The sequence below is a fragment of the Xyrauchen texanus genome, chromosome 29, assembly GCF_025860055.1.
Source record: "Xyrauchen texanus isolate HMW12.3.18 chromosome 29, RBS_HiC_50CHRs, whole genome shotgun sequence".
NCBI lineage: Eukaryota > Metazoa > Chordata > Actinopteri > Cypriniformes > Catostomidae > Xyrauchen > Xyrauchen texanus.
This window is the reverse complement of record NC_068304.1, coordinates 28,073,015-28,196,501: the sequence shown is the minus strand read 5'-3', so window position 1 is coordinate 28,196,501 and position 123,487 is coordinate 28,073,015. Positions and strand designations below refer to the sequence as shown.

The following is a 123,487-nucleotide window of genomic DNA, read 5'->3' as shown; positions in this document are numbered from 1 at the left end:
CTTTGGCAATAAATTGTTTTTCATTAGCTTTTTTCTTTTGATTGGTGGAAAGAAGCCAAATTAAATCAGTGTGTTTCAATTTTGTAAAACAACAAAGAATGAAAATGTTTGAGGGGGTGAACACTTTTTTCTAGGAACTTATGATGAACCAAGCATTAGTTGTGAGGGAAAACTGAACTCAACAGAGTTGTTGAAGAAATAAAGCATCTTGATTGGTATTTTTTTTGGATCCTCTTCCATCAGTGTAAAAAAGATGACATGAACCAAAACCTACCGAGTCCACCTTTAATAACCTCGGAGCATCCATCTTGCAGACAATATCAGGTTTTTCAAAAGGATTGCCCTGTATTTTGTTGTGTTTATTTTACTTTCTACCTTCCCAAAACTTCCAACAGAAGGTTAAACCTGAGCTTACTGAAATTCAAACTACTATCTCTGAAGGCTGAATCTGGAAGTGCTGTTGACCAGTTTATGTGTCTAATGTCCACAAAGTGGTGCCAAAAGTGAGTTGCATTTTAAGTTGTAAAAAATGTAATGCAGTCAAAAGGAAAGCATATTTTATTAACCCCAGCCCCTAACCCTAATCAGAAACCTAACCATCAGTGGAGTAGAGCAAAAATGCAACCTCAGAATCGTGCTCATCATTGTTTAACCTAAAATGATTTCTTCTTGGCTTCAATGGGACCAGGGGCGGATCTACCGGGGTGGCATAGGGTGGCAAATGCCACCCTAAAAGAATACTTTGCCACCCCTGCTGCCACCCCAGTTGGCAGCAAAGAATGAAAAGTTATGGCCAATTTGACAATTTACGAGTTCGAATCTCCAATGTCCAACTGCACTGAATGCAGCACGAGATGACGCCAGAGCGGCAAGAGACTTAATGCCTTTCCGGTGATAATGCCCTTACTTCAATCATACTTATATCTCCTATTAAGTGAGATCACATTGTATGGTCACTTATTCCTAATATGAACTGTTTCACATGAAACCTCAAATGCAAGACATTGACTGCATGAGATTAAGTTTGTCTTTATGAGTTTGTAAATGGCAGCCTGTGCCCTTTTGTAGTGTGTAAATACTATTTCTCATCAAACTGTGATAAACGTTATTAAATTAAGTATATATAAGTCTGCCATATGTTGCCACCCCTCAAAAATTCCTGCCCCCCTCTCGCCACCCCCTAAATATTTTTCTAGATCCACCCCTGAATGGGACCACAACCTGTGACACAGTGCTTGCTTGTTATTGCTTGCTTGCTATTTGTAGCGCCATAGGGAAAGGTTTGAATTTTTATGCAAAAATTTAGGGGATGGCACTTTTCAGAATTTCAGGAAATGGGGGATTGTTCTTGTCATTAATTCAGCAGATTGGGTAATTTTATTACATGTCATATTATTCTTATAACCAAAAGGCTTAATTTTGGTCTCATCAGACCAAGGAAGAGGAGGAGCCATTACTGTCTGCTAGGGGTCGGAGGACTCGGTGCCCTCTGCCAGGAGATGTTTGGCTGCCATCCGCCAGAAGGCAGATAAGTGGCTGAAGACCTAGTGATGGCGTGTCCATGGACTGGCAAGCAGGTTTCTCTCTGTCTCTCTCCTCTTTCTCTCTGTCTCTCTCTATCTCTCTGTCTCTCCCCCTCGCTCTATCACTCTCCCCTCTCTCTCCCAGAGAGGTGGGGAAAACTTGCCGGCAGAAGGACGGCTGGAAGGGCAACACCTCCCTCCAGGATGGGAGGGGAGTACAGGAACCAATCATCTAGCAGCAAGGGCTCAGGGGAGGATGAAGGGGTTCCAGTCCAACACGACACTTGCGGCGGCCAGCACTGCATCGGCCTCAGACTGGGCGGGCAGACCCGAAGATGGCAGCTGGTCTCATCTCAGAATTCAATGGGTCAAATGAGCATGCTGGGGTCAAATGAAATGAGCATGCTTAAATTGTCAAACCACTTAGAGTTTTGTTAATTTACTTCGTTAAGTCTTTCCCTTCATGTCCAGCTACCAATCAAGGCTTTTGTGATAAGAAAAAAAGAAAAAGAAAAGTGTTTAATTAATCAGAGAAGCAAATTGCATATTTATCTTAACATTTTGTTGATTTTCAAATGTGTTGGTAGAACTTCCATTCTTGATCAAATCCACAGACCTATTGTGAAACATCTGCATGTGACACTACTATAGAGACAAAATGAACCTCGTGTACACATTCACCACTTTCCTAAACCCTATAGTTATCTGTTCTTCTACCGAAGATGTGATCTATTTACTTTGTGAAAAAGAGATTTATCCAGACAACATCTTAGATGAGAAATATGTAGAAGTTTAGTGTCTATGGACTGGGTGTGTTTATGCCTCATGTTATATTTGATGATGTTTCCACTTCATACAGCACATTGCTTGAATTCCTGAGATTTCCCCGGTCTGAATCGGGTGGTTGAGGAGTGTGACAAAGATGAGGCTGTGGCTGGGCTGTCAGGACGCTTGCCCGGTGCTGAATTGGCGAGCCAGAAGCACCAGTTCAAGAGAGAGACACATGTATTTTGTTTAAGTACATTTATGTCAATAAAGTTATGTTGACTTTTCTGCTGGTTCCTGCCTCCTCCTTTTCATTAAAGCAGAGACATTTTTAACTGGAGCAGTATAGAAGCTTCTGTAGAAGAAATTATTATACACTTTCATCACCTCCCTTACGTATTGTAGATGCGTTCAGTTTCTACAACATGTCTAGATAAGTCACTTCAGGTAAATGTTGGCTGTTAGCTACAAAGTATGCACTTATCGAAATGGTCTATAATATCAATTGAATCCCATTGACTTTACAGAAGTGATCTCCATTTATATGTAACTATTTATGTGACTTCTAAACAATTGGTTTCACAAGTCATAAAATGTCATTAAATTGAATGCCTATGAAATCATGAATATGAATATACAGGTGAAACTCGAAAAATTAGAATATCATGCAAAAGTTCATTAATTTCAGTAATTCAACTTAAAAGGTGAAACTAATATATTATATAGACTCATTACAAGCAAAGTAAGATATTTCAAGCCTTTATTTGATATCATTTTGATGATTATGGCTTACAGCTTATGAAAACCCCAAATTCAGAATCTCAGAAAATTAGAATATTGTGAAAAGGTTCAGTATTGTAGGCTCAAAGTGTCACACTCTAATCAGCTAAACACCTGCAAAGGGTTCCTGAGCCTTTAAATGGTCTCTCAGTCTGGTTCAGTTGAATTCACAATCATGGGGAAGACTGCTGACCTGACCGTTGTGCAGAAAACCATCATTGACACCCTCCACAAGGAGGGAAAGCCTCAAAAGGTAATTGCAAAAGAAGTTGGATGTTCTCAAAGTGCTGTATCAAAGCACATTAATAGAAAGTTAAGTGGAAGGGAAAAGTGTGGAAGAAAAAGGTGCACAAGCAGCAGGGATGACCGTAGCCTGGAGAGGATTGTCAGGAAAAGGCCATTCAAATGTGTGGGGAGCTTCACAAGGAGTGGACTGATGCTGGAGTTACTGCATCAAGAGCCACCACACACAGACGGGTCCTGGACATGGGCTTCAAATGTCAAACATCTTACCTGGGCTAAAGAAAAAAAGAACTGGTCTGTTGCTCAGTGGTCCAAAGTCCTCTTTTCTGATGAGAGCAAATTTTGCATCTCATTTGGAAACCAAGGTCACAGAGTCTGGAGGAAGAATGGAGAGGCACACAATCCAAGATGCTTGAAGTCCAGTGTGAAGTTTCCACAGTCTGTGTTGGTTTGGGGAGCCATGTCATCAGCTGGTGTTGGTCCACTGTGCTTTATTAAGTCCAGAGTCAACGCAGCCGTCTACTAGGACATTTTAGAGCACTTCATGCTTCCTTCAGCAGACAAGCTTTATGGAGATGCTGACTTCATTTTCCAGCAGGACTTGGCACCTGCCCACACTGCCAAAAGTACCAAAACCTGGTTCAATGACCATGGTATTACTGTGCTTGATTGGCCAGCAAACTCGCCTGACCTGAACCCCATAGAGAATCTATGGGGCATTGCCAAGAGAAAGATGAGAGACATGAGACCAAACAATGCAGAAGAGCTGAAGGCCGCTATTGAAGCATCTTGGTCTTCCATAACACCTCAGCAGTGCCACAGGCTGATAGCATCCATGCCACGCGCATTGAGGCAGTAATTAATGCAAAAGGGGCCCAAACCAAGTACTGAGTACATATGCATGATTATACTTTTCAGAGGGCGGACATTTCTGTATTTAAAATCCTTTTTTTAATTGATTTCATGTAATATTCTAATTTTCTGAGATTCTGAATTTGGGGTTTTCATAAGCTGTAAGCCATAATCATCAAAATTATAGCAAATAAAGGCTTGAAATATCTTACTTTGCTTGTAATGAGTCTATATAATATATTAGTTTCACCTTTTAAGTTGAATTACTGAAATTAATGAACTTTTGCACGATATTCTAATTTTTCGAGTTTCACCTGTATATATATATATATATATATATATATATATATATATATATATATATATATATTATAATCTTGAATATTTTTAGAGATTTATTTTCACTTTCTCATTAAATAGTTTTCATTAAAAAAATATATATTTTGATTGGTGGAAAGAAGCCTAATTAAATCCAGTTTGTTTCAATGATGTAAAACAACAAAGAATGAAGATGTTTGAGGGGGTGAATACTTTTTGTTACGTTTTTGATGAAACAAGCATTAGCTGTGAGGAAAAACTGAACTCAACAGATATGTTGAAGAAATAAAGCCTTTGGTTTGGCTTTTGTTTATCCTCTTCCATCAGTTTAAATGATGGAATTTTCATCTCGCTGCTTCTCTCTCTGAAATCTAGAGGGCAGAGAGAGAAGTAGCCAGATGGAAACTGGATCTGAGCAAGAAAACTTTGTTTTCTCTTAACTCATTATGTTCCTTTCACAAGGATTGTATTGTTCACCCATGTCAGGTTTTGCATTGTTGAACCAATAATGCAGGCTAATACTGAACAGAATCAATATCTGAACAAAATTATACTGAATATGTTATCAGAAAATACTGTATGATCAATGTTTATAAACAAATATCAATATCTGTGAATAGTGATGTTGTCAGGGCCTGGCCCTGTGATAAGGGGGGAACGATAAGGTCCTCAAAAGGTCTGTGAATTTTAGCAGCACGTTCTACACTAAATCAGACCCACTTTTGAAAAGAAAATATCTACAAAACTTTATTAAAAGTATCAGTATCATAGCACAATACTAATCAAAACTAGTGTTTTGTGGAATACTGAACTGTGTGAATGCAGTAATGGAAAATCATTTTTGCTCAATTCCATGCACAGCCCCAATGTTTACCATTTCCTCTGGAACTACTTATGACTCAACATTGCAGACAGAGTCTTAAACTGCTGTTGGACTGCCAATTCATAATTTTCTGTTCCAGAGGACATGTCTCTTCTTTTTCATCTCTTCTTCTTTTACCCTCATTCTCTATTTAAATTTGGATACAGATTTAACTTTAACACTTTTGTAAAGTAAAGCCCAAAGTATATTAGGATATATAGGAAGCATTACACAAATCTCGTCATCAGCAGAGAGCTCGAGCACTGAAAACGAACAGACCACTTTTTCTCAACTATTAACGTTACCAGTGCATATATTGCTGCGATGTTCACCTATTCTAATCTTCAAAGTTCTCCTAGTCTTGCTAATAACTAATCTCACACAAATTAACTTCAAGGGTGTGATTAGTTGTAATATGTATAATGCCATTTATCTTTTAAAATGTCCACAGGGTTCAGGATATGTAAGACTAGGAAAAGAAATCCAACTTAGCCTTAGAGGACATGAAGAACTACAGACCTATTTCACATCTGCCTTTCATTTCTAAAGTTTTGGAAAAAGCAGTGCTGTTACAATTACAAAAATTGTTAAACTATAATTCTATAGCTGAGACATTCCAATCAGGTTTTAGAACATTACACAGTACTGAGATTGCCTTGCTAAAAGTTTTAAATTATATTTTAAATACCTTATAATATCGTAATGGTAAAGATGCAATTCTTGTTCTTCTAGATCTCAGTGCTGCATTTGATTTGATTGATCATACCACGCTTCATTTGCGTCTCGAACATTTTGCAGGAATAAAGAGTATTGTTTTAAAATGGTTCCACTCTTACCTAATAGGCAGAAATTTCTCAGTCAGCATTGGAAATTTGATGTCCTCCAGAGCACCTCTACATTGGGGGGTTCATCAAGGTTCTATTCTTGCTCCTAGCCTTTTCTCCCTACACATATTACATACATATTGGTTCTATTTTTAGGAAACATGGAGTGAATTTCCGCTGTTATGCTGACGACACACAAATGTATTTGCCTCTGAGGTGCTGCAAGACAAATACTTTAGACTTACTAATGAGTTGTTTAAAAGAATACAATTTTGGATGGCCTACATTTTTTTAAAAGTAAATGAGGATAAAATAGAGGTAATCTTATTTGGACAAGTTAGTGATGGTATCGCTCATCAACTTGACTCAAATTCATTGTCTGCCTACACTAAAGCATGTGTAATAAACCTTTTAACAATCTAAAGATGGATAGACAAATAAACGCAGTAATTAGACGTTTTTATCACCTACGCCTTTTAGCAAAAATCTAAAACATTAAGATAAAAAAGATAAACCTTTTTAATCTGCCAGAGACTTTGAGAGAGTAATAAACACATTTATCTTATCTAGACTCGACTACTGCAATTCCTTTTACTACGGAATTAATTACAGAGCTTTAGCACATCTGCAAATGGTTTAAAATGCAGCCGCTAGACTCATTAAACGAGTCAAGAAACATGAACATATTACGCCGGTATTAGCCTCATTGCTATATTTAAAAATTCTAATATTAGTTTACAAATCTCTGCATCAATTTTTAAATCAAGGTTTAAAACACACTATTTCTCTCTAGCTTTTAATGCTGTGTAAACTGTCTGTTTAAATTCTGTTTTTGTTTTTTGTTTTGTTCTTGATTTGCCTTTTGTGTGTTTTAGAGATGCTCCTCTGTTGTAAAGCACCTTGTGTCAACCTTGTGTTGTTTTTAATTGTGCTATATAAATAAAAGAAGAAGGTGAAGATGATGAAGAAGAAGAAGAAACCTTTGAAGATTAGAATAGGTAAACATTGCAACAACATTTGCACTGGTAAAATTACTAGTCTGGTGATGATGCACTTTCAGAAATGTAATCACTCTGTGTCTACCCTTAGATACCTGGGTATTGAGAGAGTCAATATCCCACAGAGGGGTGGTGATATAGAAAATCTACATCTCCAGAGAGAATTTTTGGATTTATTTCTATGTACATTATCTCCAAATGGTCTAAATGAAGAAATGAATATCAAACCATATCCTTAAGTGTTTTGATCATCATTAACATCAAATTACGAGCACCTGTGGGGACCACGGGATGCTTTGTTGAAATTGACATCACAAAGTTTTTCTCAATGTTTTGAGGAAGACTCTTAAATGGGTCAAAACATTGACAATATGGATATATATTAAAGACAATTTTTGGTGCAGTAAGTGTGGAATTATTTCTCTTTTTTTTCTTTTTCTAATTACTACGCACTTGAGTGTTTTAACAGTAAGTCACCATTTGCGAATAACTTACAAATGAATGGGGATAGCCGTAAAGTGACTCCTACCTGTCGCAAAAATCATCCATGAATTCTCGAATAAAACATCAATTTAGTTGAAACTCCACACATAGTTCATTCCAAAAGAATTGTTTAGCATTAAACATGTAGAAGGCTCGCAAACAGGCAGTCAGTTCAGTAAGTGATGAGCAGTTTCCTCACAAAAGCAGTTGATTCAGCACACTGATGCATCTCCTCCATAAACATCCATTCAAAAAGAACAGCCTTTTGTCTCCTCACCAGTGTACCACCATAGAACGTCTAAGGGCCAACACGTTGTGATATTTTAGGTCAAGCTTGTAGGCTTACCCAGTTGTCTTATGTATTTCCCATGTTTAGCCACAGTGTGCATGTAGAGGTGAAGACTGCGAGTGTGTGTTTGGCTTTTGATTGCATGTTGGGACACTCGTAGGCTTAGGATGCTGTGAAGAGTAGGAGGGTGTGGCCGGGCGCTGAATCAGCTGATCAGTGGAAGAGCAATATAAAGGGATGGCGGAGGCGCCAGTTCGAGAGAGAAACATGTGACCGCGGATGAATTGAATGTGCAATGGTGTGAAGAATATTAGTGTTTGTCTGACACGAGCCAGCACAAAAAAAAACAGCACCAGAGTTCACGTGAACCATACCTCAGACCACCTTTCAAGTGGACTCGGGTGCGGTTCGCTGGTGTATCCAAACGAATCGAACTTTGATGTCATTCAAACTCGGGTGTGCATCAAAAGTGTGAATGCACCCTTAATCATAATCAGAATCAGCTTTATTGCCAAGTATGCCTATACATACAAGGAATTTGTCTTGGTGACAGGAGCTTCAAGTGCAAATAGCAGCAAGACATAGATAATAATAAAAATAAATTATTATACATATACGTACATACACACAGACACACACCTTCATACATACACATACATATACACATACACATAAACATACGTAGTGCAAATCTAATACAAATCCGTTATATAAAGTACAAAAATACAGTATGTTATGTACAGTGCAATGTATGTAATGGCAGGAGTTGATATGTTGGATAATATAAAAAGAATAAACTGTGTATTGTGCATAATTATTGCTCAATGGACAAAAAGGATTCTTGTCCATGGTATGTCCAGATGTTGCAGGATATGATGCAATCCCATGTTGACTGCATCATCCACAGACCTGTTTGCATGATAAGCAAATTGAAGGGGATCTAGAAAGGCTCCAGTGATGTCCTTCAGGTGGGCCAACACCAGTGTCTCAAATGACTTCATGACCACAGACGTCAGGGCGACAAATCTGTAGTCATTAATCCTGTGATTTTTGGTTTCTTAGGGACAGGGATAATAATTGAGTATTTGAAGCAGCATGGGAGTTCACACTGCTCCAGTGATCTATTGAAGATCTGTGTGAAGATGGGGGCCAGTTGGTTAGCAAAGAATGCATGCTTGTGAGACGCCATCTGGGCCTGAAGCCTTCCTCGTCTTTTGCTTCCGAAATACACGGCACACATCATCTTCACAGATTGCAGGTTGAGTAGCAGGAGGGGAAGGTGGGGGGTTGCAGGAGGTGTTGGTCCGTGTTGGGACAGTTGTTTTTGTAGTTGCACTCAGAAGTCTGATTGTTGTTGGAAGTTTTGACTGTTATAGCAAACATTAAATAATAAACAACTGAATTGTTTATTCTTAGTTTTCATTTTATCGTTGCACTACTAGATCTTGGAAGTGTATTGTGTAGTTCAAAATAGTAACATTTTTTTACAATGTTTCATTGTGTGAAATTTGTTGTAAGCCTTATTTATCCACCAGTGGCTGAATAAAAAAATAGAAACACAATGAGAAACACATGAGCACTGATGTTTCCCTAAATCTGATAAGCTGAACATGTGTGGAAATATGCGCAGCTGGAGAGACAGCAGGCTCAAATCGTGGCAGCAGCATCTAGTAGCCACTTCCGGTGTCATGCTCAGATGCGGCTGACTTTACGGCATGTGCCGCTGTTTGTGGCTGGTGCCACTGAATTTTAACGGCATCTGCCTCTGTTTATGGATGATGCCAGTGAATTTCTACGGCATCTGCCGCTGTTTATAAATGACGTCAATTAATTTATGAGGCAGATGCCGCTGTATATGAATGATGCCACTGAATTTACAAGGAAGATGTCGCTATTTATGGATGATGCCAGTGAATTTATGAGGCATTTGCCGCTGTATATGAATGATGCCACTGAATTATCCTAATATCCTAATATTTTATTGTGCATGGTTGAATTTTGTGAATGGTGAACAAGTGCTGTAAAAGAATGTATTTTAAGCAGCTTGTCAATGCTTAGAAAAAAGTAAATCTGTAATAAATAGGTGCTGTTTATCTGTTTAGAGTTGCTGTCTGCTTAGAGTTTACACAGTTAATTAATCAAGCTATTATGGACGAGTTCAAGCTGACAACACTAAGCGGACCACAAGAGACTACAGCAGCCTACGTGTGTAGATACATAACACCTAAAAAGGCTTAATATCCATTATTAATACTATTTTGTATTTTCTTTCGATATGCTGTTTTTAGTAAACTGTGAGAGACATGATGTGAGTGACATGACTCAATGAAGTTCTTGATTTTAAGTTTTTAACCAAAATGTAACCATGGCTTCACAAATGGCACACACAATTTTACCAGTTGTAGTAGTAGTCCTTTATTGTCACATAGTAAACCAGTGAAATTGGCCATCGACCTGTCCATACAAACATACATATGACAAGGGGATAGACAGGACAGGAAGACAGGGAATTAGAAGAAATACAGCATGACATGAGGAGAGGAGAGGAGAAAAAAAGGCAGCCCCCAGACTATGCTCCTTAAGAAGTACAGTGTGGGAACAGGAAAAAAACACCTCAGCAACATTAGCACATAATCAGTACACTCTACAACATGAACAAGACTTGCAACAGGGGAGGGGATTGGGGGGTGGAGGTGGCCCAGCACAGGCAAGCAGCCATCCAGACCTGCAGCCATGTTCGGCACTGGTCACAGACCCACCTGTCAGACTGGGGGTACAAAGCGGCGAAGGCGAGGGATAGGGTATCGGGCGGATGATTGAATATCTGTATATATGTGTAAGAGTTCATGTGTGTGTAGGCCTGGAGAGTCGCTATGCCGGCATCTAATCTAGGTGCCTCAGTCCGCAGGGTTTTCATAGCGATACACAGCAAGTTGCCATGGAGACAACCTTGATCAGGTCCCAGATATAGTCAACAATCACCAGGTGTCTGGGGAGTCGGGGAAGGAACGCGAGAGTGGCTCACTGCAGTGCTCTTCCGGGGGAGTTGTTGTTCCAACAGCGGCCTTGGCCAAGGCCAGTGCTGGTTGAGGGCGGCCGAAACAGATAAGATTGGGATTGTTTGGTCTTAAGGAGAGTAGCCGCATTCTAATTTACACGGCTATTCTCCTGGTCCATTTTGGTCTCTGAAACGATCCATTTGCCTTTGAAAAGCTGTGAGCTTCTCCGTGATATTATCCGTATTTTGGTTCATAGACCCAGTCTGAGTGCAGACAGCTCTGCCCACTGTTTCAATCATGACGGGCAGCCTTGTGAGGCTTTGGACAGCTGTCACCGTCTTCTTAACTCCTCGATAAACCAGGGCAATGCCTAATCCAATCAGCAGAAGACCTGTTATCATTTTACCGAATAGGTAGATATCTTCAACGTCCTCCACGGAAAGAGCCGCCAGACACACAACCCGCCACCTCTCCCACACGTCCATCGTGTAGCCAGCTGCGAACGTTCCGTCAGGGCAGACAGGTTCCCCCGAACCCAAGCTTCTCGTCAAGAAGATGGTGTCAATTGAGTTGAGAGACCAGTTGATCAAATCCATGATGTCTTAGTTTGAAGAGCAGTGCTGAGAGAGTCTCTCAAAGTACAAGACTGTATACTAGACGTGACGAGAGGAGCAAAGCAGGGAAGATAAGGGTAGGGAGAGGGTGAGAAAATGCGACCGCCTTCGTTGAGAGCCAAGACAGGTCAAGTCCTGTGTCGTGTGAAACTGCCTTGTTTAGTTTCTATTACATTGGGTATGTATCCAATGTGATAGAAACTGCCTTGTTTAGTTTCTATTACATTGGATACATACCCGTCTTTGTGTTTTCGTCATGAAAACTTTAGCACTGGGTAAAGCAATGTAATGTCCTGAAATGAGTTGAATATGCATCAGTGACATTTAATATACAGACTAAGGGAGACATTTTAGTGTTTTTTTTAGTGCAGGCAAAAACACTGTAAGTATCCCTTTATTCGTTCATAAAAGTGCTGAACTATTTTGCCTGTGTAACAGATGTTAAGTTTCTTCACGCAAAATCCTTCCTCTTTTTAGTTGGAAAGTTATTGGTATTATTGTGTTATTTACTTTTGAAATTATTATTATTTTCAGAATATTTTTACCTTCATTATTAATATATAAACATATATTTAAATGCTTCCATATTTGAAATATTTTCTGTTATGTGTGAGTAAATTGTTATACAAAATAAAGAAACACTTCATGTTTAATGTTATTCATTATTTTATTCCATTTTTGTTATGGGTGGATCTCTAGTGAAAATTGAGCATGTCTCATTTAAATGTGCAGTATGTAAGACTCAGAAAACCTTGGTATTAATGACATATGTGGCAATTAAATTAACTGCAGCCAGTTACCTGTTGCTCGTGCACACACTCCATAGGAACGCAAGCGAGCATCAACCAAAACGTCTAGGTTACTGTCATAACCCCTTTACCTGATGGAGGTAAGGAGAAGTTGTGTTGTGGCAAGAGGGACACAATGTCTCGTTCCCTCAATCAGGGAACGGGGGTTACGACAGTAACCTAGACGCTGTGTCGGTGAAGTGACACTAGGGGTCCCTATCCAATAACACCACAACACTGAACCGTGTTTTGTGAACTGCTGATGCGGGTGCAAGCAAGCTGTTGTGTGCCAAAGGAACACCCCACACCAGGCTGCACGTAACCTTCCCCAACGCCCCAAAGAAAAACGTCATACACTTTTTATGTTTCCGACAGACCACTTCTCTTGAGGGGGGAGAACAAAGCGACGTGCCAAGCACAGCTGCAGCCTTTTCTCACTCTGTGTTTACCATAGGGCTGTTAGAAGCGGCTGGGGCTATCTAATCCTATAACATGCATCGGGGAAGGTTTTCTTTTCTGACTACTATTCTTTCAGGAGGAAAAGACCCCGTGGAGACAACATCCTGCCCAGGCTGGGGAAGTTACATGTGGCAAATACGTCACATGGGCTTATGAACCACACATGGAAGTGGCGCGGTGGTAGGTCCTACATGGTGTTGGAGGAGATCTACAAACACAGCGACCGGCGCTATGTGCAAGTGGTACACCCGGTCAGCTGTGTGCCAGTGCGTATGTCCCGAGGGGAGCCTCTGACAAAGAGTACCAGAGTGGGCAGTGGGAGTTCTCCTGGGAAGCAAACAGGTCTACCTGTGCTTTGCCAAATTGGTCTCAAATCAGCTGGACCACCTGGGGGTGGAGCCTCCACTCTCCGCTGAGCATGGCCTGTCGTGACAGCGCATCTGCTGTCGTGTTGAGGCTGCCTGGGATATGAGTGGCATGCAGCGACTCCAGAGGAGGAAATGGCAGGCAAGTTGCGACATATGACGAGAGCGCATGCCACCTTGCCGATTTATGTACGGTACCGTTGTGATGCTGTCTGAACAGATCAAGACGTGCTTGCCCTGAATCAGCGGGAGATACCTGTGGAGGGCAAGAAATATGGCCAGCAACTCTAGGCAGTTGATGTGCCAACGCAGTCGAGGTCCTGTACAGGAATCGGTGGCTGCGTGCCCGTTGAACACAGCACCCCAACCCAGTTTGGAGGCGTCTATGGTGACCACGACGCATCTGGACACCTGCTCTAGGGGGACTCCTGTCCGCAGAAAACAGAGGTCATTACAAGGGCTGAATAAGTAATCGCAGTGAGGGGTGAAAATCACATGATATGTGCCGTGGTGCCATGCCCATCTCGGGACTCAAGTCTGAAGCCAGTGCTGAAGTGGTCTCTTATGCATCAACCCGAGATGTTCGGCCACCGCAGAGGATACCATATGCCCCAGGAGCCTCTGGACCTGCCGCAGTGGCAGCCCTTATCTGAATGAATTTAGGCAGTTCAGCGCTGGCTGCGTGCCCTCACATGTAAGGCACGCTGTCATTGAGTCTGAGATGAACTCTGAGAAAAGAGACGCTTTTCAACTAGTATTTTCCTAGTTGACCTGAAGCCCTAGGCAGCTGAGGTGCTTGAGCACCTGGTCCCTGTGGGCGCACAGTGACTCTCGAGCGTGAGCTAGAATCAGCCAGTCGTCAAGTACGCGGATGCCCACTTCCCTTAGCAGGGCAAGCGCTGCCTCTGTGACCTTCGTGAAGGCGCGAGGGGACAGGGAGGAGACGAAGCTGAATACCTGGTACTGGTACGACGGGCCATCACATGCGAGCCGTAGGACGGGTTTGTGTCGAGGCAAGATTGAGGCGTGAATGTACACATCCTTCAGGTCTACCGCTGCAAACCAATCTTGATGCTAGACGCACGTTAGAATACGTTTCTGCGTGAGCATCTTGAACGGCAGTCTGTGTAAGGCCCGGTTCAGAACTCGCAGGTTCAAGATTGACGTACCTATGGGGCATTGCAGTGTGGGGGGGGGGTCAGGTAATATTATGTCGGGGAGCCAAGTTGTGTCCAGAAACAGTTGTGCTGAGGTAGAACTCAAAGCACTTACCTTGCTCTGCGTACCCGGCTAGGGGTGGAAAAATGACAATTTTCTACTATAGGTCCTATGGAAAAAGACTCACCTCTAGACTCACCAGAACTGGCCCGCCGGGAGTCTGCAGTCGAAGGCGTGGAGGCGAATAGTCCGCGTCTCTGGTGCCGTAACTGTAGGTGATTGGCGTCAGACTACCATGAGAACTGCGTGTGTGGACACTGGTTAGGTGAATCATGGAGTTAGGAAGCAAAAGGTGTGGCAAAAGGTTTCCCTGCCGGCCCTCCACCAGTGGATGGAGTGGTCTAGAGGCCAGCTCCGTAGTGGCCATCTCGCTCCCTGAGTCGATCATCTCAGGAACACTTGGGAGCCTTTCAGGTCCCTGAAGGGATTCATGAGATGGGGGTGTCAGCTTCCTGTGGGGAGCCATACGCTTTGGCAGAGAGCTGCGCCCGGGTTGGGGCGGAGCTACCTGAGCTTTCACAGCTGCAGGGGGACGCCCACGGTGAACAGACGGGGTGCGTGCTCTTGAGCGATGAGGAGGCATGACGTTTTTGAATGGCCTCTGTATTCACCGCTGAAAACCGCTGGGCGAGTTCCTCAGTGGCATCACCGAATAGGCTGAGCAGGGAGACGGGGGTGTTGAGGAAGTTGGCTTTGTCTGTATCCCGCATTTCCACCAGGTACAGCCACAGATGTCGTTCGTGGACCACGAGGGTGGCCATCGCCTGTCTGAGTGCCTTTGTGGCCCGGGGGGCGAGGTCAGTTGCTGAGCACAGTTCCTACAGCACATCAGGATCAGGACAACCCAAGTGCAGTTATTTAAGTGCCTTGGCATGGTGTTTTGCTGGAGGTCTGTGGCATGCAGAGCATAGTCTGCCCGTCCGGTGGCTCTGTATGCTTTGGACACCAGGGACAACGTTGTCCTACAGGCCTTGGAGGGTAGTACCAGGCAAACCCACCAGTCATCCGCGTTGTATGGGCACAGGCGCACGCAAGAGCTTTGTCCACTTATGGGACCTCCGTGTACCCGTGGACCGCCCCGCCATCGAGGGTAGAGAGAGTGGACGAGCGAGGAGGTTGATTTTGGGCAGAAAAAGGTGCCCTCCATGACTTCGTCAGCTCGTCATGCACTTCCGGGTTGAAAGGGACTGGGGGACGGGGGGCATTAAGTGGCACCCTGACCCAAGGATCCAGTCGTCTAGCTGTGAGGACTGAGGGGGGGACGGGGAGTTCCGGTCAAGTCCAATGCTCACGGCCCAGGCAAGCATGCAGGACATCTGCGCATCGGGCTTAGACTGGGCGAGCAGACCTGAAGGTGGCTGCCCAGTCAAGTCCTCAGCGTCAGATGACACAATGCTCTCCGATGCAGCGCCGATATTCTCATCCAGCTTGGGGGGTCCGAAGGAGACATCAGACTAGCCATGGGGCGAGCCGGATGGGGGCAAAAAAGCGTGCTGGGTGGTGGGTGGTTCATGGAGATTTACCCAGCAAAACCATGCCCGCTGAATTCCCTAGATTGCGTTCATCGTCATCCACGTCGGCCTCAATCCCGTAGGAAGTAGGCGATGGGGGAGCAGCTGAAGTGGCTTTCACTCGGAAAAGCTGGAAAGCCGCAATCGCAACGTTGCCATGGGAAGACCTCTGACGACTCGCAATGAGAACATGAACCATTCATAAACACTGCCTCAGTGTGAACGCAGCCCAGACACATGAGGCAGCACCCATGACCGTCAGAAGCGGAGAGATATCTGCTGCATCCAGGAACTACACAGAGGCAGAAAGGCATCTTTAAAAAGACGCATCTTTAAAAGATGTTACTCTTTTAGAGAAAATACTCAATTAGAGGGTGTTTGCTCTTTTAGAAGAGCCCAGGGGCGTAGACTGCACTGGCGTGCAGAGAAGAGGGCAAGGCGAAGTTACCGCTGGCAACGCACTGTAAGATCAACAGCAAAAGCTCTGTAGAGGTGCTTAGTGGAACAGTAGTGGAACAGTAGCTTGCTGAACACACAACCGCTCGGCTCCGAAGAAATAAATCTGACTAAACAAATGCATGATTCCATCCTTTTATACCCGTATATCTGGGGGAGGGACATGCCAATTCTGTTCGCCAATTCTCATTGGCCTTTTCTCAAAGCTCAGAGGCAACTGAGGCTCTCAAGAGAGACCCCTACTGTCACTTCACCGACACAACGTCGAGTGAGTGACAGAAAGGGAACAATGACATAATGTAGTCTTGTGAAAATGGAGCATGTCTCCTTTAAGAGAGACTCAGGTTCTGACCGCACTCTCGCTCAATTCGCGGTTAATGAATTGTCATCATTTAACATTATATAATTAGTCTTTAAACAGTATATGTGTAAAATTTTAGGATCTTAGTCTATGTTCAGACTGCAGGCAAATCAGATTAGTGCGTTCAGACATAAACAACCTAAGCATGACACAAGTTCAGACATAAGACATAAGCATGGGTTGCTTTGGTAATGACGTAGACGTAACCACGTGATGATGCTTTCAAATGCATCATCTCGCTCTCCAAATAAGCACCCTGTCCAGTCACGGTGCAGAACTCTAGTATAGAGACTAGAATATATTGTGATGTTCCATCATTGTGTGTTGCCTTAAGAGTGATGCAAAAGGCCATTCGAAATCCGAATTGAGCAGCCAGAGCGTCCGGTTTGAGATGCATCTGAAAAATCAGATTTCAATCGCATTTGAAACCACCTCCCGATGTGGTTTGAATCAGATTCTGAAAAATCTGATTTCATGTGGTTTTTGCTGTCCAGACTGTCAAAAACTCATTTGGATACAATCTGGATATGCCAAAAATCAGATTTTTAGTGGCAGTCTGAATAAGACCTTTATCTTATATGTTACTGAGCTCTCCATCTAATATATTTCCTTTCACTCTATCCTTATGTCCATCCAACCTCCATAACTTCAATCTTATGAGTCAATTGTGTAAGGGGGTCCACCTATTGGTCCAATGGCAGTTATTTCCAGTAGCATGGCTGAAGGTCTCCTGCGTGTTCTGTCTTATCGTGCGCATTAAATAATACTTTGAGTTCCTTGTTTTATTAATCTTATCATTTATTCTTTTCTGACTCCAATTATGAAAAACCTTGTTGATGTATCTATACTAAGAATTTAAATATTGTATCTTTAAATATTGTATCTTCTTGTTTTTAGTAATTCTCTCTTCTAGACTGCATTTATTATTTCAATGTTATTTGGGTCCTGCGCTGGCCGGACGCAGGTCCTTTAACTACAAATTCATTAGTTTCAGATATTAATCATTTTAGACTTAGTCCCTATAGGTTCTCGGCTTTATCCATTTAGTCTTATTTGGCTAAGTTCATATAGATTCTCGACTCACCATTTAGGCCCAGTCAATTAAGTTCTGTTTTACAGATTCTCGGTCCTGCTCTTAGTATTCCCGTTTAATTCTACTTGGCCATATAGATTCTATAGGAATATAGGATAGGTTCGCCATTTAGCCTTTTAGTACATACTTAACTTATGGGTTTCATATGAAGTAGCTTAGTTAAGCTAACTCTGACCATAGATTTGTAGTTAATAACAAATATACTAGAAAGCAGTATTTCAGAATGAATAAAAATGTAACTATTTATTTTACCAGGTAATAGTAATACATTCAAACAATCCAATTAAAATAATAAATCAATCTCAAAATCATTAATGAATAATATAATTAAAGTTGAATTCCATTCAAACATTTACCAAACATAAGAAATTCAAATTGTAAGTACCTGGTAGAGAAAAGCTACACACGTTTTCTGTATGGATCAATCTGGCTGCAGAGAGACCCTGACCATGAGACAAACTGAGCGGGAGATCAGAATGCAGATTCCCATTATTAAAATTACACACATTAATGTGTGGGGTCGTCTGACTACAGAGAACCATAAACAATGTGTCACATTTACTTAAATACCCAAACCATAAACAAAGGGAATTTTGGGAGTGATTAGATTTGGAACTCCTGGGGTCATACCTCATTAACATACAGGCAGGGATGCGGCCAGACCTCCGGAATTAAACAGCATTAACTAAATTCCTAACTTTATAGCCCGGAAGTGATGCAGACAGTTTGGAGCCAGTCTTACAAGTCACATTTATTTGTAAAGTGCTTTTTATAACAGCCATTGTTTCAAAGCAGCTGTACATGAATTTATGCTATAACAGAACATTTATGAATATAATGCCAATATTATATATCTTTAGAACTATGAATGGTTATAATTAGTAAACTAAGTGCGTGTGTATGATTATATACAATGTTTATAAGTTTATTTATTTAATGATATTTCTTAATATGGGGAAAAAGTGTCAACTATAGTTATATTGGTTCTTATGATCTTAGAAAATGATGCCATGTTATGCCAATTAAAGACATTAATTTAGTAGTCTGAGTAACCCCTCCCCTATCCTAAATGCCCACCTATGATATTCCCCAGCCCACCTTTGCATAGCTGTCAGAAGCCCTTCCTGCAAACAATTTATGTTTTATTAGGGAAATATTAGGCATATTTGTTATGGGATGTAATGTTACTTGAGCATGAATTCGGAGTGTATAAAGAAACACAAGTGTTATTTTGTGAATGGAGGAGAAACATGGTTGGAGTGAGTGGCCTGATTAATTACTTCTGCTGGCAGGTTGTCAAGTATTGCAGAAAGGCCACAGATAAGATATAAACTCCACATTATTTTATTTGTGCAGAATAAAAAAGGCCTGTTTCATCACCATTTGTGGAGTCCAGATTCCTTGCAGAGTGAGGGGAAGGCGGGTTACACATGTAACAACAAGGAGCTGATGCAAGAACTTGCAATGAAGTTGGTAAAGTTGGAAATATATTCACAGATTCGAACATCCCAGATCAATAACTAATTACAGAAAAGTTGTTAAAATACAAAAGAACCTCGACAAAGTTGAGACATTTTTAAATGTATGCAAATGAAAACCGACTTTCGGGAGCAACAGTCAAGACGAGAGAAAATGGTAGAGCTCATGTGATCTTACATTTTTAATAAGAATACTAATTGTAAAGAAACAGTGTTGTTTAGAATCTCAATACGCACCACTAGCGAACTAACCACCAGCCACTGGCAACAAGTAGCGACATAGTAGCAGGCAGTGTGAACGCAGCTTAACGGTGAAGTTATTTACCATTTTTGTTGGATCTCTTTTCGGTTTTGCATTTTACAGACGGTCCCTGCGGACTTGTATCTTAGCCCACTGCGCTCAGAGAACATGTAATTTGTCCAGCTCGGAGGAAGTCACGTTTAATAAAAATGAGGTTGTAGCTCGTTGTCTACATTACTAGGGTTGGAAAGAGGTGTCGTTTATATTTTAAGAACTTTTCTGTAATTAGTTATTGATCTGGGAAGTTTGAATCAGTATATTTCCAACTTTACCGGACTTTGTAAGGAATAATTGTAAACATGTCCTTGCAACACTTATAAGCCTGGATGGAATGTTTGACGGAATGTTTGAAATGTATCATTTTATGTACATAATTCACATCCTCTCAAGAAACATCTTAAAGAAATGTCAGCCCTTTGTATTGAAAACTGTATGAGAGACCAGCCAGCGGCCACTGTTCCTTCACTCTGGCAAACACAAATGAGAATGGGAATTATGTTTCCGCTCTTATTTATATGTAAATTTCTCAATGTGAAAAGATTGACATCTTGACAATGAGGCACTGCACCTAAGCTTAAACTTTCCCACAGAGGGAAATTCTGAATTTCTCATAATTTGTTCTTTGATCTTGCTTGCTTGTGTCTGTGTGTGTGTGTGTGTGTGTGTGTGTGTGTGTGTGTGTGTGTGTGTGTGTGTGTGTGTGTGTGTGTGTGTGTGTGTGTGGCCCGCCTGGAGACTGCAGTCGAAGGCGTGGAGGCGAATAGGTCGCGTCTCTGGTGCCGTGATTGTAGGTGATTGACCAGACTACCGTGAGAACTGCGTGTGTGGACACCGGATAGGTGAATCATGGACAGGGTCGGCGCCACGAGGGGGCCCCAGGGGGCCTGGCACGGCCACCTAGGTCACTGTGCCCCCTCACCTCTGGTCAGCACACCACCCTGCCTCGGAACGCGATTTAAGTAATGTAAGTTGAGTCTCAGCAACAGGCAGGCTACTACTGTGCCCTCTTATTCCTGACATATTATAATTAACTACATAGGCCTATATATAGCCTATATATATATATTTCAAAAAACTATTTTGTAAATTAATTTAGTTTTACCATGATTAAATCAGCTTTGCAACTTTGCATCTGCACTGGTGTCAGACGATTAACTAAATTACGTCACTAGCAGCTTGTATGTATGTGTGCGCAATCTCCGCAGCGAAGATGAATTCTGCATTCTCTCGGACACAGTTACAGCGAGCACGAAAGATACACCTGTCCCAGCAAAACGGAGTCGACAGGTAAACAAGAACCTGAGTATGTAGTTGAAGAAACAACTGAAGCCAACATCAATGATAAAGTGGAGCTATATGCAGGCTGTACTTCAGTGCTTTGGATCATATTCTTGGTGAAATGGAAGTGCGTTTCAGTGAACGTAATTCAAAGTTTGCTGCAGTTGCCGCTCTTGACCCAGAAAATGAGACCATGTCGGATGTAAAGTCCATAAAGCCCATCATGGATTTATCTAATTCAACCACTGTGGAAACGGAGTGCATTGTTGCAAAGCAATATATCTCCAGAATCAAAACGGAGCAAAGCCAGCAGATGATGACTACTAGGAGACAAGTAGTCATCATCTCCACCCTCCACCCCCCCACCCCCAGTGACACATCAAGGCGCCGACCCTGATCATGCAGTTAGAAAGCAAAAGATGTGGCAAATGGTTTCTCTGCCGGATGGAGTGTTCTAGAGGCCAGCTCCGTAGTGGCCATCTCGCTCCCTGAGTCGATCGTCTCAGGAACGCTTGGGAGCCTTTCGGGTCCCTGAAGGGATTCATGAGATGGGGTGTCAGCTTCCTGTGGGGATCCATACGCTTTGGCAGAGAGCTGCGCCCGGGTTGGGGCGGAGCTACCTGAGCTTTCGCAGCTGCAGGGGGACGCCCACGGTGAACAGACGGGGTGCATGCTCTTGAGCGATGAGGAGGCATGAAGTTTTTGAATGGCCTCTGTATTCATAACAAAATTCACATCCTCTCAAGAAACATCTTAAAGAAATGTCAGCCCTTTGTACTTTATTGAAAACTGTATGAGAGACCAGCCAGCGGCCACTGTTCCTTCACTCTGGCAAACCCAAATGGGAATTATGTTTCCGCTTTGCTTTGAAAATTTACTCATTATATTATATGAAAACTGTTTTTGTCAATATTGCTTGAAACATAGAGAGTCACATCGGAGGAAACAATGCTTGGTGGCCGCACTTAAAGTGCACCTATGGTACAGCAGGTGTGTCTATAAGGAATTCATTACTGATGTACTGTGCTAATATGGATCTCAGTAACTGTGCAGTTCACCTGTCAACTCTACCTGCAATCATAGCTGTTTATGTTAATAAATAAAGTTAATGATGTGAAAATTGCATTGTCATGCATGACATGTTATCTCCTTGTTCTGCTTTTGGGCTTCAATATAATAAGTCCTTCCTTAATTCAATGGAGGTGGAGTCTATTTTTACATAAATTCACATCCATTTGTATGTCTGTCTTCATTGAATAAGGATGCACCGTAGATGCACAATGAAGATCTGCAAATCAGTTACATGTATGTTTTTTTTACAAGTTGGTTGGCTGTGGAATGTGGGTAACACTATATCTGAATTTGTATTTAATTTGTATCTCTCTCTCACACACAGATTTAGAGACAATCTTGTGCCTTTTGGTCACATTCTCTATACAAGGTAAGCATGGAGAAAGTATTATTAGGCTATACTTTTGATATGGTGATATGTGATGTATTACTGATTTTATGGTCTTGCACAGAAGAGTTAAAAATAACTTTAGCAGTGAAAAATGCATCTAGAGACACCTGCATTCTTGGCCATTGATTTGATTGCCATTGATTTGGTTGAATGAATTTGTGTAATTTGAAACCATTAAAATGTGTTATTGTGTGAGTCAAATTCATTTCAGTGGATTTGCTAAAACCATTAAGAGGACTGAGAGAAAATAATTAAGGTTACTCTTTCAGATTAATAGGGCATGCTTGTTATTATTATTATTATTATTATATATTTATTTATATGGGTTTCGTTGTTGAAAGAGTGTGGAGACGCGCTGACATGAACGCGCAAGAGAGACACAGAGCGCGCAGATGAATGAGTTGAGTGTGTTGTGAGCCGGTCACACCGAACTGCTTTTTGCGTTTTTTTCAGCGTCTTGTACATACAAGTTAAAAATAACTTTAGCTGTGAAAAATGTGTATCGAGACACCTGCATTCGTGGCCACTGAAACCGAATGGAGATGCCGAGTGGAGGGACGGCGAGGAGCTGCAAAACATCACACACACACACACACATATATATATATATTGTCTTGTGTATTCTATATATATACTTTATTTTCTACTCAATTATTATTATTTATTTTTTGTTTTGTATTTATTATTTATTTATTTTTATTTTCTTGTTGCTGCATTGTATCGTTGTGCACTGGATGCTCATGTCACCAAGACAAATTTCTTGTTCAGTGCATCTGGAAAGTATTCACAGCGCTTCACTTTTTCCAAATTTATGTTACAGCCTTATTCCAAAATGGATTAAATTCATTATTTTCTTAAAAATTCTACAAACAATACCCCTTAATGACAACGTGAAAGGAGTATGTCTGAAATCTTTGCAAATTTATTACAAATAAAAAACGAAAAATTCACATGTCCATAACTATTCATAGCCTTTGCCATGACACTCAAACTTGAGCTCATCCTTGAGATGTTTCTACAATTTGATTGGAGTCCACCTGTGGTAAATTCAGTTGATTGGACATGGTTTGGAAAGGCACACATCTGTCTATATAAGGTCCCACAGTTAACAGTGCATGTCAGAGCACATACCAAGCCATGAAGTCCAAGGAATTGTCTGTAGACCTCCGAGACAGGATTGTATCGAGGCACAGATCTGGGGAAGGGTACCTCTGCAGCATTGAAGGTCCCAATGAGCACAATGGCCTCCATCATCCATAAATGGAAGAAGTTTGGAACCACCAGCACTCTTCCTAGAGCTGGCCGCCCAGCCAAATGGAGAAATCGGGGGAGAAGGGCCTTAATCAGGGAGGTGACCAAGAACCCGATGGTCACTCTGACAAAGCTCCAGCATTTCTCTATGGAGAGAGGAGAACCTTCCAGAAGAACAACCATCCCTGCAGCACTCCACCAATCAGGCCTGTATGGTAGAGTGGCCAGACGGAAGCCACTCCTCAGTAAAAGGCACAGGACAGCCCGCCTGGTGTTTGCCAAAAGGCACCTGAAGGACTCTCAGACCATGAGAATGACATACTTGTCGCCCTTGTTAGAAAGCAATTCTGTGCATCACTTTTTCTTGATCTGTCGAAAGCTTTTGACACAGTGGACCATGCTGTTTTAAAGCATAGGCTTCTTTGTTTGGGATTGTCTGATTGTGCAGTTTCATGGTTCATGAATTATCTGAGTGACAGGACTCAGTGTGTTAAATGTGATGGTCTATGTTCTGCATTAGTGAAGGTCCACAAGGGGGTGCCACAAGGCTCAATATTGGGTCCTCTCCTGTTTATTATGTATATAAATGAATTGGGCCAAAATGTGTCGGATGCTAATATGCATTTCTATGCTGATGACACGATTAGTTATTGTTTTGGATCGTCCCCAGCTAAAGCGGTTGAGTCTTTGCAGAAAGCTTTTGATGTGGTTCAACACAAGCTTATGCAGCTTAAACTGGTTCTCAGTGCTGATAAGACCAAGCTGATGCTGTTTAGTAATACTAAGAAGGTTTCTAAAGTTCCTCCTTCTGTGTTCACTTTGACTGGAAGTGTCATAGAGGTGGTTCATTTTTATAAGTACCTTGGCATTTGGCTTGATGATGCTCTCACTTTTAAACCTCATATAGACAACCTTGTGAAGAAACTTAAACTGTCTTTTTTCTTTCGAAATAAATTTAGTTTTTCTTTTAAAGCAAAAAACCAGCTAGTCACTGCAACATTTTTATCTGTCTTAGATTATGGTGACCTGGTGTATAGGTCCGCTTCAGCACAATGTCTGCATAAGATTGACACTGTTTATCATGCGTCTCTGAGATTTATTACGAATTGTAAAAATTTGACCCATCATTGTGAATTATATTCCAGAGTGGGATGGCCATCGTTGTCCAACAGGAGATCAGGGCATTGGCATATTTTTATCTATAAGGCCATGCTTGGTCTGTTGCCATCCTACATCAGTAGTTTAATCACATGTAGAAGTGTTGGTTCTTATTCATTGCGATCAAATGATCACTTGCTGCTCTTTGTTCCATTTGCCCAAACAGAACTGGGGAAAAGGGCTTTTGTCTACTCCACTCCTTCTGCATGGAACTTTTGCCAAAAAGACTTGAAATGATCTGAACTCATTTCCTTAAATGCTTTTAAGTCCAGATTGAGAGAACCTGAAATGACCTGTTTAAATTGTAAATGTTTTTAATTATTTGTGTTGTATAACCTTTATAAATGTAATTGATTGTGTTTTTGCTGCCTCTTGGCCAGGACTCCCTTGAAAAAGAGGTTTTTAACCTCAATGGGACTTTCCTGGTTAAATAAAGGTTAAATAAATTCAATAAAAAAAAAAATGAGAAACAAAATTCTCTGGTCTGATGAAACAAAGATTGGCCTGAATGACAAGCGTCATGTCTGGAGGAAACCAGGCACCGCTCATCACCTGGTCAATACCATCCCTACAGTGAAGCATGGTGGTGGCAGCATCATGCTGTGGGGATGTTTTTCAGCGGCAGGAACTGGAAGACTAGTCAGGATCGAGGGAAAGATGAATGCAGCAATGTACAGAGACATCCTTGATGAAAACCTGCTCCAGAGCGCCCTGGACCTCAGACTGGGGTGAAGGTTCATTTTCCAACAGGACAATGACCCTAAGAACACTGCCAAGAAAACAAAGGAGTGGCTACCGGACAACTCTTTGAATATCCTTGAGTGGTCCAGCCAGAACCCAACTTGAACTCGATTGAACATCTCTGGAGAGATCCGAAAATAGCTGTGCACTGACACTTCCCATCTAACCTGATGGAGCTTGAGATATCCTGCAAAGAAGAATGGGAGAAACTGCCCAATAATAGGTGTGCCAAACTTGTAGCTTCATACTCAAAAATAATTGAGACTGTAATTTGGTGACAACTGTGCTTCAACAAAGTATTGAGCAAAGGCTGTGAATACTTATGTACATGTGATATTTTTACAAATAAATTTGCAAAGATTTCAAACAAACTTCTTTCACGTTGTCATTATGGGGAATTGTTTTTAGAATTTTGAGGAAAATAATTAATATAATCAGTTTTGGAATAAGGCTGTAACATAACAAAATGTGGAAAAAATGAAGCGTTGTGAATACTTTCCAGATGCACTGTATGTATAAGCATACCTGGCAATAAAGCTAATTCTGGTTCTGATGTATCATGAACAATTAATGAACATTATACTGTATTTTGAAATACTAGCGTTCATTTATTAATCTCTGTTAATGTTAGGTAATAAAAATACAATTGTTCATTGTTAGTTCATATTATTTCAGAGTGTGTTTAGCTAATGTTAACAAATACAACTTCTGATTTAAATGTATTAGTATATGTTGAAATTCACACTCACCAAGATTAATAAATGCTGCAAAACGTCTAGGTTACGAATGTAACCTCCGTTCCCCGATGAAGGGAATGAGACTTTGAAGCGACACTAGGGGTCTCTCTTGAGCACCGAATATACCTCTGATCTATGAAAAAAGGCCAATGAGAAGTTGGCAGCTATTATTTGCATACCCCGCCCCTGGACATACGAGTATAAAGGCGAGGCAAATACTAGAGTTCTTTCAGGATTTTTCTGAGGAGCCGGAAATGGTCCGGCCACTACAGCGGCTCGGCTCAGCGACGTGGCCGGGAAGGACACAATGTCTCGTTCCCTCCATCGGGGAACGGAGGTTACATTCGTAACCTAGACGTTCCCCTTCTGTCGCTCTCTCCACATTGTGTTGGAGAAGCGACACTAGGGGTCCAATTTTAATTACACTATGCACTGAGCCGCGTACGTGGTTTGACACAGGAGCGGGCAAGTGTTTTTTACGTGCTAGATGACCAGCTGTATGAGACTACACGTACCCTTCCCCAATGCCCCACAAAAGTCGTCGGAATCCTTTTGGTTACCCTGACAGGGGAACAAGACAACGCTTGCCAACTTGGGAACGGGCCAAGCCTGGCTGGGCCTCATTTCTCTCTATGTTTCTCGCATAGAGCAATAGACAGCCGGGGCCCTTACACGCACTGAGGGAAGGGGGTCTTACCCAATTTCCTATTCTTTCAGGGTGGAAAAGACCCTACGGAGACCATCCCTACCCAGCTGGGGAGGTAAGGTGGTGAATACATCACATGTGTTTTTAGGCGACACGTGGAAGTGGTGCGGTGGTAGATCCAGCCTCAGCGAGGGGGGAGTTGCTACACACGGTGACCGAAGGGCAGCCAAAACTTACCCAAGGAAAACACGGGTCCGCTCGTAAGGGGACCATATCACGGAAAATACACACTGGTGGAGTCCGCGTAGGAGTCCTCTCCCTGTGGAGCACCTATTCCAGTACAGGGTAGATTTGAGTACCCGCAGTGGATTGGGTCGGCAAGTTCCTCAGCTGAACTGCGGACCCATGAGGGGTAGGGAGGAATCGACCAGGGATTCGAGTTGAGTGGAATCTCCTGGGAAAAAAGACGCACAGTTTTACCTCAAGCGAGGGAAAGGGCGCTATATGCAAGCGATTCACCCGGCCAGTCCATCAGCGTGTTACCGAGTTCTACTGGCTCGGACCTGAGAAAACACGGGATGAAACTGACTCAACCCTGAGATTGTAGTATCTCGTAAAGGTGTTGGGTGTCGCCCAACCCGCTGCTCTACAAATGTCTGCCAGGGAGGTATCCCTGGCCAGTGCCCACGAGTGAGCTCGGACCCGCAAGACCTGAGTGTGATAAGCCAATGAAATGGCATCTACTACCCAGTGGGAAAGCCTCTGTTTGGAGACTGCATTTCCTTTCCGCTGTCCCCCAAAGCATACAAAGAGCTGCTCAGAGTGTCTAAAACTCTGTGTGCGGTCCAGATAGGTATGCAAAGCACGTACCGGACACAGCAATGACGGGGTTGGGTCTGCCTCCTCCCGGGGCAGCGCTTGCAGGTTCACTACCTGGTCTCTAAAGGGCGTGGTAGGAACCTTGGGCACATAGCCCGGTCACGGTCTTAGGATCACATGAGTGTCTGCCGGACCGAACTCCAGGCAAGTATCGCTGACAGAGAACGTTTGCAGGTCCCCGACCCTCTTGATGGAGGCGAGCGTGATCAGCAGGGCAGTCTTAAGAGAGAGGTCAACTGATTCTAGTGGCTCAAAGGGAGGTCTCTGGAGGCCCGTGAGGACTACCAAGAGGTCCCAGGAGGGGAACAGGCTTGGCCGGGAGGGATTTAACCTCCGGGCGCCTCTTAGGAACCTGATGATTAAGTCGTGCTTACCAAGGGACTTGCCATCTACTGCGTCGTGGTGGGCCACGATAGCAGCAACATACGCCTTCAAGGTGGATGGGGACAGCCTCCCCTCCAACCTCTCCTGCAGGAATAGGAGCACTGACCTAACTGCGCACCTCTGTGGGTCTTCAGCCCTGGAAGAGAACCAATTTGTGAACAAGCGCCACTTTAGGGCATAGAGCTGCCTGGTAGAAGGGGCTCTGGCTTGGTTGATCGTGTCTACAACAGTAGGTGGTAAGCCAGCTAGATCTTCCGCGTCCCATCCAGGGACCAGACGTGGAGTTTCCAGAGGTCTGAGCGTGCCCTGCCCCTGAGAAAGAAGGTCCTTCCTCAGGGGAATTCTCCAGGGAGGGGCTGTAGCGAGGAGTACGAGGTCTGAGAACCAGGCCCGGGTGGGCCAGTATGGGGCCACTAGTGTGACTTGCTCCTTGTCCTCCCTGACATTGCACAGCATCTGTGCAAGAAGGCTCACTGGGGGAAATGCGTACTTGCACAGTCCCGTGGGCCAGCTGTGTGCCAGCGCGTCTGCCCCAAGGAGAGCCTCTGTTCGGCCATACCAGAGCAGGCAGTGGGAGGTCTCTTTGGAGGCAAGCAGGTCGACCTGAGTCACTGCTGGCTCCAAAGGAGGAGATGACGGTCAAGTCGTGACATGTGGCAGGAGCGTACGCCGCCTTGGCGATTTATGTACGCTACCGCAGTGGTGCTGTCTGACCTGATTAGGACATGTTTGTCTCGAATTATTGGGAGAAACTGTTGCAGGGCAAAGAAAACTGTCAACAACTCTAGGCAATCCCGCAGCTGCGTGCCCGTTGCAAACGGCGCCCCAACCCGATTTGGAGGCGTCGGTAGTTACCAGGACGCGTCGGGACACCTGCTGCAGGGGCACTCCTGCCCGTAGAAAGCAGAGGTCTGTCCAGGGTTTGAGTGTTTGGCGGCATGCGGGGGTGTGTATCACACGGTGCGTGCCGTGGCGCCATGCTCGTCTCGGGTCTCGAGTCTGAAGCCAGTGCTGAAGCGGTCTCATATGCATCAACCCCAGCGGCGTGACTGCGACGGATATGCCACAGGAGCCTCTGGAAAATTTTAGAGGGACCGTTGTGCCTGGCTTGAACTTTGCGAGGCATTTCAGCACAGACTGTGCACGCTCGTTGGTGAGACGTGCGGACATGGAGACTGAGTCTAACTCCATGCCAAGAAAGGAGATGCTCTAAACCGGAGTGAGCTTGCTCTTTTCTCGGTTGACCTGAAGCCCCAAGCGGCTGAGGTGTTTAAGCACCTGGTCTCTGTGAGTGCATAGTAACTCTCGGGAGCGGGCCAGTATGAGGCAGTCGTCGAGTTGAGTATGCGGATGCCGGCTTCTCGGAGCGGGGGCAAGGGCTGCTTCTGCGACTTACGTGAAGACGTGAGGGGACAGAGACATGCCGAAGGGGAGGACTTTGTACTGAAACGCCTTGCCGTCGAACGCGAACCGTAGGAAGGGTTGGTGTCGCGGCAGAATTGTGACGTTGAAGTACGCATCCTTCAGGTCTACCGCTGCGAACCAATCTAGGTGCCGGACGCATGTTAAGATACACTTTTGCGTGATTTTGAATGGGAGTTTGAGCAGTGCTCGGTTGAAAAACTCGCAAGTCCATGATTGGTCGTAAGCCGCTGCCTTTCTTGGGTACAACGAATTAAGGGCTGTAGAGACCCTTCTCCATTTCGTTTGGGGGGACAGGCCCTATCACGTCTTTGCGCAGGGATTTGGCATGTTTGCCGTCTACTGCAGAAACGGACGGCCGCGAAGGGGGGGCGGGGCCTGGCAAACTGAATTGCGTAATGGTCCGGTACAGCCAGCGTGACGGGTTGGGTAGTGAAAGCCACGCCTCCAAACTCCATGCTGGGGGTACCAAGGGGACGAGTATTTTGGACGTACGTGGCGGGGGCTTCGCAGCGGGGCGAAGCAGGTAGTGTGGCGTCGGGAGGCAAGGGTGTGTCCTGAGGCTTTGGTGCTGAGAACAAACTCAAAGCACTTACCTTGGTTCGTGACTGGAGGAGGAGGTCCGGTTGCAGGCGTCCTCTAGACTCGTCAGAACCGGCCGGCCGGGGGACAGTCGTGGGGCTGAAGGCGGGCTGTGGCCGCGTCCAGCATGCTGGGACTGTTGAGGCCTGGCAGCAGAGTGCCGTGAGAACGGCATTTGCGGGCCAGGTGACCCAGAGACAAAAAAGGAAATAGCTCTATTATTGAGAATGTGAGTACCGCAGCCCCCGTTAGGGGGTGCAGCCAAATGAAATAATTCAACAAAAGATTCTCCTCCCGGCCCCCCACCGGGGGACGGAGTGGTCTTACCAGCTCCGGAGCTAACATCTCGGTCTCTGGGTCTGTTGAGGTGGAGCACTGCTTTTCTTTCTTTCTTGAAAGCCGCAAGAGGACGCCCTCGGCGAGCAGACAGGGCATGGCCCCTGGCGGCAGGTTTGCGGCAGGGCAGGATGTGTGAAATAGCCTCCGTCTGTTTCTTCACCACTGAGGACTGCTGGGTGGAGTCGTCATGTGGTGTCGCCGAATGGATGGAGCTGGGAGATGGGAGCGTTTGAGAAAACGTGATTTGTCTACCTCCTCTACTGCGACCAGGTCCAGTCCATGTGTTGCGTTTCCGGACAACGAGGGTGGCCATCGCCTGTTCGAGTGCAGTTCCTGCGGCACGTCAAGAACAGGACTACCCAAGTGCAAATTTTGGAATGCCTTGGCCCAGTGGACTTGCAGGAGGGGGCCATGGTGTGCAGGGGGGGAGTGGTCTGGGACCTCTACCGCCGAGGGTAGTGAGAGAGGAGGAGCGAGGAAGCTTGGCTTGCTCAGCTCGTCATGCACGTCCGGGAAGAAAGGAACCGGGAGGGAGTGCGTGGCTGTGAGCGGCGCACATGCCCGTGGAACCAATCAAATAGCCGTGATGGGGAGGGGGACAGGATTTTCTGGTCCAACCTCGCGCTCGCGGTACACGGGGAAGCATATTGGACCTCTGTGCATCAGGCTCAGACTGGGCGCGCAGACCCGAAGGTGGCGGTGCAGACGAGCCATCAACATCAGACGCCGCTGTAACGCTCTCCGAAGCAGCGGTGATTATCGTCATCCAATTCCGGGAGCTCAAGGGACCGGAAGGCCGGCCGCGAAGCGGGCCGCAGTCATCCCGAGCTCAGATGGGAGCAAGCAAACGTGCCGGGGAGGCGGGTGGTTCGCGGGGATTTACCCGCCGAACACAGCCCGTCATTGTCCCCAAATCGCCTCCGTCGCCTGCGGCGCCTGCCTCAATCCCGTGGGAAAGACGCGAGGCGCGGGAGGCGGCTGAAGTGGCTTTCTCTCATGACAAAGAAAGCCTACGACCACAATGCTGTTATGGCTATGTTCTCGCCCTGAAAACATAGACCATTCATAAAAACGCTGCCTGCGTGTAATCGCAGCCCAGGTACGCCAGGCAGCTTTTATGACCGTCGGAGGTGGGGAGAAATCAACCGCATCCAGAAACTACACAGAGGCGGAAACGCGTCTTTTTAAAGAAAGTCCTGAAAAGGACGTTCAACGCCGCTGTGTATTGCTCTTTTAGAGAAAATCACTCTTTTAAACAACTCTCTTAGAGTTTGGGTTTCTGCACTGTCGAAGCGCCCAGGGGCAATTGCACTGCCGTGCAAGAAGGAGAAATCGCCGCTGTATTGCGCCATCAATCCAACAGCATGCAGAGCGTCAGAGGAATACTGGAACTGGTGTGATCTCACGCGAACAACATGCACAACCATCGGCTCCAAAGAAAATTTCTGAATGAACTCTAGTATTTGCCTCGCCTTTATACCCGTATGTCCGGGGGCGGGGTATGCAAATACTAGCTGCCAACTTCTCATTGGCCTTTTTTCATAGATCAGAGGTATATTCGGTGCTCAAGAGAGACCCCTAGTGTCGCATCTCCGACACAATGTGGAGAGAGTGACAGAAGGGGAAGTATTGTTAATTAATAGTTCATATATAATAATGTTGTTAACTAATGCTAACAAACGGAACCTTACTGTTAAGTGTTACCACAAATGCACATAGTCAACAAGGGAAAGTGCTTCAAATAATGCATTATATCAAGTAACATAATTTTGTTATTTCAAAACGCCACAGGAAGCATAAATATAATAAAATAAGATTATTTCAATCCCTCAACATTGCCATTGATAGAGAGGATTAACCTTACTAAAAAATATAGAATATCTGTATCTTTGAGAGTATCCAAATGAGAGTAGTTATCACTTTTCATTATTAATAATCCTTTCTTCACTACACACTACACTTTTTCTCTCTTTCTTCCTCAGAAATGTGCCATCATGACAAAGGGGGCCAGTAAGCGATTTCACTTTTTTAAGCTGAACCTTTAATTCTGAGCTTCTTCACTTAAAGCTTTCAGTTCAAAAAGACACATGGTTTATCATTTATGATTTACACACATGGTTTATCATAGATCCCTTTAATTCCTGGTAAGGGTAAAATTAGAATGATTTGACTTTCTATTGCGTCACCAGCATCACAGGATACAAAGGACAAATACAAGAAGGCCACAGTCTGCATTGTTGTGGAAATCTGACGTATAACATCTCAGGAAGTTCTTGCTGTAATGGTAAGAGTGTCCCTTGGGGCCATAAATTTATGGCTGCTGAGTCAGTAAGAGAATTCATTCAAAACGTGATTCTGAGGATATGGTCATTTGATATTTGCGGAAACTGCACAGATTGAACACATAATTTTTGTCTAAATATTTTAAAGGGTTTCTTTTTATATTTATATATTTATTTATTTTGTAATGTGTTGCAGGTAAGATAACACCAGGATTAAGCCAGTCGGTGGCTGACTGCTGTGAATCTGTAGCCTACAATCCTCTAAATAAGATTTGCTGTAATGGCCGTATTCAGACTCGAAACAGTGCTCAAGAGAAGTGCTGTGGTTCAGGTAGATAAAAACTGGACTGATAGCACCACAGTATTTATATGTTCGTGTGAGCAGGGACCAAAAAAATGTTCAAGAAACAAAAAACGAAAGCTGAAAATATTTTTAAGCAGAACGTAACCAAAAACGGTAACAAAGTTATTTTAAATTTTTCTGGAATGAAAAAGTTATTTTTAAATGCCAGTAAGAATTTATAACTTAGATTTACAGATAATTTTTTCATGAAACCAAAGACCACAGGGTTTACCACAGAAACATTTTGAATTACACCAATTCATGTTGCCCGAAAAAATTAAACATGCTTTGTTCCTGAAGGGAACTTCTGCATCACACATTTCTATGCTGCATCAAGTGCCTGTTGTGGATGTACCATTCTGTGAATGAAGACCCTTTTAAGGTCCTTTTATGTATAAATACTACATACTGTACATGCACGGTTAATCCAGATACAAGGAAAACATTACTGGAGGTAAAAATATAGTATGTCTCAGTTGTTTCCAAGTCTTCAATGAATTATTGTTAGATATGATGCATTAATATAAATTTGATGCTGCCGTGTTTTCCGGCAGATCTTTAATTCAAATATTGTATATGACTTCTATGCTGATAAATTCACCACACAGGAAAGCATTTAATTGCTTATGTTTGCTTATTTTGGTGAAGTAAGTGGCTTATTTTGGAATTATGATTTCAGACCAGGTTGCTTGTTTCTCTTGTGAGATCTGGCAACACTGCGATTGGTATTTCACCCACCCCTAAGTGCAGTGTACTGTCATTTTAAAAAGAATGTTATTAACCGTTCTTTTATTTTGTTCTTACCAGTAACCATTTGAAAAGGAGGCTGCGGAACTTCTACAGTTTTTGCTCAGAACAAACAAAGTGCATTTGAGTTGTCTTGTCATGTTGCCTATGGAGTGTGGTGTTTTCTAATAGTACAGATTAATAAAATATATGTTGAGATAGCATCAATTATTAATTACTACTTCCACTGTTCAATTTTTAATGATGCATTTTGAAATTGTTAAAAGGTAAGATCTCTAAGTTTTATAATGACTATAACGTTTTTTCTTTGCTCATTTACAGAAATTTACCAAATGAAGACTCATTTGTGCTGTGTTGACACTATATTTGAACTGGGGGAAAATCTTTTCTGTTGTGGCAACAATTTATATAACAGGAAAACCCACTCCTGTACTAAGGATCTACAAGTGAAGCCCAATCTCGAAACTTGCTGTTCAAAAATGACAGGTTTGTGTTTAAAGGTCTTACAGTGATTATCAGATAAGGAGCAACAGGCCTAAATCTAAACGGTGGACAACAAAGTAATCTTTTTCACTGTTATGTGGGGAAAATAACAGAACTCTAATTATTAAAGTCCAAATTATTTCAATCATTGTGCAAACAAGTGATCTGTGAAGCATCAATCAACCACTGCTACTACCTTCATTTCACACTTACTAATTTTGTCAAAAGATATGTTGTAGTCAATTAATAATAATTCAAAATAGTTTAGTATCTGTTATTTTTATTATTCACTTTTTCTTTTTTTCCTCTTTGTGATCAGATGTACTGTCCACTGAGAACAGTTTCACAAAGAAAAGTGCTGGTTCAACATTGATTCAAAGCAAGCAACAACCCGTCTCCACCTCGTGAGTCAGTCTGCAATGAATCACACATTTCTGTTCATGCCTCCAAGTACTGATGTTGCAGTGACTATGTGCAATCACTGCTTCTTTTGATTACAAAAATACAAATAATCAGTATGCTTTAGTATTACATAAAGTGTCTTTGTTTTACCCCTAAACAAATGTAGTTTTTAATACTGTGATTGAATTTAACATTAAAGCAGTCATTACATCTAAAATGATTAAAATAGAATGTCATTTCTAGTTATGCACAGCTTTAAAATGTTTATTTTGACCTTGAATCATGTGCAAATGAAAAAGTCATAAAAGTTCATGTGTCAAAAATGGTGTGAAAGCTTTATATAGCAAATATTTGCGTTCCACAGAAAATGCATCAAAGGAATGCTCTGGGTTCAATATGACTCAATTTGTAAAAGATCAAAAACGATTTACAATAATGCTCTTACAATGGAAGTCTATGATTTTTGTTTGTTTGTTTTGTGTTTTGCATTTTTATAATTTTTTTGTGTCTGTATATTTTTTATGTGTGATTGGAAATCTCTGCATTCAAGAGTAAGCCCACCCACCAAAGTCTCAGGTAATGCACTTCATTGTCCTCTGTGTTTTTTTTAAATCTCTCTTGATGAAAAGAGCATCTGTTCCGCGTCAGCAGCCATTGCTACTATCTATAGTTCAGACTTGTCCAACTTGATAGCTTAGGGCTCTGCAATGTCTTGCATATTATCTGCTTGTATATCTTATATGTCTGTGATGAAAGATAAAGATCCTAACACACAATTTAAACTATAACATTCTTAATGTACCACAACATTTTTTTCACAATTTTTCTTGTCTGTCCTTTTTTTACCATTCACTGTGAACCCTGATGTGCTGTTTGCTTAAAACTGTATATTTATAATTACGGACTGTACATTTTCATGATTATTTCTCACTATAACTATTGTACACAAGTAGTTTATTCTCTGGTTTGAAAATTGAGATGAACCAAACATTGTGAGTTGAACAAACTAAAGGCAATTTAACTCTGTTTGCCAGTCTTTGAATTGGTTTACAGGCCAAACTTGACTTAATTGAAAACTCCTGCTCACTGAACAGTAAATGCTACTATATAAAATGTGGGGAATTTTAGAGGTATTAGGTCTATTTAAAGTTATATCGTTTTGTTCTTAATGGGTATTTAGATCGAAGTCACAATTATTGTAATTAGTGTTCCTGTTGTTGATTCTAGTTCACCATAATCATTTCAGATGATTTTTCTTTTTCGGATACAACAACTATGAATAAGACAAGGGGCCCTGTATTAAGAGCACTTTGCAATACTTCATACATGCAGTGTAGTCAGTGGGCATAGCCATTAGGTTTTGGTGTTTAGTCTAGGCAAAAGTGGGTTTTGTGAAATGGGCTGGGTCAAAATTTGATTCTGAGGTCCTTCTCCATTTAATGAACCATCAGTGGCCTATTATATAATCCATTCCCTGTCAAGCACCAACGTTGTAAAGACAGCACATTTGTTTGGTAGTGTAAACGGCTTGTATGCAATTAATTAGAAGAATAGAATTAATGACTCACGTTCTTTTGTGAATTAACTGCATCCTTGTTGAATATCTGTTGAATCATTTCTATTGAGCTTGTTTTATACACATGAAAATGTGGTTCTCTTCAGGACTTTAATGTAGGTTCGATTAAATTTATAGAGAATGTAATTAATATGAATCAAATTATTTTACAACTCTTGGCTAGTATTAACAGTGATTGTGTCAAAGTGCCTAGTGCGGTCACAAAAATATTATCATTATAATATCTTCCATCTTAATCTCATACTCTAACTTATTCTCTTCTGTCTAGACCTGATGTGTGCATCAAAAGACTACAATCCACAAGAGAGCATTTGTTGCTCAGGGAACCCGTATAGGAAGACATCAGCACTTACTAAGGTATTGTTGATTCTTGCTTCTTATAAACCTTTTTGTTGTTGTTGTTTTGTGATGCAGTCCACCTGTGGATTGATTGAACATGATATAAATACAGCATGATATAAATACTTACAATGAACTATAGTTTGTTACAGTATTAATGTAGGTTAATGTTCATTTATGAAATTATAATTGTTCAGTGTTAGTTTTTGATATTTCATAATGCATTAACTAATGTTAACATGCTCTTCATTTTAGAAATGTATTAATTAGCACTGTTTACTTTAAATTTAACATTAACCAGTATTAATATGTGCAGTAAAATTATTGTTTATTATTAGTTTATGTTTATTATCAACTAATGTAGGAAATTAATGTTAACAAATACAACCTTATTGTTGCTAAGTATTACCCAGAAGTCCATATACAAGTTCCCATGGTTTTCATGGCATGGCAGAAGAATTTTCACACAATAGACCTCTGTGATAGGATAGTCTACAAACATTTATATGATGTATATCTGTATTCTTCAGTGCTGTGGTAAAGATATCTACAGTCTATTAGATGAGACAGTGCTGTGCTGCAATGGAAAACTTCATCGCAATTTACCTGAACAGTCTGAGTGTGTCGGAGGTGTTGTATATACTCCTGGAGAGACTGCCTGCCAACTGTATGTCCGTCCTCGTCTTGGTGAACACTGTTGTGGTGAAAAAACCTTAAATCCTGAAATTCACATTTGCTGTAATGGACACAGGTAGGCACACGGGGCACTACATTTTAATTTGATTTGAAGGTGTGCAAAGTAATTTTTTGCTTACATTTCACTGGCTGACCAACAGTGGTCTTGGACTTTATACTGGCACACATTTTCATGAAGACAGCATGTTGCAAAAGCTTTCCGTCACTGATGCCACTGTCTTTTTGTATCTTTTACATTCACAGCAATATTTTATCATGCATAATTAATATTCTGCAACCAAAAGTGTTGCATTATAAGGAAGACAAAGTATATTGAGAAGTTCCCTATCAGTCACTCACTCGATATTGTGTCAGTGAGTTGACACTAGGGCTTCACTCTTGGGAGCCCAGACATCTCTGATCTTTGAGAAAAGGCCAGTGAGAATTTGCATGCCAGTCCCCCAGACATACGGGTATAAAAGGAGTGCCGCTTGCAAACACACACTCAGACTACTTCTTCGGAGCCGAGTGGAAGTATTCACAGAGCTGAATTCCTCTTGCTGTTCCATTCATATCCCTGAAATGCTATTGGGTATACGGCGCATTACAGCGGTTCTCCCCCTCATATACTATGGTTGTGCTGAGCAACACCCCTGGGTGCTTCGACAGCTGAGCAAGAGCTTCTTATATATATATATATATATATATATATATATATATATATATATATATATACACACACACCCACACGTATATATACACACACCGCTGCTTTGCACTACGAGATTGCCTCCCTTCTATAAAAGCACACGATAGAGGGGCGTTTTGCAGCCAATCTTGGACCTATGAGTTCTGAACCGGGCTCTGTACAGACTACCGTTCAAGATGCTCACGCTTTCTTTGGGTTGCCTTCGAGGGTCGGGCATACTAGTACAAAGTCCTCCCCTACGGTCTGTCCTTGTCTCCTCGTGCCTTCACGAAAGCAGCAGAGGCAGCCCTTGCCCCACCAATTGAATTGGGCATCCACAACTATCTCGACAACTGGATAATCCTACCTCACTCGTGGGACATGTTGTCTGCACACAGGGACCTGGTGCTCAGGCACCTCAGCTGCTTGGGTCTTCGGGTCAACTGGGAAAAGAGCAAGCTCGTCCCGGTTCAGAGCATCTCTTTTCTCGGTGCTGGACTCTCTGCATACATTCAGACAAAATACGTTGGTCGCACTGAAATCCTTTCAGAGGCTCCTGAGTCATATGGCACCCTCAGCGATGGTCATGCCGCTCAGGTTGATGCATATGGGGACATGTTATGCTCAGGGGAGAGTGGAGACTCCACCCTCAGGCGGTCCAGCTGATCTGGAATCGATTCGGCCAAGCAGAGGTAGACCTGTTCGCTTCCCCAGAATCCTGCCACTGCCCGCTTTGGTACTGTCTGACCGAGGCTCCCCTCGGCACAGATGCCTTGGCACACAGCTGGCCCCTGGGGCTATGCAAATATGCGTTCCCCCCAGTGAGCGTACTTGCACAGACTTTGTGCAAGGTCAGGGAGGACGAGGAGCAGATCCTCTTAGTGGCCCTTATTGGCCCTCCCGTACTTGGTTCTCGGACCTCATCCTCCTCACGACAGCCCCGCCCTGGCGAATTCCCTTGAGGAAGGACCTTCTTTCTCAGGGACGGGGCACCATTTGGCACCCGTGACCGGACCTCTGGAATCTCCATGTCATGCCCCAAGTGGCCTACCATCTACAGTTGTAGGCACGATCACTCAGGACAGGGCCCCCTCAACGAGGCGCCTCTATGGGGATTCAGGGATCAGGTGGTGAACCTGCTAGCACAGCCCCAGGAGGAGGCAGACCCAGCCTTGCCGTTGCTGTGCCCATTGCATGCTCTTCAGATATTCTTGAATGGCACGCAGAGCTTTAGAAGCTCAGAGCAGCTCTTTGTCTGCTTCGGTGGACAGTGGAAAGAAGTGCTGTCTCCAAACAGAGGATCGCTCACTGGGTCATCGATGCCATCACTATGGCATAGAATGCCCAGCATGTGCCGCCCCCTGCTGGACTGTGAGCCCATTCAACCAGGGGTTTTGCGGCTTCTTGGGCGTTGTCCCGGGCGCCTCTCTAGCAGACATCTGTAGAGCTGCGTGCTAGGCAACACCTAACACATTTGCAAGGTTTTATAACCTCAGGGTTGAGCCAGTTTCGTCCCATTTGTTATCAGGTGACACAAACAGGTAAGTTCAGGTTAGCTGACTGGGTGTACCGCTTTCGCATAGCGCCTTTTCCCTCCCTTGAGGCAAAGATGTGCGCTCTTTTCCCAGTTGCATTCGCAAAAAAGTGTGAACCCTGGACGTTCTTCCTCCTTAGCCCAGCAGCCTTCGGAGAGGCTCGCCGCCGCCCCTGTAACTGAGGTAAGTGCTCCACATGTGCTGGTTGTCTCCTTAGGTAACCCCGTGTGATGTATATTCCACAAAATGGTTTCCCCGCTGGTAAACCGTGTCTTCCTTGGGCAGAGGGCCCTCTGTCCTTGGTCACGTTACCTCCTTGGGTAGGACCTACCACGGCGCCACTCCACACAACATGCTTCCGCTCCGACCCGGTAAGACCGTGTGTTGTATTCCACTTAGAAGTCCCCCCCATTCTCGGGGTCTGGTGTGGTCTCCCCTGTGTCCTCCACTTTGGAGGGCCACCCCCCCAACATAGACCTTATATGGCCCCCAGTTGAATGATTTCATTCCTTTTTTGGGGAGAACACTAGAGTGAAGGCTACAGCTGGGCCAGCCAGTCCTTAAACTTCCGAGCAGTTAGCCGCACCCCAAGGTGTAGGGGACCACTTCATGCCTTCACTTCAGTATGTTGTGGGAAGTTATGCGAAGGCTTGCTGCATTGGCTACGAGGCACACAGAGTTCTGCCAGTCTCGCACCGGCAGTCTGCATAACTCGGTTCAGCTCTTGTGCCGTTTTCCATTGGGACCCCTAGTGTCAACTCATCGACACAACATCGAGTGAGTGACCGATAGGCAACGTCATGGTTACCGATGTAACATCCATTCCCTGATGGAGGGAACGAGACGTTGTGTCCCTCTTGCCACAACACTGAACCAACTGCTGAAATGGTCGGATCTTTGGCTCGGCTCCACACCTGAGTGTGTGTTTGCAAGCAGCACTCCTTTTATACCCGTATGTCCAGGGGAGTGGCAGGGAACGGAGGTTACATCAGTAACCATGACGGTTTTTTTTGGCCACTGATGTGACTAAAATCTTCTCACTTTGAACATATATGTCAAAAGTAGGCTACTAAACATTTCTTGGCTAAAGGGCCATATATTTTTACAATTAAAAAAGTATGCATCTTTAAAGTTTTTTTCTTTCTTTTTTTTTCACTAGAGGTCTTTCTGCCAGTATTGGCATGTCCACTTTTTGTAAGTGACCTTGGGCTTATTTTTAAAAAACGTCACTTATAAATATGCATTTGTGGTTTGATTTATTTTTTACGTGTTTTTTGTCAGTAATTTTACTAGGGCAGCACAATTAATCGAAAAACGAATCGTGATTACGATTATGCTGCCACGATAATTTAATCTTGAAAACTGTGAAAGTTCAATTTAAGTCTTTTAAAGTTGTAATTTTTTAGTAAATGCTATAAAGGTTTTTCAAAAATGTATGAAACCAAATTGGACACAAAGATTGCATTTCTAAGAACTAGACACTAGAAAGTGTTGTTCTTATTTTTAACACCTTGGAGGTGAGGCAGCGCATTGCCAAAAACGTTAGTTTGAATGTGAATGACTGTTGTGACAATGCCTTTGAGGGGATGAAAAGGAGTTATTCTTACTATGCAAATGTCCAGTTGCTGAAGTCAAGCAGCCAGCACACTAATAAAAGCACCACTGCTAAAATATTAAGATACAAAAAACCCTTATAAACTAGTCAATCTTATTAAAAATAAAACTATTGTACACTGTGATGATAGACAACTTCACTATATTTGAAGATTATGTCTACTCTTGTCTGGCAAATACAATTTAATGTGTTAATAACCATAGTATAAAAAATAAACCAAACACAACTGTCACTAAATAAGCTTTTTTTTCTGTTCAGGTACAACAAGAAAAATGTTACCTTCTGTTGTGGCTCAAAAGCCTATGACCCATATGACAAGAGCTGGAGGTGTTGCTCAGGTCACCTCTACGCCACCCGTTTAGATGGGAAAGCAGAGTGCTGTGGAACCCTCTTGCTGGAAGATAATACATATCAAACTTGCTGTTCTTCCACAAGCCATGCCATGCTTTATGAAAACCAACCAAAGCACATGTGTTGTGGGAATAATTACTACAACACGTCCCTGTGGAGTTGCTGTGCAGGACATCTCAAACCAACACCAAAGACTGATGTATCTCATACAGAGCTGAGCCTTAAGCCATTAATGGAGTTGATCCCTGACATATGCAGTAAAAAAGGTGATGCTCTTTAAGATGTAATGTAATAATTTGTATAATATATAGTATAGTAAATAGCATAGAGTAAATGTGATTTTATATATGGAGTGGATTTTATATATGGAGTGGTGGTGGCGTAGTGGTCTAATGCACACAACTGGTAATCAGAAGGTTGCTGGTTTGATCCCCACAGCCACCACCATTGTGTCCTTGAGCAAGACACTTAACTCCAGGTTGCTCTGGGGGGATTGTCCCTGTAATAAGTGCACTGTAAGTCACTTTGGATAAAAGCGTCTGCCAAATGCATAAATGTATATATATATATATATATATATATATACATACATACATACATCAGTCCCTTACGATTTTTAACAAAGTCAACCCTGAATCAGTTGCGGAGTACTTATCGATAACCAATTTTAAAAACCTTAAATATGTTTTTAATCAGTATACCTTTTAATATATTTTAACTTGTTTTTTGTCATGAAAATAGTAATGGAAACTAGCATGGCTTTTATATATATAAAAGCTGTCTTGATATAGTAATATTGTATTTTAGATTTTATATATATATAGATAGATAGATATAGATATATATATATATATATATATACAAACACGTTATACATATTATATGTATATACACCGATCAGCCACAACATTAAAATCACCTGCCTAATATCGTGTAGGTCCCCCTCGTGCCGCCAAAATGGGCATGGACTCCCCAAGACCTCTTAATGTGTGCTGTGGTATCTGGCACCAAGACGTTAGCAGCAGATGGATCAAACTTTTTGGTCCAGCACATCCCATAGATGCTCAATCGGATTGAGATCTGGGGAATTTGAAGGCCAAGTTGAACTCTTTGTTATGTTCCTCAAACCATTCCTGACATTTTTTTGCAGTGTGGCAATGTGCATTAGCCTACTGAAAGAGTCCACTGCCATCAGGGATGGCATGATGGGGTGTATGTGGTCAGCAACAATCTTTACGTAGGTGGTACATATCAAAGTAACATCCACATGAATGCTAGGACCCAATGTTTCCCAGCATAACATTGCCCAGAGAATCACACTGCCCCCGCCGGCCTGCATTCTTCCTGTAGTGAATCTGGTTGCCATCTTTTCCCCAAGTAAATGTACCCGGCCCTCCACATGATCTGAAAGAAAATTTTATTCATCAGACCAGGCCACCTTCTTTCATTGATCCATGGTTCAGTTTTGACACTCATGTGCCCATTGTAGGTGCTTTCAGTGGTGGACAGGGGTCAGCATGGCCACTCTGACCTGTCTGCAGCTACGCAGCCCGATACGCATCAAGCTGTGATGCACTGTGTGTTCTGACACCTTTCTATCATGGCAAGCATTGTTTTACAACAATTTGTGCTACAGTAGTTCTTCAGTGGGCTCGGGTCAGACGGGCTAGCCTTCGCTCCCCACGTGCATCAGTGAGCCTTGGACACCCATGACCCTGTCACCGGTTCACTGGTTGTCCTTCCTTGGACCACTTTTGGTACTAACCACTGCATACCGGGAACACCCCAGAAGACCTGCCGTTTTGGAGATGCTCTGACCCAGACATCTAACCATCACAATTTGGCCCTTGTCAAAGTCACTTGCCAATTTTTTCTGCTTCCAACACATGGAATTCAAGAACTAACAGTTCACTTGCTGCCTTATATATATCCCACCCCTATTCAGGTGCCATTGTAATGATAAAATCAATGATATTCACTTCACCTGTCAGTGCTTTTAATGTTGTGGCTGATCAGTGTATGTATATGTATATACAGTACTTTGCAAAACATTAGGTAGCTATGTATTTTTTAAAGAAAATATTGCTGTGAATATTTTTATCTTAACATAAGAAGTGCAGTAAATTAATATTTTGTGTTACCACCCTGTGCCTTTAAAACAGCACCAATCCTCCAAGGTACACTTGCACAATGTTTTCTGTGTTTCCATGGCTGTTGGCAGATAGGTTGTTTCAAGCATCATGGAGAAGTTGCCACATCTATATATTTAGGCTGTCTCAATTGCTTCGGTCTCTTGTAATCCCACACTGATCTATAATATAATTGAGTAATTAGATAGAGGAATTGAGATAATTGAAATCTATATATTAATCCAAACGGAAACAAATGATCTTGTTTGTGTTTTTGATTCTAGTGCTCTTTGGAAAAGTGGAGAGTGTTGCACTAAACAGTTCTCAGCGTAACATCGTGTTGAGAGTTTTTGTGAGGTTCCATGTGAATACGTCTGAAATCAAAGACCCTTGGCTTAACGTGGCACTGGATCACTGCAGCTCTCCTGCCCTAGAGCATGGCATGACCTACCTCTGGGAGATAAACAATAGTGTGTACAAGCCTCTCTCTCATCCTATTGACCAAAACTCTGACATTCACATGCTCTTAACTATGTTACAATTATATGAGGGTTGCAGTCAAAAATAGCAATACGTATTAAGGTCTATATCCAGTCATTTGAAACAAACTTGAAACTTGACAAGAACCTCAATCTTTCATTAATGGTAATGGCACATTGAAAGATTAATTTGAATTTGGTGTTTAAAAGCTAAAACCTCCTTATTTCAGAAAAATATTTTACATAGAATTATGACATCTGTTACACTTTACACACCAATAACATCTGCAGAGGATTTACATAGAGTAGTAGTTATATCTGGACCTCCCAAGAATAGATTATTCCTTTTTGGTGCGATGTATTAAGCTAGTTTATTTGATCAGTCTCTATTTTGAAGTCTTTTTAGCTACTCTTCGAATGTGACTGCATAGAAAATAACTTTTCTCCTATTCTATACTGAGTTCACTTGAAGATTTATTTAGTTTAACTGATGTGCAGTGTTAAATCCTTTAACAATGCAAGATGCACTGCATGGCCTAATACATGTTTTTATCAAGTACTGTGTTTTCATCTGTCTCAGGTTTGTTCCAATATACTATTTCATATTTTTTACGTTTTTAAGTGTTTTATAGTCCTTTATAAGATGCAGGTGCTTATACAATTGCTTTTAGTTTAATCATATTTGCCATTTAAAGGACATAATTGTTCTTAAAAGCTAACAATTCATGATTTAAAAGAAAGCAGGTGTTTCTTAGTTTTTTGTGTATTTTTGTGTTATACTCAACCATATTCTTTTTGCAGTTATGCATTTCTTTTAATTTCATTTGATTGATCGATCGATCGATCGATTGGTTCGTAACTACTTGCCAAACATTGTATTTTGTACTAGTATATCATGTACTAACATGGAAACTTTTCTTTAATCTTCTCTTATCTGTTAAGTACTGTTCCATTCTCATGTCTTAAATACAACTGAAGCTAATCACACAACTTTCATATTCATTGTTGTGTTATGTGAAGCAGTGTATTATATTATTGCAGACATGAAATTATACAACAGTTACATAATATTACATAACTTGTAATACATATAAAAACTAACGTTTATAAATAAAACTTTTTTGAGAGACGTGAATGTGTTTGAGTGATATAAAAAAAAACAATGGCAAACATGAGGGCTTGGGGACATGGACATGGGGAAACATAAACCAATGAGCAAACAGAAATGTAAACAAGATAACAAGACAATAAGCATAAACCAATTGCAAACTAGAACTGATAACAACACAATGAAACAATAAACCAATTAAAACATGAACATGGAGATGACACAAGAACATGAAAATGACACATGAACATGTAGGGAAAACAGGACATATAAACTTTTCAAAATAAAAGACATGGAATCAAGACATGAACAAAAACACATCTATACATGACATATCCCCCCTCTAGGGGCGGCTCCAGATGCCCCAAAACAAAAACAGTGTTCAAGAGGCAACAGGAGGAATATGGGAGGGGCCTGGTACGTGGAGCAGAGGTTTGCTTGTGACATGGCATGGAGCAGTCTGGGGTTAGACTGAAACATGGCATGGAGCAGGCCGAACCTGGCGTGGCTGTGACATGGCATGGAGCAGGCTGACCCTGGCGTGGCTGTGACATGGCCTGGAGCTGACTCTGGCGTTGCTGTGACATGGCCTGGAGCTGACACTGGCGTTGCTGTGACATGGCCTGGAGCTGACACTGGCGTGGCTGTGACATGGCCTGGAGCTGACACTGGCGTGGCTGTGATTTGGCCTGGAGCTGACTCTGGCGTGGCTGTGACATGGCCTGGAGCTGACTCTGGCAGGCATTGGCAATGGCGTGGGATGCTGGCTTGGAGGCCATGTCGTGGAACTCTGGCTCTGGTTTGGAGGCTGTGGTTAAGGCTCATGCAAGTTGCCAGAATTAGCCAACTCAGCATCCGTTTTAAAGGATTTCTGGGCTTTAGGTTGTCTCCATCTTCCAAAGGCAGCTCCAATATTTATCCTTGTTTTACTACACCTCTGTTCATGGTGGTTTTTAGATGGATGGCGAAGCTTTTTAGGTAGGGTGGAATCAGTTATCTGATCCAGTTCGTTTGCTGGCTTCCATGGCTGAAGCAGGCAGTGTTGTTTGCCTGCAAACTTGTTCAAATCTGGCAACCCGACGGTGTTGAAATACTATTGGTGAGTGGGCAGTGGGTGGGATCACACTGACCAAAACATCTCCATTAAATGCAATGAGAATATTGATGGGAGAAATGCCTTTGGATTTGAGGAGGGAGAAACTAGCTATAACATACTGGGTGATACTACAGGGTGTGGTAGATAAACATCCTACCCATAGAGAACTAGAGGACTGTTGGGAGTATAAATGTAAAGGAAGTAATAACTTCAGGTGGAAAAGTGGGCAGTGGGCCAAAGATATAGGAATTAATAGTAAGTCATTTTGTCCTGTGGTGTCTTTATGTGGTAAACAATTTTGGAAAACCCCAGAAGCAATGGTTGATATAAGTTTACTAGAAGAACCGAGGAATATGAAAGATATTATGGAAAAAGGTGAGTACAATATTGAGTGAGAGATTTCATTCATTTATACAAATATATTCAGATGGTTCCAAAGATCCAATAAATCAAAATGTTGGCATAGGAGTGTTTACACCTAAATTTAAAATAAAGATGAGTCAAAAGTTAAATAATTGTTTATCGGTATATACTGCATAATTGATTGCCATAATAGTAGGTTTCCAATAGATAGAGCAAAAAAGACCAGATAAAGTGGTTATATGCTCGGATTCAGTTTCAGTCCAGAATAATATTTATCTGCAAGATCAGAAAGGAAAGATTTACTCTTAGAAGTCTATATACTCTGTTGCAGAGGTTAACAGTAAATTAAGTGATGATACAGTTTTGTTGGGTACCTGCACATGCTGGGGTGTTAGGACATTAGGTGGCTGATAGATTAGCCAAAAGTGCACTTGGGAAAAGATAAATATTCAAGTGCCAATGGGGAAAGGTGAGATGAAAGCTATAATTCAGAAGGAATTAAATAAAGAATGGCAGGGAAGATGGCATAGTAGTAGAGGTGGCTTTATAAAATCAGGAAGATAGTGGCAAGTAAATGGTCTATGGGAATGAATAGAAGGGAGGAATTATTGGGCTAAGACTGGGACATACAGGCTTAAACTCAACTTTGGCATTTATGAGTAAGCACAGATGGATTGTGTGACAACTGTGGAGCATGTACTGCTGGTATGTGATATAATGAATATCGTAAAAACTTATTTGAGAGCTTTGAGGGTAGATCAGTAAGTGTAGAAGATATTTTGGGTTTAGCTGATACACAGGTGTATAAAGCACTTTTGAGCCATTCCACCGAAAGGGTGACATTTGCCTGTTGTAACTTAAAAAAATTTAACTAATTTTTTTATCTTTTTTCAACACTGAATCTAATAACACACATATTTCACTATTCAAAATGTATATTGGTCAATCTCAGGTAACTTTATTTCATTTTTTACAAAGTTTCAAAGTGGGAGATGGATGCATTTTTCTCAGTCCTGTTACCAAAAATCGTGTGTCTTTTAAAAACCATGTTTAAAAAAAATTCAACTAATGTCTTTGTTTTCCTCTCACAAAATTGTTTATTTTAAATAAATGGTAGGTTGCATGTTTAAATAATTGACATTTGTCACAAAAAAATCACTATATATGCACACAAGGTGTTTTAATTTTAAAGGAGACCCAAACCTTACATTTATAAATATTTGTATCATGTAATTAATTAAACTATTGGATAAATGATGAACATAACACAATTGAGAAAATCAGTGGTTTAATTTAATTTTTTAGAGAAAAACAATTTAATAACAGGAATGAAAATTCCGTAACAGGAATGAACGTGTGGGGAATGAATGCCCCAAGTGAAGGAGTTCAAGTACCTCGGGGTCTTGTTCACGAGTGAGGGGACAATGGAGTGGGAGGTTGGCCGGAGAATCGGGGCAGCGGGGGCGGTATTGCACTCGCTCTATCGCACCGTTAGTCACGTAAAAGAGAGCTGAGCCGAAGGCAAAGCTCTCGATCTACCGGTCAATTTTTGTTCCTACCCTCACCTATGGTCATGAAGGCTGGGTCATGACCGAAAGAACTAGGTCGCGAGTACAAGCGGCCGAAATGGGCTTCCTCAGAAGGGTGGCGGGCTTCTCCCTTAGAGATAGGGTGAGGAGCTCAGTCATCCGTGAGGAGCTCGGAGTAGAGCCGCTGCTCCTTTGCGTCGAAAGGAGTCAGTTGAGGTGGTTTGGGCATCTGGTAAGGATGACCCCTGGCCGCCTCCCTAGGGAGGTGTTTCAGGCATGTCCAGCTGGGAGGAGGCCTCAGGGAAGACCCAGGATTAGGTGGAGAGATTACATCGCCACACTGGCCTGGGAACGCCTCGGGGTCCCCCAGTCAGAGCTGGTTACTGTGGCTCGGGATAGGGAAGTTTGGGGCCCCCTGCTGGAGCAGCTGCCCCCGCGACCCGACTTCGGATAAGCGGTTGAAGATGGAGATGGAGGAATGAACGTAACAGGAATGTATCCGGACTGAGTGAGTGAGAGTTTTCTGAAGGAATGTACTGGTTTGTCAGCAAAGATGATGAAAAGAGAACAAAGGAGTGAAAGACAGAGAGAGAAAGAGAACGGAGATAGAGAGTGTGGCGGGTGTATCGCCTTCCCCATCAGCATGCCATGGTGGGTGTTTCTGGCCCCTGGGTCCTCTCCATCTTCATGTACAAAACAAAACATGTTCAGTTGCAAAAACTACGTCCAACAGTGTTTTAGTTAGAATTGCACTAAATTAAAGAACACAAACTTGCCTGGCCCTTTCTAAAAAGTATTTAGTTTGGCCCAGACTTCGCTCTCGATTTCCATGTGACGACCTGTGACTGGCCTCAGGGGTGGGATAATACACACAATGTCCTCAAACAAGTACCAAAGGATGTCTTCAGGGGCTGGCCAGAAAAAACGGTTGACCCCAATCTTTTGCATACAACGGACCTCAACATGTGTTTCACTTGTATCAGTGATAACACCAGGGAAAAGATCACCATCGTACTTCAGCACACACCATTTGCCAACAACCTCAAGACTTTGCCACTGAACTTCTGTCTCTGTGGGGGCCATGGGAACTGTCTGCTGATTGCTAAACTTGAAATGCTTTGCATTCAAGCACCCACAGTTCAGATTTTGTGTTGTCGTGCACAAGTAGCTGACGTCCCTGTATATCAATTCTCCATGGGCTAGGGACACTACCTGATGGATCCTCATAATGGACGGAACTGGTGGCACATCATTGGGCATCTCTGAAACTACACTATCAACTGCTTCCTCGCTGACAAAAAACAACTGGATTTTTGTGTTTGTCTCTTTCAACACAGCAAACAGCTCTGCAGCATCCGGAATATCTCTTCCTTGGCTGACTAGATTGTCAGTCCTCCTCTTCAGGGGCCCTCCCACACCATCCGGGGCACCCTTCCCGTGGCTCACCTCGAAAAAGTTCCACGTCCTAGCAGTGAATCCCCGCTTGAACAGCTCAGTACAAAACAAGAATAAATTACCTCGTTGTTTGTACTGAGTGCAGGGGCCATCGCTGTAAAAATGGACAGTGGAGACCTCTGGATGTGCACTCTGCACATAATCAAGCACTGGTGACAAGTGTTGCCAGATTGCTGGTGGGTCCTTTATTCTTGAGGGTGACACTGTGCAGAAGGACATCGGGCGAGGGTTTGCATGCACATAAAGCACACCTGTGTGCAGTGTTGCCTGCTGATGTGATGCTCCGAAGTGGACTGCCTGTATTTCTGTGCTGTACTTGCAGAGGTAAGTTTCTGAAAAGTCAACATGAATTAAGCATTCATGAACTTTTAAGTTTTATCTCAATGTCCTGTAGTGTTTGAACTGATTGTTGATGTGAAATGTGTGATAATTCTCCCTCCACTTTCTGCGACGTCTGCCCTTTTCTCTCTGACTGAGGTCATTGATTAGTTTCTTCCTGCCTGACTCAAGGTCCTTTCCTGTATTTTTCACCTTCCTTCTCTAAATATTTCTGTCTCCTCTCTGGGTCTGCATCGCGTTGGGCGCGATAGAGTCGCTGCCTTTCTGCAGCACTTAGTGGTGGATTGGCTCCCTGTAAGCATGGTATTCACATTGTAAAACTTATACGTCTACAACTTAAGTAACAGTAACTGTAAAATTAAAAAAATCAAGTAAATTGTATTACATAAACTAATACTTACACTAATAAATCAATACACCGGAGGATGCTACTCACTCCTGTTACTGTTACTCAGTCCTGTTATAGGTAACAGGACTGAGTTTTTAGCATAGAATTAGCAAACACATGAAATATAGCCACATAGCATACATGCTAATAGCATGAGGATACTTAGCAAATTGTAGTGATTTACCAAAAATTTGTATCTTAAAAATAAATTAATAACATCTTACAAATAATTTAGGTAACAGGACAGTATGTTGAGATTGACCTTCTCGGAAATATCTGCAATATCATCAAATATACAGAAAATAAAATGAGAGGACTTACTTTTTGTCTTCCCATTGCCTTCAGAATGCAACTTCCTGTTGAAAATGTGTCTTGTGGAATGTTCTAAGTTTTTTAGAGGGGGGAATGTGTTAGCGTAACAGGACTGAGTGAAAACCTGGGGACATGACTAAAATGTTTATTTTATTTAAAATATTAGCTAAAATATTGTTTTCTCAGGATTTTTTTTTTAATAAAAGCATAGATTGGATATAAAGTCACACAACAATGCAAAAGAAATAAGATTTCTGAAGGATTTTAATCATTATATTTCATGGTAAAATATAGACATAGAGAGTGGGACATGCAACAAATGCAATATATGTAGTGTTCTAGGTAGGTTTTATTAATATTTTTAATTAAAATTTTACATTTGCATTTAGCTTAATGTGTGGGACACTTTGCTTAATAATAAAATGGATTTTAGAGTTAATTTTCGTGCATTTTTATACATATAATGTCCTGGGGACAGAAATGTCACCCATTCGGTGGAATGGCTCATAGAAGAATATAATATGGTGCAATGCTTAATTTGGGACTGTGTTGGGATTTGATAAAGGATGGAGGGAGGATCTGAACTGGCAGCGCCATCTGATGCCGGGTCCACAACACAGCTCTATGATCTTGGCAGAGCTTCATGTTTTTAGGCAAAAAAATGTAGGATATAAAATACGGTAGGTGGCGGTAATGCTCCTAGGAGTGAATGGTCATTAACAAGAAGAAGAAGAAAATGAAAATTATTACATAATTTCTCTTTTTGTACAGAACATAAGTACAACATCCGTGGTAAGGATCGCATGAGAGTGAACAGTTAAACTTATATACTGGTTTCCTTGCAGAGCTGGATCCTGTTTACAAATGTTAGCTTAGCACAGTCAATGAAATGAAGCGTGTGTTGTATGTTTAACAGATATTGACGTCCATAGAGCTGTGAAATAAATATCGGACAGTCATGGATTCGCTAAATTTTGAGTCGGAGATGGAGGCAGACGGGCAGGGCAATTATTCTCTGTTTCCAGCCCTGGACAGTATGACCAGCTTGACTGGAGCAACTGAGAGTCTAGACTCGTGAGTTTGGGCTAATGATAATGGGTTTCTGATATATCAAAACATCCTTTTAGCATGCTTTCAAGCCTTTCATTGGACAACATCTGTTTTATATATTTTTTTTTATGTTGGACTACTAAAAATAGTATGAAGTGCCATTTATTTGTGCCTTGGTATACCATGTAAATACTAAGAATGGTAAATATTCAGTAAAGTCGAATGTCAAAGTTATATGGTAATGCTGTCTCGTGGTACTAATACAGGGTTTCTTCTCTATCAGATATCCACTTCTTGACTCAAGTCTTTCGATTCATATAGTGGATAATTACCGTACTAGTTTTTAATTAAATTGTTTTCAGTATAGTAACATTGTGTCTGTGCCTGCCTAGACAGCATTTTTGGCCATCATATGCTGTTTATTATGGCCAAAATATGCTGTCTAGATATGCATCTTGCTCTCTTTTTAGGCTAAACAATCCACAAGGGAAGTGAAAGAATCAATGTTTCTAACAACTATGGCAGGTGTAGTAATAGCTGAATTTAGCTAGTCTAAATGATTTGGCTGCCATTTATTTTTATAACAAATCCTTTTAAAAATATAATAAATCATAGTTAAATTGATCTTATCATGAAGGATATTTACAGTATAACATCAGTATGAAATTTAGTTTTTGAGCTGGATCATATGTATCATATCTGCTGCTCTGTTTCAGCGAAACCCCCTGTGAGGTTACAGACAAACCGAACCTTACATGGCTCGACGCTGCTCAGGTGAAGCTCTCCCTTGCTGAGTTATTTCACATTATATGTGTGACATGAGAATTTAGGCACCCAAAGATCTCTTTATAAGAACTGTTGAAATCAGATTGCTACCTGATTGCTTTTAGATTGTACTAGAAGAGGCTGGACGGCCCATGCACATCAAGGAAATCAAGCAGAGGATCATTGATCGTGGATTGGTGCAGTCAAAGTACAGAAATAATAAGAAAATAGCATTTGCTTCTTTAGGTTTAAATCTTCAAAGCCACAACCACATACACAAATGGCATATTAATTGCTGTTTTTTTTTACCCCCTTTCACAGTGCAAAGTCAAGTCTTGAGGCTGTCATGTATCGAGAGGTGAGACTCATACAACATTATCGTGCTGTTACCTGTCAATCATATACCATTTGTCTACTTTGTTTTTCCGTTCAGTACCAGTATTTATTTGTATGCATGATTTTATTTGTATTTGTCTTTTTTATTATGTTCACTAAAGTTTTAAAGATATAATTCTAAGAAAGAAAGGCAAGGTCAGATTAGTGTGTAGCTGAAATAGCTTCATGGCAAAAGTCATTAAGAGTCTTTCTGTAGAATTCAGCTTTCAGAATGCAGCATTTGCTTTAGTCTCACGGTGTGTTACAGACACAAAAAGGAAGCAGACGCTTCAAGAGGATTGAGAGCAGAAATGGAGTTTTTGCCCTGTTGGTAAGTTTGTTCTGTGATAAGTACATCACCAACTTCAGCTGTGTAAATGAGGGCCTAGACGCAGCTTTAGATAGTTGTCTAATTGCTAGATTGAATTTGATGTTGCTGTAATTGCTTTTATTAGAACTTACTAGTGCCATTGTTTTGTCGTTGTTTTTCATGTTTCTGCTGGGATTATTTAGTCCAGTTATTATTTAATTAATTTGTTTCTAGTTTGGAGTCATTATCAAAGCATGTATCAGCCTCACTTTTGTCATTAACGGTGTCAATTTATATTTTGTGTGGACCACTTTGAAGGTGAAGTGTGTCATTTCTGTGCCTTTAGCAGGACCTAATTAAAAGGTTAATAAAAAAAAAAAAAAAAGTCTGTTCTACACAGGTGCCTTTGTTTAACAAACAGACAGTCTCACCCTGAATTCATGACATTTGTTGAGCCAGAAGTTGACATGTTGGTCTGCTCGAATAAACTGAAATATTGTTCTGCTGTTTTGAAGAGTAAAAAAAACAAATCAAGCGTTAACACTCTTCAGGATGTACAAATGGCATTCTTATATGTGTATTTTAACTGGGATAGGAGAAAGGGTTTGAACATGGCAAATTACCCACTTCACCTTTAAATTGTGTTTTCAGCGCTGTAATATTTTTCAGGCCGATGATGGGTCATTTCCTCTCTGATGTTTTAGGATAAACTCTTTCATTATTTGTTACTTGTAGACTGATGAAGAGAGACAGCAGGCATTGCAGGCATTCTCTTCCCAGTCAACCTTCTCAAGTTCAGGGTCTGGCTTGTCCCTGGGTACCCTACCTTCCCCCACGAGCCATGTTGAGCCCAGGCCTAAGGTCAGGAAAGGTCCTCGCAAGAACCAAAATGAAAAGTACAGACTGAAGTACCTCCGTTTACGCAAAGCTGCACGTGCCATGATTTTTGTGAGTAAACGTTTTTTTAATCCCAACTGTTTAAATGTTTTATAACGTTGGAACGTATGCACTGGGACGTAGATATCACCATGGTAACCGTGCTTGGTTTGGTGTCTTTGGAATCACAGGAAAATGCAGCTCTATATGATGAGATTGCTCACCTGGAAGAGAAGTTTGTCTGGGCAAAAGAGGAAAGGAGGTTTGTTAAAGTTAACCGAATCAATCAAAGCATGAGTAGCCTAATGACTGTAGTAATATTTAAAAAGCTTGAATACTCATATTACTTGTTTCCATTCATATTTTATATAGATGGGTCATTTGACAAATAAGGTTGTCCGAGGTGATACAAATGGTAAATGGTCTGCACTTATATAGCGCCTGTTTAAGCCTTAAGCACTTTACGCTGCGTCTCATTAACCCATTCACACTGCGTCTCATTAACCCATTCACACACCAATGGCGGCAGAGCTGCTATGTAAGGTGCTAGCCTGCCATTGGGAGCAACTTGGGGCTCAGTGTCTTGCCCAAGGACACTTCGGCATGTGGAGACGTGTGGGCCGGGATTCGAACCACCAACCCTGTGATTAGTGGCCGACCCGCTCTACCAACTGAGCCACAGCTCAGTTCTTGTTTTTACAAATATTTATAGCATTTTGTACAAAACAAATTTTATTTAATGAATTGTATTGCGGTGCAACCATCAAGTAAAAGGTATTAAAATAGTTTCCTTGCACCTTGAATACATGAGTGTGCACAACTTCATCATTACTTTCAAAAAGGTTTTCAAACATATGTTTTAAGTTTAAAAATATATATTTTTTACAAATATCATGATTTTTTTATTTAAATCTTCACACAGTCTTGTGGGTCTAAAGAGATCTTCTCCATTTTGTGATTTTTGTAACATGATAATTTCTACCTACATGTTGGTTGGCACTACATGACTAACTTGGTGGACACATTTTTTTTTTAAATAATCATATATTTTTTTTTTTTTAAAAGAAGTGATAATAAAAGATTATTTTGCACTACTCATGCCAACATTTCTTTTTCCAAGAATTCCAGCTTTTAAAGAGACTTTCTTTTTTACTGTTGCATCACATTACATTTTTTACTGTAAGCCCCAGAGAAAATATAAAAATGACTTGTAACTCAGTAATTGAAAACACGTTAATCATACAAGGGGTGTATTCAAATAATTGTTTGGTTTGAAATGCATTTTTAATGTATCTGTGTATAATTTATAGAAGCGGACAAAACAAATTGCATCACGTCACTGGTCCAGATGCATACAAATGCATACAGCGTGTACAGCTTTTTACTATAAACCCCCCAAAAAATGCTAATACTTTGTTCATAATAGCCAATTATATATTATTTTTAAATGCTATTGCATTTATATTTTTGTCAATAGGGAAAAATAATAAGGATTTTTTTTCATTAGCTAAAAATTCAAATATATTTGTTTATAATTTTCAACCTATTCTAACTTATGTTTCAAAGAGAAGCCATTTTGTGACATTTAAATAAGCAGAATTCATAACAAATGTGAGTGTTCAGTGCACCACAGAAAACCAAATGTTTATGTTCGCAAGGCCTAATGACACGTGCATGTACATTATCAATGAACGTAATATTTTGTGACAACACAGCCCTAGCCCAATAGTGCAAGTGACAGTTCTGTCTCATACTGACCTCGGACCATCAGGCCATTTTTATTGTTGAGCAGATCGCTCAAATATTGGTCAAAGCAATCAGTAGTTGCAGCCCTGAGAAACAGCCCTGTTCCTCTTTCACGTCTGTCTTTAGATTCCTGATGAAGTCTTTGTTGCAGTATCAGTCTGTGGCTGAAGGCGAGCCAATCCCAACTCCCAGCTGCAGCACACACAATGCGGTCACACCCCAGTCCAGCACACCAGGTGGCGCTATTCTCCCCGGGAGTCACAGCCAGGGCTCTGGACTTTCAGGATCTGAAGAGAGTCTCTTGAAGAAACCCAAGAAAGAACGAAAAGAGAGAGGAAGGGAAGAACGTGAGTGTTTTTTTTTTTAAGATGAGTTCATCTCACCGCTGTATTTTGCATAGGTGTTTCTAGCATTTTGAGACTGTCAGCTGTAGATTTAGTGGCTACTGTTATCTGTATTTATTTACTCAACTTTCAGTCTTGAAAAAGATTTGTAAGAAGAGGAAGGTAACCGAGGGAGGACTACGCAAGCTTGTGAAGCCCATCTCGCTGGACTCTTCTGGGAGGCCGGTCTTTCCCATTGTGCTTGGAGGACTCACAGTTTACAGCCTGGGGGAGGTCAACCAATCTTCTTAGTTCTGTTGTGCTAAAATGTGAAAAGGCCGTAACAGTTATTGGTTTTGTCAATAAAAAGTAGCAGCTTCATAAATATGAGTGTGTTTTGTTTAAAACTGCATTAAAATGGATAGACCATCCAAACATTTTTAATTCTGTCATTATTTACTACTAAATATTCTGTCATTATTTACGAGTAAATCAGGACAAAAATGGGTGAAATATCCCTTTTAATGTTATAATCAAAATACATTCATATTTACTATAGGGCACAGATTGAAATCTTTTCTTGCTGTGTTTTTTTCTCAGATCATCACAGATAGGGCTCTGTTTCATGACGAGACCGCTATCTATCCTGTGGGGTTTTGTAGCACTAGAGTTTTTGCCAGTATGAAGAACCCGGATCAGAAGTGCCTCTACACTTGCCAAATCAAAGATGGTGACCAAGGACCACAGGTGCACACATACAATACACACATGCACAGGTTTATTATATATTCATCCCTGCTAATATAGGAAAAATCCATTACTTCATTCCACTACAAATCAGGTTCATTGTTGGTCGTAACAACACTGTTTTTCCAAAACATGTGTGACTTCCTGTCTTCTGCAGATTCAAAAGCAGAAATTTCAATGGGCGCCCTATTCACTGATTTCAGAACAATATTATTTGACAGTGACTCACGGAAAAGGGATTTTTTTTACCCAAAAATGAAATCTCTCTCATAATTTACTCACCCTCATGCTTCCCTAAATATGTATGATTCTGTACAGTTTTGTGGTGATCACCGACAAAAGCACGAAATCGCTGTCAAATCAAAGCTCGCTCCCGTGAGCGACGATTGCAGTGTATGAATTATCAAAGACGCGATCTGAGAGAATCGCAGACGCGTCGCCGATGTCAGCAAGATATTTAGAATGTTAAATATCTGGACCAGCCAGCGATTCCAAATCGCACAATGTAAAATATGTTTTGACTGAATACAACTGCAGCGTTGACCTACGGCCAATGAGAGAGCAAGGAAGTTTCAGTTTGAGTCCTGATGTACCTGCAACAGGCTGCGGTATCGAGAAAGTCACATTGACCGAAGCAATGGAGGAAAAATTAGTGGAACATTGGCAGGAGCAACATATTTGACATTTCATCTGAACTGTACCACAACCAGGTGGAGAAAGAGAAGAGTTGGAGAGAAATTGACAATTCTCTTGGACAGACAGGTAAACAAATAGATAGATAGATTTATCAGTATGAGGTACTTTTTCATATTGTAACAAATAAAATGTCTTTAGGCAATTAAAAACTACACATCATATTCTGAAATGCATAACATATTATCATGCATTTGTTTTTGTATGTCGTATCACTTCTCGCGTGTACTCTGTTGGGAAACGTAATTTGGAGTCCAGGCAGTGTTGTCGGGGATTCGTCAATAGTGAAATGTCTTGTAATGTGTTCACCCCTGTCGCGGATTTGTCGTGTTATTTGAAAACGCTACGACTTCAGTGACAAGACAGAGAGTTTTGTAATATGAACAGTACCATGATCCGACGTCTTTGAAAGTCGTGTAGTGTGTTGGAGCCATAACAGTAACATAAAATACATTTATATGACTCCAGTGGTTAAATCCATGTCTTCATATACGGGTCAATATTTGAGAAATGGATAAAAAAATAACACTTTTTTTTTTTTACTGTAAATCTACTTTAGCAGAGCCTCCCTTTGCATATTCAGAAGAGATCTTCTGTTTTTGCCGATTCACATCTTTCGTGCTATCACCACCTACTTGGCAGGGAGGAGAAAGAAAAAAGGGTAGGAGAAAGCAAAGGTAAACCCGCCATGGCAATAATCAGTTTCTCCTCCAATTGTTTTCGGAACTAATGTTTGGTGGGAACCAGAGTTTACACTGTTGTGTTCTCTAGACTTCGCTAGAGCGGAGCACTTCTATACTCCAATAGGTTGCCGCCGAACTGCGTCAAAGCTCATTACCATAATGTTGCCCACACTTTAACTTTCCTCTGATGCCCACACTGCCCAAGATGTGCCGCCCACGGCTGCACCGCTGAGAGACACTGGCTGCTATAGAAAATGAACGACTTGACGCTCGATGCCTCTGGTCTGAATGCACCATAAGTGCATGAGAGAAGATTGTACACAATGCCTAGTGCTTAAACCTCATGAAAGCAAAAATACCGCAGGTTCTCACATGCAAGTATAAGTGCAATGCAGAAGGGTTTCAGACAATATGAGGGGTAGTAAATGATGAAAGAATTTCCAATTTTGAGTGAACTAATCCTTTAAGTCATTTGCGAATTGCAAATCTGAACTGCCCCTCACATGTAAGGTTTACTATAGTTGAAGACATTAGTGCATTAGGGACAATAGTTGTACTTCTGTTAACATTGCCGTAAAAGTGGCAATATTTCATTAACCTTATGTGGTTGTCAGTAGAATTTCATAGCAGAAAAAGAGCTGAAAAAACGATTTTACTCATTCTTCTTATGTTTAGTTTGAGATCGCGCCGGAGGACGACCCACAGAATGCAATAGTGGCCTCCTCAGCTCTAACCTGCCATACAAATCTGCTTAAAGCCATCGCTGGCCGAAGGTAGAGTCCTGTAGGATTACTCATTCATGAAATTGCTTTTATGTATTGCATATAGTTAACTGAAATTGGTCTCTAGTGTTGCAAACATGCATTTATCAAATCATAGTATAAATCCATTTTTCTCAATGTTCTACACAGGATATTTTAAGAAGAAATGGACACCCATTGACAAAATCTTTTTGTTAAAATAATCTCATGATTTTTTCAACTAGGGGCAAATCCTTGGCCAGTATTGTTCCATCAGGAGCAGACTTTTTTGGTTTCTCTCACCCAACCATTCAGAACCTGATCCAGAGCTGTCCGGGGGCTCGCAAGTGCAGCAAGTCAGTAGTAAAAAAAATTACCCGACACTAGAAAAATACCAAAGATTATGTGATTGTTGCAGTTTTTAAGTCTACATTTTATAAGAAGCCACAATGACAAGTATAAGTCATAACAATGAGTTATTTAGCCATGACATGAGCAGCCACTGTAAAAGTTTATTCACAAAAGCTCCCTGTGTGCAGTACAAAATATTGACTAAGTATCACTGCCTGTCTTTAGTTACCAGTGGGTGCGTTTTGAGGTATGTCGACCTGGCGACGGACAGGTGGCACACGGCCTTTCAGAAGATGATGCATCTGTTAACTTTGAGTCCTTCCAGCGATTGCAGAGCTGTGAGGATAGTCTGACCAATCAGAACATTATGCCAGAACAGAGCATCACAGGTCAGCCAATTTTAAGAGTACATCAGACTTCAATGAACGTTGCTGGAGCTTTGATTACGGTTGATGGGACTTGATCCATATTGTTGCATTATGATTCTATTGCTGGTTGTATCCATATTAGGGGAGACATTGGGTAATTATATAAAAAAAATAAAAAAAATGTTTTTCCTGTTTTCACAAACCACTATATTTAAATGTGCCTGTACCATTAATAGTTGTAGTTTGAGAATTACTAAATAATATTAGTGTTACAGTTTCTCCTAGACTTCCCTACTTGAGTATTGATTGATTGATTAATTAAATAAATAAAATATTTTCTATTTATTTTTTGCAGTGCGAACCCAGCAGCCCAACATCTCATCTCACCTGCTAAGCTCAGCAGCACTCCAGACCACTGTTGTAACTTCTCTCTCCAACACATGAACATATTCTCACACATTTAGCTGGCATTCTGCTCAAACTATAATTAGAGAGAATCCCTGTATAGACTAAATAAACTAAATTGAGCCTTTTATGTACTTGTTTGTGTTTTGGAATTCAAATCTGCATTGTGCCAAGTGAGAACTCATGCTTGGATGCATCTCTGCATGCGACTGTATAAAGTAATATAAGTCTGACTTATGACTATTGACATTCTTTGTACTGTTAATGTTGGTTATTAAAGTGTGATGATTCTAGAAATCACTGTGAAATACTTGTGTGAAACAGAAAAAGGGGATGGCTGAATTCAGCCCTTAAGTTTTGTGTTTAAGATTAAACTTTCAACTTTAGACTGTTTTCTAAACCCCAAAACTGAGATGTATCTTCTGTTACTGTGCAACACAATAATATTTAAAAAAAAAAAAAACCCTTAAGGCCTTTTTTTGCATTATGTTGGTCATGCCATGTATACTGGACAATGAGATAAGTTCTCAAATGACAAAATTCTAAAATTAATCTTCATACATGAGATATATCTCCTGGCATTTGTAATGCCATGTCATCCATCTTTATTTAGTATATGTAGTTACAGCAGAGTGAAAGATCAGGACGCATTAAAATCTAGAAGTGTCATGCCCTTGCAGACATGTGGTAATGATTATCTTATGGGAATATGATGGAAACTGGTGTTCTTACAATCTTTGGAGGTTCAAATAAAGTACTGTGTAGAAGTTTTAAGCACTTTTGAAAAATGTTGCATTGTGAGTATGTCCTAAAAAAAATAATACCATGTATAGTTTTTATTTGTCAATTAATGTTATGCAAAGTCCAGTAAACAAAAAAAAAAAGGTAAATCAGTATTTGTTGTGACGACCTTTGCCTTCACAACAGCGCCAATTCTCTTAGGTACACCCGGACACAGTTTTTCTTTGTTGTTGACAGATAAGATGTTCCAAGTTTCTTTGAGAACTTGCCACAGTTCTTCTATCTGTTTAGGCTCCCTCAGTCGCTTCTGTCTCATCATGTAATCCCAGACTGTCTCAATGATTATGAGATCCAGGCTCTGTGGGGGCCACACCATCTGTTTTAAGGCTCCTTGTTCTTCTATTCAATTCTGTATGCAAAGGGAATGTTGAAATCAAAAATTTATATTTCATACTGACAGACTAAACGCCGAATATATAAAGACAAATGTTTTTTAAAAAGAATTCTGCACAGTACTGTACCCCATACAACCAATAATGGCACTGTAGTGCTATGGGATTGAAAATGCCATCACATTATTCACTTGCTGATTTATTTTGAGCATGTAACAATACAGTAACTATAGTAAAACTGCTCTAGTGGAAGAGTGCTTGGTTTAATATACATCAAATGCATATTAAATGTGAGGAAAACACTTGCCTTACACCATGCACAATTCACTTTCATTAGTGTATATTAAATGCATTTAATGTATATTAAACCAAGCACTCTTCCACTATAGCAGTTTTGCTGTAGTTAATATATTGTTACATGTCTGGGGAAAAAAAAAAAAAAGTTAAATGAAAGTGAATAGTGATATAGAACTAAAACATCCCTTTTGTGTTCCATGGAAGAAAATCATACAGGTTTAGGAACAACATAAGGGTGAGTAAATGACAGAATTAAACATTTTCTATAAAAATATTATTTTGGGGGGTATTTGTTGCTACTCACTAGGCTTTCGTAAATGTTGTTTGCCACATATTTGTTTCTTTAAGAACATACACAATCTTTTGGACTTCACCCAGTACATATGCTCTATTATTGACTTAAATGTCAGTTAAGATAAAGGACTGATCTTCGGTTTGGGAGTACTGCCAGGAAAAGACTAAATCCAGATACTGACCTGCTGGTCTTGAGTACAATGTAGTTAATGAGGTGAGGGCTGGGTATCCTGAGACACAGCAGGTGTGGAGGGAGGGAGTCCCTGCTTCATCACCGGGAGTGTGTGTGTGGTAATGGGCTCATTTACGTGTTTTAAAAGGACCGAACTTCCTTCATATCCTCACGGATGGGTGGGAACAGGAAAGCAAGACTTATATCTGCCCATTCCCTGTCTGTTAGGGGTCAAAGGTCACATTCGTCATACCCACTAGTCTGGTACTCTCACTTTCTGTTGACCTCTGACTCACTTTCCCTAACACAGTAATGTACCACTACTGGTTACCTTGCACTTTAATTGCAATCTGATCTTGCTTCAAATAGTTGAGTGGAAAGCACGAAAATTAAAATAAAAAAGCCACATTTCGCAAGGAGCCAGCATACAAAAATGGCAAAATTGCTATGTACAAAATATGTACAATGGCGTTATATACATCCAAGTATTATAAAAATCATACATCTTGTACATCTCTAACATGACATTAATTAGGAATATTTTGAAGTATTTCAAGTGGCACTTTTTCAGTCTATGCTGTAATTCCTTCAGTTATTGATACGAATCCTCTATTTTCATGTTCCTATAGGTATCAAAAAGTCTGAGTTCCAATTGATAATGATGTGCATGGCTTTGTGGAAATTTATGGCAAATCATCCACAAACACAGTCATAAAAACACACGCTCACAAACACCCACATGCTTACAATCGCACAAATGTGTACAAATATAGAGGGCACAAGTGTAAACACTATAAAATACATTTAAATATGCAGGATTCAAGGAAGTTGAATCACTGGCCTTAAAACACTTGCTGTTCTTTTTTTTTTTTTACTTATTTGTGACTTCAGCCGGCAATGGAGTGGTCTTTTCATTCCTTTCTCAGGTCTTTATTTGTACAAGGTATAGCTCAGAGGTCAAGGTCCAACTACAGAGATTGATTAAAGGTGCTGTAAGTGATTTATTTGTATTTTCTATAAAAAGGCATGCAGAAAATATCCCTTTTACCTGACAAATGAAATCTGTCAATGACAATATTTGTCCTGATATATCACAAATGTGACTGCTTCTTTGTTCAGCCAATCAAAAGACTTTGAGGTACCTTCTGCCTGTCAATCATTTTCATAGAACAACCCAAATATAGGAAACAGGAAGCCGAAAGCATGGTAGTTGAAGACAAAGCCAATGTTCAGCTCCAAAGCAGTTGTAAGTTTTTAAGTTGTAAGTTTGTTGGGCAAAAATGCTATTTTGTTACCACTGCTTTCGACAACTTTAACAAAACCTTTTACAGCACCTTTAAGATTAACACATTTAGAGCATTATCCTCCAAAGCCAGGAAGTCAGAGTCCCAACCAGTAGCCATCGAGATGTCACACCTCCAATTCCTGGTTGTCTGCATAGTGGAAACGGTTCAGTTTCTCTCGCTCACGGTTGCAGATATCCAACTTGGGCCCATGGGCTGGTTTTAGAGCTGGGGAGGGTGCAGGTAATGGGGGAAGAGTAAGCTCAATCTCTTCACTGCAGAGCACTGAGGTGGGCACTGTCTGTGCAGGGGGCAGTAGGGCCACGCTATGGTCCAGGTTACGGATGAGAGTGCAGAACTGTCGCTGGTTATTAATGGCGTTGTCCTCTGGCGCTGAAGTGCGCAGCTGCTCTTTGGGACGATGGCGGTGGTGCAGACGGGAGAGCAGAAGCGCACATACAGAGCAGCTGCCTACAACAAGCAGGGCAAATATGGCCAACAACACCATATAAATACCAAAGCCACCTCCACCCAGATCTGACACTGCTCCTGAATGACAAGAGAGATAGAGAAAGATAATTTCAGTTGTTTAAAGGCACAGTTCACCCAAAAATGAACATTCTCTCATCATTTACCTACCCTCATGCCATCACAGATGTGTATGACTTTTTTCTGCAGAACACAAATTAAGATTTTTAGAAGACTAGCTCAGCTCTGTAGGTCCATACAATGCAAGTGAATGGTAACCAACATTTTCATGCTCCAAAAAGCACTAAAAGCAGCATAAAAGTAATCCATACAACTCCAGTGGTTTAATCCATGTCTTCTTAAGTAATCCAATCAATTTTCAGATGAGAACAAACTAAATATAACTTGTTTTTTACTGTACATCTTCCCTTTGCAGTATTTAAGCATGGTCATAATTTCAAGCTCAATTACACTTCCTAGTGCTTGATGCATGCACTCTACAAGATGGCACTGGGAAGTGTAATCAAGCTAGAAATCATGATCGCCAAGGAGACTGCTGATGTCAAGATTTATAGTGATAAAGGAGTTATATTTTGGTCTGTTTTCACCTAAAAATCGACTGGATCTCTTCAGAAGACATAGATTAAACCACTAGAGTCATGTGGATTACTGTTATTCAGCCTTTATGTTCTTTTTGGTGCTTGAAAGTTCTGGCAACCATTCACTTGCATTGTGTGGACCTACAGAGCTGAGATATTCTTCTAAAACAATTTATTTTGTGTTCTGCAGAAGAAAGTCATGCACATCTGGGATGGCATGAGGGTGAGTAAATTATCAAAGAATGTTCATTTTTGGGCGAACTATCCCTTTAAGACCCCAGTTCAGCTGGTGAAAAAGGCATACAGTACGTAAGGTATAATGTACAGTTGGCTGGTTATTTTTTCAAAATAAACCCTTTTGAGTGATTAGGTCTTATATCAACATTAAAAGGTTTATTTTGTGATAATGGCTGGCTGGCTGACTGTACATTATCCTGCTAATAACACAGTCGATTACCAAATATATGAATACATGGACATATTCATTTGAGCTGAAATTATATTATTATGTGAGAATACATAAATGTTTTATGTGAACTGCATAAAGTGAAGTGAAGTTTCATGATTGACCAATCAGAATTGAGAATTTCAGAGAGCTGCAAAAAAAAAAAAAAAAAAAAATATATATATATATTTTAACCCTTTTGTGACTCAGCCTCCATATTTAACTATTTATGTCACTAACCTTTGCAGTGGGGTTCATGACACGGATCCTTCAAGTTCATGCACTCTTTTCCATAGTAATCCTCAGGACAGGCACAAGTGTAGCCTCCTTCCGTACTGCGACATGGCACCCCTTTTGGGCAAGGGTTGGGATTACAAAGATCCAGTGCTGTCTAAAACACAAAAACTGCAATTAACTTTCCTGAGCATAAGAGAATGGACACAATGTAGTATCGACATACAGTATGCTCTAATAGTGATAAAGCCAGAAACTATGCATAAATTGCAGCACAACGATCAAAGACGTCTGTCTAGCACGTTTACATAAATAATTATTATAAAAACAACGCAGACGGATGCAAAAAAGATTTTTGTGAACAGCCCCTAAGACTTAAATCATCTACAAAAAACGTTCTGTACATCAGCTGAAATGATTGCAGAAAATGAAGCAAGCTGTGCAACCACCATTATTATTAACCAAATAAGCACTCGCCTCACAATAGGTGCCAGTGTATCCCAGCAAGCAGCTGCAGAACATTTCTCTGCCACCCTGAGGCTCCACGCAGTGCCCTTCATTTAGACAGGGGTTGCTGTCACAGGAGTTCAGCAAACTTTGGCAGAGTTTCCCGGAGAAACCCGGCAAACACACACACTGAGAGTCCTGTACATGCCAAGCACATGTCACATATATTTAGATTAAATACACTGAAGGAGCATTGGCTAAATCTTAAAGTTACTGCTCATCTTTAAGGTGCTATTAAGTTAACTGAAGTAAATCGCTGATATGGTACGAGAGCTCTGTGTGAACTTAACAAAATGAACAGTGTGTCTTACCTCACAGTGTCCTCCATTCAGACACAAGCCCTGGCAGCTACTGTTCCCTTTTGAATAGAAGATATTTAGGAAAATCAATAGCCAACAGAGTGAAAACGTGCAGAACATTGTGCTTCAAAGACACAAAAGAGACTATAGCTCACTAAATTGACTTTGCACCACAGAATAAGACTTCATTAAATATTAATGCAATAATGATAATGTGGTAAGATCAGACTTGAGAAGAACTTGCCCTAAAATTATTTTCCACCAGCACTGAAACTGTCATAATTTAATGAAAAGTAACTTGTTTTTTTTTTTTTTGCACACTACAGCCACATCTCATACTCACGCATGTCACAGTTTGGCCCCAACCAACCGGGAAGGCAGTCACATAAGTATCCTCCTATCAGATTACGGCAGGAGCGAGCATTGACACACACACCAGTCTCACACTCATTAGTGTCTGAGGAAGAGGGCAGAGCAAAGACACAAAGCGATTAATTGAAGCAATGTTTGGAATTCCATACTGCCATAGTAGACTTACTATTTCTGCAGTATATAGTATATACATTTTTGCATTAAGGTATTCACACAGACTTTTTAAATTAAATTAACTTAAATAAAAAAACTTATATACAATACCACTAATTAGGCCTACAACAAAACTCATGGTGTGTATATTTAAATACACATTGTCGTATCCAACAACCATCCAGTACTAAATCTGATATAGGTCTTAAATCTTAATCACAAGTCTTAAGTAGCTACACATAACAAAATAAATGTTCTTGTTTCAACTCGAGACAAACATGGTGAAATGAATGACTTTTGGCTCAGTAAGTTCACTAAAAAAAAATGGCTGGTAAGAGTTATTCTTTCAGGAGGTATAGGTGTATGTTTTGTGGAGTAGATTTAAAAGAACTGACACATAAGAGTCATTTGTTCAGGAATCAGACTTAACTCGTCGCGCTGTATTTTTCGTGCTGTAGATTAAAAAGTACCGGCTCATAAGAGTCTTTCATTCGGAAATCGGACTACATTGGTTGCACTGTATGTTTCGTGCTGTAGATTCAAAAGAATTAAGTCAGAAGAGTAAATCAGGCAACACTGGTCGCACTGTATGTTTTGCTCATAATAGTCTTTCGTTCATTAATTGGAAGATTCACTGCTGATTCAAATGCTGTGTTGCAGTGCCACTGAATGGTAGAAGGAAACAATGCAAGAGTAATTTAGCACAGTGACCAGTCCCCATCGGATAAAGCATGCATGTTGGAGAAAGGTTCATGGAACACCAAGTAATTTAAACCATTCAGTTTCTGTATTTTATTAAAAAAAAATGTAATGGAACCGGTTCAGAATAAGAACCAGTTCTCTGTTCCCAACCTTACTTAAAGGGATAGTTCACTCAAAATTAAAAAAAAATTATTCTCATCATTTACTAACCTTCATAGCATCCCAGATGTGTTTAACTTTCTTTCTTCTGCTGAACACAAACAAAGATTTTTAGAAGAATATCTCAGCTATGTAGGTCCATCCAATGCAAGTGAACGGGTACCACAATTTTGAAGCTCCAAAAGCACATAAAGACTGCATAAAAGTAATCCATAAGACTCCAGTGGTTAAATCCATATCTTCAGAAGCGATATGATAGGTGTGGGTGAGAAACAGATAAATATTTATGTCCTTTTTTATTATAAATTCTCCTACCTGCCCAGTAGGTGGCGATATGCATGAAGAATGGAATTTAAAAGTGAAAGTGGAGATTGATAGTAAATAAATGACATAATATTGATCTGTCTCTCACCCACACCTATCATATCGCTTCTGCAGATATGGACTCTTATGGATTACTTTTACGCTGCCTTTATGTACTTTTGGAGCTTCACATTTTTGGTACCCATTAATTTCCATTGCACAGACCTAAAGAGCTGAGATATTCTTTTAAAAATCTTAATTTGTGTTCAGCAGACAAAAGAAAGTAGTACACATCTGGGATGGTATGAGGAGATATAGTAATGATGAGATAATTTTAATTTTGGGGCAAACTCTCCATTTAATACTAAGGAGAAATACTGTACGCACACCTACACCTGGAGTCTACTTCTGACAACTAGAAAAAAATAAGGCATACAAATGTTCACTTAAAAATAACTTGCCCTGAGACTGATGTTGAAAAAAATATTCTATTGCTTATAAAATATAAAATATTGCTTCGATCCACTGTACTGATTAAAATATACAAAACAAATCCCACGGCAGATTATAAAATCACAAGTTTTGATTGGGTGTGTTGACTCAATTTACATACAAATAAATAGAATCTGCACACCAGGCCACTGAGTTTACAAGATAATGAGGCACGGTGTCCAAGATCCATTGAGAGGAAAAGGTTTTACTGAAGATTTTCCATTTAATGTGGTGACGATAATCCACAATTGACTGAAACGTTTGCTATATTCATTAATAAATATATATTTTTGTGTGTGTGCACATTTTAACTTTTTTGTTGTGGACATAAGTATAATTTTGTTATTGTATATGGCAAATCTTCAGTAAAACCTTTTCCTCACAATGAATCTTGGACTCTGTACCTCATTTCTTTTTGTGTAACCTCAATGGCCTGGTGTGCTGTTTTTATATTTATTTATTTATTTGTTGTCCTAATTAAATCACACATCTTGCACTGAAAGACAGATCTCTTTGTGCTGATGCTAGCAACTGTTTTCTGAGGTGTCACTGTGACACATGAGTGCATTTGAGAGAACAGTCAGCAGTCCAGAGAGACTGATACACTCCACAGAGTCAGAGCTGATCTAGGCCTCATGGAGCAATGGTGTGCGAGAGAGACTATCCCACCAGTCAACAACATTAGTGGCAGATCCAGCCACACATCATCTTGATTTAGCAATTAAATGTACTGCACATTGTAGCATGAAAGTATCTGATCTGGGTTAGTGGATAATGGTTTGTGTGAACTGTGATGTTGAAGCATGATGAATAACAATTTCAATGTGGGTTGCACTGATATGGAAGTTTTAAAGACCCTATGAAATTAAAATGGGAGTTGTGAGGCTTTAAATCAATATCTATTAGCATTAAAGGCCATATACCTTATTCACGCTTGTGCCATCTTTCATTTTTAATGGGAATGACAACAAGGCTGTGATTGATAGACTTACAGTTTCTTCAATAGGCAGTACTGCAGTTTAAAGTGTTTTTGGATCATTTTCAAACATTGATATAATATCTGCACCAGTATATTCAGTATACAAAAGAACTCCAGACAACATGAGTTGTGGAGAATCAGATGTGATCTAGGAGTTGTTGTTTTTTTACAGCTTTATACTGTTCGTGCCATCCTTTGGAAAGCTGAGCTTCCTATCTCTGTCATTGACCGTTGTGATTTGATGGTTTAAAACCGCAAACACGATGGTGGTCCCACGCTTCTGTATTATTCTTATGGTTTCATATAGTAAATCCCTTGATGCAGGGCAAGTCCAAGTACCCTCTCTGAGTGAGATGAGAAGCACAAGCATAAACAAGTGAGTACAGGTTTTCACGTTACAGACAGGTAACGACGGTTTACAACAAGTTTAGACAGGTAGAGGCAGGTTTTGTCAGGTGTGGCTGTGGATGGGTATCGGGGTAAGGCCAAGTTAGGCAAGTGTGGACATGTATGGACAGCTGAGTACAGGTGAAGTTAGAGTGTGTACCGAGCTGACAGGTCCTGCCGGACCAGAACGGAGGACACAGACACTGGAAACCTAGCGCCATCTCTTGACACGTAGCTCCACGCCCACACGGACTGGAGTCACACTGCAACACTGCTGCAGAAAGAAGAAGAATGGGTTCTCAGAATCAACATTGTGATTTCATTCCCATTAAACTGAGTCAAATACTATATGTTTATATCTATTGTCATATCTACTGTCTGCTGCTTTTTTATTCCAACATTCAGCCTTTGGATCCTGAACAAATATAGATAAATCAAACAGAAAGAGAGATAGAGAGTAAGAGACAAGATACAAGGGCTTTTGCACCTCTTTTCCTCTTACTTTATCTCCTTCATGTTAAAATGCTTGTTGCGAATTTCTGCGATGGCATACAGTATGTCTAATATAACTAAATAAATCTTTGGCCTTCTTAAAGGGCCAAATATCTGAAGACTTCAGAAGCCTCTGTTCATGAAAATACACGACTATTGCTTTATTGCTCGACTAGAAACATTTGCTAAGTCTTTTAACCTGTTTACACCTGGAATTAAAGGAATATGCCGGGTTCAATACAAGTTGAGTTCAATCAACAGCATTTGTGGTAAATGTTAATAACCAAAAAATGTATTTTGACTCGTCCTTCCTTTTCTTTGAAAAAAGCAAAATCCAAGGCAACGGTGAGGCACTCACAATGGAAGTGAATGTGGCCACATTTTTTATTTTTGAAGGCAAAGATTTTAAGCTTATAATTTTATAAAATCATATACATGAATTCTTCTGTTAAAACTCATATATTGTTGGAGTTGTGAATCTGTTTGAATCTTCATTTTTACAGTCATTTTAAGGTTTTATGGTTTGTTGAAGTCATATCGTGATGGCAATGAAGTTGTAAAATTGGCCATAACGTTAACACAGAAAAGGTTAGTAAGTGATTTTATCATCCAAAATCATATTAATACAGATATTGTTTGTCTTGTGGCTATACTTTTGAAAAAGTATTTTAACATTAAAACATTGGCCTCATTCACTTCCATTGTAAGTGCCTCACTGTAACCCAGATTTTTGCTTTTTTGAAAGAAAAGGAGGGGCAAGTCAAAATACATTTTTGTGGTAATTAACATTATGGCCAAATGCTGTTGCTTAAGCTTAACTTGTATTGAACCCAGTATATTCCTTTAAAGGGGACCTACTATGCAAAATTCTCTTTTAAATGGTGTTTGAACATAAATGCGTGTTGGCAGTGTGTGTACACACCCACCCTATAATGATAAAAATCCACCTAGTCCTCTTTTTTATTTAATCTCATTAATCATAAGCACTGTCTCAGAACATGTCGTTCACAGATTCTGTACAAAGTGATGTCAATTTGTACAGGCCCTGCTCACGACTGTTGACGGACACTGCCGACGGACATGTTTGTTTGTGCGTGTTGTTTCCTTACAGTGCATAGCGAACATTGTAACAGTATTTGTGTGTGTATATTGCTCATCCATCATTGCAAAACTGCTGAAAAAACTTTAAAACAAATAAATATATTTATCAAATAACTATTCGGAAACGTCCTTGTTCATTCTCAAAGTTGTTACTTCTGACGGTGTCTCTCCCTCATCAGTGTCTGACTCTGGTTCAAACATATAGGGACTGAACACCACTATTTTAGCTGTCAGTCATATTGCTTATGATGTCTAGTTATCCTTAGCAGAGATGTCAAAACTCCTCCCTATTCTGGATACAGAGCGGGGAGCACCAGCTCATTTGCATTTAAAGAAACACACACAAAAACAGCACGTTTTTATTCCCACTCAAACGTTTAGAGGAGTAGCCCCGGTGTTCTAGCCAAATTCCCCCCAATTGGCCGATATCAATCATGGCCTCCTAATAACCTCCATACATTCATTGGCTCTATAACTCTACTCTCTCCTCTCTACCAATAGCTGGTGTGTTGTGCACATACTTGGGAACTATGGCTTCTGTCGCATCATCCAAGTGGATTCTGCACACTGGTGGTGGTTGAGGAGAGTCCCCTGTTCATTATGTAAAGCGCTTTGAGTGTGGTGTCATAAAAGCGCAATATAAATGTAACATTCATTCATTCATAGATTTCAACTGCATCTGGGAGAAACAACGCACTGGTTTAATTCTCACTTTCTTTGTCTTTTATGACTTTATTTGTGGTTTATTATCATGCAGTAGCACACTGACATAGTGACTGATGTTTCGTCATGAAACAGAGACCCTCCCCTCGAAAAACAAACACAAGTGGTCACAGGAGATGCATTTAAGTGACCAAGTGTAAACAGCAATGTGTCTCGCCTGACAACATGTGATTGGATCACCCAAGACGCATCTTAATACCATGTGTAAACAGGGTCTTTGAGAGCTTTTTCTGTTTATTATTGCTTCAGAGGCCAGAATGTCCTTCAATGTGACCCAAAAATTGTGACAGAGCCAAAAGACACAATGTCATCACTACCCTACACTGATAAAAAAAAAATAATGAATTCAGCACATAGTTCAGACCTTATAGTTTGTCCTGCTCATTTGGACCAAAGCATGTAATTTCAAATGAAATAGTCAAGTCCACTGCTAGAATATTGTAAATAAAATTTATAAATAAAGACGGTAGAGCAGGTATTCAGACATAGTGGAGACTGATTATATCTGAACATCAAAAACACCTATTAGTGTAAATGCTTGAAAAAGTGGCTTTAAAAGAATCTCCAAATTTGATCTGATCCAAAATATCTTAGCACACTCCACACACTTTGGAAAGACCATGTGAAAATACACCACTGCTCTCTGCACAGTCACACAGTCTCTTCAATCCTGAGAAGCCCCTCAAACCTGATCTTGAGGCTTCAACTGTGCATCCCTGGTGTGTGTGTGTGTGTGTGTGTGTGTGTGTGTGTGTATGTGTGTGTGTGTGTTATTTGGTGCAGTCCTGATTGAAATTGGCTGCAGCAGAACAGGAAATAGCAGCTGCCTTTGATTGCTGCTGATTGCAGTCTGCTCAGGTGTGTGCGTATATCTGTATGACTACATGTACCAGCAGCACAGGTGGGTCCTGTCCAGCCCTGCGCGCACACACAGCCAAATCCCGTTGGGTCTTCAATACACGTTCCACCATTCTCACATGGAGAGGAGAGACAGGCATGCTCCACTGTTAGGGGGACAAAGAGGAAAAGAGGAACACATAATATGAGCATTATCACACACTGCACAGCATCATATCTGTAAATCACATATATATATATATATATATATATATATATATATATATATATAGTTATATTGAAGGCAGCCCCCAAATCATTTCTAAGGACCAGGATATCAAAGACTTGGAGGTGGGCTCTTTTGATCTGGGCAACAACATAGAACACCCGAGCAACTGTGTAGCAGCATGCTAACAACCACTTAGAACACACTGTTAGCCACAGAGCATCTTCCTGGGAACCACTGTATCTGTATGTAAAATAGTTTAAACTGGGCAGTACTAATATATATATATATATATATATATATATATATATATATATATATATATATATATATATATATATATAAATTGCAATTTATATGTATATAAATTCTTCTAATAAAAACAAAAAACATCTTGCAGATTAAGTGTATGAAAGATCATGAGCACAACTGTAATTTTTGGCTTGTGGCATCAAACATCAAAGCATTCGTGATGAAAAGGTATCTCTTATCATCAACACCAAACAGAGACACATCAGAAATCACTCATTAACACAGGCTAAATTGAAGAATACAGAGGCGACAAGACCATACTTGGTAATTAAGTTAAACTCCAGCAGGGTGACACAAGGAAAAATAGGGACTGAAAGTGCTAATAACATGCAAAGGTCCAACATCCAGAGCTCTATTGGTTCAGAAATCATCCATCTGATTTCCCCTACTGTCCCTTATAAATGTATTAAATAATACAGCAAAATACCAAACATGTTAGAAGCAAGGAGACAGCTTTGACTACATTACTCTTTTTGTTTTATTTTAGCACATCTTCAAGGGTCAGTTGTAATAGGCTGACATGGCTGAAAGACTTTATAGTTTTTTATTGACTTGACTCACCAATGTCACAGATGCGGCCACGGAAACCCTCCGGGCACACACACAAGTACTCATTGGGTTCAGTGTTGGTACAAGTACCACCATTTTTGCATGGCTGATGGTTGCCACAATAATTCAGATCTGTTTGTGTGAGAGAGAGAGAGATACAGACAGCAATTAGGAATATTCTAATGTATTTATTTAGCAAACACTTTTATCCAAAGATACTTATGTATGGAAAATAATACAAGCAAAGGTGATTAGTCCAAAATATCTGAGAATAATCAAAGAATTGTATTAGTTGTAAATAAAAAAAAAAAAAAAAAAGGTTTGTCTAATAATTATTAAATAAAATAACTTGCTCTGCCTCTGAAACAACTTTCTTATCTGTCTGATGTCATCAAGGAAACTACTTTGTTTTCACGATTCAAACAATTGCCGCTGGATAAAATCAAGTCCTGCCCTACAACATTTCTCATTCAATATGCAATTTTATCCATAAATATGTCACATTTTGGAAGTAAACATATAGTTGCTAATTACGTTTAATGTTGACTCAAAGAAATGAGAAAACTTGTGGTAAGAACGAAACCAATGCACATTTGTAAATATTTTGTCCTTGCACCAATAAAAAAGAAGCACGGTATTCCAACCAATAGAAGAAAAAACAACTTGTGATACATAAGGTGACAATCTCTCATTTGTAAATACAGACTATCCTGCCATCCAAACATATCCAACAATACAATATATCATATCAACATCTGTAATGAGAACACATTCTGGCCTTTGCTCTGAACTCTTTTTTTATCAGTATGTGAATACATGTTTGAGAGCTTTCCGATTATATATATATAATTTATAAACAATAATTTCAAGTTCATCTCTCATGAGGTTACACAAAATGCCAGTTTGGTCTAGACACAAATTGAGTTTGACATCCCAGACATTGTTTAGATCCAGTTTGTTTCATTAATCATACAAAATGTAACAAAGAGTTCACACAAGGTCATGCTTGAAAGGATGAGATAAAATAAAATGGATTGTTTCCTGAAGATTTACCCACAACACACAAGCATGCATAACAGGAAGAATTAAAAACATACAACTAGACCAACTAGATTAACACAAGCAAATTAAAACCAGCGCTCAGATTGAAAATGATACAGGGTTGAAGAATGGCTCCTGAGATCTGACTTTAAAGGGAGAGTGGAGCTGCATCGCTGCTTACTCGTTACATAAGCCCCTTTCACACAAACAGCCTTTTCCAGGAGATTTACCGCATTTTTCAGGTTAGAGGTCATGTGTGAACACGAACCTTTTGAAAATACTGGTAAATGTTGCTCTGGTAGATTTCCTTAATGAGAAGTTGTATTATTACATTTACCAGTAAAGGCAACCCAATGATTTTCTTGTAATTTACTTGGTTGTATATGAGAACGAGGCTATAGACAGCGTTTAGACCATCATGGAGCCTCCTAAGTGACCATTGTGGAACACTCCACATTGGCAGCCCACGATGCATTCTTGCATTGCCTTCTTCATTAAGGATACATGCCATACTGCCTTAAAATTTGCCCATAACAAGGAATCTTAGGAGGCAGCATACATTAAATGCCTACCTTTTGGAGCAGCGCACCAGTAATGCCTTAAAGGGCAAATGAAAAGCCTTTTTTACTCTTTTAATATGTTCCTTGAGGTTCACTAATAATTTTAGTAAAGCCATATATCTGTAAAACATGATCATTTTCCACCCTCTTTCGGACTCTCTGTCAGAACCTCTCCTTATTAGTGATGTTTCTCCTTTAAGACTTTACAGGAAATGCCCACTGTTATAATTGGCTCTCTGCTCTTGACTAACTTGCTCTCTTCATGCCATCTCAATGCTTACCGCCACTGGTCGAGGCTACAGAAATTATAAGGTAAAATAGGCATTGATGAGTTGTTGTGGAGGCAATCAGATGCAAATGTCTATAACAGTGTGACATCACAATGTGAAGTAGGTTAAAAAAAACATTGAAAGTTCAAGCTACAAAAGGTTCTATGTCCTCTATTCATCTTTGTGCAAATGTGTAATCCTGTGTGTGTGTGTGTGTGTGTGTGTGTGTGTGTGTGTGTGTGTGTGTGTGTGTGTGTGTGTGTGTGTGTGTGTGTGTATGTGTGAGCATGTATTTATCACTTTGTGGGGACCAGATGTCCCCATAAGGATAGTAAAACCCGAAATTTTTGACCTTGTGGGGACATTTTTTCGGTCCCCATGAGGAAAACAGCTTATAAATCATACTAAATTATGTTTTTTGAAAATGTAAAAATGCAGAAAGTTTTCTGTGAGGGTTAGGTTTAGGGGTAGGGTTAGGTTTAGGGGATAGAATATAAAGTTTGTACAGTATAAAAACCATTATGTCTATGGAAAGTCCCCATAAAACATGGAAACACAACATGTGTGTGTGTGTGTGTGTAAGTCTGTTTTAGACTCCTAAACACCTCTAAAGAAGTGCCCGGCCAAAGTTTTGTTTACCTAAGGCTATCAGCTTACACCTCTATAAAGCCGAGGTGAAACCCCACGCATGGGTCCATTTCAGCTAAACTGGATCTATTTACAGATACGTTGCACAGAACACAATAGATAAAATGTGGTTGGAATTTTGTGAAAATGTCTTGTTGTTAATGTGAAAATGTTATAGCAGTTGTTTTGTGCATGTATGTTGAGATCAGTGAATCTGATGACAGTGAATACATGTAATACATTATAGTAATGACTCAACATATTAATACCAGGGTTCCCACATTTTTTAATTAACATATTTACATGACTTTTCCATACCTTTTCCAGTTGTTAATGATTACAGGATAAAGATTTTCACTAGATAGTTAAATAGTCAGACAGACCGTCATGGATAGATTTAAGATTTGACTCATTTCCATCAAATTTCCAGGCGTTTAAATCACTATTTTATAATTTCCTGATCTTTCCAGGTTTTCTGTGACTGTGGACACCTGAAATGCACACACTGACAAATACATGTACACAACTACATACATATTTCCTCTTGTTGCGGGTGTCATCTCACCTTTGTCACAGAGCAGACCACCCCAATTTGTGTCACACACACACTTCCAGGGTTCAGTGCAACTGCCATGATCACACCCAGGAAATGTCTCACACTCATCGCACAGATCACCCTTCCAGCCATAATGACACCTACAGACAGCAAGAGAGGGGGTTAAAAAAGAATAGGAATAAAATAGTGTGCAAAAGTCACAAACAAATGTGAACAGATATTGAATCCGCCATGCTTCAGTGCTCTATTGAGCATGTTCAGAGGGTGTGTGATATTTCTTCAACTGTCTTCTTGCTCTGACTCACTTGCACTCTCCAGGTAGATCACAGGAGCCGTGATACAGGTGACATCCCTGCTTGCACACAGCTATACAGAGATACATACACAGACAGCATTGCTTGAGATTAATGATGAAGTGAATAGCACTGATGGCTGACAAGTGGCATAATAAAAACAACAACACTCTATATAAATGGTTTAGACAAACTTAAGAAGACTTTCAACTAAAGTTCACTGAAAATGTATAATTCTCTCATCATTTACTTTTTTCCTGCCTTTTTATACTTGTATGACTTTAAGTGTTTTGTCCCTACAATGTAAGTCAATGGGGTCCACTACCTTTAAGCTCCAAAAAGGACATTATAGCAGCATAATGGTAATCCATACAACTCTAGAGTCTTTTGGAGTGAAATGATTACTGTAAATCTTGATTAATCTCCTTGGCGAATTCATGAGAGAAGCTCATTCACACTTCTTCACATTGACAGGTGAAAACAATTTTCAGTCCTTCACAGGGACAAAGGAAATTAATTTTTGTCAGAAGACATTGATTAAACCAATTGTGTCATATGGATTACTTTTATACTGCCTTTATGTTCTTTTTGGAGCTTAATTTTTTTTTTACCTCATTGGCTTGCATTGTATTGGCTTGCATTGTACACAAACACATTTATATCCTTAAAAAAATCTTCATTTGTATTCCGCAGAAGAAAGTAATTTGAGTTTGAGATGGCATAAGTGTGAGTAAATGATGAGAGAATTGTCATTTTTGGGTGAATAATTCAATTAATCGTCTATTACCAAATGGTTCATGAGGTCATTTGATACTCCTCTTATCCTTGCACAATTATTGTTATGGATATTGTTTGGATATTGTGGTCATCTGGCCTCTTCCTGATAATAAGTGAAACTATTAGGATGTGGACTCTCATAGGAGACACATCTCTCTCTCCCTAAAGTAATTCTCTGCCACTTTAACAGATTTGGTGTCTATGAAATGGTGTTAGTCTAGTTGCAGTCTAATTATCCTAAAAGGACAAAAGTGGGGTTTGTGAATCTTTCATCAGAATCAGGTCATTTTCACATTTTGGCCTCATTTACAGTATACTGCTTTCATAAAGTACAAACAAAGTTAGTTTGAAGTACTTTAGAAGCGGAAGCATCTTAAGACAATGTGCTGGAGCCACTCACCCTGTCTACACTCTGGTCCAGTCCAGCCCTCCTTACACACCTTGACACCAGAGGGGTCACAGTCAAAATGGCCAAAAAAGTCGTCTCGTGCACGGCAGAGCTTGTTGCATAGTGGGCCATAGTAATTGGTATCGCAGCGGAAGCGCAGGCGATAATCGAGAGTGAATGCGCGGCCGTGGTGGCGGAAGGACTGCCACTGTTCACTTGGATTCAACATGGAGGATAGCAACACTCGCTCTATTAATTCCTCCCGATCTGTACGGTAACAGAGAAAGGGAAAATCATGTTTACTTACATCTGGGCTTTCTCGTGACTTTTCTTTTGAATGGTCATCAATGGAGAAACATGCATATTTGTTTCAAGAATGGTGTAGTTAACTGAACTGAACCATGCTAACTGAACCATTCTAACCAGCCAAAACTTGGACATTCAAGAGGGCATTTTTGATGAAGTGTGCCAGCGAGTAAGAGTGACACATGTGTAAAATATAACACATTACAACTGTGATGACAGCATAATACTGAAGCTCATAGTCAACTCTGAGGGGTGATAAAACATTGAATTTGTCCTTTCTTCTTTCTCTCCCAGTCCCTGGTGTGTTCTATTGGACAGTTCTATAGAACTGATGATAGAGACTTTTAGCCTGTCTCATCTTGAATCCTGTTGACATTGCATTATCTCTTTCAGAGCACTCTGAATGTATACTGTATTTATAAAAGAAAGAAAGAAAGAAAGAAAGAAAGAAAGAAAGAACTTGGTTCTAAACAGTGGTCTTCACAATCAATTGGGGGCAGGCAAAAATATATTATTCTTTCTAATAATAATAAATAATATAATATTTAATAATAAGTTGACTTTAAAGTTTAGATGTTTAATTGCCCCTCCCACATTAAAATGTATATCATATGTTAAGGTATATGACTCTGTACTTCAATAATGATAACTTTAATGGATTTGCAATTTAAACATTACAAGTATGATACACACTGTCAATATGGTACTATATACATTATAGGCCTGCTTCAAATGCAACCTTGGCCTAAGCATTGGCCTAAATAAGGTTAAAAACCCCTGGTCTAATAGATGAGAACATCTGGTCTCAAAAACAAAGGAACGAAAACAGGGAAGAGTGAAGGTGTTCAAACAAAGATAAGTTATCCTAACAACCACACACACTCAATAAAAATAAACTCACAGCTAAACCCAAGTGCACCCCCAAAACAAAAAACTTCACACACATACACACACAGAACTGCTCGACATGGTCTCATCCTCTTCTGTTAATGGACTGCAGAAAAAACACTGTCAGTGTTCAATTTATCCACCATTCTACTACAGTCAGAGAGATGGTAATGACTATAGCAGGGCAGCAATTATGCAGAGGAGCATGAACACAGTTTATCACTGACATGTTCATGCACGTGAATATACATGAACGTAACTCTGATCTCACACACAATCACATAAACACAAGCATGCGTAATCTCAAACGTGCAAGATAAATGATCAAAGTTCAGCCATGGAAATCTATGTTGCGCAAGCTAAGAAGGTCTTTGAACTGTTATCTGTTAAACAATTGGCTCCCTCACATGTAACATATTAAGACAATTGGCTTGAATGCTGTAAGCTGATTGGTAGCCAAATCTACTTGCTGAAATCTGGTAGCCAAATCTACTTGCATCTTTGTCTTTGTCTAACATTTATATTGCTCAGTTTTGTACATAAGTGTGCTGTGAGAGTTTTTCTCAGAAATCCACCTCCACCCCAGCTCAACTTGTCTAGATCATTTACATTGAGATTGTTTGTAATGTCTATATGTGCAGCAGCATGTCATACATGCTCAGTGCAGAATGTTTTGTGTTTGTCTACTTGTGCAGCAGTATCAGCATGTCCACATGCCTAAAGGCGGGTGTACATGGTGCGATTTTCGGATGTCGTGCGAGCTCCCGAACTATTATTTCCAGTCGGAAGAGATCGCATGGAAATCGTTGGTGATCGTGTGGTCGCGGCTCGCATCGTGTGAGAGGATTAACAAGCGGAGCTGAGCAGCTTACGAGCAGCTCATGACCTCTTGATAATTTTTAAAACTGTCTAAAAAATGTGGCCACTGTTGGCTTGAATTTGTGAGGTGTGTGCAGTTGAACGAGCCGATTTGGCGATCTACCTGAAGTTGACCAATCAGGGGAAGGTGTTACAACTCACACGATCAATGAAAACTGAGTGTTCATGAGACTTTTACACATTTGGAGAAAATGGCCATGTTAAAACGGTGTTTTCCCATATTATTCACGACCACATCACTGGGAAGGATTTTACAGATATGCCATGCTGTTCTCTGCTCTTCAAACAAATAATTTGCCATAAAGGTTGTGCTAGAAAACAAACTTTAGCACTCTGACAGACAGAGTTTTAAAATATCCATCATGGTCATATTTGAATTTGTTTCAGTTCTAGAGCTACATTTAGAGGGATTTAGCATCTGTTATAATTTTAATACACGATAGTAGATATGTGATGGAATATTTTTTTTAAATCTTCAAGTGCATGTCTAGTGAAACAAAGGACTTCTAGGTGGAAAGTTCTACTTGTCAATCAACCACAGTGCTAAAACAAGATTTATAAACTTTGCTATGTGTGGCTTTAAAGTGTATTCACATGTACAAGAATTCTTCAGCATGTCTGCTATCAACATGCAAGCAGTGACACAGATGAGAAGGATGTAGCATATATCTAAAGCTTAATAAAACAGGTACCCTATTCTGCACTAAATGTCATGTTTGCGCTTAGATTAAATCCAAGTATATAACAATCAGAAAAGGTGTGCAAATTTAGTGTTTGCACTTTATTTTTAATTTTGTACATTTTGTGCACTTTATTATCATGTAGAATCTGGCAGCAACACACTGTCGTTATGATTGACGTATGCAGTCATAAAATCACACAGCCTCCATTCGAAATCTGAATCTGTCAAATGTTGGACAGCATTTGTAATAATTATCCCAAATGTATTTATTTTTAATCTGCAGATGAGTTTGCAGATAATGCAGCCCCTGGCCATGCCAGTCTTCCTTTTTATTTATAAATCGCAAGCTATGAGGAATTAAAGCAATGTCCTCCTCTGGCTTTATGTCTTATAATGATAGCGTGAAAATTCATGCAATTGCTCCGAAATTCACCAGGTCGTAAGGTTGTGTTGTGTACGATTGCATCTGTGCGATTTTCAGATAAACTGACTCGTAATGTGTACAGGGGCTCACAACCTCCCAAGTGTCAGAACTCACACCGTGTGTGCCCGGTTTAACTCAGTATGTCTGTGTATTGTCTACATACTACATCTACATCTACATCTACTGTGTCTCCATAGTTGCTCTTAAGCAGCAGCAGCAATGTAGCAGATCTAGTCTGCCAAGACCAATATTCTATCAAGCTATCAATGTGTTATACCAATGATATGCCAAATCTTTCTGACATTTGTCATGGCTGAACTATCACAAAATATCCATCAAATCCATTAGACATGAATTAAAACAATCAATCTCATTCCTGGTCCTATAATCTTATGATTACGAAATCAAATAGCTATCGAATAGCTTCAGAAGACTTGGAATATAGAGTATAAGAGTCATTGGGACTATTTTTAAATGCTTATTTGAACTTTTTGTAGCTTTACAGTATAAACCACTATCTACTTCACCATCAGAAGAATTAAATTCGTAGACCTACAGGTTTAGAACAACATGAAGGTGAGTGAAGAGAAAGAATTTTAATTTTTGAGTGAACTGTTCCTTTAAATACTACAACATAAATAATAAAACACTTTCATGAACACTTGTTTACATCAGTGATAATCTATTCATATGTTTGTTCCACACAGCTGAGAAAAGGTGTTTGGCCTGAAAAATTAGCTCAATGCACCTCAGATGTTGAGCTGTCCATGTGAATTCAGAGTGAGAATTGGGGTTATGCATGTTTGTGTATGTATGCTTACATATATCTGGACAGAAGATGTCTCAAAGATGCTGAAATGGAAAACTGAACAACATTTGTGTTCTTGGCACTCATTCAATCTTTCTCTCTCACACACTCTTTCTCAATGGCATAATGGGTTAGGACAGACAGTGTTAAAGACTGTTAAAACTATATGACACTGGGATAATGTACATGGCTCTGTTTTAAGTCAGAGCTGGCAGAAAAATTGCTCTTTTATTCTAAATTCATTTCATTTAGACTTTCAGCTCAGCCCAGCTAAGTCTCACCTCACCCGAGACAGGCTCTAAATCCAATGAACGAGAGAAGGGATGGATAAAGTAAATGAAAAGACATGACAGGAGCTGGAGGGCATTTTGAATGAGAGATTAAGAGAGAGGAACGAGACAAAGAGAGATTGAGAAGAGAAACAAGGTGGAAGAGAGGTTGGAAGTAATGAAAGTAGAAGGTAAAAGAAAGAAGCATATAAAATGTGTAGTGTTGATATGGTGGCCTTGGTCTCGAGACATTTCGAAACATAATGTCTTATTGTGAATTTGGAAGAATCTTTATAATGCTCTGTTCCATGCAGCTAATTTATAGTGAGCATGGCTGTCAAGCTCCTAAGCAAGACTTGGTATTTGTCTTTTTTGGAATTTGAAAGCCATGTTAACTGTGCACTGTTGTCATATGGGGACAAATCTTTAAAAAGGCTCTTTTTGTGTTCAACAGAAAAAGTAAATGTTGTATAGGTTTGCAATGACACAAGGGATAGTATAGTAAATAATGTCAATATATTTGTTAAAGTGAACTTTTCCTTTAAAGTCTTGGTCTGGGTCTCATTTTACGGCCTCTGACATAAGATCAGACATCTTCCAGGTAAAAATGATCTCAGCTACTAGTGAGCACTGTATCTTCAGCATTATGGAGAATTCACATGAATTTCATGGCTCTGAATGGCTCCTTATAGCCACAAATTGGCTCAGTGTTTGCTGTAGAAAATTCAGCATTTATTAAAACGGACTGCTTGGTTTGTGGAACAACAGGTCCTGATCTGAATCTGGGCATCGAGGGGACAATTTGTTGTTTTGGTCTGGGTTTTAAGACATCTGGTATTGATCTGGTCTAACTCGGGTGTTTATTTGTGTTATATGTATGTAATATGTTTTGGATCAGTCTGTGTTTTGTAATTATGCTTCTCCTCATTTTTTTTATTTTAAAATATGAAGTGGCAATACCCAAATGATAAAAATGTATCATTTTATGAGGCTTGCACATGTGTGTAATTTATGCATTTATTCATTAAAATGTCCATGACTGCATGTGAGAACATAATCGGTTTGTGTGTTAGTGTGTGTTAGTGTGTGTGCGTGTGTGTGTGTGTGTGTGTGTGTGTGAATAGGTGAAATGCAGCAACATATTTTCAGTCATAGAGCTTTTCTGTAATTATAAGGAGAAACAATCAGAAAGCAACAGAAAAGAGTCACGGAGAGTGACCCCATGCATCACTCAGCCCTCTTGTAATCCCCAAGAGAAAGCAAGAGGGAAAAATAAGGATTGTCTCTCTGTTGTTTGAGGATTGTCCTTCTTTCCATTTTCTTTTCAGTATTAAACTGCAACAAATCGTTTGTGTGAGGAAGCATGTGATCTATGGATTTTATTTAAGAGACACACACACACACACATCATCATCATCATCATACCTGTCTCTGATGTCTCATTGTCATGGTCCAAAGCGTCAATCACCAGAGAAAACGATTTCTAGACAAAGGAGAAAAACAAAGAAGTGTAAGCTAGTGAAATCAAAGTTTGAAACAGCACATTTTGTAAATAAACTAAAAATACTGTTTAAACACAATATAAAATACAAATACATTTGTGTAGTCAACTTTTTCTTTAGTTCATGTATAACAGCAAAGAGTGACTAGATTTTAATATTTTCTGCAGAAAATGAGACTGGTGCTTGACCATATAAATGTTGTCACCATACTGCTATGTTGTTCTGGGAGGTTTTTTAATGCATTGCTATGTGGTCGCGTGGGTGTTCTGGGTGGTTGCTAGGTGATTTCTTGAAGGCCCAAATGTCCAACCCACCCCCAATATGTCCTTATGATATTCTAGTGCCTACAGTATACCTCTATATGGCTTGGGTCAATGTAAGATTGGATGTTTGCACCCATTTTATCACCTGTGAAAAGTGTCAGATTGCTTTAAAACACGTTTTTTTACAACCTGCACAGTTTGAGGGTATCATTCATGCCCGTAGCATAAACGATGCAGACTTATGCACTTGAGATTAATACTTTAGTGTGAGTTGCCCTAGCAAGTATCACTTATAAAGTCATTGTCCATCGTTGCTGTTTCTGATGTGCTACTTGCATAAATCTGCTTTTGTTAGTTTGAGCTCTTATTCTGATATCTTCTCTAAAATGCAGACGGAACAAATTGTGGCACTTTCAAAACAAAAACCAGCCCATGAAACAGAAGAATGTCACCATCGACTGGCACTACCACAGAGACCTGTCTGTCTGTCTGTCTGTCTGTCTGCAGTCACTCTATACACCATCATCCCCAGTCAGCAGACAGTCATGTGAACTTAGACAAATAGAGTAGACTTAAACGACAATACAACTTGATTTAAAGGGGGAGCTGACAAATTTGTAAGAGCACAGACTGAGAAAAAGATAGACTGACCAAGAGGAAGAGAGGACAATTTTCTTCTTCCTCTCCGTATCCCCTAAATGAATAATTCAAAGCCACACTCATGATCTCCAGTGAGATAGGTCCAAACTCTGCCATGGAAATAACACAGCTGCAGCATTCTGGGTAACGACACTCTAAAAGGCAGCGTGGATGTGCAGTCACGCCTGACTCATAAGTACCCACCACAGAGGAGAGGAGTGGTGGAGCAGAGCAAGGGATGAGAGAAGAGAAGTCACAGAGGCAGGACAGAGGGAGCATGATGAAAGTGGTGTTGAGAGAAAAGGATTCAGTGATTGAATAACTGACTGGGAAATGGACATGAGATGAAGAAGAATGACTTCATCTGACTAAAAAGCCTCATGTGTATCTCAAACTAAAGCACATACACAAAGCAGATTAGAGTTTGAATGTGCAAAAGGGGAAAAATACATTCTCAAAGTTCTTACATATATAGAACCTTGTATTAAAGTACTAAAGTTGTATTTTTTTTATACCTTTATGGTGCCGTTCATCTTTTTTGAAGCTTGAAAGTGCCAGTCCCCATTCTTTGCAATTAGGGGAGAGTGGGGTAAGATGAGACTTTGGGTAAGTTGACCCACCCCATGTATCTAAGCAACTGTACAAATTTTTAGTCATGTGACCTTTTAATCAGAAAATATCCATAATTTATATCTGGCTGTGAATAGGAGAAGCACATGGGAAAAGAGGTACGTTTCTTTTTATAGAAAACGTGTTGCTGGCAAAGTACGTTTTTTACATTTGAGGTTTTCTGATTGTTGTGCCAAAGCAAATGTATAAAGGTACAAAATGACAGTTTTAGCTCTGATGCACTAAGCTAGGTGCTTTTTTCCAAAATGGTCAATATGGGGCAAAAATAACCTAAGAGTCTGGGGATATTTGAGCCACTAGATTTTACTAAAACAAAAAATGTGTTCTAATAACTAACTGTTCTGTTTATGATATTTGCAATTAAAAGTGGACCTAAAAGAGTGATTTTTATATATTTATTTGTCTATTTATTTATTTATTTTTTTTCTGGCAAAGACTTTAGGTATTTACTGTAGACTATGCTTTGATCTAAAGCATTCCATCATTTACATGCAATAACAATTATTAGAGTCAGTGTTAAAGGAAACAAGAGTAAAGTGAGAGATTCTAATGAATAAATAAACAGATTATAGATTAGAAATTATTGACAAAATAATTTGTGGAATTGTATTCCGGGTATCACTATAAAAATTCTACTGGTCAACTTACCCCCAGATGGCTCATCTTACCCACTGACCCAATGGATCACTTATTTTTAAAAGGTCATATGTTTAAGGCTTTCTGTCACATGCTCATTTTTATAAAGTGATAATAGACAACAAATGTAAAAATTGGCTAATCTTACCCTACTCTGAGTAAAAGCTCTCCACAACTCAACAGCACCCTTTAAAATATCAACCTGAGTGGCAGTCCAAACTCTTTCTTTTGCCTCTTAACACAATCATACTTGCACACACACACACACACACACACACACACACACACACACACACACACACACACACACAGCATGCACTCAGTGCCCTAAAAAGCTCGAAGCATTCAGAGCACTCACACCCTTAAAAAAACTACCAGAACAAAGGCAAATTTCTCAGACACACAAACAAAAATGTCCACCTACAGTGGTACCCTCTCAGACACTTGAGCCCTCTCTCAGCCCCCTACAATGATATAACCCAGACCACTCGCTCTGTGCTAGACAACATTAAAAACAAACGCACACACCTCACACAGGAGAACTACCTGTAGGAGAATTTCAAGCTCCTATTCAGTATAAAAAGCCATTATGCCTGTTATTTACAGCATTGTCTACCCATTTGGCACATGTATAAACAAATAAAAAACATAGTATTACCAAGGAACTTTTGATTACTTTTTTGTAAGAGTAGATCTCACAAAATGCAAAACACTAAAATCAGTTCTTCATGTTAATTTACAATTTTAATCTAAATTAACCAATGTTTTCACAGAAAACAGATGAGTTCATTAAAATGGATTACATTTAAATATATTAATTTACATTTTATTCATACTTTTATTTTTTCAGATTAATTTAGCAGGGTTAGAGTTTAAAATGTTTACAAAAGCAATAAGGTACTCAAGGCTGTGCTGTATTGTGAATATAATCACGACTCAAATACACTTGTGCATTGTGCTTTACAAAGTGCAGCTTGTGACTGTATTTACAGTATTGCATAGCCTCTTCTATCTTTTTGCTTAATTAGAAAATCAGCATACATAAAACAGTTTCAAAATCACATTCAAGTCAGCCTGACTTATTTTAGACCATGTTTGCTTTAAACAGACCACATCTTTACTTAAGATCTGAGATATTTTTAAAGTATGGTAAATTAAAACACTGTTTAATACAACAATCAGACGTCCCAACAGAATCATATGACAATACACCTGATGGGAAAATGCTATTTGGATAAATAGCATGTAGATCTAATAAATATTTACTTGAGGGAGGCTTGTTCGTGTTAAGCCCATCAAGCCATGTGTTGCTTAGCATATCTGAAGTGGGATGTGTAATGACTGTTTTGTGTGTGTGTGTGTGTGTGTGTGTGTGTGTGTGTGTGTGTGTGTGTGTGTGTGTGTGTGTGTGTGTGTGTGTGGGGCTGGGTTTAGGGAGCTGCTGATATTCTCAGCTCACAGTCTGTGTTTTGGCTCTGGGACATCCTGTCGGATAAGATGAGGCATAAGAACAGAGAGGTTACGAAGCCAAGCTCTCTAAAACAAAACCACTCATTACATCAATGCTGGCCCATCTCCATTTCTATTACCCATTTTTCTCTATTCTCTCTCTCTCAGACTACATCGGCACTGAGTAAGCCAATGGACCTGTAGGTGTCCAAAGGTCATTTACAGGCATACACAAACACAGGTGAGGGAGTCACACAAACACACACACACATGCAGGAAGGGTGTAAAAGTGTCTCCTGTCAAAGGTCAAGTTCAAAATCTGCTAAATCACAGCTCCACCGGTGTACCACACCTTTGGCTCTGGATGAACTACTGTCATTTCTGTTCTATTCAATTTGTCCGTGATGTAAGTTTTACTTTCTTGTGTTATGATTAATTAGTCATGAATCACTATCATCATCAAACAGGGAAAATAAATGTTATCTCTTTAGAGCAAGTAATACAGGACACAACTCAGCAAACCTTTGCTTAAACTACCCTAACAAAAATGTTCTATTGCGATAGAGTCCATGCTGGTGTTGGTATCAGATGGCAATACCATGTTACTTGGATATGTACCATAGTCATGTGCAATGGTATTTGACATGTCTTGCAGTGTCATATACTATATTCCATCTAAAACTAACAAAAACAACATTTTATTCATTATTTCATGATAATGCATGCCGTTTTAATCAGTTCATCTTAATTGAGAGACTATATGGAATATTTGATCAATTAAATAATTTATTTGTAACACTGCAGGATAATTTAAAATGAATTAGTGTTAAGAGTTAGTGTTATTAGGGTTAAGAGGTGTTTATAAAATGGTGAAATAGAAACCAGTCACATGACCAGGAAGATAGAGTTCATACATATTTTAACTTAAAATGTTGATGTTGAAAAAACGTCCAAATTAACGAAAGGGGAAACGACGCACAGATGCCGGAAGATCCAACAGTAAACAACATCAACAGAGATAAGATCTCAGAGACAAAACTTTGCACCACCTGTCAAATACTGTACCAACTGACTTATGTCAAAAATACATTGCTTTTAGTGACATTTTTAATTACAGAAGATCTCACAAAATGCAAAACCCCAAAATATGTGCTTTATTTTAATTAAGTCATTCCTTTTAATTAAAATTTAACTTTAAATATAATTTTTAAAGAAATACAAATGGGTTTCTTAAAATGAATTACATTTCAATGTATTTATTTTTTCATTTATTAATTTAGCAGATTTGTTTAGCAGGGATTGAAATAACCTTGTTATCAACATACTTAATTTTGAAATCTGCTCCAATATAGGTTGTATGCTCATGCAAACTCATTTAGTAATATGAGTTAAGCCACATTTATTCCAATAATGGTGACTTCAAAAGACTTTAAGAATGACAGACAGCTATAATTATCTCTTTGTGTTAATGCAGTATTCTTGAGACCTGTGGGAACAGTTTACATTAGAGCAAAGTCTGTCCCATTACTAAACACACAAATACATCATGTCCTGTTCATCACGTTTGTGCCGCTGTTTCTCATACAATCATGCATAATCACACACACCCAAGATAAATCAAATAAACTACCAAATTAACGAAAGGGGAAACGACGCACAGATGCCGGAAGATCCAACAGTAAACAACATCAACAGAGATAAGATCTCAGAGACAAAACTTTGCACCACTCAGGACAATCGTTGTGAGAGTGATACAAGAGTGACCTAATGACTCTCAAAGGAACATGAGATGAGGCACTTAAGCAGGCCAAATTTGAACCTGGGACTCTGTAAACCAACAGCTATTGTGAGTGATGAGCAAGTGCGCTACCTTCTGCGCAATATAATATTTACCGTGACCTCCTAAGGTTGACTATCAAAATTTGTGGAAGGTTATAGCATATACTTTCACTGACTATTTGTTGAAAAAGAAAATGTTGTCCTCTATTCGTTTAAAGTGCCATTTAATATCAGTTCCCTTTGTATCTCCTCTAAATTGTTAAAAGCGTTGTTGTCCCATCTTTTTTCCTGTAGTAGCTGTGCACCGATTCCTTTGCTATTACCCTCCCTGCATCAAAACACATGAGGAGCTACACCAAAACAATTTGACGGAATACATCAAAAACCATCATTAACCATCACTGTCTATGTGGATGACTAGCTGTCAATCAAGAGACACAAATATTCTGGACATAAACCTTAATATACAGTGTTCTCTATCTCTCCCTCTGGAATGAGATGACTGGTATATGCATATGCCCTAATTTCATATCTAAATGGGATGATATTTTTGTATTTCCAAAGGCCTTTGGCAAGGGAGACATTTGACAGTGTGATACAATTGGATGCATGTGTATGAAAGAGCTCTACTCACTATTTAAAACTGCAAAATTGCACCGCAGTGAATTCATAATGAGGGATTCTATATCGAGTTCACTAGCACTGCATTTCACTACATCCAGCTTCTCAGAATAGCAACACTTCATGCTGTTGAATCGACCTCGAAACTTGCAGGACCTTCTCAGTTTAGCGAAAGATATGCTGATCACAGATAACAGATTTATCCTTGCATTTTAAAAAGTTATCTGCAATCATATAGCAGTACCACGTCTGCAATCCATCATCCATTCAGTAACATTCAATAAAGAGGTTTGGCTGACATCAGAATGTGTGTATGGTGGGGGGTTAAGACAAAGATTAAGACTTCTTTTAGTCTAATGTGAAGAGTTCAGTGTCCAGACATAAGCAGTCTGGGTCTATTTCTTAAGCAAAGTTATTTAAGGGATTATTAGAAATTTGAACAAACTGACCTCTCATACAAACCAAACATACCTATGATGATTTCATCAATGTATTTATGCAGAAAGTATGGCTATATTGTCAAAAACAATTTTTTTTTTTTTACATTTTTTGAATATTCTAAGAAAATGTGAGTGACTTTTGCCCATACAAAAGTTGTTGGCATGATGCTAGGGTGTTATGGGTGGCCACCAGGGCACTGCTTTGTGGTTGCTAAGGCTTTCTGATCACTTTAGCACATCGCAATGCGGTACCTAGAGTGGCGGTTGCTTCCTGGCCCAAGTCAAAAGAGCCCACACTCCCAAGTCTCGGGTCCCTCCTACTATCAGATTGTATTGCCCATTTTATTGTCTGTGAAGTTCCAACAACTATGCGTTTTATTCACTTTCACACGAATAACAACAAAAACAGCTTCTTTGTCTTTATAAGCAATTTTTCTCACTATTACTTTTATTAGAATGGATGAAAAAATGACACATTTTAAAGGAATATTCGGTATTCAATACAAGTTAAGCTCAATCAACAGCATTTGTGGTTCATTGTTGATTACCACAAAAATTGTTTTGACGAGCCCCTCCTTTACTTTAAAAAAAATAAATAAAAATCTGGGATACAGTGTGGCACTTGCTGAAAGTGAATTGGGCCAATCCATAAACTAGGGATGCAGCGATAACACTTTTTCTCTTCCAATCCGATTCCGATACTGGTAATCTCAGTATCGGCCTATACCGATCCCGAACCGATACCAGAGTTGTTTTTTGCATAATCAGTTTAGAATGTCTTTACATTATTGTGTGGAAATAATTTTGAGTACTCTTTAATATGTAAAGAAACACAAACCTCTAACTACACATTATTTCAATATAAATGTATTGCTTATTGCAGGAGCCTAATTTTGCTTTTGTTCAGTGACAATTATTGCATGTTATGTGTTGCATTTCAATATTGGAATATTTGTGTTTTGATTGTAACTTTCTTTCTTTGTGTATACTAATTAGATAAATATTCTCTATATTTACATTGAAATATGTTATACGTAAAAATTGTGCACTGGCCCTTTAAGAATTGTGACTGTAAGGGAGGGTTGTGCGTCCTTTATAGGAAATAGAGTGGAGTCGCACAGTTTTCTTTACCGCATCCGTGATATTTAGGATTTAAGATTATATTTTGTTTCCTTTCTTTTCTTTGTTTGATTTACTAACGAGTCTGGATTAAAGGAAGAATTTACATGAAGAAAACGGTGCATGTGAATTGTTTTTTATTGGACACGGAGCGAGTTGACTGAAATTCTTGCGATGCGCACACACACTTATTAAGAAACACTTCATTATTAACTAGAATACTGGATAATGTAGCAGCAAAATTAACAATAATTCCAGTATAAGTCATCAGTAGAAAAGAAACCGTTGTTTTATTTATTAGTTTCCCCCCAGACCAATATCGGACCAATACCTGATCCATTTAAAAGCTTCAGCATCGGAGCCGATACCGATCCAGATATCAGATTGGTGCGTACTTAGCATACGTAAAAAAATCACTGTTTCAAAAACATAGCCACAAGACATAAACAATATGCGTGTTATCGCTATTTTAGTGTGATAAAATTGCTTACAAACCTTTTCTGTGCAAGAAAACAAAAAACAAAACAATTATATAAATATGACGATTAACACACTTTAGAGTTCAAATAATACACTGGTTTTAACAGAGGAATTAAAGTAAGTGCTTTGTTAAAATTATAAGCTTCACATTTCTGTTTAAACCCTATGAAAATTGGTCTGATTCACTTCCATTGTAAGTGAAAATCAACATTATGACACAAATGCTATCGACTGAACTTAACTTCTATAGAACACAAAACATTTCTTTAACGCGTTTATAAGAGACCCACCTACATTTTCACACTTATTCCCCACGATTAGCTTCTACAGTACCTGAACACATAGAGTGCTGGACTTTGAACTCGGAAGTCAGCGGTTCGGTTAGTATCAGGACACTATTGGTTAGGTTTAGGCGTTAGTTAAGGGTAAGTGTGTCAGTTTCATTTACCTCTCGTTTTCTTTTAGATCACTATTCGCTAAGTTTAGGTTAAAGTTTTAGGTTAGGGAGGTATGTTTTACTCATTAAAACCTCTATCTAATATTCACCTTAAAAACTTTCATTACGGCACCATTTCACTCGCGGTTGGCTCCCCCCACTGGACATTTCACTAGGAAACTACAGAAAACGTATTTTAAGGTACATAATTTAGTTTTGCAAAAATTATGCCACAGTAATTTAATGTTCCTAAGACCAGGCTGGGAATAGCACACCTTTCTTCAACAAGCCACATGATTTGAGGTATCATGTATGTCAGTAGTGCAAACATTGCAGGACAAGTTACATCCAAAATAAGGTTTATAAACAGTACTCTTAAATTTTTTTACTTAACAATTACTGTCTGGTCTCTTAATTCTAATGGACGGATCAGTAAATTGTGCTAGTTTTATGCCGGATGAGGGATATAGTATGTCCCAAATCCCCTATGAGAACAAGTTTGTCTGAAAAAAACACCTTCAGGCATATTTAATTATGAAATATGAGATAACTAAATGAGTTTCATATTCCTCTATGTTTCTTTCCCTCCCCTCATCATTTGAAGAACAAGACGTCTATTTCTATCTAACCCCTGATGATGGCTTTTGTTAAAAGGCCCTTTTCCAATTGTTTCTGTCCTTTCGCTCACCCACCACCTACTATCCCCTCTAAATACCTGTCCATCCATCCATAAACATCTATATACCAATTTGCATTCATCTTCATGCTCATTGCTTTCTCTCTCTCTCACAAACACACACACACATACACTCTCTCTCTCTTTCTCTCTCTCTCTCTCTCTCTCTCTCTCTCTCTCTCTGTCACTCCTTGTTTAATGAGTGCTGTGTTCAATGGCAGCCGAAATACAATATTGCAAAGCTTAGGTAGCACTTAAAAAGTTATTAAATACAAACAGACCAAGTGAAATTCACATAGGTTCTAAATTATGACAAGAGAAGCATTTGTGTTTAAAAACAGATGGGTACAGGAGGATATCCCGACTGAGACAGCCTGTACAAACACTGCTCATTGCAACAGGAAGAACTCCATCCCTCCGAGAGGAATTTCCCTTTGTCTGTCATTCACTCACAATTCTTACATGCTCTATTTTGACATAACCCACTATCATGCTTCTAATTGTCACACTCCTCAATAAAAACCAAGTGAACACATTGAAAACATTTCTATACTTTGTCCAGTGTAAATGTTCTCCCTTTATGTGTTTGTTAACTGTCATTGATATTAAAGATAGGCCTACTTAAAAATTCTTAAATTAGATTGCATTGGATACATTGTAAAAAAACATACAGCCAGCAAGCTGCTGTATTCCATACCTCAGTAAAATTACTGTAAAACAATCTACAGTAGTTTACAGCACACTGTATAATGATTTACAGTATGTGCCATACTGTAAAATTAATTATAGTAGTTGATTGTATAATGTATATTAAAATATAGTATACTAGCTGTACAGTAAAATTAATTATGGTAATTGTTGTATGGTTTATATTAAATTGCAGTTGAACTAACCACAGTAATCACAGTTTTAGCTTACAGAGTAGAGTAACTAGCTTCTATCAATTACAAGTTTAAAAATGTATGAAAAAAATGGAGCCTTTTCTACAAACAGAACATTTATTACACAATGACAACTCAAATATCACATAAATGTTACTCTAAAGGTAAATTATGACTAAGCACATAGAGTGAAAATTCCATTCAAAAAATTAAATACTAAGACATTGGCACCCAACGAGTTGCCCACATTCGACCAGTGTAAAAACATTTGTTCACAGACAAGGCAGTTTGGTTACTTACTACATCGTACTTCAAAACTTGTAAGTGCTTTGTTAAATACTAAACAGAATGGGCATTATAACTAATGCTAGTATCTTTTTGAGAAAAATTAACGTTACAACGCTAGTTGTATTTACATGCAGATCTTTATTGTCAAATGATGAATGTTTTAAAAAATATTCTAAACTGCTAAAAGATGTTTTGTGCAATTTTTGTTGCTCACCTGGTTCAGTCGGAAAGAGATTGCTTTGCTTTTGCTCCTCTCAAGGCTGAAGTGACAAGGAGTCGAGTTCAGGCTTAACATCCATAGGTTGACAGTTGCATTCGTATACAGTTATACCTTTTATGCGATTGTATGAGAAAGTCCAATGCAGAGAAGACATGTCTTGGGTTTTGCCTTTATGATAATAGATCATTAAATGATACCACAAATTGTGTATGTACAGGTTTGGGATTGGGCCAGTTTTCATGCAATTTAACAGTAAATTGCTTTAATTATATTCCCACAAATTTTTTCCTAAGGAATACATCTCAGTTTGACAGTAACACACTGTTAACTGTTTCTACAGTAAGGTACAGTGGAAAATACAGCAATAATACTGTAAAAACAACAAAATGTAAAACATAATGTAAAACAGTATCTACAGTAAGATGCAGTTGGAAAAACAGTAATAATGCTGTCAAAACAACAAAAATCATTTACAGTGTAAAGAAATATCAAACCAACTCACACCTGCAAACAAAATGATGTTAGTTTATCAGAACTAACTTTTTCAATTACTTTTAACCAAATTATCCCAAAAGGTCATTTTAAGTGGATGCATGAAGTTACTGTACATAATTTTGAACAATATATACATGATCAGCCAAAACATTAAAACCACCTGCCTAATATTGTGTAGGTCCCACTCATGCCGCCAAAACATCGCCAACCCGCATCTCAGAATAGCCTTCTGAGATGCTATTCTTCTCAACACAATTGTAAAGAGCAGTTATCCGAGTTACCGTAGACTTTGTAAGTTCAAACCAGTCTGGCCATTCTCTGTTGACCTTTCTCATCAACAATCCATTTCCGTCATAGAACTGACCCTCACTGGGTGTTTTTTTTTTTACATTTTGGCACCATTCTGAGTAAATTCTAGAGACTGTTGTGTGTGAAAATCCCAGGAGATCAGCAGTTACAGAAACACTCAAACCAGCCCATCTGGCACCAACAATCATTCCGCGCTCCAAATCACTAGATCACATTTTTTCCCCATTCTGATGGTTGATGTGAACATAAACATAAGCTCCTGATCCATATCTGCATGATTTCATTTAATGAGGGAGACCTACACAATATTAGACAGGTGCTTTAATGTTGTGGATGATTGGTGTATTTCTTCTTGCTTTATCATTTGACATCTAAAAAACTATTTTTGTAAAGTATTTTGCTTGAAAAGTGTGTTTAAAGTGTTCTACATTTCTTTAAAATAAATACCATTTGGGTGGATTTTTGGTATAGTGCAACAATGTTCTTACATTTCTAAGTGTACTTTGAGGGTCCAAACACTTTTTGGGGCCACTGTATTAAATGTAACTGTATTTCAATTAAATGCCTTGTCTACTACCATACAAAATCGCCTCACGTCGATTCTATAACAAGGACAGATGTAGTGCAGGCCTACACATTAACCAATGCCAAACAGTACCCCAAAACATCAATACAGTAATTATGCATGTTCACACATACACACACACATTTACCCAACCCCATTATAATTGCACTTATCATTCCTGCCCTCTCTCACACACCTACAAAGAGCAGGTGTTGCCATGGGAGCAGTAGCATTCCATATAATTCTGATGGCAGCACAAGATGATACCAGCACCTCAACAAGGTATCGAGTGCCACAGAGGGTTCTGAGAGCAGTAAAGACTAAATTAGAACAAGCATCTCTCTACTTTAACCCCATTGCCCTGAGAGAGAGAGAGAGAGAGAGAGAGAGAGAGAGAGAGAGAGAGAGAGAGAGAGAGAGAGAGAGAGGGGTCTAGAGGGGTCAGCTCAGTTATTTGTTTGCACTAGAAATGCCATGTAAACTTCTGTACACTCATGGATTCCATCTATAAAACATGGTTGTCCATCTCCACAATGCAAAAAAAAAAATTTCTTACAGTATTTTTGTCTTGTTTTCCAGTTAAAAGGTATAAACATCCTTTAAACAAGATATGTTTACTTAAGAAGAATATTACATGGGAAGATATTAAGCCTTATTTTCAGAGAAATCTAACCACATTTAATGAGGTTCGTACTTGAAACACACCTTAAGTTGAATAAATTAAGTTCTCTTTCTTGCCCCCCATGTCAAATATCAAATGTATTTACATTTTGAAAGCAAAACATTCCAAATCATTTACTCACCCTCATGTTGTTCCAAACCAATATGATATTTATTTTTTTTTGTTATTACTTTAATTTTAACAATAATTGACCGTAAAACATTCCTAGTACTCCCTTGTGAAACATAATATACATTTTACTGTTAATTATATGGGAAAGTCATAGTTTTTACATCAGAAAATGTTGTTGATTTTCTTTTGAATATTTTACTGTAAAACTACATAAATATATTCTAGAAGGTTTACTGTATATTATAACTACCCAATAACCAATTAAAGTTTTTTTACTGCAGCATTTTTACAGTCTTTTACCATACTTTTTATTTTTAATTTTTTTTACAATAGTTTATAGTTCCGGGGAAAAAAGTGATATTGAAAAAGCATGAGGGTAAGTAAACGATTAGAGAATTTTTAAAATGCCTATTGCTGTCCTTTTTTTGTCCTTTTCTGCAGGGCGGCCCATTCGGCCCGTTTCATGGCCGACCCGATGGACAGTCTACCCCTGATCAGCCCCAAATTGCTTCGGCCCACCGGGAAAATGCCGTTATGTTACTAGTCCAGCTTTCTCTTTTATGTAATTTTGCTTCTTAAGCACATTTATTTTGTTTAAAGAATGTTTATATATTTTTACTGCGAAACAGGGCAAAAATAATCAAGAAAGATGATTATTTAGAACGTTTTATTTATTTTTATTTTGATATTATTATTATTATTATTTATTTATTTTGCAGTGGCAAATCTAGTGCTGGTATTTTGTCATTGTTTAATGTCCTTTATTTCCAAGCTGTTTACTTATTCTGAAACTATTTATAATTCTCTTCTGTCCCCTTCTTCCTTAGAAAAAAGATGTATGATTTCTGCTGAGTTTCTGAGAAGCCTTTAGGCAGTTTGGCATTTGGTTGCAGTGCGGCCCACGGACATTCACTTGACTATTCAAACACATACACACTGGCATTTTCAAAGAAGCAAAAAATGAACAACTATACACATACCACCAAACACTAATACACAACATAATTAACAGAACACACTGACCATCACTCTGCCAGACACTAAAAGAGTGCTGTATAAAAGCACATAAATGCAGTTTCACTGAATACTGCCGTACAGTGTAAACTGTCTAGTATTTTTAATTGAAACAAAATGTTCTACGGTACAATAAACGTTTGAAATAGTGGTATGCTGCTTGTCACATGACCTCATCACATTGCATGTTTAATTCAGCTACTGACATTCGGTTGTCAACTCAGATATAAACAACAGTTATTTTCCATGCAGAAATGTCTTAACTTATGGCAGTACAATCCAATGCAGAGTCAAGAAAGATATGATAAACAGTTGAATTTACTTTGTCACACATGGAAATGGAAGGTCAAATCGAGACTTGAGTCCATTGCAGTGTGCTCTGTTTTATACTGCACATTTTGCCATATATAGTAGATATTCCATGCACACAGAAAAATTCCATACTATGCACAGTATACATACTACATACTCCATAAACAGTAGTACAGTAGTGTGTTGTTCTGAAAATAGCCATAATAACAGCTAACCCTGACCTCTACCTTGCCCCCTCTCCAGATCATATCTCCTATTTTTCTGTGCTATCTCTCTCTCTCTCTCTCTCTCTCTCTCTCTCACTGTTTTCCTTTCATTCCAGCCATGATTATCAGCAGCCAAACCCTGCCTCTCTCACAATCTCTCTCCCTTTGTCCCCCATCCCATAATTTCCCCTCTCTCTCAAAGTCAAATTCTTTCTGGGTTAATTGGCTTGACAAAGGTATGTGATTCCTGAGCACTAAAAACAACAGGCCCCCTCGCGTCGCTCAATGACAAGGCCCAAGGCAGTGGCGGCCGACCCTTTTTGTCTTTCACAGGAAATTACCTCGTCTAGCATGTTAAAATAAAAACATCACAAGCATGTTTAGCACGTGCGTGTCTTTGGGTATGGTAATGGGTCATGTCATCCTTTTACATGAAAAGGGAAGGAGCTGTATTTAGAATGCATGTTGGTCACATTAAAATACATCATCAGCACCAAAAAGTCACAGTACGTATTCATGACAAATTGGGCAGAATTCTCTTAGAATTAATTACCCTTGCGTAAGATGCGTGTTTGCATTGAAAATAATTAATTCATTTAAATACACATAGAACAGCATTTAACAAGCAAAGATTGTGCCAGTATTGATGAAATACTACACACAAAACTGGTACAACTATTTAGTTAATTTTGTCCTGTGAGACTGATTTTGTTTAAGGTGGTTGGCCATGCTCAGCTAGTCTGAAGGAGCCTTGAGCACAAGTAAATAAATGAAATAGCCACTCACACAGCCAATCAGACCTGCAGATCCTTACTGATCTGCTCCATTCAGCACTTTAGAGCACCAGTTAACTAGCCTGGACACTAAATTCTATATTTTACCCTTAGCCAGGAGAGAACAACGAGGAAAACAATTGAGGTGAAAAAATAAACTGATTTCAAATTAATGAGAGCAGGAGGGGTCGTAAAAGATACACACGGAAGAGTAGAGGAGAGAGTGTGAAGACAATGCATCAGGCACAAATGACAAGGCTTGTCGAAACGAGGATGGCCAATTAAAGTAACCTGCCAGTCAGAGTCGATTGAGAATAATTCAACAGAACTCAAAACTGCGTTTAGTCCCAGCTTTTCAATAAGTAAATGTCTCACCATTAGACAGAAGGCAGTCTGATAAAAGGAAAAGGAACTGTGGTGTTGGAGCAGATAAGACAAGAGAGAATAGTCTAGTTAACAAGGCGGTTCCCAAGAGCATATAGATGAAAGAAGAAAAAGAGACAGAAAGCATGGGAGAGACTCTGTGGGTGACTGACTTTTGGAGAAGGACAAATTAAAGAGAGAATAGAGCAAAAGAAAGGATGAATAAATGGACAAAATGGAATGAGAGGAACAATACAGCAGAACATAAAATGATCATAGCACAAAAATTACAAAGCAGTGTCAAGAATTATGCCCCTGATGTGAAATGATAATTTGCCCCTGGAATTGATTTTTAGGGCATTTAAAATAAACCCATGCTAAACTCATAATTACATACAGTACATAATGTATTATTAAGGTCTGGTAAAAAAAAGAGGGCCAACTTTTAAAAGCCCATCTCAAGACACCTGTGTATATGCATTGTACTCTTGCTTTTTTCCCCACAAGAACAGGTTCTGTCAGAACAGCCCTTTACGGAAGTGACTACCACATTCTAAAGGGACGCTCACACAGCTTTGAGCAGCAAATTAGTTATTGGACAACGCAACGGACCACGATAGGATGTCACGCAGGGAGGCTTCTGGTTTAAGTAAATAATATATAAAAAATTACAAATAATATCATTAAAAATGTTCAAATATACAGTCTACTCACTTTCCGTCAACAATAAAACATGCGGTTTTAAAATGAATATTCTTTGAATTGTGCCAAGAGGACAGCGTTTGACATTTTGATCTTCAATTGTTCAAGTGTACTCTCGTCGTACGGATTCGTTGTTCAGAGTTCACCAAACTTGAACTTTGATACACAGAGTAGTACAAAATTTCATCACGAGGCTGCATTTCCAGTCTCCCTCATTCAGATGCGTTTGAATGGGAGTGAATAGTGCTTCTATTGACGGCAGTTTACAAAGAACTGTAGCCCAGTTTCAGATGGTAATATTTATTTCATCAAAAGATACACCAAATAGGTGAAACTACTGGCATCCTTGTTTCTTGTTTACAGCTTCAAGACACCTAAATGTCCACTGCTTATCACTATGTCAACCATCCCAATTTCAGGAGTGACTCCTGTATTCTATACGTATAATTTTGAGGGATTCACTGCAAACTTTGCTTTAGCTAAAAAAATTTAAAAGCATATACACACTTAAATTGATTGAAGGTGATGAGAGAACAAGACCAGCGTCTCTCCCTTCTTAGAGCTTATTATTCAAACTCCCACTTCAATCCAATTTACACACAAATGAGAGCATAGTGTCCCAGCATCCTCAAACCCTATTGTACCAGAGCTAGGTTCTTATCTTCAGCACATACACGAAGGAATCTTAATGCAATTTGTTTTCGTCCTCTATCATTTGACACGTCAGTTAGTCAAAGTGTGTTTGTCTGTGTGTGACTGGAGTCTTTAAAGTTGTTTTCAGAGAATGTGAGTTTGTATATGGATGTGCATTTGCAAAAAAAAGAGCAAAGATGAAATGAGAGGGAGAATCAAAACTTAAAGATAGCTTAGAAAGTTCCACAGTCACTATAGAATTTCTATACTTTCATTATAATTTTTACGGCCTCAATGGCTGGCCACACTGAACAGCTTTCAGTTTTCTTACGTCATCGTTTTTCAAAGTGTGCCATAATTCTAGGGAGCGTTTTCGAAAGTCTATGTTTTTGTGGAGGAAAACACCATTCCACTGTGGATGAGAGGCATAATCGAAGCTAAATCAGCACGTTTTGAAAACAAAATGTTTTATAAATGTGGACGAGCCCTTCAATGTTCTCTGATACATTATTTCAGTACTAATCCTGCATTCATGTCATATCAGAAACATTGAAATTATGAGATGACATTTCCAAAATACGACTTGAACTGTTCAAGTTAATTGGACATATTAGTTTCTATGGCAACGCTCATAACCCTAAATGTATGCATGTGCAGATTTATTTTTGATGACAGCAAAATATCTGGTTACTACTGTATATCCATTCACTGGAACATGTAAAGGTAGCAAAATAAGTTCTGTTCCTATAACTGTTTCAGCCGATGTCATTTTGATTGTTCTTACATGACGTCACATAACTGTCACTTGGCGAAGTCTGGGCTTTCATAAAATTTAGATTTTTCAACTTGTAATTACAAATGACAAACTTGTACAAGGCAGGTAACTCTTAATTAAAGTACGGTAATTGCAATGCTGCATTGGCTAATTGTAATTATTTTTTCAGATGAAATTAAACTGAAGCATTTCAACAAACCTGTGGGTAGATTTTTATCCACACAAATATATTCTCCAGAATTTACTCTGAATTGACGCAGAGCCATGGGAATATTGCTCTTTACATGTTCAAATGACAGATGGGGCTCATTATAAGCACTGTCTGGGATCATGTCTGGACATGCACACACTGTTTACACACCATTTATCCAGGCATATCCCCCTCAAGAACATTTCATTGCCCCGTTTAAAGCACAGGATTACAGGTTTAATGAAAGTGGTTTGGGGGAAAGAATATAAATATTGGTGGTGTATTAGAATATCCTGAAATCTGTCAAGAACAAGCCTAGGTCATATTTTTCCCATTGGTTTTAGAACTAAATAAGTTAAATGCCAAATTACTAAAATTAGAATTCTAACCAAATCTGTTTTCAATTTTGATCTCAGGAGCTAGAAATTAATGACTGGAGGGTTTCTAAAATAAATCAATAACAATTTAGCCATTTAGCACAATGTGTGTGCAACCTCTGGGGAACTCTCTTTTCAATAACCATAAAGTTAATTTAAATAACAAAAAAATTATAATAATCATCATCTGTTGACTGAATTAATGATAGATCAACTGTGACTAAGGCTTAAAAAGCTAGAAGCTCAAAACATAAATAAATAAAACACTCAGGCCAGTTCTTATGAAAACTGACACCAAAGGTATTGCTGGGACAGTGATAAATTGCTTCAAATATCTCAGGGTAGGCATCCAATCTTCATCTCATCAGATAACCTTCAGGACTTGGTTATCACAGTCACTTAAATTCAGCAAACATGCAGGAAATTAAACACCCAACAAGTTAAAACTGCTGATTCCTTGACCATTTTTTCCATGCTGGTTGAACTGAGCAAACTTGAAGATTATATCATTGCCTTCCTTGCAATTGAGAGCAGATTAGATTTGGTGATGTGTGAAAGTGGAATCTGAATAAGTATGCTTGCATTCAGGTATGGTGGTAAGTAGTTGTTTTTATTTGACGAGCAATGTCACAACCTATACCAATAAAGGGATAGTTCACCCAAAACTAAAAATTCTCTGATCATTTATTCACCCTCATGCCATCTCAGATGTGCATGAATTTATTTAATCTGTAGAACACAAAAAAGTTTATAGAAGAATAAACTTTCATAAATCATAATTTATGCATGAAGCTCTGTAGGTCATTTCACTGCAAGTTAATGTTGGCCAGAAATTTGAAGCAGATAAAGGCAACATAAATCGAATCCATTCGACTTCAGTAGTTTAATCATTGTCTTCTGAATTTATTTGTCAGTTTCGGGTGAGAACAGACTTTTTCACTATAAATCTTGCCATTGCACTCTTTAGGCATAATCATGACTTCAAGCTCGATTACACTTCTTAGTACTAGACGCATGTGCAGATCACTAGATGGCACTATAGGAAGTTTAAACGAGCTTGAATTCATGATCGCTAAGGAGACTGCTGTCAAGATTTACAGTAAAAAAGGAGTTATATTTTGGTCTGTTCTCATCCAAAACTGATTGGATCGCTTCAGAAGACATGGCTTAAACCACTTGAGTGTTTTTTTTATTGCTGCTTTTATCTGCCTTTTTGAGCTTCAAAGGCAGAGGTGTAGCCAGGGCCTGTCGACACCCACCCAGAGATTTTTTTATTTCAAATATATATTTATAAAATAGTAAAAAAAAGAATGCATAAATTATGATTTATGAAAGTGTGAAAGAACTGTTTGAATGTGCTGCCTTTCTGTTGTTAAGGAAAATTCGGGCAAAAATCCATTTTTATTGAAGCCCACCCAAGAGTAATATCCTGTCTATGCCCTTGTTCAAAGGTCTGGTCACCATTCACTTGCATTGTATGGACCTACAGAGCTGATATATTCTTCTAAAAATCTTAATTTGTGTTGTGTTATTGTGGTTTGTGGGGCAAGAGAAAGGTTATGACATTGGACACTTAAGACAACGACAAAAAACAGTGATTCCAAAACTCTACAACCTATAGTTCACACACACATCAACTTCCTCTCCATTTCCATTCATCCTTCTTATAAACACCCCCTCTCTTTTCTTTTCTTTCCATTTCTTTTCTTTTCTTGTCATCTCTGTTCATAACGGAAGAGAGGGATAGTGATGATCTCATTTTCTGTTTGACCACATAAAGGACAACATCTTCAATCACAGCACCATTAATCAGGAAATGATAAACAATAGAGAAGCCACAAAGCATTACAGTATGACAACACAGTTTAACAGTAAAACACACTGTGTTGGTCATCACTCAGCAATCGACACTTTCTGCATGAACAGAGAGAGAAAGGGAGAGAAAGAGAGGATCAGAAGGCAAGCAGGAGGAGAAGAGAGAGGAAGAAAGCCAGGGCGAGAGGGAGAACAGCTCACCTTTCCTCATAATAACTGCACTCACCTGTTTGTCTCCTCACCTGAGGCTTTGGGATTTTGATACTCCCTCCCATCCCTCCACCCTAACCACAATACAAAGATGGACAGATAATACTGTTCTTTCACCCCCTTAATGCCCACAGAAATCCATTCACTCCCTCTCACTTGCCCTTCAGCCCTGCCCTGAAACTGATCCAGACAGTCTTTTTTACTGTAGAGTTTTCTCACACTCACCTTAGTGACTCTTTGAAACCTCTGACACACTATTATACACATACAAGCATACATGCATGCACGAATACCTGCATGAATGTATATGCATATAAAGTAGAATATATTAAAGGAATACTTCACCCAAAAATGAAAATTTGGTCATTATTTATTTAATCTCATATAGTTTCAAACTCTTATATGACTGTATTTATTCCGTTGAACACAAAGGATTTATTTACAGGGGAATGACTGTGCGGCACTTTTCCTGAAAGTAAATGGTAAAGAAAGATTTTCAAGCTAATATTTTCACTGAGTAATGACTTAAATTTCAGCATGTTGCTCTAACAGATCGATCATATGGCTTCAGAAGAAGTGGTAAATAGTGTACGAGTTGTATGGCTAACTTTTATGATGCTTATTTGTCCTTTTTGGAGCCCGACATTCTCTGTCTCCATTCACTTTCATTGTATGAAGGAGAGCAGCTGAGACATTATGCCTAACATCTCTGATGTTCCATGGAAGATATAAAGTCAAATGGATTTGGAACATCATGAGGGTGAGTAAATAATTACAGAATTTTCCTTTTTGGGTGATCTATCTTTAACTTCAATACATTTTTGCACAAATTGTGAAAAAGTTTTGCATTTGTAAAAGAGGGAAGTCCCATCAACTTGAGAGTGTTTGAATTCAGAATAAATTAAGATAAAAAATTACAGGGCCTGTGTAGCTCAGCGAGTATTGATGCTGACTACCACCCCTGGTGTCGCAAGTTCTAATCCAGGGCGTGCTGAGTGACTCCAGCAGGTCTCCTAAGCAACCTAATTGGCCCAGTTGCAAGGGAGGGTAGAGGAGTCACATGAGGTAACCTCCTCGTTGTCACGATTAGGGGTTCTCGCTCTCAATGGGGCATGTGGTAAATCGTGCGTGGATCGTGGAGAGTAGCATGAGCCTCCACATGCTGCGAGTCCCGCAATGTCATGCATAGCGAGCCACGTGATAAGATGCGTGGATTGACTGTCTCAGAAGCTGAGACAACTGAGACTTGTCCTCCACCACTCGGATTGAGGTGAGTAGCCGCACCACCACGAGGAACTACTAAGTAGTGGGAATTGGGTATTCCAAATTGGGAGAAAAGGGGATGAAATAAAAAAAAGTTTAAAAAAAGATTAGAAATTAGAAAAAAGAGAGAAATTTGCCCAAGGCTCTCAGACTTAGACAGCTGGCCTGCATCTGATGATTGCTTTGAGTTTTATTGAAAACATTATTAGCGCTCAAAATGAATGTAATCACAAACATAATATCAGATTTCTTGGCCTGAGTGTGATCTCCTGCCTATTTGACCTGCCAACCAACCACACTGGACAGATCCTAAAACTCATAGACAATAATAATCATATTGCCAGAAACAAACATAAAGTAGGCTCTGTTCCAAAAACCTAGTAAGTTGCCTGTGTAGACAGCATTTTAAAGCATCATAAGCGTGCTGCCGACAGGGCTGGAAGATATGGCTCCAAAAATTATATATCAATATTTTTTTGCCAATTGACTATATACTATATATATCTCGATAATAATAGATATGCTCTGAAATCGCTTTAAAGTGATTTGTTTTTGTTTTCTGAGGAACTATAATTTCAACTAAACAGCCACAGTGCTCAAGTAGATTCAAAATGTTTAAAGCTTTAAGTAAAAATGAACTACTATGAGAACTCTGATAACAGTGTATCATGCAAGCTCCTTGTCATCATTAGAAGGCATGCAGCAGTGCATCACCCGTTCCCTCTAAAGCCAACACAGACCATGTATTCATGTCATAAAACTACAGCCTTTTGCGGTTAAAAATTGACACATGACTACATGATGGTTTTTATGTTATTTTGATTCATTGTGAAGCCATGAAGGATCGTGAAATTAGTCTAATGTTGCACTCTTTAGGAAATGAAGGGGCCAAATAAAATGTGCATTTAAATTACTGCGATAGTCACTTTATTTCTTAATTTTATATCGTCAGCAAAATCATAACAATTATATCTTGAATATTCTATATATCGCCCAGCCCTTGCAGTCAACATGACGGTGCTCCAAAGATCTAAAACACAATATTTATTAGTGATCAATAACCTGGTTGTTCTGCAGGCTATTTTAGTAATGATGCTGCCTCAGAAGGCAGCTGCCTATGTAGGCAGTAGACAGCAAGGCAGCACAGTAAGTTGTTGCACAGTAAGTAAAGGCCTCCATTCACCAGGATTCTCCAGACACCAAACAAACAAAATCAACCAATGCCTTCAAACCCTATTTGCACTGGCCATCAGTCTCCTCCATCTGCCAAGTTATTTTGAAGTGATTCTTTGGCCCGGAGCAGGTTGTAATGCTGCACCGTGGTAGACAGTAAACACAGCAAGAGAATACTGTCAAATGTTTTACGTGATAGAAGTGGAGGTCATAAGACTCATCTTTCGAATATTGGGGATTTCTGTGACTCATCAGAGGGATTGATACACAATCCCTCTCTTAAATTTAAGATTCTGATGATAAAAATGATACACTGTGTATGACACACCATTTAGCGTTGTGACATGACATTCATGATCTCAAGATAAACAAAAGTGAGGCAATTTACGAGTATTGAGATGGTTAGACGAGTTTCCTTTTTGGGGTCTTGGACATCTTTCCATCTCTTCATGTTTCTGTGACTCTAGTTTGGATGAAGTTGAGAAATTACATCATGAAAAACCATACCAGTGTTAAATCACTGTGGTCATATAAAAGATTTGCTTTTAAATTTAACAATTAATGCCTTATAATTGTAGCAATAGTGGGTCTGTCTGCTCTGCAACTTCAGACAGTATATAAACTAGCTTTGCCAAAATGTCTTGAAGAGGAGAGTGGACAAAAATAAGAGATTATATTTCATATAAGAGAGAAGATAGAAAACAATGAGACATCCTGAAAGAGTAAGAAAGAGAAAATGCTGTGGGCAAGGAGACAATAGCTATGTTTCCATACAACTATTACAGTATATCTGCATTTTGAAGTTGCGTATAAGAAATCCTGAATGGAAACACTTGATATTTGAATACACTCTCAAAAAAGCCCTTGACAGAAGTATTTAACCCACAGCTGGACGTTAAAGGGGGTCCTCACAATCCGCCAGAACAGTTTCAAGCGTGGACACTCCCAGGTATACAGACACTGGCAGCGTATGGGGATCGCAGCTATTTCAGCCCTCATTATATCAGAAATTACACTTATTCTGTGGCGTCTTCTGGCAGCATTTTATAAAACCGGGTACAATTGCCCCAATCCTGCAAACTCTCCTCGAAGTAAGGAGGTCAATCAGCTGCTCCATCCTGGCAAGGCAACATGATAACACGCATGAAGTAGTGGATGGAAACACGCAACGATTTGTATTTTACAGTAGCACCATCTTTGATTTTTAATGGGAATGACAGCGAGGCTGTGAGGGATATCTACCATCTATTCAATGGCACACACTGTATAATGCTTTAAAAAGCTCCAAGATCACATCTGACATGTTGTCTGGAGTTTTTTGTCTATTGAGTGGTCTTGAAATGATATTTAATAATGTTTCAATAAGGATATATAATAATGTTTTGTCTGCGGAATGATCCAAAAACCATTTAAACTGCTGGACAGCCCATTGAAGAGACTATAAGTCTGTCCCTCACAGCCTTGTTGCCATTCTTATGAAAAATCAAAGATGGCACTGCTGTGAATAAAATCTATTAGTAAATTTTTTGTAATGCGCACAGATAATGCAAACCATTTAGATGGAAACACAGGTAATGAACATATATAATATAAATTATATAAACATGTACTTTTTAGTAAGAGAAGAAGACTAGAACAGCTATGAATGAAATCTCCTGGGAGTCGAGACGACAGTCAATTATGCAGTTTAGAGGTCATAATACAAAAATACAGACAGCAAAATGCCCCATCAGAATTAAGTAGGCCTATTACAGAGAGCCATGTAATTATAATATACTGTACATTGCTAAAAACTAGATGCTCTTATCTCCTGCCTCCACAATGCAAATACATAAAATTAAAAGAAAAAAAAAAACGTTCAGTCTCTTATCTCATAACTATGCACACTGGTGCAGCAATATTTTACTCTCATTCTCTGTTTCACTCACACACACACACACTATATATCTGCACTAATCAATGAGTGAGAGACTCTGTTTAATCAGTTTAAAGACCCAGGCTGGAGCGAGCCAAACGCTGACCGCATCGCTTACAGCAGTGAAGTTTAGTAAGGATCCCTGGCACAGCATGCCTACGGTCTGGCCAACAGTTATCCAACATTATCACCTCTGTATGCTCGCCATAATGCCAATCAGGTCAGATCAAGGTTAAACGAATACTTCCTATCAGCAACTCTATCAAAATAACACAGCTTAAATGCAAAAAAAATGGAAATGCATAAATAATGACTTTTTTTTTCTAAAAAAAAAATTTTTTCTGACTGATTTCCCAACAATCCCATCATCTTATATGGCTTAGACAAACCGATAGTCCTGCCCTAAACTCACACCATTGGTTGAGGCAATGTTGCTATGTCGGGGTGGTCAGGATGCTCAAACAAACAGGGCAACGTTTTGATTATGATGATATTACACTTTTGGGAGAAATCAACCTACAAATGGCTTAATTATAGTTGTCTCTACACATTAAGCTTGGATAGGAGAATGTATTTTTACATTGAATGACTTGACATTGCAAAAATTACACACTTCACCTTTAAGGAAACTGTCTCATATCCACTTTAAAAGGAATATTTCACCCAAAAATTATAATTCTTTAATCATTTACTCTTTACCTTTATGTCGTCTCAAGCTTATATGACTTTCTTTCTTTAAAGGAATGCAATTGAAGATATTTTAATGTAGATATGATGTCTGTTTGTTTTCTACAATGCAAGTGAATGGAGACCAAATTATCTAGCTCCAAAAAGGACTCAAGGCAAAATAAATGTAGTCCATAAGACTCCAGTGGTTAAAACCATGTCTTCTTAAGCAATCCAATTGATTTTGGGTGAGAACAGAACAGTACATTACTCCTTTTCCCTATAAATCTTGACATCAGCAGTCATCAAGCACTAGGAAGTGTAATCGAACTTGAAATCATGACTGTGCTTAGAGACTGCAATGGCAATATGTACAGTTTTCTCATTTAGAACCAATTGGATTGTTTCAGGACAGTGAATGAATCCACTTGAGTAGTATAGAGTACCTGCTGCATTTATGCCCTTTTTAAAGCTGCATTTATGCCCTTTTTAAAGCTTTTTAAAGCTTAAAAATGTGGTCACCATTCACTAACATTGTAAGGACAAAAAGACATCTCAGTTAAAATATCTTTGTTTGTGTTTCGCGGAAGAAAACATGTCATATGAGTTTGAGAATACATAAGGGTGAGTAAATGATTAAAGAATTTCCCTTTAAAGGTGCAATTCAAAGTTCCTGTGGATAGTGGCAAAATGCTTCCATACAACCTTTCAAAAAAGCGTTATCTTAAAATCTGAGCATCAGAGGTGATATCTCAGCAACCGAGACAGTTTAATAGTGACACTTAAAGGGTGACATGACAGCAACCTTTTAGAAACACACCCCTGAGATATTGGAAACAAAAGCTCAATCATTTGTTTAAGAACAAATAAAGAAGCCTGCACATAGAATGAAAATGTCTGCAGCAATCTATGGCAGAGGTAAACAATATATGATGTATCTAGAAATTACGCATTAACTTTAACAGTGTTGCAATAGGGATTGCCAAGCTGGTAAATGAAGGAATGTTCTACTCACTGGCCATGCATATTTAAATGGAATAACAATTTGTCCATTTCTGCTGTCGGTTCCCTCGTTACCATGATGACGTAAGGTGTGGGAGTTGCCCCCCAGGACAGGTGTGCTGCCAGTGCCATATGTGCAAGTGCCAGTAGGTGCGACCCGAGCCTGGTACTCCTTTAGACAGGCCTTGAAGAAGGTGTCACATTGATCACCTGATGAACAGCGTTGCCCCCCGCTGGCCAGGGGGTCACAGCACTGACCGTTCTGCAGAAAGCCCTGAGGGTTCAGCCAATGTCGAACCTGAACCTCGAATGTGCCCACCGCACACGCCACCTATGAAAGTTCAAAACAGGGAGGTTACAAAATGGAAAATAAAGAGGAAAATAAAACTGAAATTAGTGCATTAAATCATTATGATGGGAAGCAGCCGTTTCACCCTTAAAAGTTGTTATACATTTTTAATTCTCTAGCTGTTACTTGTTCATATTTCCCTGAAAAGAGTTTTATCACATCTAGATGTTAGTTAGGCTTTCTTTTCTGTATGCAGCTAGATTCATTAATGTTTCTGAGGCAAAAACATGACCATTAAAATGATCAGTACTAGTAATGGAAAGTATTAGAAAAGTATGTCTATTGTTAGCAGAAAAATAACTGAAGCCATACTATTTACATCTTAAAACTCATTTGTGTTTGTGTACATTCGAACATGGCACATCAAGATGTCACTTGCCAAGTTTGACCAAAGTCCCTTTAAGGCAAGTCTGGTCACTTGGTAGTCATGTTTGTAATGCCTCTAGACAGTTATTTTCAATGGATATTATTACAACTCATATCTTCTTGAATGGAAAAGACTGAAATTTCCAAAATGGCTGGTCAAGATTGTGATCAAATAACACATTTTAAATCAGCATTAAAATCTAAAAACAATGGTATGATATGTTGTGCTTTTTTAGCTCAGATTACACAAACAAAAACTGCTGTTTTTCGGGCTGGTCTAGCTAATGCTGCTGCGAATTCTCTTTGAAAACTGATGAGCGATGAGATAGTCTCTATCAAAAATGTGATTGGCTCTTTTAACTACAAGGCGGGGCTTCAATTCCTACAGCTGCCATATTCAACATTAAGATTTCTCCTAGGCTGAGTTTGGAATGGCATACTATCCATACTACTCTTTCTACTTTTTGCCATATGAGTCTATGGTCATCAAGTATAATATGCAATTCTGAACTTTGTATGTATACCATCTCTCATCATATACTTTTGTCAGTGACATCAAACTTCATTGACATCAAACTTGGTGCGACACTTCTTGACTTGGCTTTACTGCTTGTATGATCCTTTTTTGGTGCTTTCCTGTCATTGTTAAAGCTCGACAATACCCTATTCACTTTTATTGCAACCATATGTGATTTTCACAGTACGATATGTCTCAGAAAATATCATGGTTTCATGGTATACAGTATTACACAATTATTATTATTATCAGTTACAATGACCCTTAAAGGAGTTTTTTTTTGGGGTTGAACAAACGCTTTATTATAATTGAAACTTGAAAAAAAAAAATTATGTGTAAAAAAAGTCTCCCTTTTGAAAATAAATAGAATAAATAAGCTAACAGAATTATAATAATAAACCAAATTAAAAACATGATAAAAATAGCATGCAACTATAACATGTTCTATAACTAAAGCATGTTAGTTTAAATGTTAGCATAGCATGATAAATGAACTACTAAATGAAAAATAACATCAGCTGTGTAAGCTTTTAAAGTAATGTCCTATGATTATTAATAATTAACATATACTGTAGGTGCGCTCCTGTCTGTACCTTTAACTCAGTGGTTCTCAACTAGTTTTGCTTCAGGACCCAGATTTTACTTTGGAAATCAAGTGGCTACCTGCCATAGTAAAAACGTAACCTGTATTTAATGTATCCTGTGTCACATTTCCTTTTATGTTGCATAGTTTTTTCATGTTTTAAACAGTGGCGACTGTTCACCTTTATGTATTTTTAATTGCTTTCTACTCTTAATTAATCTACAAACAAATAGAGAAAAACAAATCGTTTATCCAGTCAGAATTTATTCCTTGATGCTTACAAGCAAAGTGTGACAACTGTTTCACAAATCGCATGCCTGAAGCAGCGTGTGAGTTTGAGCTCCACCCCGTCAGGCCTTCAGAATTTCTACAGAATCCCTCAACAGTGCAAATGAATGAGCAACTAAAGTCATATTGTCAGACTGATTTATTTGTTCTTGGTGGGTGTGATCTTTAGGATATGGCCTTCTAGCTGACCTTGAGTGATGCTTTAACTAATGTATGTAATTCAGAGCGAAAAGCACAAGATCTTACTGACGAGTCGGCTCTCACTGCCTCATCACCACTGAGAAAGAGATCCTTGTGGATTTAAAAACCTGAGATGTTCTGCATGATCATGCGATTGATTAATTAAACAGGAAAGGAGGACTGATTTTCACTTCAAGCAAATTGATAAGTGCTTTCTGCCTTATTATAGCAACATTGGGTGTTTTCTAAGTGTAAATTAGACTGCTTGAGCATTCCGTGTCAGCAAATGTTATTAGATAGATTTTTTTTCAAGTGTTATAGACCTCTTTGGTAGATTCAAATGAAAAGTAATCATTTTTGAACGTCTGTTCGGGAGACTTTCATTTCACAAAACAGTCATGCTGCAGTTAAAATTAGGCTTGCTTGAGCATTAAGGGTCGTTTCAAGTTCTGGCTTTCATGCGTGGACATGTTTTTAAAATGTTAATTGATATTACTAGTTAGCTGCGACATAATGTGTGATGCCCAAAGGCATAGGGTGTATTAATCATTGTGAAACTATGTTTTCTTAATGGAATGAATCACACTGAAGTCCTAGACTTTAAAGGCACAGCCTGTCACTGGTTTTCAAGTACGAGGGCATGCATCAAGTGACATTATTTTTGAGTTTTCTCTCTCCCCCTTTTAAAATTGAAGAGCATAATTACTTATATGAACCCATTCTTATCCCATTTGTTTCCAAATTTCAAGTAGCTAGTGTTAAATAATAGTAATAATAATAATAATAGCAAATTATTGTATTTATGAAAAGAAGTACTAGCTGAAACACATCTTGAAACTTTAACTACAACTGCCACTGTTATAAAATGAGGTCTAATAGATTCTACCTTTAGATTATTTCATAGGAAACTTTAACATTTTGTCAAAATATAACAGTTGCTTTTACTCATGTAAAATCGCGAAACAAATTTGTAAATGTGATGATGTATAATTTAAAAAACAAATTGGTGCATAGCACAGTGTTACAATTTTACTCCTCAGTGCTATTTGGCATGTCAGGGCTGCCTACTGTTTGAGAGGTTTGACTTGGCGTTCTCCGTAACGCTTTAAATTAGAAAAGTCTCACTCGAATTGATATTGGCCACAACAGATTTGAGGTCTGCACCAGGGGCGATTCTAGGGTCAGAGCTTTAGGGGTGCTGAGCACCCAATGAGCCCCACTGCCACCACCCACCCTCTTTTCACACAAAAACAAAAAATACGTCCATTGAAAAATAACTTTATCATTTTAACATTGGTTCAACTAACTCCAAAATCAAGATTTTTTTTCAGACCTTTTTAGAGCACCAGCTTAATTGTGAGAGTTCACACAGACAGCCCCCTGTAACAAACACAAAACCTTCTTCACTCAGCTGCTTTTCCTGACCGTTAACTCCATGTGCATCCTTTTGTATCAACAGTCATCTGATTGGTTAGATTAGATTCAAATTTATTGTCATTGAACAAAGTAACAGGTACTTGAACAACAAAATGTAATTCCCTCTCATCCCTTATGGACTCTCCCTGTTGTTTTCCTCCTCCTTTATTATGAAAAAATAAGGTGAAAAATAATGTTACAAAAAGTAAATGTAATATAGGCTACTTAATGCCAATAAGTTAGTATAGGAGTATGAGTAGTTACTGTTTTGCTTGCCACTATTCACTATATGTCAATATATTGTTGTTGTTTCCTCACCTGGTTCTTCCTGCATGCTCTCCCTTTCCCTTTCTCCTTCTCCATCTCCCTCTCTTTCCCTTGGCACTGACAATCATACACAAATATATTGTAGGCAGGAGAGTTGAGGTCAGTTTGTCATGTCACAAAAATGTTATGGAGACCATTTACAGATTCTAAGGATATGATCAAAAGGCACACAGAGGCGTGCCATTTAAAATGTCTTTATTATTATTATTATTGGGCTTAGAAACTTTTTTAAATCACAAATTCCTTTCACAAGAGAAGCAGTATTCTCCATTGTGGGTTTGAAATAAAAAATCAAAAATAAAAGCAGGGGACCATTGCCTAGATAAGTAATTTGATACAACAACAGATACCTGGTTTGCATTATCTGTTACTTTAGCTTAACACTTTTCAGAAGAACAAAAAAACAAAAAACAAGACAGAGGTCATTATGGACTGTCCCTAGTCTCTCACCTGAATCTGTCTTTTTTCGTTTAAAGAACTGTCGTATGTCCATTGCTCACTGGTAGGCCACACACACACACACACACACACACACGCGCGCATGCGCGCACGCACACAGAGAGAGAGAGAGAGAGAGAGAGAGAGAGAGTAATGCAAGGAGTTCAGGAGTTAAGCCTGGTTCAGGTTAAATCCTCTGTGTGTCAGGAATGAATAAATACAGCAAAAGAAAAACATTAAACTTTCTTTTATTGTCTAGTTTGATAGTCAGCCACAACTGAAAAATAACAGATATAAATCTAGGAATGAATAACAATTCATTTAAAAAGCCACAGTGAGTGTTTTCACACATACTGGTGGTATACAGTGATATGTTTGTTTTCACTCTGGTCCAAACGCCAGGGCTTCATGTTTCCATGACGACTGACCAGAAAAGACGCACGTGATGTAAAATGAGTATCTAATTAACGATAAACTTTAACAACAGAGACACACGTACACAGTACACAGGTACGCAGTTTATTTGTCGCGCTGCTGTTTTTGTTTCACGCTCTAGCAGTTAATAAACAGAACTGCACGCGTCTTGCGGAAGAACACTGTAACCGGCGCTACTTCTCTCCGTTTATGACTATGGACGAGTCACCCAGGTCCTGTGCTACTCCACAGCGGCGGCGACCCGCTGGACTAAAATAGTCCGAAAATAAACACTTATTATAGGTGTACCATGGTGATTCAGGAATCTGACTCCAGTACTCACCGATATGGTTTCGGAATCGGAACAACTCTAGGTAAAAGGAAAGAAGTGTGAGACACAGCTTTGGAGCAACTTAGTTGATTCACAACACTACATAACGGGTTCTCACTCTGCGTGTGTTTCGCGCTGGATGACGGTGGTGCTGAGTGGTGCAGGTACAGAGGAGAAGTAGAAGAAGAGAAGAGGATGACACCATTTGCTAAGCGGGGGTGTTTTCATTTTCATCCTTAACACATACATTTTAAACCACAAACTACGGAGTATGTTTTGAACACTATTTTTTTAGAATAACAACATTTCTTACTCCAAGTTTTAGGGGTGCTAAGCTCCTTTTTAGGGGTGCTGAAGCACCCCTAAAAAGGGGCTAGAATCGTCCTTGGTCTGCGTTACATAATATCGAGGGAAGCCCGGTTGTTGCACACATGTGCCAGAGAGAAGAGCAGATCATTAGTGCAAGCTGGTTCCGTTACACTCCTGCGAAAGTGCAGATGAGAAGCCTTTAGCTGATTATCATTAAATCTGCCTCAGCAGTCCTAAACAGGCTATCACTTGGGCGAAATATCTTCAATGGGAGAACCATGGCATCGTTCTTTCCCTGCGGTCCGTGACCCAGTCCGAATAGACCTGCGACCCACCAGTTGAGAAACACTGCTTTAACTCACATACACACTCACCTATGCCAGACCCCCTCGCCACACTTCTCGCTGACATTTTCTCTGCTGCATGTGTGTGGGGCAAGTTGACGAGTCTGACAGACAGACGAGGAGGTGAAATATCGTAGATAAGCAAATGTACATGGTATGATAACCGACAATTTTCATACTGTGAAACCGGTATACTGCTGCAACCCTAATTTGGAATAACACATGGGTGAGTAAATTATGTCAGAATTGTCAATTTTGGTTGAACAACTATTTTGGTAAAGGGGCTACATCGGGATTTAAGTAGTGCATGGGGGGCCACATTTTATTCCTTTTGAGATATAATGTTCTGCATTGACTTGGTTTTTGTAATTTTTAAGCCCAGAAATAGTTGTGTACTCAATTTTCTGAAGTGTATCTGTCACTAATGGGACTATTCTGCAATTGCCTAAAGTATTGTATTGCTCTATAAAGGTAGATACTTTTCTATCAGGCATTAAAAACCATTTTTGTTTATAAATTATAAATATTATAAATTATTACTTATAAATGTATTTTACCATCTCTACTTCCCTGTTAATTTATTATTCAATTTAACAATCTCTACATCAGGGGTCTGTTTTAATAATAATAATAAAACAATTTATAGAACTTTTAATGTTTGGGCAAAGCGGGCGAGTTTACTAATTTTATTCTAAAACATTACCCATTTACATGCTAAAAGGGTCATGATACGGATCTCCTCGATGGTTTGACTTTCAGCACACAACTGAATAACACAGGCTGCATGACAATGATAAATAATTACTGCAAGAGTTAGATTAACATACAGGTACGAAGGGACTTCAACATTTCTAAATTGCACAAATAAAAAATACATTTAAATATTCATCTCTGGCTTGCTTTTACTCGCATGTCAATTATCTACTTTTAGATTTAATTTAATCACTGTGTAGGTTTACCTACAAAGTAGCACCAAACATCACAAGCAGCCTCAAGAATGGACACAGAGTAGCAGTATAACACTTTTCCTTGAGCAGAATATTGCACTACAGATCGCTAAATTGTTCAAAGGGGAAAGCGAGATAGAAAAGCACACTCGCGTGCATGGTTGCCAGATTACACAAAATAAGTAGAACATAAGGCAGAATATTTCCAATTTGGGCAAGTATAAATCTCAAACCTAGGGTGTTGCGTCTCTTATCTAGCAACCCTGAGTATATTAAATGCTTTTGGAGATGCGTTAGGTCCCAATGCAAGTCAACTGAAATATCCAATGAAAAATAAAAACGCTTTTATGATAAATGAGCCGAGGGCCACATTAAACCATGTGGAGGGCCTGATGTTATCTTTGTGTGTTTAAGTCATGCATTACCACAAAAGTAGAAAAAAGATACTGTGGTTGCATGCACACAAACAAACTTGCCTTGAGTAATGCCCAAAAGCCCTGATGGTTTGGATAACTAAGCGACATGCAAATTCAAAATATTCTAATTAGTTTTTTATGTTTCCTTTACATTCAACAACCTTCAAACAACACACAAGAGAGCCCATTAACCTAGACGGATAATGAGTCTAGTAGCCTTTACATCTAAAGGCAAATAAAGACACAAAGAAGAAACTTAGATAACATTGACTGAAAGCAAAATCCTTCTGTCTAAACAGACAGCTCCAATCCTCTTGCCCACAGTAATCACCCTCTTCATCTGCACACTCACTTAACTTTATTATCTCAATCGTTTCCCTTAACGTTATTTACTTCTTTTGTTCTCCCTCTCTCAGACACTTTCTTTACTTGTGTTAGCTACTTCCTAGTCTTCTACCCCTCACCTCTATTCTTTTTCTATATCATTAACCCGCCCTTCTTTACTCTCGCTTTCTTCCCAGGGGGGAACACTTTTACAACACGGCTCCTATCTTTCCCTCTCCGAATGTATCATTCTTTTCTTCTTCACCTGGGAACAGGTCTCTCATTGTTATTTACTGACTTTTCGGTCTTCATTGTTGCAATTCCTTTATTTCAGGTTCTATCTCACGGTAGGAGGAAAATACATTTCCAAAAAAAAATTCAGAAAATCCATGTTTTGTTTTTTTCAGAAACACAATAAAAACTTGTTGTTGTAGCAACCAAATCTAATGGAAAAGACAGCTTAACTGCATATATGCATCCTGCTTTTATGGCACAAGTCTAATAGGAATAGTTCACTCAAAAATAAAAATTCTTACAATCATGTTATTCAAAGCATGTATGCTGGGGGGTTTCCCATGGAAGACACAAGGAGAAATTGTTGAAGAATCTTTACACAGCCCAAGCCATGTAATAACAGTTCATAGTGATAATGACTGTAAAGTGGAGGTAGATCTATATTTGGGTTTTACTGATTAATCTGTGCTGAATCCGACAGTTGCTTTTTGGAAATGGTTACCTGCAAATATCTATGCCGTCAGTTGCGCATTCCTTTTACCACCACATACATTGTGTATCCAGTTTCATATTGTAAATAATAATAAATAAATAAAAACTCATCTATTGATATATTTACACTAAATCCTTTAATATAATTAAATCTGGTGAATATATATTTTATAAAATCTTAACTTGTTAATTACATAAAAATTCTGTACAGCATTTTAATGGAGCCAAATCTTCAACATTTCAAAATAAAAGTCCTAAAATCAGTGTAGTTGGTCCCTTGTTATGCACCAAACCTTTTTTTAATTATTATGGAGATTTTGGTTGCGCAATAAACTGCATCTAGGATTTTATTAATTTTAGACTCTTTTAGCCTCTATATATGTGCACGTCATAGTAAGGAAAGACAAAGAATATATATTTTTTATTTTTAAATAGATTAAAAGGCATCGACTGATTAATCGGTTATCAGCCTTTTCCACCACCTTTGTTATTTGTATCGGCAAAACCCACTATTGGTCGACCCCTACTGTCAAGCACCAAAGCAGCACCATAAAAGTAGTCCATATGACTCAAGCCCTCATGTCTATGGCTGCTCTTCACACAAAACTATGAAATATAGGCTTCTGAATTTAATGTGCACAGATTTTATCGTGAAATGCTTTAACCTTTTTGGAGCTTGACAAGACATGGTCACAATTAACTGTTGTTGTATGGCAACAACTCTTCAAAAACTTCTACTTTTGTGTTCCACAGAAAAGATAACCAGATATAGCTTTGTAATGGCATGAGTAATGACTTAATCTTCATTTGTGAGACTTTTCCTTTAAGGTAAGGCATTCTTTCAATTTCACCAGAACACCAACATGATTACTGAGACATGAAGATGCAAATACAATGAAAAACCTGAAGCATCTCACACAAAAAAAGACAGATTCTCCTGTGAATGAGGCATTCCGAGCAGAGTCAGACAGTAAGACTCGGTAGTGCCTGTCCTCTCCCCGTGACCCCACCGCTTGGCAATCCGCTGAATGGGTGCACTGTCCTCCCATTGCTCCAGCATGGCATGTTGTCCCATTCCTGCTCCTAAAACATGGACACATCAAACACTTGGTAGATAGACCACCGGCCATCACTTTCCATCTCTCTTTCTTCTTCTGCCAGGGTCATTCCCAAAATACCTGTATTTCAGCAGGCCCTCTTGTGGAGCTGCATCACAGAATTCATCACGGCCATCCAACAAAAGAGACAAAGAGATGCTGCTATTCAAAACAAAGAGGACTGGTGCATAACATAAGGGGGCGACAACCAAATTGAAAGGCAGGGATTGAGTAACGATTCAACCCTCTTACAATTTCCAGGGTCCCCACACCTTTTGCCCAATGAATTTCCAATTCTTTTTCATTTCATTCAAATTGCACTCACAAATATATATTTCAAGCCAATCAAATATTTTCATAATGTGCATAATTGGAAAAATCTTAATTCAACATACCCTTTTAAAAACCTTTTAAGATTTTAGTACATTTAATTCTTTTTTCCAGGCCTGTAAATCTCAGTTATAAACTTCCCTGACATTTTCAGGTTTTGCATAAGCATGGAAAACCTCTATATTATCACACTCGCCAACATCAAAAGCAATCCGTACTCTATTTCACTTTCCATTCCTGATTAGTCATTTAACCAGAAATCATCTTTATATCATCACAAATTTTCCATACATCTGGCAATTCATGAAAGACTATTGTTTAAATATCTCCACTGAAATTACCATCACTATCCAACACAGCACTAAAGAACACAGCTGGCCTATTTGACACAGTTCTGCCATAGTTCTCCTTTCTACACAGGTGCAGTCTATACAAAATTATACTCCCCCCCCCCCCCCAAAAAAAAGCATTGCCACTTTGTCCCTTTTTTTAAAACAACATAATGTAATCCTCAACATTATTTATTTATGTTTGGTTTTTTTTGAGTTTGCAGTACTATTTATGTTGTTTTGTTGCAAATAGCTGTTTCTTGTGATTTCACCATTGGGGTGATCCGTGTCCCCTTTGGTCAAGTTGGACCGTTTACACTATCTCTGTTTCCTTGTGCATGTCCAATTGAAGTACAGGCACATTTGCAATTCTATGGAGAAATATGTTTATTTGATGACTGACCTAGAATCAGATATAATCTTCATTATTTAAACTGTGTTATTGCATGACCTAAATTTGAGTCTATTCAAATACAAATATTAAATTGAAACAGCAAATCTGAGTTAAAGTTATGTAACTTTTTCCATGGTAAAATACTTTATCCTATCCCCGCTTAATATGCAGAAACAGCTATAAGTAAGCCATTAATAGGCTAATGTTCTCGAAACGTGTAAGAACTGCCTTTCTGTAGAGCTAGAAAATGCTTGTAAATGTCTCATTGCATCTATTTACCTTAAATAGTAAAGTTCATTCTATATTAATACCAATTTAGTGAACTTAATTACACAAGTTTTGGAGATGCCATTGCGCCGAGTAGATTCAAGATATTACGGTTTTCAGAGTAGAGTCTGCATTTCTTTTATCATTGGAACTTTTTTGCATCATACTGTTGAAAAGTCTTGAGATTATCATCCAATTATCTTTAAAGCCTTCAGAAGCCAAAACTCATGTTGTACAAAAGTGTAGAAACAAAATATGTGTGGTTTTCACACGCCCTTGGTGTCAGGACAGGTATGTTCATACAACAGTAGCCCACCAGAACACACATGCCGTAAAAGAGTTCCCATACCCAGGGCCTGCCCTCCACAGCAGGTGATGTGCCATCTCTACCATAGACCAACAGCCCCAGCGGATATTTCTAAGCTAGTGGATGTGGTGAGAGGTGTATGGAGTAGAATCTCATTTGGAGTAAAATATTATGGCCCTCAGAGTAGGATGACAATACACTGCTCTTTTCAAATGCATTTTGGTTTTAAACAGTGAGGAAAGTCGGTATGTTCATTTTCAAACCATATTCCTTACGAGAGATTCTTAGCAAGTATAAACATACTGTATGTGTTCTCTCTACTAAATGCAGCACAGCCATTTGAATGGAATACATGGATCAGCATAATCAGATGTTTTCTTGGAATGCAAACAAAAGCAAAATCACATGGTCACATAGAGGCCCATTTTTCTTTACAAAATCACCATGGCTTCTACTTTACTGTCTAATGTAAACATAATGTAATTAGCAATGCGCCTCTCTCTCTCTCTCTCTCTCTCTCTCTCTAAACAATTATACATAATTCTCTCAAACAGGGTATATCTCATAAACAAATATGTTCAGCCTTGTTTTAAAATTTTCTGGTTACAGTATAAACAGAGAATTTGTGAGCAGAAACAGCTTTATAACAACAAAGCACCGCTGAGATTTGTAGTATTAGAGCCATTATTAATTATGAGGGGGAAAAAATATCAGCATGAAAAATGAGGAAAAACGCCCAAATGAGTGACAAGTGCAGCGCGCAACATAGAAAGATGGAACAACAGGTGGCTCCAAATGGTGGCAGCAAGAAGCAATAGGTGCAAATCCGTTGTTAAAAGATGTAAGGTAAGAAAAACAAACGCGGATTGTCTCTGGACAGTACTGGGGAGAGAAAACCACCGTGAAAAAAGTCAAGTCAGGGTTAAACGGCGGCTGAAAATAGCGCGTAATCACCGGCTTACCTGCGACTGCAGAGCGAGTGAGACCAGAAAAATCATAGTCCATTGCTGTACCCGTTCCACATCCCTTATCATCGCCCTAATGTCACTCCTGTCCATGCTCGATTTGTCCCAGGAGTGCCAACTCTTTCGGTCTCTATCCATCCTCATAGCAGACATTTCAGTTGTTCTGCGCGTACTGAACAGCCTGCTTAGTGACGCTTTCTTCACACTGTCAGTCTGTCCATCGTGAAGGTCACTGCGTGAAAATGAGCTAAATAAATGTGCTAAATGATGCACAGGTCAGACCACTGTGGTGGTTTACCTATCTGTCTTACGCACGGGTCCTTTCCACACTCCGTGTGAACTCAAGGTTGGGCTCTTTTCTTATTCTTCCTCCTCTAGCTCTTGTTCTTTCCACCTGCAGCAGTTAAGAAGCTTTGGATGTCCGACCTGCTGGCTCGCTGACTTGAGTTTTCATCTCATTTACTTTCCCACTCACTCACTGAATCAATGAGTACGAAGGTATCGCGTAACTCAAGTACGCGCCGAAGCGGCAAACTATAAACCTGTGATGGAGGATGAGCAATCCTGGTGAAAAGAGAGAACGATTAGTGAAAGACGATGTGCATTTACACGTGTTATGTGTGGGAAACACCAGTGTTTGTAGTTGCCAGTAGAGGGTGTGTCCTCTGCATGGGAATATCCGTCACTTTTGTGTTGTACAGTATACCAGGATCCTGACTGTCTTTTGTAACGGGGTGCACAAGTTCATGGATGCATGAACTAACAGTCTTTTTGTTCACACACTGTAAAAGTGGTAGCCTGCAACAGTTACCTTAATTGTTACCTGATTTAACTCTTATCCTTAGTTTTGTAGTTGTAACTTAATGCATTCCGGTCGGTTTGGTGATGTTAAATTATATTACATGACTTGAATAAAAGATGTTAGATGTTACCAAGTGAAGCAGAATTTAGGTTAACTTTTAACAGTTTACATTTTCAGGGCAGAACGTAGATTTTTGTCTACATTTTTGTTCCCAGAACATTCCCAGAATAGAGCTTTAAAGGGCACCTATTATGGAATTTTAAAAATTACCTTTCATGTAGTGTGTAACATAGATTTAAGTGAACAAAAACATCCTGCAACGTTTTATATATGAAAGTTCACCATAAAAAAGTTATTGTCTCTCAAAAGTAGGAGTCGACTCGGAGTCAATGTAATGAATCGTTTTTCCAACGAGTCATTTTCCTTTTCGTTGTGACGTCAAGACGAAAAATTATCAAATTGGCCGCGCCCACTCATTGCGTGCGCAGTGACCAAAACTTGAAAACATAATTTCGACAACAAGACGCTGTGTTCTGAAGTGCATATCAAAAGCGACCTTTTTTTCACTGCCCAGGGACGAGCATGTGAAGAATCAGTGGCTAGAGTTTATATTTACAACTATACCACACAAGTATAGCCCGAACCTTGTGCTGTGTTCGCGTCATTTTAATGACGATTTCTTTACGAAAATGAATGCTTTC

The 123,487-nt window shown here is 39.4% G+C and overlaps 4 protein-coding genes across 6 annotated transcripts; 2 read left to right on the top strand and 2 right to left on the bottom strand.

The window, feature by feature from the left end:
- The first annotated feature begins 22,125 nt into the window (after positions 1-22,125).
- Positions 22,126-46,796, top strand: LOC127622836 (galaxin-like). Of its 2 annotated transcripts, XM_052096940.1 has the most exons (12): positions 22,126-22,163; positions 22,255-22,299; positions 32,442-32,469; positions 32,649-32,743; positions 32,938-33,072; positions 34,153-34,317; positions 34,634-34,718; positions 35,267-35,292; positions 36,561-36,649; positions 37,162-37,382; positions 41,403-41,761; positions 43,909-46,796. In XM_052096940.1, exons 1-12 carry the CDS (start codon positions 22,139-22,141, stop codon positions 44,190-44,192), a joined length of 1,557 nt encoding a protein of 518 aa, XP_051952900.1. In that variant the 5' UTR covers positions 22,126-22,138; the 3' UTR covers positions 44,193-46,796. The 2 variants fall into 2 exon arrangements, with proteins under 2 accessions (XP_051952900.1, XP_051952901.1); XM_052096941.1 differs by lacking the exon at positions 32,938-33,072.
- Positions 46,797-48,211: 1,415 nt separating this feature from the next.
- LOC127623345 (uncharacterized) lies at positions 48,212-50,715 on the bottom strand. Its single transcript, XM_052097765.1, has 2 exons — positions 50,703-50,715; positions 48,212-50,285 (listed from the first exon to the last, which is right to left on the bottom strand). Exon 2 carries the CDS (start codon positions 49,871-49,873, stop codon positions 48,986-48,988), a length of 888 nt encoding a protein of 295 aa, XP_051953725.1. The 5' UTR covers positions 49,874-50,285; positions 50,703-50,715; the 3' UTR covers positions 48,212-48,985.
- Positions 50,716-51,363: 648 nt separating this feature from the next.
- tbrg1 (transforming growth factor beta regulator 1) lies at positions 51,364-60,411 on the top strand. 2 transcript variants are annotated; one of them, XM_052097214.1, is made up of 15 exons: positions 51,364-51,485; positions 51,610-51,767; positions 52,460-52,517; positions 52,634-52,716; positions 52,830-52,866; positions 53,152-53,214; positions 53,929-54,141; positions 54,261-54,331; positions 55,942-56,162; positions 56,293-56,432; positions 56,739-56,885; positions 58,937-59,034; positions 59,247-59,357; positions 59,578-59,741; positions 60,076-60,411. In XM_052097214.1, the coding sequence occupies exons 2-15, from the start codon at positions 51,652-51,654 to the stop codon at positions 60,162-60,164; spliced, it is 1,611 nt and encodes a 536-aa protein (XP_051953174.1). In that variant the 5' UTR covers positions 51,364-51,485; positions 51,610-51,651; the 3' UTR covers positions 60,165-60,411. The 2 variants fall into 2 exon arrangements, with proteins under 2 accessions (XP_051953174.1, XP_051953175.1); XM_052097215.1 differs by lacking the exons at positions 51,364-51,485; positions 53,152-53,214 and having other exon boundaries at positions 51,493-51,767.
- A 193-nt stretch (positions 60,412-60,604) lies between these two features.
- Positions 60,605-122,576, bottom strand: LOC127622990 (protein jagged-1b-like). The gene is made up of 15 exons (XM_052097213.1): positions 121,982-122,576; positions 110,034-110,351; positions 83,836-83,893; positions 78,167-78,421; positions 77,002-77,062; positions 76,706-76,836; positions 73,656-73,775; positions 72,610-72,723; positions 69,564-69,677; positions 66,200-66,313; positions 65,869-65,915; positions 65,524-65,695; positions 65,057-65,203; positions 63,438-63,853; positions 60,605-61,275 (listed from the first exon to the last, which is right to left on the bottom strand). Exons 1-15 carry the CDS (start codon positions 122,135-122,137, stop codon positions 61,270-61,272), a joined length of 2,229 nt encoding a protein of 742 aa, XP_051953173.1. The 5' UTR covers positions 122,138-122,576; the 3' UTR covers positions 60,605-61,269.
- Positions 122,577-123,487: the final 911 nt, after the last annotated feature.

What these genes read in the sequence shown, in the direction of transcription:
- LOC127622990 (XM_052097213.1), bottom strand. Translation starts at nt 122,137, where the DNA reads ATGTCTGCTATGAGGATGGATAGAGACCGAAAGAGTTGGCACTCCTGG. An exon ending in GATCTACCTGGAGAGTGCAA is followed by an intron (nt 76,837 to 77,001) that starts GTGAGTCAGAGC and finishes TGCTGTCTGTAG; the next exon opens with GTGTCATTATGGCTGGAAGG. An exon ending in TGAATGGAGGACACTGTGAG is followed by an intron (nt 65,696 to 65,868) that starts GTAAGACACACT and finishes TGGCATGTACAG; the next exon opens with GACTCTCAGTGTGTGTGTTT.
- LOC127622836 (XM_052096940.1), top strand. Translation starts at nt 22,139, where the DNA reads ATGAAGATCTGCAAATCAGTTACAT. An exon ending in TTGCTGTTCAAAAATGACAG is followed by an intron (nt 34,318 to 34,633) that starts GTTTGTGTTTAA and finishes CTTTGTGATCAG; the next exon opens with ATGTACTGTCCACTGAGAAC. An exon ending in AGACATCAGCACTTACTAAG is followed by an intron (nt 36,650 to 37,161) that starts GTATTGTTGATT and finishes TGTATTCTTCAG; the next exon opens with TGCTGTGGTAAAGATATCTA.
- LOC127623345 (XM_052097765.1), bottom strand. Translation starts at nt 49,873, where the DNA reads ATGTCCTTCTGCACAGTGTCACCCTCAAGAATAAAGGACCCACCAGCA.
- tbrg1 (XM_052097214.1), top strand. Translation starts at nt 51,652, where the DNA reads ATGGATTCGCTAAATTTTGAGTCGGAGATGGAGGCAGACGGGCAGGGC. An exon ending in AGAGAGAGGAAGGGAAGAAC is followed by an intron (nt 56,163 to 56,292) that starts GTGAGTGTTTTT and finishes CTCAACTTTCAG; the next exon opens with TCTTGAAAAAGATTTGTAAG. An exon ending in AAAGCCATCGCTGGCCGAAG is followed by an intron (nt 59,035 to 59,246) that starts GTAGAGTCCTGT and finishes TTTTTCAACTAG; the next exon opens with GGGCAAATCCTTGGCCAGTA.